The following is a 144,179-nucleotide window of genomic DNA, read 5'->3' on the forward strand; positions in this document are numbered from 1 at the left end:
AGGTCCTCTTAAGGCCAGAGGACAACATGCCCAATCTTTCCAGGGTTTTGCAAATTTCCAGGGTTTTGCAAATCTCGTCTCATGTTACATTATTTAGTTTGGCCCAGGAGCTCTGAGAACACTTCAGTCACTGGGCTCTGGCAAAGGAGGTGACATTTTGAGTTACATCTTGAAGCATAAATAAGTTCTTCTGAAAGAAAAGCATTACTCTTTTTGAGAATTCGGCTGGCCTGGATTCAACTACAATGCTGGTCAGTTTTTTTTTTTTTTTTCATTTCAACCAGTCAACCAACAAACCCTTAAGAAACAAGAAACCAAAGCAGTTAGTAAGGTCTATGAAGCAGGGTGGAAGTGTGGCTGAATTTCACTTTGTGTAGAGTATACATAAGGAGCAGACTGAGCCAGACTGGGATAATCAGTGCGTTCTCAATGGCTGGATGAGATGTGGGATGGACCTTGGAGGATAAGGTGGATGCTAGCATGCAGGGTACCAAAAAGGGACTTTCTAGTCACAGGTTGTGTGCAGACATATGGAGCAGTTGATGGGTAGGTATGTTCTCTTCAGTTGTTGGCTAAATAACAGGGAAGAGCCGAAATTTCTGCCTATGTTCTTAGACACCAAAACGTCCTACAGTTCTCTTGCTAATGAGTCACAGATTCCTCCTGGCAAGGAAAGCAAATAATGATCGCTTACTGTCATGAAAATAAGTCTCCGGGCTTCCGTATTGTTGATGTTTCTGCCTCCCGTCCCTATTTTCAGGCCGTCATCATTCTTCTTTCTAGGGTAGCTGGGGAGCTTTGACTCACAGCTGCTTCCCAAAACAAGCACGGCCATGACCTTGACCATCGGATGTTTTGACTGTGGTCAGAAGGTAGCCTGGGGTTCATTAAAGGAGCCCAAAGAAGACAATGCTCAGATAAACTCTGGGCAATGAAAGCTCAGACAGCCTGGTCTATGTCTTGGCCTAACTCTACTGTAGGGTTTCCTCAATGCCATGTTCCCAGGAGAACCTGATCCCTCCAGGGACTGTAGATGAATGAGAGGCTGGAAAAGATTTTCTAATATAAGTGAATAAAAACTTTAGGAGAAAGAAGCGCGTTGAGGGAGATAGCAGACCCGATTTCTATCCCAGAGCTGCCTTTTAATTTGTCTCATAATCTTCGATGAATTGCTTCACTTGTGAAGGGCCTATTTTGCAAAAGTAAGACATATTGCTCAGATAGGCAGAATGGCATGCCTGCTCTCAACTGCTTCCCGGAAAACACAGTTAAGGCATTCTCATGAGTTTAGGACATATACGAAAGCAATCTTGAATGCATTCAATCATATGCAAAGTTTGACTTGTATATAGATGCTTCCGGGGAGAGACTCCACGGCTCAGTTCCCTCCAGTTAACAGAAACCCCAAAGCCTTTTCCAACTTGAAGATGTGCACGCTCATGGGTCCTTCCATTTTTGAAGGAAAGCTTAGGAAGCAAATGTAGCCATGAGGAAAATAATTGACTCAACTTCTCTTAAGTTATAACTTCTTTGCTTGAATCTGGGGCGAACTCTGTGTTATGGAGGAAGACATTTTACTCAAGAAATATGACAGATTCAAAGTCTTATCATTTTCAACCTCTTGATCTTAGAGCAACTGTGTACCTAAAAGGTTGATTATTGCATCACTATTATAGACTTTGGTGAGAACACCAAAGAGTGTTTTTTGGGGTTCCCTACACCCCATTCCTGGACATTAAGGGACTGTGTATTTTAGGGAAAGATTTGCTCACTGCCATATGTTGTACTTTATTGTGAAGATGACTTTTCTGGGTTGCTATTTGCTCAGTAATCACTGCTTATGTGTCTGGCGTAGCTTGGACATTTGAGCATGCCTGTGTTTTCTGAAGAAGCACAGAGAAGATACATCCAGGACGTCACTCAGCGTCAGGGCTCCTTCTATACAGCTGAAAGGCCAATTGACAGTTTTTTTCCAGAAAAGGGTCTCTAAAAGATTAACTTTTGTCAGATGTGATCGCACACAATTATAATCTCAGCCCTTGGGAAGTGGAGGCAGGAGAATTAGGAGTTCAAAAGCAGCCTTAGCCACATAGTAAATTCAAAGCCAACGTGGGCTCCATAAGACCCTCTTTTTATTTCTTTTTTTTTGTCTTTGTTTGTTTAAAGAAATACAAAGAAGAAATAGTGGCACACACCTTTAATTCCAGTTCTTGGGAGGCAGAGACAGGCAGATCTCTGTGAGTTCAAGGCCTTATAATGTGGTCTTATCATGAGTTCCAGAGCTATAAAAGTGAGATCCTGTCGAGAGAGAGAGAGAGAGAGAGAGAGAGAGAGAGAGAGAGAGAGAGAGAGAGACTCGGAGAGAGTGACTTCTGTTCTCTTCCTATTAAAATGACTCACTGCATCCACTATTCGTTCTCTGTCAGGCTCCTCATTGTGAAAGTCAGAGCTCAAATGTAATTTGCGAGGGTTTATGAGTTACAGCTGTTTAAGCACACCTGTATTTGACTGTATTTATTCCTATATTAATGTTTATCAATTACTTATTATGAACTAATACATTTTCATTGAGGAAGAAAGTAAGAATTGCTCTGTCTTATCGTTATGAGTAAGCTTTGCCTTTTTTCTGATCTTCTAGCATTCTTTTTAATACATAGACACTTTTATAATGTTGAGCTAAAACTGTACAGGTATTAAACAAGCAAATCTTTCATTTAATGGTAAATTGTGAATATTTTCTGTGCTATTAATTTTTTATAAGAGAACTTTTTTACTTTTTTGGTAACTTATTAAAAAAGAAATTTTAATAGAAATGATTGGGAATTTAGAAATTAAAATATAAACTAAGCACAATTCACTAATTTGTTAATTATGTTCTCTGTTGTAGAACTCAATTAGTTCAATTTTTCAAACATCAGTGTATATTAGTTGTACAAAGTAATGGATTTTATTGTGACATTTAAGTACATTATGTAATGTGCTTTAATCATATTCAGCCCCATTACTCTCTTCCTCCCTCACCCGCTATTTACTGTCTTCTTTTAGATTAGTTAATCAATTATTATTATTTTGTTTTGCTTTTTTGAGATGAGGTTTCTCTGTGTATTTCTGGCTATCCTAGATCTCGTTCTGTAGACCAGGCTGGCCTCAAATTCGGAGATCCTTCTGCCTCTGCTTCCCAAGTGCTAGGATTAAGGACACACACAACCACTGCCCTGACTAGACTATTTTATGTATATGAATGTTTTGCTTGTATGTATATGCTTGTGTACCCATGCTTATTGCCCTTGGAGATCAGAAGGCAGCATCTGACTCCTTAGACTAGACTTATGGATGATTGTGAACTGCCAGGTGGTTACTGGGAATCAAACCCAGGTCTTCTGCAAGAATGACAATTGCTCTTAACCTCTGAGCCACTGGTCTAGTTCCAAGGTGGGGATTATAAACAAAGACACTAGAGCCCCTTTGAGAGCTGCTTCATGGGTACACATCTTCTATTTAAGATGCTATGACAGGCTGTTTGTTTGATAGGCACAACGCTTGAAGTTGTACCTAGAGTACCATATGCCCTCAATTGCGAATCACTTGTTTATTAGTTAGAATTTTATTTTTAAATATCCTATGCTATTTGACAACATGACTTAATAGTTGTATCCATGGGGAAGTCTCATGGTGGGACAATGAAACCAAAAAACCCAACGGGGCTGAGAGACAGTTCAGCAGATAAAAGCATTTGCTGTCCAAGCCCGATGATCTTAGCTCCACCTCTATAACCTTTGTAAAGGCATCTCCTGTAATCCCAGAACTCCTATTGCAAGACTTGTGATCGAGAAGCCTTGCACGGAACAGTGGCAAGAGCAAGAGAGATCCCAGGGCAGAAACGAGGCAGAAGGGAGAACTGACCTCTACGTGCGTACCACAGTGGCACACGTGCCTGTGCACACACAAGCACACGGGTCTTAAACATATCATAAAAATTACCTGTTTCAATCCCATCAGCACGCTGTAACATCTTCATAAGAATGGATTCTGAGACGGCTTTAAGTCAGGAGCCGTTTCCTCCTAGGATTATTGCAGGAATCATCACCCTGGGGAGTCTGCGGAGAACCCCACACCCCTAATTGTGTTAGGAATCGTTCTATTGACAGAGCCTACCCCACACCCAAATTGGCTGTTAATGGAGAGCTATCTGTTAGTGGAACCCGCCCCACATTCCAAACTATCTAGAGAACTAGGTGTGTCAACTCCTAGTTGGGACTTCCTGGCCTACGTGACCTGACCGAAGGTAACCTCCTGGACCACGTGACCAATGTGAACCACGCGGCAAGAGCCCAGGCCCCTGTGCCCACCCCCCAACTCCTTACCCTATATAAGCTGTACCCCATCTCTAATAAACGGAGGCTTTGACAAGAACCCCCGCTTAGCCTTCTTCTTCTCTCTCAGCCCATTATTTTCCAGATAGTGCCTCTCCGTGACCCTGGAATAACTGACTGCAGGATGGGTTACAACCCCTAGACTAAGTAACCCACCTAAAGCGGTCTACAGCTTTATCCTCAAGATAAATGTGGGTGTGTGGACAAACAGGGGACTCAATGCGCTGGGACACACAGGTCTGCAAACACATAGACTGTTGTGCCCCTTTCATTTTTTTTTCTCACGACAGGTGATACTTTGTGACCTTTTCCTATGAGGCTCTCAGGATATTCCACAGGTCTTTGATGTAAGCCTCATCCTTCCCATTCAGGAAATAATCCAAGTAAGACTCTCACTTAAAGGGAAAGACAACGAGAAACAGCTCGGCAACAATCAACTCTGGAAGGGTTGGAATTCTTTTCCTTGAGACCAGAGACCCTAGCAGCTGAGAGGAAAACAAATTCAGTTGCAAATCTGGTTTTGAAATGAGGAGTGAAGAGCCTCCAATTTGAAAATAATCACATCCACTGTGTCTTCATCTTCCAAATGAGGACTCTCTTACATTTTAGTTAGTCAGTGTGTAATGTTCCTTTTATTTCTGTTCTCAAAGTCTTGACATCACTAAAAATAAATGACTCAATTACACTTGTGCATAAGCAGCTGGAAAACGACCAAAATGTTCCCAGTCCTGAAACTGTGTAAACAGGGACATCAGAGGAGGGGGAGAGAGAGAGAGAGAGAGAGAGAGAGAGAGAGAGAGAGAGAGAGAGAGAGAGAGAGAGAGAGAGAAGAAAAAAATGAGGGGGAATAGAGAATTTTGAAAATAAAATGTATGGTATTTATTCCACATCCTTGCTTCCTGTGGCCCATAGAGGCCTGTCAGTTACCAGGTCCAGGAAGCAGAGAAAGTGGGAAAATGGATAAAGAAGCCTTGAACACACCTAACAATTTGATGTGCTTGGCCAATGCATATCCTCTTGCTCATTGTGAGAAAGTGTTGGCAGCTGTTTCTGGTCAGATGTTCCAGGATCTTGGGGCTTTCATCTAGAACTTGAAAAAGAATGAGAAAACTGGAAACAGACACCTGGGCTGGCCAACAAGTCCCCAAATAATACCACAACCCCTTCACTTTCCCGAAACCGGTCTTTTGTGGTGACGTCTAACTCAGAAGGTGCGATCGTAAAAATGAGATGTTCCAAATGTCCCACACACCCACGGCATTCTTCTATTTACTGTCTTCATAGAAGATGTTTTGTCTCCTAAGGGTCCTTTGCCAGGAAAGAAAATTAATTCTGACCAGCAGAAAGCCTGATTGTCCTTATCCCTTTCTGTATATCACCTGGAGATGAGGGAAAGGTTGGAAGAGCTGCAGAACGCAGCTGAATCACCCTGGGGCTGGTTGCACTTTAGGTGTTTGCTTCAAGGGGAGACGAAAGTAGTCACAAGGCTGTGAAGGGAACCATTGAGAGCCAGGGTAAACCTGGAGTCCAGAACTCAAGGTGCTTCTCAAGAGTGAGCAGGCAGGAGAAGGTGAGCTTGTCTCTGTTCTCTCTCTCTCTCTCTCTCTCTCTCTCTCTCTCTCTCTCCTCTCTCTCTCTCCTCTCTCTCTCTCTCTCTCTCTCTCTCTCTCTCTCTCTCTCTCTCTCTCTCTCTCTCATCTCCAGCTCTCCTAGCCCTTCTTTGGCTCTCATTTCAATCTGCAAATGAAGTGCCTGTTGGGGCCAAGGAATCTGTGAAAGGACCTTGCAGGGGCTGTGGCAAAGAGCTTTTCTCTTTTCCACACAAAAACAGGCCAAAGGGGAATGGCTTAAATTGCTTCCAGCAGGATTTAGGTTGAGCATGAAGAAAATCTCCGAGGGCAATGAGCTGCTGGAAGGCATTAGGAACAGAGACCGTGAGACCGACTCCAGGGATCTCCAAGGATGCCATGGAATGATAATCCTTCCTTAATGGCTAATATTTTGGTGCAATCAGAGCTTGAAACGGGGATGACCTTTCAAGTTCCTTTGCTCCTGTGGTGAAAACAGACACTGTCCTAGAATGACAGCTGTGGTCTCCAGACCTCACTTCCTCTAGGTCACCCAAGGTTCCTTAGCTGCTTGCCCCACCCCCACCTCTGCTAACCCCAAGGTATTACCTGGGGGTGAGGGTGGAAGAGTTGGGGAAGGAAGATTCACTTTTTAAAAAGAGGAAGGAAGGGCTCAACAGAAAGTGAGTCTGAGCCAAGATTCCTAGGCCGTGCTGACAGGTCGAGGGAGGGAGAAAAGACAATAGTTTATTAAATTTTCCAAGGAGCAGGGACTGTGCCAGAACTGGAAAGCCGGGCCAACACTCTGAAGCTGGGTAGCAGGAAGGTGAAGGAGCACATTCGGAAGCCAGATCCTTCCCTGGTAGAGACCCAGGTCTCAGCAGATGTGTGCCAAAAGGAACTGAGGAGGCTGTGAGTGTAGGAAAGAGAAGATGCAGGCAAACCTAGCTGTTAATGCAAAAGAACACCCTGGGATTCACAAAGGAGCATAGTAAGGTGATTGCCTCAAGGATATCTCAAGAATAACATCACTCTGTCGCTGTGGGGCCGCGGTTTCTCCTGTGAAGGCTAATGGGCGGGGACTAAGACAACCTGTACTGGGGAAGGGGTGTAATTCTGAGAGTCACTCGATGAGGGTTGCACACTTGGATCTGGTTGGAGAGATGACCATGTAGCGCATAGATGACGTTACGAGCTGGTCAGGCACTAGCATAGACATGGAAGGGAGGTCCCTAACATGTCTTCATCCTAACAGTATTTATGGGCCTGTACGGTGGTCCTCTGAGTCCATTATCTGTCACTATGACTGAGTGAGCTATAAACCAGAAAAGCAGATTTGGCCAGCATGTCTGGAATGCTGGACGTCTGAAACAGAGGAACTATGGGTTGTGATGGTTCCCTCCAGCTACCCCTCACATCAGAGCGGGAGATATCACAGGAGAGAGGAGAGCCATTCTTATAACTAACCCACCCTGCCATTACGTCTCTAACCCATTTATGAGGTCAGTGACTCCATGACCTATTCGCTTCTAAAAGAATTTACCCTTTAATCCCATTACCGTAGCAACCGCATTTCAACATGAGATTTGGAGAGGACATTCAGACTAGAACAAGAAGGCGCTTTCCCCTTTATTGCTTTTTGTTAGGCCAACTTGACGCATATCATCAAAAAAAAATCATTTGCAAGAAACAACCTTTCTGTTTACATGCCAGGTGTGGTCTAGCCAACAGGTAGTTACCTAGCCTGTGAGTTCTGAGCTAATAAGCAAAGAGAAGTGATTTGCTTCCTTTTCACTGTGTTTTACAGTACCATGAACTCAACACTGCTTTGGTTATCCTGAGCTACGTTGTAGAACGTGAACTCCAAGAAGACAGGGTTTCTGGGCTCAGTTCATCCAGACATAACCATTTGCCTGCTCCAGGCTTCTGTGTCATGGAACCCAGAAGGAGTAGAAAGGAAGGAAATGACCATGATCAGAAAGGATGAGACCTGATGTCACATTTTGTTCAGCTATGAAGTCAGATCTAATGGAAGAATGTGATTAGGAAGACTGGCAGAAATTGTGGGGCGGGAGAATTGTCTGTATTCTGTCAATCATGTTTTAAATAAACGCTGATTGGCCAGGCAGGAAGTATAGGCGGGTCAACCATACAGGAAGTAGAGGCAGGCGATGAAAACAGGAAAATTCTAGGAAGGAGGAACCTCATTCCTCCCAGTCCTGCCCAGACCACTGAAGAAGCAGGATGTGGCCTGCCCCACTGAAAAAGGTACTGAGTCATGTGGCTAACATAGATAAGAATAATGGGTTAATATAAGCTAAAAGAACTAATAAGAAGCCTGTGCTAATGGCCCAATCAGTTTATAACCTAACTTAGACTCTCTGTGCTTGCCAGCTGTGGGAACTGGGCAGGAAGAAACCCCAACGAGCTGGCCCTCATGTTACAAAATTGTAACAACTGGAGAAGATGGAACATGCCATAGCATACAACACCACACTGTGCCACATTACACACCAACTATACTATAACAACCACACCAACTATACTATAGCATGCTAAACCATACTACAGCATACCATAATATCATACTATAATATACCATACCATACCACAGCACACCAAACACACCATATTATACCATAATACACCATACCACAGCACACCACACCATATCACACTATATCATACAATACCATAATACACCATACCATACCACACCACACCATATCACACTATATCATACAAAAACATAATACACCATACCATACCACACCACACCATATCACACTATATCATACAATACCATAATACACCATACCATACCACAGCACACCATATCACACTATATCATACAATACCATAATACACCATACCATACCACAGCACACCAAACCATACCACACCATATCATACCATGCCATATCCTACCACCAAGCTGTACTACACATACCACACCATACCAAACCATACCACGCTCTACCATATTATACCATACGATACATCGTCCATACCATGCCATGTTTTCTTCTTCACAATTTGATTAGAGAAATCCAAGCATAATCCTAAGATGAAGAACAAGAAGAGTGAAACTGGTTAGAAATCTTTGTGCCATGGACTTGATGCTTAGAGGCAAATGTAGAGCCCTTGGCTTCCTTTCTAGAACCTCTCCTTATGGTGCTTTTAAGGCATCAGGTCCTCAGATTGCCATGATCCCTGGGGATGGGTGGGATGACATTACTGTTGAATGGCAGGGAGGATGCTAATGACCTAGGGCCGGGAGTTGCTGGACTAGTAGTTGGTCATTGTCTGAATTTTACCACTGACATTTCTAGGAAAGAATTTGGCTGCAGAATATTGGTAAGATAACTCCCCACTTTCCCATCCCATGTTCATCTCCTCTGGGGCAGAGGAAAACCCCAGACAGCAGCTTCCCGGTAACACAAAGAGCTTCCCATAACCATGGACTGTAAATTACAAGCACGACCCTCTTCTTTCTCTTCCTCTTTGTTCCCCCAGCAATATCGTAAGAGTCGATGCAGCCTCATGAGGGACTTGGCTGGCAATCAGTGGAAGACGCTATTCCTTTGGCAACAGTTCCAAGTGACTAGACTAATGTATTCCTGTTTTTGCTCAGTTTCTGCAAAATTGCATTATGGTTCTACACTGCTGTGGGACTGGAAGGAGAAACCAAAGCCCAGAGAGAGGGAAGGCATAGTCTGGCCAAGCTGCCTAACCAAGCAATTTGATTTTGTCAGTCACAAGCCCATTCAAACCTCAGCAGAGCCATTGCCGTTTTTTTGGGATGTGGCTTCTTCAGAGTCCGTGGGACTCAGGGTCTCTGGTTGACCAAGAGGCATGATGAATCTATGGAAGGAAAATAAAGCTGGGGGCTAGATTCCATTTTCTGGGTCCATGTTCTTCATCTCCACCTTGGCTCTCACAGACTCTGACTTTCAGACAAAGCCTAGCTCAAGTGAACCCAAGAAACAAGATAGATGGTGGAGCCTTCATTCCTATTTTGGAGTCATGGAAAATGGGCATTTAAACTCCGACACTAGCTGAGACAGACTATGAGCCTTTCCAACCATCTCCCCTAATTCCTTGTATGCAACAGAGTTGGTGGAGGTGGGGTGGGGAGTGGGTCTGTGAGACTAAGCCTCAATTTACCTAAGTTACATTTTGGGAGGTGAAAATACTTTCCCCATCCAGTGAAAAACAAATAGGCTTTGGCCACAGCTCCTCCCAGCTTGGGCAATTTCCCTAAGTTCCTGACAGGTAGGGCTTGGTAACATCCTCTAGTTTTGCTTTCTGAGATAGTAGAGCAGTTTTAACAAGGAAGGTTTGGCTAAGGGTGAAATTTGGATCAAGTATATGTCCTCTGTTTCAGATCCAGAATCACGGTAGGGAGCTGGGAAGGGTTGTCAGGGAGCCAGGGACTTTGGAAACATAAAGTGAACTGGCTTTTGAAAACCATTGTCTAAATCCTTGGCTAAGCTGAACACAGATAGAGAAGCCTTGTATACATACCGTCATGAGTCACCCCCAAGTCCCCGAATTGGTGCTAGCCCTTAGTATGCATTCATGAGTACTTGTGGAATGAAGACATAAGTGAACCAGCTTGCTATGACAAATTACATAATTGATATAAACTACAGTGCCAGGGCTGGGGATGTGGCTCAGTTGGTAGAGTATTTGCCTATTGGCAATGTAGGCCTGGGTTTGAGCCCCAAGCGCTACTTAAATCAGGCATGATGGTACATACGTGTAGTTCCAGTACTCACAGAAGCAGAGGCAGGAGGATCATAAAGTCAAGCTTATCCTGGCTATGTAGCAAGTTGGAAGCCAGCCTGACCTCCATGAGACTTTGTCTCAAAACTAAAACATATTACCACCTGAAGGGAAATTTTTTCAACTGCTTTTTTCAAATTTAAAAGCAGTTTTTAATTAATGTATACTAGTTGAATATATTCGTGGGGTACACAGTGTGTCACCTCCCCAAAAGACCATGACTCTATGTGATTAGAGTTTTCCCCCATTGGCTGCTTCTTGGGGCTGAAGCAGAATCTTCTTAGATTGGGATAAAATTGAACAATCGTTTCCCCAAATTCTAAGGTCTTGGGTTCTGATTTTGGCTTTCCTGTTTCTAATTCATCCGTACAGCCTCGGACAAATACTTCTTTTCTTATGATCGTAGGTTTCTCATGCGTAGACAAGGGACAATGTTTGTAAGCCCTTTCCAGCAACAGAAATTGGGGGGAATGAGGAAAGTGATATTCAGTTGGGCATTTTCAAATGAGAGCTTCACTACCCCAAATACCTCTGTTCCTTTAAGAACTCCATCCTACAGGGTCACAAAAGTGGGAGAACCAATTAGGTCTGCCCCTCCCTGACTGCTGCACAGAAAAGAGCAGGCTCTACACCGTCTGGGCAGAACACTAGAGCTGACCCTGTTGTCAGGGACACAGGTGAGCTGGCCCTGAGGGCAGCAGAGCTGACCCCAGCCCCCTTTGTCTGACATGTGGGGGCACCAGTGAGGGAAAGATGTCCCCTCCCCCACTGCCCCTTGTTACCTGCAGCAGGCCAGGCAAGAGAGCTGACCCTGGTCACGAGAGTGACCCCCACATGGACAGCACACTAGAACTAACCCTGTTGTGGGAGGGGGTGCAGGTGAGTCAACCCTTAGGGCATGAGGGCCCGAGAACAGCCCTTCTTATACCCCTTGAGGCAGCCAGGAGAGAGGGCCCTGCACCTCACCTGTGGTCTTGGTGCTCAGCATTCAACCATTGATTGCTACTGATGGCTGCCAGCTAGTAGTTCAGTTTGAAAAGTTGATCTCTGACCTTCCTCTTTCGCCCTTCATCTTGAGTCTGAGAGAAGCCAGAGAGTGTTACTAACACCTTTATTGTCCGGTCCTTGTTGTGCCCCCAGGAACTGCTAGTTTATCTGACTCATTGATTTGCCTCCTTGTATTTATTTATTTATCCCAGGATCTCATGTATCCCGGACTGGTCTCTAATTTACTTTGTAGCCCAGGACGACTTGGTGTATTAATCCTTCTGTACTGGGGTTATAGGTATGCATGATACACACAGATTATGTCATCCAGGGGATGAAGCCTAATGCCACATGCATGCCAGGCTCTACCATCAAAGCGATACTCAGCCCTCCCCTAATTTATCTGTGACTCTTTCCTTCCCTTGTCCCCTTACCCTATACTGCCATGCTGCCCGCACCAACTCACCTGTTGCTATAGATACAGCCCTTTCTATGGCCTGTTTCACAAGGAGATCTTGACTGCATGTGTATAACTGGGGCTACCGAGTTTTCAAACTCTATAATTTTCGAGGTCTGGTTAAATGGGATCAGTCCTGGCCAGGTGAGTTAGGCTGGCCACCTTCAGGGAGAGGCCAAGTGGGAAACACAGTCTCAGCCCCAAGCTACGGACTCTGAGTCATAATTACATTGTTTTTGGAGATGGGATGATGAACTCATTACCGACAGGTAGGTACTATGGGTACTGGAGGTAAGGATGCAGATGTGTTAATGGTTTCTAACAGCTGTTTCTCCCACATGCCTGCAGGATGCCTGGAGACATTAGGACAGTGATACTGTGCAACTTTTTCCCCCACCAGAAACCAGAGCCCAAGTTCTAAACTCATATCAAGTAGGTGGGACCCTACCTCTCCTCATCTCTGCCCGTATCTATCTATATAACTCATCTCTATCTATAGTCTTCCCCGTTTTAGGAGAAGTCTTGCCAAGATCCCTGCCCTCTGATTTTAGGCTCTCTGGTTTCACGGTTTGATGATCATATTTAGGAACTGTTCAAAGGCATCAGATAACACCTGCTAAGTGTGGTACCCTGAGCAGCAGAGCTCAAGCGGGTAGCGGCCAAAGCTATTTTCAACCAGCAGGGCCTGCAGCGGAATATCGATGTGAGGAGAATGGTAGGGAAAGGGGCCCTGCTGCGACCACAGTCTCCGTCCTCCAGCCCAGAGTGCGCGGGAACAAAGAGTGAGAACTGAGGTTAGAAGCGGGATGGGGCCACCGCAAAGCAGAGCACGAAGCGATGAATAATTCAAGGAAAGCGGGAGGGCTCAGACTGCGGGCAGAGATGAATGGCGTCCTCACAGACCGGCATGTAGGCAAGCTTTAGAGAGGTCCTCAGAACTGGGCTCCTCTGTTTGCTGGGCCTTACTTCCGTGTGGGACTGAACTTCCTTTACAGCATCTGCGGATGCGAGCTGGTGTCAGAGTGGCAACCATTCGAACGGCTTCCAGTGCGGTGTAGGCTGGGCTAAAGTGTGACCTATTTCACAGCGATTGTTTGGTTGCAAACCTTGAAGAAGATCTGCTGAGACTGTCTGCGTGGAGACCTGAAAAGAAAGAAATCCCCAGGCCTTTATTTTGTTCATGAGAGTTAGTTCTGAAAATTCAGAAACATCCTAAAAATTGTAAAGCCATTTTAAAAACAAAGCATCTCTTGACTCTGTAGGGAAATCTTCTGCCACACCCTCCTCTCTTGCCTGGGCCAAGTCTGTCGGCTCCCTGCTGTCACCATGTGCTTGGTGACTTCAGGACACTGACTGAATTGGCAAAGGAATGAAAGTCACAGGAATGGCGCTGGGGCATTAGTTTACACTGTTTGCGCATCGACATAGATGAAGGCCAGCTCATGATTTTAGAGCCCATACGCAGCAGAGGTGAGCATGGAGGGAGTTTCGAAGATGCTGTCAGATTCCACAGGAACGGGAAATCCAAGATGTCTGTATGCATTCCTATCATTACGGGAGAAATCCCAAGTGAGGCTTTCAAGCAAAGAGCCAGACTTGCCTCCAAAATATTATGAATTCCATCAGACTGACTTTTACCTCCAGAAGAAGATGGGAGGAGAGGAATTCGGTGTCTCTTGAAAAACGCTGATAAATTGAGCATTCTGGGAGAACTAGACTGGGCTTTGAACAAAGGGGTGGGTGTGGAGAAAAGAGCTGCATTCTTGTGTTACTATGTAGAAAACTCTTCCACGCTCATGATATCATTTAATATGGAACAGTTGTATCGACACCGCTATTGCCCCGAGTGTGCAGACAAGAACACTGAGGTACCCGGCGGTTAGGTGGAGCCGGCCTCAGAGCTAAGTTTTCTGACCCCGGAGTCAGTATTATCCCAAGCATCTCACCCCATTCTCCCACGTGTGGCATAAACAGCTGAACAGTTAGGCTTTCGTCTGTGAGTCACCAGTGGGGACGACGGTGGCTCTGTCTTTAAAATGATGGATGCCGTACTTGGGCGCACACTCTCTGTTTTAGTTGACAGCATCACCTTGTGGATGGAAATACATCTGGTGTGTGTTTTTATTTGTAAATATATGTTTACTCTAGCGATTAGGGATAATGAGCTCAGCCATTACTGTCAGTCAGAGTTGCTTGGGGAGTGGAGCTTCTTTTCCAGAGTTTATTTTATCTTATTTTTGTTTCTCTTTAGCAATCAAGCTATTATAAAAGAATAATCAAATAACAATTCTTAATCAACAGACGAACAGAATGAATGCTGCTTTGTTTCTGGCTATCTTGATTAAAACGTACTGCGATTTTGCTTCCTAGTTAATAACATTTGAAGAGTGGGGAGTGAGGATTTATGGCTGTTGTGGTTTTTGTGGTGAGGGGTAAGAGGGGTAAAAGGCAACACAAGGCAGCAGGAGCTTAGCAGAGCCACGCTGTCTAAGAAAGAAGGACCTCAAGGTCCCGGCCTCAAGATCTTGAAGATGGACATTTACAAAATTCATGCATAATAACCACACAATTGAGTGAAAAATATATATGTACACACACATCATAATGTTCCAAACAAGTATGTGTGTTGAGTAGTATTCTTCCTGGGGTGCAAAGGCCCTGGGGCTGCATGTGGGACCTGCCTGGCACGCATGTGTCATCACTTTGGATTTCTAAACTCGGTTTGTCTCTCGCATAGAGAGAATAATGCAGCCTATGTGGGCTGGTTGTCAAATGTCTGGGAACACAGGTTCACATTGTTAAGGTTTTGAAGGAAGCAATCCCTGCGTTTAATGACAATAAAATCCCAAGATGATCATCTATTCATAGTGCCTATGACCAAAGCAAGAGCTGCAGACTCAGAAACCGGTATCCCGGTATCCATCCTGTCCACTGTCTTGGTTTTTTTCTTTTTCTTTTTCCAAGACTGGGTCCGTCTGTGTACTCTTGCTGTACTGGAACTCACTTTGTAAGCCAGGCTGGCCTCGAACTCACAAAGATCTGACTGCCTTTGCCTCCTGAGGGCTGGGATTAAAGGTGTGCATCACCACAACTTGGCTGCTTTCTTTTCTTAAAGTACTTTTCGGTAGACAAATAAATTCATAAAAATAATAGAATGAAAAATGACAAATACCCCAGTCCTGGGCTCCAAAGTTTTAAGTGACGGCATTAGCTAGCTTTAACTAGCTTAGTAACTCAGTTTTAGAGCAACACAGCCCACCCTGTCCACTTTGGGAGTGATAGTTTGACAGAGAATTCAGCCACCTGTCTTACATTACATCTGAATGTTTTGATTAAATGCCTCCTTCAGATATTTGAGCCCAGAAACTTCTTTTTTCTTCCCCCATTTCCCAAGTTGGAAAGCCTGTCAGGGAACCCGTGAAGGGTCAGCCTGGATGCTGAGATGGAGTTTGCAAAAAAGCCAGCCTGCTGAGCTCTCTCTCGGTCAGGTTTTCCTCTGATCACCTCTGCCAGCATGGCTAGCCGCACACTCTGCCCAGCAGCTCAAACCTCACAGCTGAAGGTCTTTAGGGCAAGCCTATAGTTTGAATTTCCCGGCTTTCCGTCAGCTGGTGTCACAGCCATCGCTGCCTCCTCCTCCTGACTGCCGTGGCTTTGCTTTTTTTTCCTTCTCCTCCATTTGCTACTTGTTAGCCTCCGTGGACTGTGTCGCCACACTTGCGGGAGCCAGAGCGTGGTGACAGATGGTGGGGGTGGGGGTGGAAAAGGAGCTGCCGTGGCCAGACGCCAAGGGTTATGCCTGGCAGGGCCAGAGGCGGCCCAGTGCTCTCCCTGCGGCTTGTTTGGGTTCTGTGGGCGTGTTCGTGGGGGCCTGCGCACACGTGGCGTGTTTTGTTGTGTTACTGGTTGTTTTTATTGTTGTTTGGGCCAATGACAACAGAGGCCGCTGGCTGGCTGCGGCTTTCTGCGCTCTTGGCAGTTTCCAGGCTCCCAGACAGGAAATCCTCCCAATGATTGCAGCTGTGAATTGGCCCATTTTTCTGGAAAGAGGCTAAAGAAAAAGAGTTGAGTGGGATCCTTCGCTTTTCTTGCACAAGCCAGGGACGTGTTGAATACAAACAAGAGAGTGTGGAGCTGAAGCGGGAGAAGACAAGCGGAGATCCCTGAAAGATGAAGATGAAATTCTGAACTCGGAGAAGGCAAGAACTCTGGGGCGCACAAATGCAATTCCCAGGGAGCAACGTGGGGCTGCTCTGAGATTCGGAGTCGGGAGGATTTCGAGTGGGAAGGGACACGAATGTTGTTAGATGCTAAAGAGTTTCTTGGTCTGCGACCTGAAGGAGTTGCTTTGGACTGGACAAGGGTGGGTGGGGGAGCGTAGGAGGCTCTTTGTCGCAAGAAATGATACTCTTGTGAATTAGCATGATACCTGTGAAAACAGGGGGTGGGGATAGGTACCCATCTTGCGGATGGACCAAGAGGAAGTGTCTGTGGACCGAAGGTAGTGAGGCAGAGTAGTCTCCGGCAGCAGCTTGGTTCTTGCTTCGGTCATCGGATGGCGCAGGGAACTGTTCACCAGAATGAGAAGGGTCCATGAGAGCCAAGGCTTGCTCGCTTGGCACTTAGGCCAGGCGCCTATTCCACTGTGCGCTAAAATATTCAGTCTTCTGAAAGTGAATTCAGGGCCTTGAGACAAAAAGCAAACACCTTCAGAGGAGGGACACAAAGATTATACCAGGCAAGAAAGTGACTTCCTAGTGTTTATGGTTTAGACTTCAGCTTTGGTTGCTTGTTCAGCTTGGCCTTCCTTGTCACACTCTAAAGTGATGACGATGAGGGTACCAGTTTCACAGAGGGAGAAAATGTGAGTTTTCATGGCCACCCAGCTAGTTGGTAACCTTCATTGTTGCCAACATTCATCAAAGGCTTACTTTGTATCAATTAGGGGCCTGTGTACTTTATGCTTTATATATGGAAGGAAGCTTCTAGTTTTACCCCATTTTTCAGAGTGGAAGCAGAGGCACAGAAAGGTTGAAAACCTTGTTCAAGTTTATGCATGCATGGCAAAGTTGGGTTTCATTTTAAACATTTTTACTTATGTTACTGATTATAAGTCTATGTGTAGGTGTACATGTGTATGCTCACATAAGCCATAGCCCAGGTGTCAAGGTCAGGGGATAACTTCAGTGGTCGTTTTTATGTCTATGGACTGAGATTCAGGGCTTGAACGCAGATCATCAGGCTTACACAGTAAGCATGCCAGCTGAGACATCTCGCTGACCCAAAGCTGGGTTTTAAATGGAGCAGCTGAGCTCCATTTAAAGCTCAGCATCCATGCCACTAACCATGGTGGAAACAGGGCAGCAAGCCAGAGAACGTCCATTGTTTTTATATGCACATAAGTTCCTTCCCTTCCCTTCCCTTCCCTTCCCTTCCCTTCCCTTCCCTTCCCTTCCCTTCCCTTCCCTTCCCTTCCCTTCCCTTCCCTTCCCTTTTCCTCCCATCCCCTCCCTTGCTCTCCCTTCCCCTCTTCTTCCTTCTCCTTACCTCTTTTCTCTTCTCCTTTTCCCCACTTCCTCTTCCTTGCCTTCCTCTTCTTTTCTGGTAGCCCAGGCTGGCTGAACCTCAATATATGGCAAGGCTAGGTTTGAACCAATCCTCCTCTTCCACTACAATGCCCAGGATTCTAGCTGTGCGCCGCCGCCACAGCTTGCTCCTTTCACAGTTTTCAATGCTCTTTTTGATGGTTGTTTCCTCTACAGAGTGACTGTATGCATTTGAGCTGTTATCAGCTCACTTCAGTTGCTAAATAACTATGCCTTAACTATTTCCCTCTAATGTCTATGGAGCATCATAGCCTGGTAACTGTGAAAAGATTATATGCTGAAGAGGCAAAATATTCATATAAAACTTAACACACACACACACACACACACACACATATATATATATATATGAGGCCACAGGTACTACAGAATAGTTTTGTTTGTGCCTTTAATTTGAAACTGAAAATCAAAACTTCATGGGATGTCTTTTTTTTTTATTCTTTTGTGTTCTAGGATCAAGTAGGAAGGCCCAATATGAACATCATATGAGTTTCATTTTCCTATCTACTAACAAATGACCACTGCACATACCAGTGATGAAGGAATTAGGCTAAAAGCAATGCCCTGTGTTCACACATAATTGGTCTGCAGGCGTCTTGGCAGTGTGCTCAGTACACTTCTGTCATAAGGGAGGAGAGCAATCGTTCCAACTTCACTTGTTCCTATGCATTCCTCCAGGCTTCATGTATCTAATTATTTACCTGTTTTTTGAAGTAACTGCCAGTGTGAGAAGAGGGGAAGCATGCATTCTGGAAGTGCTGTTTCCAGGATGTTGCTCTGTTTCTAAGTACGGTTGAAGAACACTGCAGACAGTTTCTTTCATTGATTTTTAACTCCTTCTAGCACCTGTGGAGTAATAATGGACCTGGCTCCTCTTGTCAGTCCTCTACCTTGGTGTTTGGTACCCAGATGATGAGAAACAGCTATTAATATTCATATCAACCAGGTGGGTTGTCCTGAAGATGAAGTGAGATGATTTCTCCAGTTTGGCTTTCATCCAATCAGGTCAGGTGAAACAAGATAGGTGAAAATGACTGCCTCATGCTTCTGAAAAGAAGTTTAGGAGAATGTTGGTATTGTCCTTCCCCCCAAATGTGCCCCTCATCTAGTTTTGAGTACTGCATTCTTTTCTTGCCATGTAGTGGCAAATCAAAAGCTCTACAACCCCCACAATAAAGAAATAGTTTAAATATTTTCCTGACATAGCATTTCCCAGTTGACCTGCTGCCATTAATGCTGATCACTGTTGCTGATGGCCCCTCAAGTTTGTAGCTTGTTTAAGGCATACTGACTAATCATCTCCCTTAAATAAAGGAGCTGTGGGAAGGGCATGGACTCCAGGTAAGTTCTTTACCATCAGGTGGGTCAGGTGGCCCATAGTTCATGTCCTGGCTTAGTCCGTCATCAGTTCTGCAATTTTGGGCAAGTCCTTGATTTCCATTACCAGCAAAATGGGCAACAGATCCTCCCCCAAGGGGATTGTCATGATTTGTTTATTCATTCACAAAATTCATTCATTTTACCAACATTTCATTTTTTCTCCCAACTCCAGGTATTGATCCTGGAATAAGGACTTAGGAAGTACCTAGTCCTCTTGGAACTGGCCTGTTGACTTTTGAGAGGTCCCCGACTAGTCTCTCTGCATTTACGTTACCCCAATCATCACTTCATTAGCTTCTTTCTTAGTATGATATAGCAAGAGAGAGTCCCCAGTAGGGTTGGTCCATCACAGGCCAGGCCAGATGTTTTCAGTAATTCTAAGCCAAAAGGATGTCACTCGCAGCCTGGATGGGTAATGGAAAATGTGCCAAAGTAAAGACAGCATATTTGTCAAGGCACCTGCTACAAGAGTTTTACAAATGCTGTTTTGACTATTGTTCTTTGTTCTGCTTTTTAAAACAAAACCTTGGAGTTTTCAATCTTCGTTCTATCACTTGAGAAATTTATTTTAAAAAATCAGCACATGAAAGGTCCTCCTTTGAAGAAGGATGGATGACTACAAGAAAAGAGAAGGAGTTTCAGGTGTGCCTACACTGTTATGACTGGTCCCCAGGTAGAGAAAATGTCACATTCTCTCACCTCATCCTTCCTTCCCATTACCCTCTCGACCTTGGCAAGGAACCAGGCATTTTACGTGAGAGTTATCTTGTAGAAAATGTTGGGTTAGATGTGGAGTCAGAATAAGGTCTGAGAAGCTAGACAAAGCCACAGGGACCACTCTATTTTTGTTGAGGGGACATCTCACTCAGTTTCTAAGAAGTTGGTCCAGCAAATCCAGCTGCACTCAAATGTTCCCACACAGCTTCTGGTCCATAAATCTGGCACAACCAGTAGACTTGTCCAAGTAGGTGAAAGACTAGAAAATAAAAAGTAAAACCAAACCACTGGGATCAGTTCACAGGAAAAGCAAGAGGACCAAAAGAAACAAGCACAAATAGGGGCTTCAGGTGGTCTGGCAACCTCTTTTGGCTGCACATTGCAGAACAGTAGTCTTTCCCAAGGGGCATGATGAACATGTTGAACTCCATCCTTTGGTTTGCCTTGAAGAAGCTGTCTTTTGTTTTGTAAAATGTGTAGTGCTGCCCTGGACTTCTACATACTATTAAATGCTAGTAGTCACTATGTTGCTTGATAGTGCCAGGTGTCCCTGGGACTTGAGAACAACATTGTCTCTGGTTTAAAATGACCATTCAAAAGAGAGAATCCTTCAAAAGGTGTGGTGCAATGGATTCCTTTGCTGTGGGATAATGCTTTTGTACATTGTAAAGATTTGTCTCTCATATGGGTTTAATTATCCAGGCAGGAAGTATAGGTTGGCAAGGCAACCAAACTAGGAGAATTCTGGGAAGAGGAAAGGCAGAAAGTCAGTTACAAGCCAGATGCAGGGGAAGCAAGATAAGAATGCTTTACTGAGAAAAGGTACCAAGCCACTTAGCTAAACATAGGCAAGAATTATGGGTTCATTTAGTTTGTAAGAGCTAGTTGATAGTAAGCCTGAGCTAATAGGTCAAACAGTCTATAATTAATATAATCCCTTGTGAATTTCTTTGGGACTGAGGGCTGTGGGACCAAGCAGGACAGAATTGTCCTACACTCCTTTGAGAAGCTAGAGAATACAATCAGCTCTCCCTTAGATTGTTGTTTCTAAACACATAACACAAAACGTGTAGAATGATGGGGCAGGATTTGTATTGATGCAACCTAAATATGTAAAAACCCAAAGTTGTGCTATAACAATTTATATGGTGATGGAGATGACACACTCCAAATAAAAAGGTGTCCTGGTGTAGCTCAGGAGACCAAAGGAACACCTACAGTGATACATAATGACCATGATAGAGTTGGGAACTGGCTCAGGTGACAACTGCCTTCCAGAGCAAGCTATCTGAGTTCTCTAGTCCTCAGGACATTTCATAAAAAGTTCAGTTTAATCCCATGTTTATTAAGTTTCTGCTGCTGTTAGATGTAGTTGATGGCATGTGAACCTAAACAAACCTCATTTAGATTCACAAAACCCGTAAAGGTATTATCTTTATTTTATTTATTATTAGGTATGTGTGTGGAAGTCAGAGGACAACTTATGGGAACTGGTTCTCTCCTCCTACCATGGGGGTCCCAGGGACTGAATCCCATCATCAGACTTGGCAGCAGATACCTTATCCACTGAGCCATCTTACTGGACCATTATTCCTATTCTAAAGCTGAAAGAATTGAAATGGAAAAAAAAAGTGTAGGCCAAGCTACTTTACCACGCAAATAATTGTAAAGTCAGGTAAGCTTCTTGGGCCCAGAAAATGGGCGTGTTTACTTTTAATTAATAATTTCTTTATTCTAAGAGTGTCAGTAAATACAAAGAATAGTACCATGCACTCAGTGATGCTTGTTGAATGGCAAAATAAGTAAGTCAGTGCATTCCCATGCCACTGGCTTCCATTTTCAATGCCCATCAATTTTTTTAGCTCAACATTTCATTTGTCAGTTTTATCAAGTCTCTCCCTTTGTGGAGGTGTGATTTATGCCATTTGCATGCTATGTGATGTGAATGTTCTCTCTCTCTCTCTCTCTCTCTCTCTCTCTCTCTCTCTCTCTCTCTCACACACACACACACACACACACACACACACACACAAACTCACGCACACACAACCAGAGGCAGTCTCTAATCTTATGTATCTCTTGCTTCCACTGGGGTGATGGAAAGTCCAGCTCAAAACTGTCTTTTCAAAGCTCCCCTGAGTCTTACCTGGGTTTCTATTCACAGCAGAATGACTCCTGTGGGATATGTGGCCCTGTGATGTCACCACCAGTCAGGTGGTGTTTCCCATAAACAGGAGGGTTCATGAGCAGCAGTGATGAATACTAAGGAAACTATGGGGTGAGGGCAAGAGAGGCTAAGTCAAAAGATGAAGGCATGGCAGGCTTTAATTGTTTTGAAGTTTAGCTTTTCCTAATAAGGGAAAATAAGAGCCTCTGCTTTCCAGCTTCATGGAAATAAATAGGCTTAACTGTGGGCCTGGAGCTCCCCATGTGCTGGGTGAGGCACACGTCAATTACAGAGTAAGGGGCTCTGATGGTTAGCTTCAATTGCCAACCTGACAAAACCTAGAATCACTTGGGAAGAGTGTTTCAGTGAGGGATTGTCTAGGTCAGGCTGGCCAGTGGGCATGTCTGTGGAGATTGTCTAGGTCATGCTGGCCGGTGGGTGTGTCTGTGGATGGGCTAGGTCATGCTGGCCGGTGGTCGTGTCTGTGGAGGATGGGCTAGGTCATGCTGGCCAGTGGGCGTGTCTATGGAGATTGTCTAAGTCATGCTGGCCAGTGGGCATGTCTGTGGATGGGCTAGGTCATGCTGGCCGGTGGTCGTGTCTGTGGAGGATGGGCTAGGTCAGGCTGGCCGGTGGGTGTGTCTATGAAGGATTCTCAATTACTTTTGTCCATGGAGGAAGACCCAGCCTGAAAGTAGGTGGCACTGTTCCCTGATTTGGGACTGTGTTAGAGTTAGTTAGCTGTGCACCAAGCATTCATTTCTCTCTGCTCTGGAATGTGGGTGTGAACAGCGGTTTCAAGCCCCTACCAACCATAACTTCCCTCCTAGGCTGGATCAGCGAGCTGAAATCAACCCCTTCTTCCTCTAAGTTGCCTTGTGTTGATGCATTTTCAGCACAGCAAGGAAGATAAGGTAAGCAGGCTCTAGAGCAGAAGTTGGTAGGTCTGCATTCTTCTTGGGTGGTGTTCATAGGGGCCTGGCAGCTACAGGTCACAGTTCGAAGGCTTAAAGACAGAGTTGTGAGTGAGTTGAGCTTGAGACAAATAGGGTGAACAAAGACTGTGGACAGATGTCCCATCTAAAAGAGACCTCAGTGTTTCACTAAGTTTCAGCTCACTATCACCGTCTAGAATTGGGCTTGAAGTTCATAAATTCACCTAACTTTAAGTGAAGGTCTGGGATTTGAGGTTTAAAGGCTGTTAAGTTTTCCAAAGTCTTAAAGAGTCACTCTAGGGCAAGGTTAGCCTTGGGATAGCATGGGGGCATCTCTAAAGGCTCATAGTATTATCATTTCAATGAATCCAAGTAGACATGCTAGCTCTCTGAAGTGATCAAGTTCACATTTATAGATTGATACTTTGCAAGTAATTTTTATGATTCTGTCTGAGTCCTATGGATACTCTCTGAAGCTCTGTTATTGCTTAGAAGAGAAGGGGACAGGTTCAGGACATTAAACCACTTAACTTTCCTTAGCCACAGAGCAAGTAAGTGGTGGGTGGGGTCTAGATGCGATGGTTAATCTTAGTTCCTTCAGCCCACCTGCTAACCATGCCACCTTTACCACAACACCGAGTTTTGTGACCCTACTGAGACACTCTGGAGACCAATGAAGAAAGCATCATCATTCCAATATTTTTGTTATGGAGGTCTGTCCTTAGAGGAAGGTCGTGAAGCCATGACTCCTCAAAGAAAGGACACTCGCCATCTGTTCTCTGATCAGGTTATGCATTGGGTTAATGTTTCAAATATTCTTTGTTAATTAAAAAAATTATTCATTTTACATACCAATCATAGTTCCCACTACCTCCCCTCCTCCCATCCCCTGCCACCTTCCCCTAACCCACCCAATACTCACTCTTCAGAAAGGATAAGGCCTCCCATGGGGAGTCAACAAAACATGGCACATTAAGTTGAGGCAGGACCAAGCCCCTCCCTGCTGCATCAAGGCTGAGCAAGGCATCCCACCATAGGGAATGGGCTCCAAAAAGTCAACTCATGCATCAGGGATAGATTCCGGTCCCACTGCCAGGGGTTCCTCGAAGACTAAGCTACACAGCTGTCATCCATGTGCAGAGGGCCTACTTAGGTCCCATACAGGCTCCCCAGCTGTTGATCTAGAGCCCATGAACTCCCATGACTTTGGGTTAACTGGCTGTGTGGATTTCCTCGTCATGATCTTGACCCCCATTGCTGATATGATTCCTTCTCCCTCTTTTCTACTGGACTTCTGAAGCTTGGCATGGTGCTTGGTTGTGGATGTCTGCATCTACTTCCATCAGTTACTGGATTAAGGTTCTATGAAGACAGGGTAGTCGCCAATCTGAATGCAGGGGAAGGTGAGTTCAGGCACAGCTCCACCATTGCTAAGAGTCTTAACTGGGGTCATCCTTGTGGATTCCTGGGAATTTCCTTAGCACCAGGTTTCTCCCTGATCCCATAATGGCTCTCTCTATCAAGATATCTCTTTCATTGTTCTCACCCTTCATCCATCCCCAAACTCAACCATCCCATTCCTTCATGTTCCCATCCCCCATCCCCTCCTCTCCACTGCCCCAATGTTTACCTAGGAGAGCTCATCTATTTTCCCTTCCTAGGGAGATCCGTGCCGCTTAGGGTCCTCCTTGTTACCTATCTTCTCTGGAGCTGTGGATTTTAGTCTGGTTATTCTTTGCTTTATATCCAGTTTCCACTTATGAGTGAGTACATACTGTGTTTGTCTTTCTGAGTCTGGGTTACTTTATTCAGGATGATATTTTTCTAGTTCCATCTATTTGCCATCAAATTTCATGATGTCATTGCTTTTTACTGTTGAGTAATACTCCATTGTTTTTTTTAAAAAAACTTTGTCTTTACCAATTCTTTGGTTGAGGGGCATCTAGGTTAGATTGCAAATAGATCCATAGCTATCACCATGCACAAAACTCAAGTCCAAGTGGATCAAAGACTCAACATAAATCCAGTTACACTGAACCTGATAGAAGAAAAAGTGGGAAGCGGTCTTGAATGCACTGGTGCTTCCTAAATATAACACCAGTAGCACAGACAATGAGAGCAAACATGGGACCTCCTGAAACTTAAAGGCTTCTATAAGGTTTTCCCAACACCTTCAGAACAGAATTGGAAAACTTTTAGTACACACAATAGAAAAAATTTTGAGTATTATACAACAGAAGGAAGTCTCTGTATCACAATGACCCCCATTCACTTTGTAAAAGGTAGCTTCTCAAATGACTCAGTGCTTGAGGGGACTAGCTTCTCTTCCAGAGGACCTTCTTGATTTCCAGCACCCATGGTGATTCACAACCATCTGTAACTCCAGTTCCAGGGGACTTGATTTCCTCTTCCGATCTCTGTGGTTGCTCCACACACATGGAACATAGCCATACATGTGGGCGAAACACCCATGAACATAAAATAAATGTATAAATAGATGTAAAGAAAAACACTTTTGTGTGCCTTAGAATTTTCTTGATACTCACAAGTGTATACAAATATGGCATCTATCTCTTTTGATATCTATGTATTTTCCATATTTTGCAAGTGGGAATTACACTACCACTGCCTTCTTTATGGTTATTAGCTAAATACTTAGAAATTTCTCTACTTCAGAGAGAAAGAACATAAAGTTAGGTGGACAGGGAAGTGGGGAGGATCTGGGAGGAGTTGGGGGAGGGGAAATGATATTGTCAAAATATATCATGTGAAAAAGTTTAATAAAAAAATTTAAAAATAAAAGAATTCCTCTTCAGTACATATAGGCTTGTCTCAGTCTTAAGAGCTTATACAGCTGCGTGCCTCATTGGGTGGTGATTTATTTAATCATTTTGAATCGATGAGCTCTTAGTGGGAGTTATCTTTTAGAGATGAGGTGTGCTCTACAGGCCAATGTATTTGAGCACTTGAGCGGAGGATGTGAGTTGCTGGAGAGTGGACCTTGTGGCTTACACACTGGCCCTGCTTCCTGATCCACCCAAGGCTGAGCAAGCAGGTCTCATACTCCTGTAACCATTCCCTCCTTGCCATGATGTACTGTCCCTCACAGAAAATCCCCCTTCTCTCAAGTTGCTGTGCGAGATGCTTGATCACAATGGTAAGAAAAATCACTGCTACTGTATGGATCTATTCTTTTTCTAAATGTTTCAGCATACATCCATAAGCAAAACTCTATGCTGGCTAGTTGTATGTCAACTTGACATAAGTTGGAGTCAAATCAAAGAGGAGGGAGACTCAGCTGAGAAAATGCCTCCATAGGATCACAGGCAAATCTTTAAGGCATTTTATTAGAGATTGATGGTCAGCCTATTGTGGGTGATGCCATCCCTGGGCTGGTGGCTCTGGATTCTATAAGAAAGGAGTCTGAGCAAGCAAGTAAGCAGCACCTCACTATGGCCTCTGCATCAGCTCCCGCCTCCAGGTTCCTGTCCTGACTTCCTTCAATGATAAACAGTGCTATGGAAGTGAAGTCAAATAAACTCTTTTCTCCCCTACTTGCTTTTGGTCACAGTGTTTCATCACTGCGATAGAAACCCTAAGATGCAATCCTTTACATAATAAGTCTCTATTATTAGTTTACTATAGGTTTTGAGCATTTATTTCATCCTTCACAGAGGCATTTATGCCCATAATATTTTCAGGAATATTTTAAAGAAGTACCTACACATTTTAAACCAATATCCTCTATCATATGTTTTAAAAAAGTTGATCGTTAAGAACTAAAATGTTTTTTATTTGATTTTACTGTTTTTATTCACATTTATTTGCCTTTAATGAAGTTAAATATCTTTCAAAATTTCTCTCTGATCTCCCTCTGTCTCTGTCTCTCTGCTTCTCTGTTTCTGTCTGTCTGTCTCTGTCTGTCTCTGTCTGTCTCTGTCTCTCTCTGTCTCTGTCTCTCTCTCTCTCTCTGTCTCTCTCTCTCTCTCTCTCTCTCTCTCTGTGTATGTGTGTGTGATATTGGCAACTGAACCTCAGGATTCATGCATGCCATGATGTAAGCACTCCACCAATTAACTACATTCTTACCTTCTTTTCACTTTTATTAAGAGAAAAGATCTCACAAACTTGAGAAAGCTGACCTTGAACTTGTAACCCTTTTGTTTTAGCCTCCCGAGTAGCCGGGATCACAGGCCTGTGCTCCCAGGCCCAGATATTTTAAAATCTTGGTAAGTCATTTGTATCTCCTATAAAGAAATGATCTTGTGATTTTTTTCCCAGTTTATTTTTAGTAAATGATTTTCTTATTGAATAATCAGAAATTGTTATATATTAAGGAAATCAGAAATCAGTATATTGTACGTGCTGTACTGCTTTTCTGTCTTTGTGGGGGGGGGGTCAGGGGAGGAGTTGCCATTTATTAGATTCTCTTCCAAACCTTTCTATTTCAAGATGGTCCCTTCAGCTCACCCTGCTGAAGTGGCATATGCTACGGCAAAGTCTGCTTGCACAACTTCACCAGGAAGTTTCTGCTTTCATCATAAGGGAAGGTGCAATGTTTCTTGAAACGAATCTGTTTTATGCCTCTGTGAGTCATTCAAGTTACCAAAAAAGCTGACTAGCTGCTGGAAGCCGTTGACTTATTTCCCATATCCCTCCAACAAAGGTATGCCCTCTGTCCAGGCATTGTCTGCCTGCCTTTAAGTCTTTGACAGTAAGAGAAAATCTGAGAGAGAGCCCCAAAGTAAAATATTTTCCACCATTACTTTGACTTCACACACACACACACACACACACACACACACACACACACACACACACACACACTTCAGTGACCGAAGCTGGAATTTTGGAAGAAGGCTCCAGAAACTACGTTAGAGAGCTCAGCCCCTTCAGGCACCTGAGTTGTAAACTCTGTAGGAAAGGGCTTGAAGCATCCTAGTGAAGGAAGGAAGGGGCTTCGTCATTTGGGCGGGCGACATGACAACTTGACTTTGTGTCCTGTACTAGTGGAGACAAAGGTCACACATAGTCATGGAGTTAAAAAAGGTGCCGTGTTTTTGTTCTGATCCACATTTGTAAGACAGGACACAAAAGCGCCTGGCCACATTTTCCTTGAGGATAGACTATTCTTTTAGAAATCATTTGGCACCAACCTTCCAGAGTTATCATCTGGAATAGCATCCGAAGCGTCGAGCAGGGGAGGCCACATTTCTGCTGGTCATGGCAGGTGCCAAAGTCAGAGTTCCAACAGCTTGCTTTGTTGTTGATGTGGGATGCCCTTCTGTATATATGTTGTTCTTATTGGTTGATGAATAAAGCTATTTCTCATGAGTTTATAAGCTTCCAGGAGGGGCGTGTTCAAATGTCTGTCTGTTAATCTGTGTCTCCTGCGCCTGACATGTAGTACATTTTTCATGAATAAATGATCAGCCTTCTCACACCTTCTCTTCATTCCACGGTGACTATTGATCTTTGTATCCTGCCATTTCTGGTAAGAGGATTCTTCCTTTCTGAATTGACATCAATTACTCAACTTCAGAATTTTGTTTTTAATTGTCTACTGTGTCAGGTGATGATCCAGATGAAAGTCTTCAGACCAGGGCAAGACCATCACATGTCCTCCAGTAGAGAGATCTAAAGTCTTTTATTTATATATTGAGGGGGAAAACCTATACTTTAATGTCTTCTGAAGTTGTTGTTATTGCAATGGTATGTTGTGGATTTTCTTTTTTAATTCTTTTAACTTTTATTGATTCTTTGTGGATTTCATATCATGCATCTCAATCCTACCTATCTCCCTCTCCCCTTGAATCTGCTCTCTGCCCTTGCACCCCTCCCAAAAAAACCCAAAATGTAAAAGAAAAAACAAAACCAAACCAAACAACAGCAAGCTGTAGTGTGTCCCATTGAGTCACACAGTTTACCCTTGAGTTCATTCATCTTTACTTGCAAATGTTCATTGCTATGAGTCATTGGTCTGGCTCCAGGCTTCTGGCTTCTGCTACACTATTGATAGTGGGCTCTCACTGGTACTCCTCTTGGATATCCTGTTGTTGTCCTGTGTCATGGAGGTCCTGCTGTTTTGGATCAGTAGACAACTCACAGAAAAAGATAAGTGAGGAGGCGGGGACAGAGGCTCGAGGCTGACACTCAGTTTTTATCCTAGCCATACTCCCCTTCTTGAAGTTTGGGACAAGGCTTTCCAGTACAAGGAAGGCACAGCTTCTTAAATTGAGGTTCCCTCCACTTTCCCTTGCTACATTTCTTCTTTTGCTTCTTCACTCGGTGATCCTCCACGGGGTCTCCCAGGCCCCTCTACATGACTGCTCTTCCCTGACACAGAGGGAAACAGAGGGCAGTCTGCCCAGTTCATCCTTGTATAAGATGGGGATAGCAGTGCTCACCATGAGATTATTGTAACACTGCACTCGTGGATGCATGTGAGGCACTGAGAGCCTTGCCCAGGGAAGCCTCACTCCACTCACATCACTTCTTTGGATACTGTCACGTTTCTTGTTGACAAAACCATTCAGAATCTGAAGATGATGTTTTCTTCCACAAGTACATATATGTTGACGACATGATGTGCTCTGCTAGACTTTATACAAGCAGGATGAGTTAAATATGGTGTTAGTTGGCCATGGCTTGGTTGTCTGGAACTGGCTACACATATAAATGAATGGTAGTGGCAAAAGGGCAAACAGAACTATCAGATGACCCAGCAACACCACTGTTGGTGGTGGTATACACACGCACTCTCTCTCTCTCTCTCTCTCTCTCTCTCTCTCTCTCTCTCTCTCTCTGGAGGCTTCAAAGTCAATAGTGATACTTGCATATCCATGTCCATAGCTGCATTGTTTACAATAGTCAGGGAACAAAGCTAGCCTAGATGCCCATCATCAAATGACTGGTTAAAGAAATTGTGGTACACCGTAACAAAAAAAATTGTGCAGAAATAGAAAAATGAAATCATGACATTTTCAGGAAACTGGAAATAATTATGTGAAAGTGAAATAAGCCAAACTCGGAAAGACAAATGCCATGCGCATGTGCTTCTCCACTGTGTGGCACCTAGATTTCAAATTCTCTATCTCTGGGTGTGAGTGTGTGTGTGTGTGTCTGTGTGTCTGTGAGTATTGATATGTGTTTCTTCCAAAGTCATAAAACTAGAAAACTGGTTATTAGAGAGGAGGCCATCCTAAAGAAGGCGAGAAATAGGCTTATGGGAGAGATAAGACAGGAGAACAGAAATGAGGATTCATGGGAGAAGAAGGGAAAGCAGTTGGTGCAGGCAGGATGGGCCATATAGGACAGTGGAAAGAAAACAGGATACGATGATGCATATAAATTGGTTAAACTCAATACTGTGATTTCTAACTTTAAAAATTAGTTTAAAAAAGAAACCAAGCGTACAATGAAGAATCAGGCAGCGAAGAATCAGAACACATGGACAGACTGTTGAAAAGCCTTTGTTTCATTGGTTCTGATTGCTTGCTATGTGAAGCTGCCATCTTCACGAGATTCTTCTAGGATTAACTCATGTTCTCCCAGAATCAAAGGGATTCTCTGTTACCTACTCAACACATACAAGACAGTGGACCATGGCATTCAAGGCTCAGTGTCATTTGGTCTACTCTGTCCAACTCTCCTAACTTCTCTCAGGGCTGTGGTCGTCTGATGTGGGAGTGTCATATATCAATCTGTTGATTTCATTGGTTAAGCAATAAAGAAACAGCTTGGCCCTCATAGGTTAAAACATAGGTGGGAAGAGTAAACAGAACAGAATGTTGGGAGGAAGAGGAAGTGAGCTCAGAGACGCCATGCCCCGCTCCCGGGCAGACACATGCGATGAAGCTCTGACCCAGGATGGACATAGGCCAGAATCTTCCAGGTAAGACCAGTGCTCACAGATTATTAGAGATGGGTTGATCGGGATATCAGAATTAGCCAGTAAGGGCTAGAGCTAAAGGGCCAAGCAGTGTTTAAATGAATACAATTTGTGTGCTGTTATTTCGGGCATAAGCCATGCAGGCAGCCGGGGTGCTGGGGACGCAGCCCGCCGCTCTTATTACTACAGTCATCATCCCTGGAGTTCTTGCCTTTCATCTCTCTAGGCCTTTGCCTGTACACTCATATCTCTTGTAGAGGACTTTCCTTGTTGGTGTATTTGTCTTAAAAGGTCTTGCTCACTCTCATCACTGCCATGAACTCTTTATTTATGACCGTCTAATGTGTTTTTCTTGCTTGCTGCAAGAGGATGGCATTCACACTTGCCATCTTGTATCATGAGATGGATGTGCACCTTGCCTCCCCATCCTGTAAATTGTAACTTAAGTTGTAACTGTACATGACAATGTGGGCACCATAAAAACCAGTTGTTAGAAGTTGGCTGCAAAGAATAGGCATAAGCAAAAGAAGAAATCACTCTTGTATGGAAAATGAAAGGGAAAGAGTGATATTTGGGAGCAAAATGAAAACAAAAAGAGTCTCAGGCAACTTATTAAATCTTCTTCTCTCTCGAAACTCTCATATTCTTTTATCCAGAAGAGCCCTGAACCTGAAAGAGCCAAGCAGCCATCCCAGTGTGAAGCAGGGGTTGCCAGCAGAGGGTAGAGAAGAGATCTGCAGCATAAGACTCAGGGAGATCCACAGAAGGGGAATGTGGGTGGCGGGGGAGCGCTTCCTCCAGACTCTGTGATTAGGTGTGCAGACAGAGCTAAGAAGGTTCCTGGATAGAGCATTAGAAGGCAGTCATCAGTAACTTCCACGCTGCATGGGGGATTTTGATGAATGCCCCTTGCTTCGGGGTAATTACTAATAGCGTCTTCTTTACTGTCAAAGGTGTCTTGGTGTGAATGAATTTATGCTCACTCTGCAGTGAAGGCAGCCTTTTCCAGAGAGCTTTAAGCTAAGAAAGAGGTTGGCAGTCTGCATCATGTGCATAGTGTGTGTGTGTGTGTGTGTGTGTGTGTGTGTGTGTGTGTGTGTATGTGTGTGTGTGTGTGTGTGTGTGTGTGTGTGTGTGTGTGTGTTTGGCTGTCTGGCTGTCTATTTGGCTGTCTGTGTATAAACAACACTATCTCCCCAACCAGGCAGGAGTCAGGAAGAAACAAAAGCTTACTGATTTTAGCTAAAATGAATAACGTCTAAGAAAACTCATAAAGTCTCACTGATGCTGCTCAAAACTTAATTTATATTCTATTGTATCTCCAGGTAATTTAATTTTTTTAATGATGATTTGGGTGTCAGAGAACTTATTCTGCATTGGAGAATCTTCTGAGATTTCTAGAAAGGCCAAATCATCACCCAGCTTATACCCTGTACCTACACTTCCACGAGACACAAAAAAGTCACCTGGGATAGGCAGGGCAGTACAGTGATGGGAACTTGTACAGAATTTTATTTTCCATGCACCTTATGATTAATAATTCTCAGCAGCTCTATAAGCACAAGTGCTACACATGTGAATACATTTGGAGAGAGGTTGAGTGACTTGGGAAGGGACATTGTTGTTAAGTTGGCAAGAGTGGTGGTCAAGCTCCTCAGCCTGCTCTCAACCTCATTTCCCTTAACTCTGGCGTATAAAACAGAGGGTGGCCCTCTCCAGAGGCCCTGGGTGGCCTTATGGAGAAGATGGGGAGTTGCTTTGGGAACTGAAGCGCACTGAGATAGAAAGTCTCAGTCAACATTTATATCTTTAATGAGGCCACATCCTGGTTGCTTTCCATCAATCATAAATCGTGGATGAAGAGGCAGGATGATGAGTGGAGGTCTAGTTCTGAGGTGGGAGGAAGGCAGAAAAGAGAACCACAGAGTGTGAGAAGTGGTGGCTGTACGGTAGCCAAGGAGCAGAGGGCATTCACCAGACAACCGTACTGACGTAGGAACCAGAAAGCAGAGCGAGCTGCAGTTAGCATTAGGTGTGACTCATTCGGGGGAATGTCAGAATAAATTCTTTTATTAAGTGAGGCTTAAGGCAGATGAAAGAAGAAGAGTCATCGAGGGAGCAGGCAGTGGGAAGAGGGCGCAGGACTCGGATGGATTTGTTTTCTTCTCAGTAACTGAGTATCACCCACTGAGAGTCCATCCATCTCACTGTGTCAGGCTGAAGATGGGAAAAGGGCTTGGAAGCTACAGACAATGTACCACTCAACTCTCTGAAGAGTGACAGGTTTTTGAAAGTGCCGTGTCTTGCTGTCTCAGTAGCTGAGTTGAGCTGTAGTGTGTTGAATCTCGGTGACTGCATCATCTGATGGTCGGACAGCCACAGCTGGGAAAACAAAACAGAGCAGAACAGATGCGTTTCCTGCCTCGGTGATGACATGAACACAAACATGCCCATGAGAAGAGAAAAGGGCTTCCTCAGCCGTGTTCCCTTACTCCATAGCTAGGCTCATTCTTCTCAGACTAGAGACCATTGACCCTAACACATCTGTAGTCTTTCAGATAGCTCTTGGCAGGATGCTCAGAACTAATGCCAAAGGTGATCCATATATCAGTTTTATATGTAAGACGCAAGTTGTTCATACATACTGCTACAGATCTTTATGCATCTTCGCTCAGCCAGCACCATCCTTATCACTATCTCCTTTCTGCCTCCCAGAAACCAGGTCAGTGTCAGAAGGATGGGGGGATTGGCTGGTAAATTTTCTCTCATCAGCACCAGCACACAGCCTCTCAAATACTCTACGTTTGCTGCAAGCTGAGCTCCACTTTGTGTGAATATGACTTAAGTGCATGCCAGGAAACTACATTATGCAACAGCAACCATCACTGTGTCTAGAGAGGCGAATTCAGCCTTAAATGATGGGGTCAGAAGTCACAATCGGAGTTTCCAATTGCTTTCTCTTCAGACTTAAAAAGCTTGCAATGTTTGCAAGGAGCGCTCTCCCAACAGCAAACTAGACTAGTATTTCTCTTTTCTTTTAGTTTAGCAAGTATGTTCTTTGGTAAGTCCAAAGCACATGAAAATGAGGAGGACAGAAAAGACTGGAGCCCTCGGTGGTTCATCCATGTCTATTTTCTGGCATCATGACACTGATAGGTGTCTAGTGTGTATGCAAGTCAGAGTGCCTAGGGTACTCTGAGCTCTCATTATAATTTTGATTTTGTAGTTTAATGAATGGATTTTAAGAAAAAAACAAAGCCGGGTATCCTCTTGAAATTCATCCATGGCTGAGAAGGGGCTCTGAGTTCTACGTATAGGGTAGGCTCTGAGGATATGCGATGACGGTTCAGAATGAGGGCTCCAGTCCTGACTGCTCCTGAACCAGGAGTTCGTGGATTCAGTGATAACCATGATACACCATAGATGCTGAAGAAGACTCTTCCCTTGTGCTTGGTTCAGATTTCCAGGCTGACTTTCACTGTCCCCAGAAATTCCATCCTATCCCAACCTTTTAGCTTTACTGTAGCTCTGCCTAGAGCCTCACCTGGGCAGACCATTTTGGCTTCCAGTTCTGTGTTTTGGTGGCATGGCTTTAGAGAAGAATGATCTAATAAAATTAGCAGGTTTCCCCCCAATGTATCCAATCTAATCATTCTTGATGTGTCCAATCCTACTTTGTATTCCTACAACACTCAGGCGATCGTGTCCCATTTATGTGTTTGCCCAAGCTTAGCTTCTCACCCTCTTCAGTGCTCTGTAGCATCCTTTGTATCAGGTTCCCCATTGGTGTTGCTGGCCACTATACCCCAGCACCCAGGAAAATATCTTTTTAGTAAACAGAGGAAGATCAATAAATTATTTTCAGTAAGTGAATGCATGTTTGATACCATAGAGAAAATTTAGGTAGCTGGTTCCTTATTGGGGCCTTACTGTGGTCTGTACCTTTCAATTTCTTGAAGAAATATTTGTGTGATGGTTAGTCTAAATTATCAGTTTGGTAGAATCTAGAATCACTCAGAGGCTAGACCTCTGCACATGCCTGTATGGGATTATCTTGATTTTATTAACCAATGTGGGAAGAACTATCTTGGGGGCAGGATCCCTGAGTAGGTAGGGATCCTGAATTTGATAAGAGTAAGCTGAGCACTAAAATGCATGTGTCCTTGCTTCTGGACCGTGAAAACAGTATGACCAGCTGCTTCATTCTCCTGCTTCCTTGACTGCCCTGCCATGATGGACTACATTTCTGAACTGCGAGCCAGAATAAACCCCTTCCTCCATAAGCAGCTTTTGCCAGAGTGTTTAATCACACCAACAGGACAGGAAACAACGACAGTGTGTTTCCCCTTGTTTGGGGACAGTCAGAGAGCACCTTTCATGGGCCCTGGCCATCCCACTTGCTAACTAATTGTAACTAATACAGGTGAAAGCAATGGGGAGTGTTGTATGCATTTAGGCTGCCTTCTCAGGGCAGACAGAAGGTGAATGACTGAGGCCAAGAGCAGTTAGAAGCATTTTGTTAATGTTCCTGTTTTACAAAGAACATAGAAAGACTTGGTAATTTGCAGAAAATCACTTCAATAAAAAAATATCAGGCTAGCTCCAAAGTCCATGCTCCCCTCCCCTATGGTAGAGAGGTGTCTGCTATGCTTCCCATTGCTAGGATATGGAGGTGTTTGCCATGCTCCCCACTACAGAGGGGTAGGGGTGCTCCTCAGAACAGATGATGAAAAGTCTCCAAGGAGCCTGTAGTCAGGGAAGCTGCAACATCCAGGATGTTTAGGGCTCTTGATTGAGCTGTTTTCACTGAGGACATCTGCTTCTGCCCAGCTTGCCGTGCTCTCTCTTCCAGCTTACCAACATCCACAGAAATAAGACTGAAATCCGCATGTCCTTCGAAATGTGACTGCCTCTGATTTCTGGGCAAATGGCACAGTAGAGGCTGGTTCCACCGATTGCTTCTTTTTGAGCCAGTCCACCTTTTCTATCCTGGTGACAGACTCATTCAGTGCTAAGCTCTGATGGTCTGAAGTGTGTGTAGTCAGGTGACCTCGCCTGGGGTTTCTGCTCCATGAAAGGTTGAGAGGGTATCCTCTGAATAGGTGCGGGGTCTGGGTCACCATTCATCTACATTACTTCTGTAAATATTAAACGGCCACACAGCAGCCTCTGGGTGCTGATAGGCTCACACCTCACTGCCATGTAATCACATCTAATCCCATTGAGCGCTGCTCAAAATAGCTGTAATTGGTGGTTTTATCCAAATCAATAAAGACAGCTTCTACATATTGATTATCATCCAGGATATAAAATCATCACCAGTTACCTGGAAAAGAGAAGCAGCCTGCCAAGGGAAAAGGTCAGATATTCCATCTAAACAGGGGAGGGCAGGGGGAGGTGCAACCAGCGAGTTTTAAGGTAATAGTATCAAATTACCTGAAAATGCACACAGTATATTCTTGTAATTTGCCACAACAGAGAGCCCAGAAATAGGTCAATCATTTAAGTGAGTCTTCAAGTCTTTTCTCTGTGATTCAGTGAGCTTGCTGGCATTAGCAGTCTTAAAGGGGCTGGAGCCAACCAACAAAGATTGCCACAAAATCTTTCTTCTGCATTTCACCGCCCAATCACGGTGCATACAGTTTCAGTTTAAAAGATGGCTCAAGCTGATGCCTTGTCTCCAGATAAGAATCATGACCTTTGTCAGGAGTAATCATGGGAAAATCTGCAGGAGGAGATGCCTAGACCACCTCAGAACACAGACAGAGACATGTCCCCGTGCAGCAGCAGAAGGAAGAGATGGCATCATGCTAAAGTTTACATTTCTAACCACAGAATTTAGAATGAGCTGGGTCTTCATTTAATGTAAGAATCAGTTCATTATTTCATTCCTTCCAGCAAATATGAAAAGTTACATACCAGCATTCATCACCATTGATACGAAACACAGCAAAAAGAAGACAGCCTGCTTAGGATAGCATCAGCCCCACATATTAATAGTCTCATATGAATAGATATATTGGGTTATTCCCAAGCCCTGTTTATCTTTTATAAAAGACATTAGCAGGAGAGACAATTTATGCCATATCAGGCTAATATGAAGAATTTGCAACCCCTTTTAGGCACTCAGAAGATAACTATGGAACTTGATATTAAAGAATGTCTTCATGGGGGGAGCCCTTAAAGTCATTGTCCTTATGACCACAGCATTTTGATATTGCTATGACTGTTACAGAAATATTGAATAGCCTCTTCATCATTCTTTCTTTATAAACATGGCATTTTAGACTCATAAAAAGTTATTTAGTTCATTTTCTATGTGAGTTGCTACCTTTCCAAGGTAGTTTCAATGAATGTTTTGGGCATATACATTATTATGATTATGTAAAGAACATATGTTTATATATTCTTTAACACATATATATGTGCGTATCGGAGTGTAAGTTTATGCACATGAGTGCAGGATCAGCGGATGCCAGAAGAGGGCATCGGATCTTTAGGAACCAGAGCTCTAGCAGTTGTGAACAGCCGATACAAATGCTGGGAACCAAACTCTGGTCCTCTGAAAGAGCAGGAAGTGCTTAGTCACTGAGCCATCTCTTCAGTCCCACGCATTATTTCTCCTTTTAACAATTTTACCAATAAAATGTAGATCTTTTTTTTATCTGGCATGTGGGCCACCAGATGTGCTGTGTAACCACAGCCAGTGGAAGCATAGAGGTTCAGCCTGATAAGGAAACAGGACGTGTAGTTTTAATGTCAAGAGTAGCCACCAAAGCTCCAAGAGTAGCAAAGCATAGTTTTATTTTCCAGATGTAAACTAGAATCTAGAGAGCATGTTTGTGAGGCTTAATATTGGTGGTCAACTTAATAAATCCGGACTTGCTGAAGAGACACACCTCTGGGTATATCTATGAGAGGACTTCTAGATTGGGTTAACTGGGCTGGGAGAACTCACCCTAATGTGGGCTGGAGTAGAGGATTAAATACGACATGAAAGTTTGCTGAGCACCAGCAAGCATCTCTCTTTGCTTCCTGACCATGGAAGCAATGGGACCAGATGCTTTGTGCCCTGCCTGGTCAGTTCAATTACCTTCCCTACCGGTGAGCAGTTAAAGCTCAAACTCTGAGCCGAAAAAAAGACTCTTTCTTTCTTAAATTTCTGTTGTTGGGTGTTTTGTTTCAGTAAGGATAAGTAACAAACGCAGCATTAAACAATCAAATAATAAAACAGTCCTTCTGGAAGTCAAGAAGATTTTAATGTTCTTGTTTTTGTGTGGGGGTTGCATAGGAACCCTCTAAAGTATACTTTTTTTTTGTGGCCTTGAAGCCTGTACTGGAACTAGCTCTTGTAGACCAGGATGGCAAGTATATATTTTGACTGTGTGTATGTGCAGTGTATGTGTGTGGTGTGATTATGTGTGTGTGCTGTGAGTGCATGTGTGTATGTTTGTATGGTGTGTGTGTGTATGTGTGTATCTGTGTGTCGTGTGTGTTTGTGTGGTGTGAATGTGGCAAGTGTGGAAGTCCAAAGACAGCCTTGGGTATCAGTCTCAACTTCTACCTATTTGATAGCGGATAACTCTGTTTTTCTCCTGCTGCATAGGTCAGGCTAGCCCACCTGCCATCTTCCGAGGGATTCTCCTGTCTCTGCCTTCCAGCTTCACTGTAGAAGATTTGGGATTACAGATGTTCATGCGACACAGCTGCCTTTTACATAGATTCTGGAGATATTCGGTAATGTGCTCACACGTGTTCAGCCAACAATTCAAGCTGCTGAGCTGTCTCCCCAGATCAGGGATTCTTATTTCCATTTGCTTTCATGGATTTGGGAGGAGGAGACAGATTTTAATCCTCTCCTGATAAATTATTTTATCATAATTATTACAATTTTAATTTTGAATGAACTCCTGGGGAGATTAAGTTTATAAATATTGACTATATTTATATGATATACTGCCATGGCAAACACTAAACAAAATAAAGTTACTATAATAAACAAACAAATGGGGTCGTTAAAATTCTGTGTTTTTTTTTAAAACTATTACTGGACTAGAGAGATGGCACATTAAATTTCACTTTTATCTTTCTACATGTCTTTCTTTTCTTAATTGAAAGTATGGTTTTTTTCATACAATATATCCTGATTACCATTTCCTCTCCCCTAACTCCTCTCAGATTGGCCCTATCTCCCAAATCCATAGTCTTTCTTGCTCTCTCATCAGAAAATAAACAGGCATTTAGCATAATAATAAAATAAGAGAATATAAAAACAAACAAATCGAAATAGAAAAAAACCTTACCAAACAAACAGAGAATAAGAATGAGCCAAAGAAAAAGCACTAGAAACATAGACACAGAGGCACATATATTCAAATATACAGAAAACCCATAAAAACAAAATCAGAAAGTGTAATGTGTAATCAGAAGATCTGTAATGCTAACAAAGAAATAAACAAAAGGCTCAGACAAAGTAATATGATACAAAAAACCCCCTCAAATCACCCTCCTCGAGTTTGTTTGGTGTTGCCATCTACCACAGGGCATAGGGTCTACCCTAAAGTGTGGTTTGTATGCCAATGAGACTTCATTGGAGGAAACAAACTTTTCCTTTGTGGGTGTTGTCAGTTGGAAGAGCTTCTGAGTTTGGGATGGGGGCTTGAGTCCACTTTCCCTCTCAGCTCTGGAACTTCATCTGGTTTATACCTGTTCAGGCCTCATACCTGCTGCCATAGTCACTGAAAGTTCGCATGGGTATCAGTCCTGTTGTGACAAGAAGGTCTTATGTCCTTGGTGTCCTCTGTCCCCTTTGGTTCTTACGTTCTCTCTCTGTCTCTTCTTTGGTAGCATTCCCTGAGTCCCGAGGGAGGGATTTGATGGGAACATCCCATTCAGGACTGAGTGGTCCGCGGTCTCTCACTCTCTGGCTGCCTGTATGACTGACGGTGAATGTCTGAATGTCTGGGTCAGATCTCTGTATTCCCACTGCTCATAAGTGCATTCCAGGAGGTTCCTCCTCTGACTTTGAGGTCTGCCAGCAGCTCTTTCATACCGGGAATATTTATTTTCTCTCTTTCATTCATCTTCTGTCTCTTGCTTAATCAGACATCCAATTTACCTACCATTACTTCTAAGAACTATTATAATTTGTTCCCTTCTCTCTACCTTGTGAATGCTTCCTGGCTCATTCATTTATTATCTGTGACCAGGACAACAGCAACCCCAGCAGCCTCTTTATTTCCTATAGTGATATTTTAACATCACTATATCTTTTAATAAATAAAGCTTGCCTGAAGATAGGGGATAAAATTAAGCCACGAGAGTCCAGGCAGTGTTGCCACACACCTTTAATCCCAGGATTGGGAGACAGAGGCAGATGGATCTCTGTGAGTTCAAGGCCACCCTGGGCTACAGAAGATCAATACAGAAATAGATCCAGGTGGTGGTGACTCACACCCTTAATCCCAGTACTAGGGAGTTAAGCCTTTAATCCCAGCAGTAAAGGGGAATATAAACAGGAGGAGACAGAGAGAGGTTCAGGGATCAGTCTGCTGTCCCCCAGCCTTGGTGGCGGTAAGACTTTTCTAGTGGTCTGGCTGTTCTGCTTTTTCTGATCTTCAGCTTGAAGCCCATTATTTGTCTTTGGGTTTTTAGTATTTGTGCTACAATTTCCAACCTCGACTCCCCTCAATGTACCATCATTTTTCCCCTAAACAAGACTATCAGGATAAACAAATATAATCATGTGATTTACTTCTCCAACCCTTTCTAAAGAGGTGGTGTGGTGTGCTAAGAAATGAATACATCTCTGTATGTGTGTATATGATGAATGAACAAATATAAGAAGCTCACCAAACATCTTTAGTCCACAAGTTCTTTCATGTTCTTCGACTGCCTGCACGTCTGACCTTCCTACAGCATCTAACTCCCTACTTCATAGTAATAGGTCTATTTGCACTCTGTTTTGCTTCACTTTTCTGGCAAGGCCTCACTTCCTCTATTTGGATAAGTTTTAATGTTCACCGGGCGAGGTTAGGTGTCATTTCCTTTGGATAATTTCTAATTTGCTTTTCCCCAACATTTAATTATCATGCTATATGCCAGGGACAGTGGTAGGTGCTGGGCACATGATGGTGAATTAGAGCATCTCTGCCCTGAAGGCTAGGGGAAGAGAGAGAGAGGCAGGGAAATGGTTAAAATAGTGGTCATTGAAATAAGGGCTACAGTAGAAGTAGCATGTGTGAACGTAAGCCCTGGGGAGAAGGAAAACAGAAGGCCTTAATCAGTTAATGATGCCTGCACAGGTTAGAATTCAGGGGAAAAGAATTGTAAACAAAGGGACCTATGTCTACAAAACCCTGTGAATACGAAAGAGGTTGGAAGAGTGAGGCTTTGGATTGAGCACTGTCCCTCCAAAATCCATTTGGGAAACTTTTAATCCTTCCCCAGCAGAACAGAATGTATCCTCACTCTGAGATGAACTTTTAACAGAGGCAGCTGTATTGTAGTGAGTCCACTTGTTGGTCCCCAGCTGCTCAACCCAGAAATAATCACAAAAAAACCCATATTATTTAAATCACTGCTTGGCCCATTAGTTATAGCTTCTTATTTGCTAACTCTTGCATCTTAATTTAACCCATTTCTATTAATCTGTGTATCACCATGTGGCTGTGGCTTACCTGCTAAAGTTCTATCTGGCTCCAGTGGGACTACATGGCTTCTCTCTGACTCTGCCTCCTTTCTCCCAGCATTCAGTTTAGTTTTCCCCACCTACCTAAGTTGTGTCCTGCTATAGGTCCAGAGCAGTTTCTTTATTAATTAACCAATGGTATTTACAGCATACAGAGGGAAATCCCACATCACAGCTAAATGAAAAGTGAATTCCTTAGGCTGAGAGGTCCTCTAACCTGACTGGTGTCCTGCTCCGTGAACTCACTTCTTAGGGCTGAAAAGAGAAAGAGACCCCCCCCCCCCAATGACAACCAAACAGCGTCTAAAGGAGTTTCAGGAAGCCTGTTTCAGTGGAGGTGGAGATACAGGAGGTTGATCACCGAGAGGCTGAGGCAATAGTTCAGATGGGAGAGGTTTACTTCGGTTGAGCGCAGCCTCAGTGTAGTTGGGGAGGATGAGACAGACATGAAAAATATTTGAGAAGGAATATTGCCAGCACAGGGCAAGCTGACTGGATGTGAATGGTGCTGTCAGATTGCCTTAATTCCATATCATGTGCTGAGCTGACACAGTTCTCTGAAAAGAGAAGACACAAATCAAAGAAGCTGAAGAAAACCTTAGAAGAAGCCGAGTCAGACAATGAGATATTTCCTTCTAAAGTAGCTCCAGCCCTGGATCAGACCCTGAGGCACAGTCAGACAGTTATATTCCACAGTTCTAATGCTTCACTATTAAAAAAATTTAAATGTGTTAAAATTAGTTGTTTATAAAACCTACAGCAAATGCAGTGAGCATACTCTCTGGGTAAACAATGATACAAATAAACAGAGCTCCAATGGCTATCCTTCCTTCTAAAGGCAGCAAGGAACCCTGCCACGGCTAATGGGATGTGTTAATTTGATTGATTCTTGGGATGCTCAGATCTTGCCTATCCTTTCTGGGCATGTCTGGGAGTGTCTTTCCAGAAGAACCTAGAGTTTGAGTCAGCGAGCTGAGTGATACGCATTGACCCCTCCAATGACCCCATCGGTTGAGGGCTCTAGTAGAATAAAGGTGGAGGGAGGATTCGCCCTCTCTGCTTTGTGGTTGAACTGGTCCTGACCTTCAGTTGCCCCTGGTGCTCCCAATTCTCAGGCCTTCAAATCACACTATCGACTTCCCTGCTTCTCTAGCTTCAAGAGGGCAGATGGTGGGACTTGTCAGCTTTCGTGGTCAACACGAGCCAAGACTTCAGAACAAAGCACTTATTTTCTATGTCTACCTACCGATTTGTTTCTGTCTCTTACACACACACACACACACACACACACACACACACTCACTCACTCACTCCCACTGCCACCTCTGTTTCTCTGGAGAACAACAACAAATGTAAAAGTACTCTTTTTTTCTTTTCTCCCTTTTATTCCTTTTCCTTTCTTTCCCCCTTAAATACTTTGTGCTAGATACTACACTTCATGATGACAAACACAACCACCCACAAGATCCTCATGAGGCCGAGCAACATGCCAGTGGAGAGTGGGAAACACTCAGAGATGCCCAGCAATGGCTGCTTTCTCAAGGCACCTAGGACAGGCTCTCAGAAGTGCTGAGTCTCAAGCTTCATCTTAAAGGTAGAGGGAAACCTCAAAATCACCAATTGTGAGAGTGTGTGCCATCTTCAGGCACGAGCACACAGCTGTCTGACTGCTGAGTGAGGGCTTCCCAGGCCAGACAGAAGCCTGGTGAAGAGGTCGGGAAGAGCGTACTGTGAGGGCTGAGTTTTTAGGGGCCACACTGCTACTAGAAAGAGAAAGAATCTACCACGTTGTCTTTCTTATCTTGAAGCCTTTAAATGATCCTAGTCAGATGATGGCTTAAGAAATAAATCTAGGGGCTGGGGAGGTGGTTCAGTGGCTGAGAGTTTAAGCTAGCCCTGTGGAGGACTGGAAGTCAATTCCAGCACCCATGACAGGCTGCTTACAATCCCCTGCATCTCCAGCTCCAGCAAATCTGATGTCCTCTTCTGACCTCCTCAGGCACTTGTCCATTTTTATGCATGTTCCCTTACTACATACAGACAAATAATAAAATTCACCTTTAAAACAATCTAAACTTAAAGAGTTTGTCTTGGGCAGCAAGCCCTTGTCCTTTCCACTTTATAAAACTTTGGGCTTCACTTTGGAAAACTGAGCATGCTTCTGGTAGGTTCTGTGGCTTAGCATTTTTATTCGACACCATCACACGCTGGGAAGTGTAGGGGCATTTCAATTACTTTATTAAATAAAGGTTGCCCGAAGATCTGAGAGTAAAACAGTCCCACTGGTCAGCCTTACAGACCAGGTAATGGTAACACACATCTTTAATCCCAGTTGCCATAATAACATGCACCTTTAATCCCAGTAGCCAGACTAGTTGTCATAGAAACCAGGTGGTGCATGCCTTTAATCACGGTGGTGCAGGCCTTTAATCCCAGCCCTAGAGAGGATTATAAAATGGGAGGAAACAGCTCTCATTACACAGTCTCATTCTAAGATTTCAAGAGACAGGATTGCCATTTCGGTCTGAGGTTGAGGTAAGAGCCAGTGGCTGGCTGTTTTGCTTTTCAGGTTGAACCCCAATTTCTGACCCTGAGCTTTTGTTAATTGTGCTTCAGGGAAGGCTGTTGAAGACAGGCATGAGGTACTCACCAAGTCACTGGCCTAGTCCCCTTGGGGAGAATTGGGTTGTTTCTTGAGGTCTCTTTAGATTCTGGAGTGAGCTCACCTCAAGACTGTGATCTTCCTTTATGAAAGCGGCAGTCATCACTGCTCCCGCTGGCCCTAGGAGCTCTGTGGTAAAGCGTCCACCTACAGTCAGAGAGATAAAGGACAGGGCTTTCCAGTGCCTTTAGGAGCTGTTCTTTCCAGAGCCACCTGCCAGAGCTAGAATGACAGACTTTCCTCTTGAATGAAATAAAGAACCCAGCTCAGTGAAAGCCTCTAGTTCCCAGCCTTTAGCTGCACAAGAGTCTAAAAGCTCCATGCTAGGGCATGGAAAAAAATCCTAGTCCAATGATCATAGAGCGTTGGTCAGGGAAGAGACTAATGGATCACTGTGCCAAACTCCTTCCTTGTACAGATGGGCAACCCAGACTGGGAGCGTGGAGAGGAGCCCATTTACTCAGGGACCATTAAACCCCATCGACTCTTTGGAAAAGCCTATGCTCGTAAAAATCTCCACCTCACCTGAGCAACTGGCTTTGTGCTTCTATTTTGGTCACGGGAAGTCTAATTATAGATGGTATTGCCCAGATGCAAGACTTCTCGATAATAAATGTCTTTTCTGATAAATTTTTAGTATACTTTTCCAAATATAGCATAAATATATAAAAATTTATTTATTTATATTACAAATTCAAATTTAACAAGACTTTCTATTATTTTATTATTGTTTTCCTTGTTATTTTTTTCTTTATCTGGTAATACTTATTATAGGGTCATCTTCCCTTCTCTGGTTTTTGCCCTAACTGTTAAGACACTTGGAGTCAATGCATCATCATTTTCTAATATGATTTTACATGCTTATCTTACTTTATCTTTCCTGTTTGTTTATGTTCGTTCTGCTTCCTTTACCTCATTAAACATTTTATCTGTTCTAAGCAACACAATAAAGCCTCACTAAAAATATTCCTTGCATATTCATTGTTATAGAAGGGCTGGGATACAGCACAGAGGTAGAGCATGTGTTTAACAAACATAACGCCCTGTGATCAGTTCCCTAAAAAAATGAAAAAATAAATAACTTTGAGTATTTATTAAGGAGTACTTTGTTCCGAAGAGGTAAGGATGAATAATACTGGCTTTTGGATTTCAGAAAGCCTTAGTTAAACGGAGCAACCAGCCACTTTTAGTAATCAGAATTCAGAGAGATGAACACTATGGTTTAATGTCATATAAGTAGTCGGTGGCAGAATGAAGTCCTGATTCATTGCATTTCATCCAGTGTTGCTGGCTAGCTTCCAACTCCTATTTTATGTCTATCTGCCTAGATGTCTAAGGGACAGTGGAGTGGGCGCTGGTTGTCCTCCCTGGCACCGCACCATATTCCTACCAGACATGTAGAACTGTTCCTCCTCTGACTGGTGATGCCATACTTGCCGGGTCTTCCCTTCGCAGGACATTGCTATGGTTGGCTGAGGGCATAGATGTGGGCAAAGCTGGGCAAAGTCCTGCCCTCAGGTTTCTCAAATCAGAACACAAGATAATATTGTCTCTCCTTGGTGGCACAGACAAAGATGTACGCAGAAGCCATGTGCCCTGGGCTATGGCAGAAGCAAGTCAGAGTGCATGCAGACGGCAGTGGAGGGCCACACAGCTTCCCAGTCTCCCTCAGCTATTCTCAAAGGACAGCTGCAAGTGTCTGTAGCCTAAACAAACTTGAGTTATTTTTATTCAAATATTTTTTAAAACATTTGCCTATTTACTTGCACAAGTGCGTCTAATTTTGTTTTTAATTTTAACATTTTTAATGTATTTTTGAGACAGGGTTTCTTTGCATGTAGCTCTGGCTATCCTGGAACTCGCTCTGTAGACCAGACTGGTCTTGAACTCACAGAGATCCACCTCCCTCTGCCTCCCAGGTGCTGGGATTAAAGGCGTGTGTCAGCACCACCTAGTTTAAAAATATTTCTTAATTTTAAAAATTATCTTACAGAGAAATGCTTCCTTATGTCATTTTCATAATCCTTAATCATGGTTGATTCTCCTGTCCGCCAGACTCCTTCCCCATCTTCCCACCACCTCCACCTCCCATTCTGTGAGTCTGCACTCAGCATTCCCTCTTCCCCCTTTGCTCTAGGATCCCCCTGTGTTCTCTGCAGGATCTCTCGGCTTCTGTCTAGTTTCCCAACCCTGACCCTATATATACCCACTCAGCACACATATTAAATACCCCAAAGTTACGACTGGCACATGAGAGAGAGAATGCGCAGCCTTGTAGATTCTGCAGTGCATCTGTTAATACAATGCTTTCCAGCTGTATCCATTTTCTGGTGAATTTTATTTTTCTTTACAGCTGAAGACAATTCCATTGTATATACGTACTTTCCACTATACATCATTTGTCTGCTGATGGACATCTAGGCTGCTTGCATTTCCTGGCTACTATGAAAAGGGAACAATAAACAAGGCTGAGCAAGGGCAGCTATGATAGGACACAGGGTCCATTGAAGTGGCCATTAGAATCACTTGTGTTTCAGTCACGTGCAACCAAACATGTTTTGTTAATAGAACTAGCCAGAGATGATCTTCCAGTAACAATTTTCCAACTGCTAAACCACGAAAAGGTGCCAAGGCATACCCTTGGATTTCTGTGGCCAACAGGCCTATGCATCCAAAATTGGTGATTTTGCCACGAAATAATGCTGACAAGCACTTACCCTCTTCAGAGCATCTTTAAAACCAACTTTTCCTGTCTTTGTGGGGCTGGCGAGGTGTCGCAGTAGTTAAAAGTGTATACTGCTCTTGAAGAGGTCCTGGGTTTGCTTCCTACCACCCATACCTGGGAGCTCACAATTGCGTGTTACTTCAGCTCCAGGGGATCTGAAGTTCTCTTCTGGTTTCTATGAACACCACACTCATGTGCATGCATGCGTTCATGTTGCCTGCGCACGCTCAAATACACACAGTACACACACACAAGCAAAAATAAAAACATGTTTTTCTTTTTGAGAGTAGATTATTTTTAATGTGTCTTATTTATCTGACAGTTTCATCCAGGAACATAATGTATGTGGATTGTATGCACCTCAATATATCCCTCTTCACTTCGTGTCTTCTTAGATTTGTTGTTGTTATTATTGTTTGGTGACCCACCGTGTCCACCTAGGGCAATGACTACATCATGCCCAGAAGATTCTCACAGCATTCCTCAGCACCATTCTCCATCTGCTGGCACTTACATGCTCTCCAGCCTCTTTTCCATATTGTTCTCTGAGCCCTGGTTTGGGCAGGGGAGAGGTTGATACAGATGTCACATTTAGGGCTGGGTACTCAACAGCCGTTTATTCTAAGCACTCTGACCACTGTGCCTCTCTGAGTTAACTTCTGACCATAACAGAGGGCAGCTTCTCTGGCCATGGTTAAAGACAGTGCTAACCCATGTGCATAAACATTTAGAAGAAAAAAAATCCCTAATATTTGCAGGAGTTGCTTCCAAAACACTCTCAAGATGTCTTCACTCATGACAGGCTTAAATCTAACAAATCAAATGGCAGTTTGGTGGTAGAATAATGCTAAATAATCAAGATGATCTCAAATTTTTCAAACGAACTTTATGCTGCTAGTATAATTGTTCTCATTTCTAAGACGTGAAAAGAGAAGCAGAGATGTAAAGTAGGTTATTCACTTTCATGCACATTTGGCCAAATTTATCCCATATCTCTTGTTCTTCAGAATATTCCTCTTTCTAACATATTTCTTCTTAACAGCTGGTATCATTTATTGGCAGGATCATCTATGTAGAATGAAAATATTGAGATGAGCATGAAAAGAGCAAAGAGACTCTCAGGTCATCCGTTTATTCATGGAAATTAATAATTCATGTGGGGAAGGGAAACTGGAGAATGTTGTCCCAAATAATAGATACTTGAGCTTTTCCATTTTGGCTAGGGTCAAACTGGGAAGTGTGAACCAGATTCTCATATACTTAAAAAATGCCAAGGATGAGGTGGGTTGATTTGATTTAAAGATCATAGTTTGGGATCACTAATGTAGAATTTTATTTATTTGTGTATATCATCAGCTATTTTATAAACAAGTAGAAAAAAAGACTTCTTGATTATAGTCATTTGAAATCATCATATTCCCACAACTAATATAGGTCTACTATATTAAGTATATATTAATATTATATAAAATTAAATAAAATTTTGCCCCAGGGCTCAATCAATATTTCATAATTGTTTATAAGCTGTTTTATTCTGTGTCTGCTACACAGGTTGAAAATGGTTCAGATGGAAATGAGGGAAGCTTGAAGGAAAGGTATTGTGTGCACACATGGCATTTGAGTGAAACTGTATCTCAGGAAGAGCTGGCTCAAATCAAAAAGAGCTCGTTGAGGAAGAATTTGAACTGGGCCCCGAATTTGTACTTAACCAATAGGAGGAAAGCCAACTTCAGCAGGAGAAAGAAAAACGAACAGACCCCAGTGAGGAACAAGAACATAGCAACAATATACTGACAATGATAACAATTACAGTAAGCATGTTTTAGGTTCCATGGGACAATTACTGCTATGAGTGCTTTGACATGGTCATGCATTTATTTCTTGCAGGAAGTCAATGAAGCAGCTATGTCTGCGATTACCCGCTATGCAGATGAGAGGACTGATTTACAGGTAGGTCTGATAATTTGCCAAAGGCCATATAGTAAATGACAGGGAAAAGTTATATTTTTATATGGTATTTGTTGAATGAATGGATATTTTATGTTTTTCCCCCATTTCTCCCTCATTCCCTCTATTTCTGTCTCTCCTTTTTCTCTGTATGTATGTTACCAATCCCCCTTCCTGTGTTTGTGTGTGTGAGTGCGAGTGTGTGTGTGTGTGTGTGCATGTTTGCGTGTATGTAGGAAAATATTTGTGTGATTGTATGTGATGCCAGGAACCACTCTTGGTTGCCCTTCTGCGTTATCCAATGAGGCAGTGTCTCTCACTCACAGCCAGAACTGGCTGATAGGACTGATTTCACTTAACCAACTTGCTCTAGAGATCTCCAGTCTGTTTCTTCCAAGACTGGAATTGCAGAAAGTCTGCCACACCCACCCAGCATTTACACAGGAGCCAGGGATCTGAACTCCTGTCTTCATGGTTGTTCTGCAAACGCTTTAACCACCGAGCCATCTCCCTAACCCATGAGTGAATATTTTCATCATTATTCGCATTTGAAAAAATGAGGCAATGGCGGCTTAGAGAGATCTGACCTAGCTTGCTCAGCTGATTGACAGCAGTGGCTGAATTAGAGTCATTTGGATTTACCTTCCATTATGCTAGGCGAACAGCATGAGCATGAATGAGAGGAAAATCCCACCCTGCTATTTCCGCTTCGTTAAAAGTTATCTAGGGAAAATGTGCTACCTTGACATATAAACCCAGAGCTGACCCCTAGCCAAGACAGAGTTCCTGAAGGCACCCAGTCAGATCACACAAGGGAGGAAGCAGGACAGAGAGGAGTAGAAGGGGTTTTGGACAGATTTCATCTCTAAAATATTTTCATCTGTAAGATGATGCACTTGGACGAAAATTCCAAGTATTCTCTTATCTTGGCTATTCTTATGATCTCAGGCAGACCTCAAAACAGAGATTGCGTTGTTGTCTCTGCATTGGTGGATCAAAGCACAGCTGGCCATGAATAATCAGGGGGCAGGAACCCTGCATCTAGAGGCTGGGACGCAGCTGTTAGATCGATGGAAAAGGTAGCATTCTTTGAGTCCCGATTCTTCCCTTAGCACTTCAGGCACTGCTGAGAAAGTGGCCTGATGCATTTATGGAAACCTCCAGGACCTAATCAGTTTCCTCCTTTGAAGGGAAAGGCCTTAGCAGGAGAGAGCGCATCATTTTCGAAGACGTTGTCAAATGAAAAAGAGACAGAGCAATCTACGGCAATGGCCACTTGGACTCTTCCGGCTTGTGGCTGGTTGTTGTGTCTCAGACAAGCACACCTTGTCTGACCTCAGAGTCGAAGGCCCTCCTTGAGCTAACGGGAGGGGCAGGGTCACATCCATCCCCTCTGTCACGCTGCCGTTTTTAACTGTGAGGGAAATGTATAGTGTGGAAGTTAGGGGATGGTAATTCATTGTGACTGATGCCACTGTGTCTTTCTCATGCAATATTTAGCTGCTCTGTCTGTTTGGAAGACTGAGAATAGCAACACTCCTCAAAAATCAGGCTCGATCGGTGGTAGAGCAAAGCAGATGGGCACATTTTTCCCCCCCACATAACAACAATGATTGTACTTTGGGTTTATGTAGCATCTGTCCTTGGAGAACCTCTGAGAGATGTTGAGAGTCCTTTTTTAGTCCTCACTATAAGTGGTTTATGAGGGCCTTGTGAGATGCCTCAGTGGGTTAATATGTTTGCCGTGGGGGCCTGACAACACACACACACACACACACACACACACACACACACATCTGGATGCGCTGGTATACATCTACAAACCCAGAACCCTTACAGTGAGATGGGATGTAAAAAGTAGAATCTACCAGAAGCTCCTAGGACTGCTAGCTTGTGCCTGCAGCACAGCAAAAACTAAAAAGAGAATCTGTCTCAGCAAGCTTGGAGCAGACTGACTCCTGAATGTTGTACTGTGACCTCTACCTGTACCCTATAGCATCCATGTGCTGTGTCTATACTCAGACATCATACATATCACACACATCTCCCCCCCCACACTGGTACACATTCCACATACATCACACATGACACACACTGATACACACACACACTCCACCACTACCACCACCACTGCCCCACCACTACCACCAGCACGCTCCCCCATTTTTAAGCAAAAGAAATCAATAAGACTGATTAGAGGAATTTTCCATGCCAGTTTTCATCATACAATAAGGCACCACACAGTCTCCTGATATAATTATTTCTTTAGTCAGGAGTTTCACCTCTAAAGTCAAGATTGTTCCTGATCTTGGGGCTAAAGAAGAGCACTGGATGAGAACCTGCAACTTCAAGACCCTGGAATTGCTCTAGGGTATCCATATGCAAGAAAAACTTGTGCAGTTTATTAAGAGATGCAGGCATATTGAGTGTGGTTAGAGAAGAGACTTAGACATGTGGGAAGGGGAAGTCTTCAAAGAAACCCATGGTGTCAGACTGGAATCAGACATAGAGAATAAGTTCACAACATTGTTTTTTATGTTTTTAAATGTATGCACGTGGATATAGAATTGATCACAGATGCATATAGATGTGTATAGGTATATGAGGTCATGTATATGTACATTCTTACCTGTTTCTTAGCACTGTCTATAGAAGACATCTAGAATCAATGCCATTCTCTGTCATAGAAGTTTTCCACTGATGAAACCCAAGGCTTAGGAGGAAAGGTTGATTTTAAAGCTAAAAGTTGCCGAGGGACCTCAAGAAGTGCTCCAAAAGTTTTGGCAACATCAAGTAGGAAAATGATGAAAGAACGTAAGGGTGAGTCAAAAGGACTTCTCAGCTTCAAGATGGTCCTGTTTGGTCAGATATGAGGGGGCTCCAACATCAAATAGATGATGATTCGAGCAAATTGCTCTCTGTTCTCTAAAATTGAGATCTTTGTAACTACACTAAAGAATGAAACAGGAAAGAGAAAGACAAGGACAGAGAGGGAGGACACAAGGAGAGGAAGAAAGAGGGAGGAGAAGGTGAGGGAGAGCGAATCCCTCATCTTGTTGAAATGTCAGCTAGTAAGCGTAGATGCATTCTGAAGACAGAATCTTGTCACTGCCATCACAGTGGTGGCTTACAATGGATGCTGGAGAGGAGACTAGTGGCTTGTTGATTATACAGTTACTATAGACACTGTGCATAACATGTTTGTCAGGCACAAAGAGAAAAGGTAATGATTTTTACGGCAGAGAAATGTTGCACAATTTGACAAGAGGCTCAAGGTTGGTACCACTGCAGGTCTGAGATGGAGATGTTTGGTGACTCTCTACAGACTACTTTGAGAGAAAGGGAATGTTTCCTTTGGTGATGTATCGGACCAGAGCACATTGTCTGGATTTGGTCCCAAGGAGATATGAAATGAATACAGGCTGGGGGATATTAGGTTTGAATATGAAGTGTCCATCCCAGATTTATGATTTGGATGCATGGTCCTCAGCTGGTAATTTCATTCTGAGAATTCATGGAACCATTAGAAAGTGGGGTTTTAGAAGAAGTTGTTCACTGGAGGATTCTCCTTGGCTGTACGTTATCTTTGCTCACTTCCGTTTTCGCTCTCTGTTTCTTGGTCCACTGTGTTGTGAAGAGCTTCTGCCACTTACCCAGCACCATGAACAGAGCTCTCTATCCTGTCTTCCTTACTTTGATGAGCTGAAACCAAAAGCCAACATAAGTCTTTTTTTACTCATGTTGCTTCTGACAGATGTGGTCTCAGTAATGCAAAAGTCAAGAGTACAGAGAGAAAACATGCAACCTGCTGCTGTCAAAGGCAAGAAAAACTAGAAAGGACTGAAGAGCTCAGCAGACATGAGGGTTCCATACAGTGTGTGATGTTAAATTAAATCCATATCAGAAAGAAAAAAGAGATGTTGATAAGAAAGCAATAATTAAATAGGGCTTGTGCATCAAAAGAAGGTCATATAGTGTCTTAGTTAAGGTTTCTATTGCTGTGAAGAGACACCATGGCCATGGCAATTCTTATAAAAGAAAAATACTTGATTGGAGTGGCTTACATTTTTCAGAGGTCCATGTCCATCATCATCATCATGGCTGGACATGGACATGGTGCTGGAGTGGAGCTGAGAGTTCTGCGTCTTACAGCAACAGGAAGTGGTGTGTCTCACTGGACGAGTCTTGAGTATATGTGAGATCTCAAAGCCTGCCTCCACAGAGACACACTTCCTCCAACAAGACCACAACACATGTGTATTTCAACAAAACCACACCTGCTAATAGGGCCACTCCCTTTGTGGACCATTTTCTTTCAAACCATCACATATAGTAATATGAATCACCTAAGTTAGATGGGCATACTGACTTTACTAAATATACTTAATTTTTTATTTGTGTGTGTCTGTGTTGCATGCACGTGTGTGTGTGTGTGTGTGTGTGTGTGTGTGTGTATGCAGACGTGCATGAAAGTGACTAGAGAGGCCAGAGGAAGGTGTCAATTCCTCCTGGGGCTAGAGTTATATGCAACTGAGTTCAGGTTCCCTGGAAGAGCTGCAAGCACTTTTAACTGCTGAGATCTTCAGTTGTACTGTACAATGTTTGTGCTTGCTTTGAGAATACAGTGCTTGAGGGAGACTCAGAAAAGAATGAAAATAATTTACGTGTGTGTTTGTTATTTGTAGTAGGGAGGTCTGCTTATTCTTCCTGGACGTCCAGCTAGCTTAGAGCTGAAATAATCACACAGAAACTATATTAATAAAAAAAGAAAAGAAAAAAAACTATATTAATTAAATCACTGTTTGGCCCATTAGCTCTAGCTTCTTATTGACTAACTCTTATATTAATTTAACCCATTTTTATTAATCTGTGTATCACCATGTGGCTTACTGGGTAAAGTTCCCAGCTTCTATCTCTGGCAGCTGCTCTGTGGCATTTCTCCGACTTCGCCTTTCTTGCTCTCAGAATTCAGCCTGGCTTTCCCTGCCTACATAAGTTCTGCCTTGCTATAGGTCCAAAGCAGTTTCTTTCTTCATTAGTGGTAATCACAGCACACGGAGAGGACTCCCACACCAGTTGTTTTCTATGTGTGTGTTTCTTGGAGAGGAGGACACTGAAATAGTCAGAGGCTGACATTTGAAACGTCTGCATAATGAGGCCATGAGAGCTCTTTGTGTTGCTCTTGTTACATTTCTACAAGTTTAATATTATAAAAAACAGGATGAATTTTAGGAAGTCAAATGGACAGATGCTGCAGTCTCTCCTATCTCCCCAGCTCCTCACCCCCAGGACAATAATTACAGGAGTCTGTCTCTCCACACCGACTGCTTATTTAACACGTATTGTAATGGGCATAGCATAACATGTAACCACAGATAATAAGAAGGGTCAAAATAACATACGGAGCATTAAAGTGAAAGAGACTGCATCTTATTATTGCCTAGGAGAAAGTTCTGTAGAGAAGAGACATTTGAGATGGAACGCTCAAGCCTGGATAAAATAAGGCCAAGTTCTTGTTTAGGCAACTTACAGACCAATGCTCCAATGACACAGAAGGTCAGCAGGGTCCCTGAACAAGGATGGCCTGCAGATTTTTGTGAAGGAGTCCCTTGAAAATATGTGGTCAGAGAGAAGCAGGAAGAAGGGAGAGGGGAAGAGGAGACAGAACAATGGAGTGAGGAAATAACCAGGAAGAAGTTTCCGGTGCTGTTTCAAGCTCAAGTGACAGAAATCTGTTCAAACTGTTACAAGAAACACAAAGGGATCTTGCTGGTTTGCGTTAAGGGGAAGGTGTAGAAATAGTACATCCTGAACCAAGTACCTAACAGTATGCTATTAGGACAGGAACCCTTTACTTTCTCCATGCCTTGGTGTCTCTGTCCTGGCTTCACTCTCAAGGTGTCTTTTCCAGTGATAAGATGCAGTCAATAGATCGAAGAACCTGATGGGAGAAAGATTTTCTCATTCTCAGAAGTTCCAAGAAAACTTCAAAACAAATGTTGCTTTTTTTCGTCCTACTTTGGACTCAAAGAGACCCTGTGCCACTACCATAGCTTGTCATATGTTCTTTCCTGGGACTGACTGGGAGGAGGATAGGCTGGGAGAGAGATTAGGGTTTTCTAGAAGTAGAAAGAAGTTTCCCAAGAGAAAAGTCTAGTGATGTTTCCAGGAAAGTACATAGGCGTGGGTCTGTCTACCAGTGGATGTTTAAGGGCCACCAAACCCTAAAATGAGCAATGTAAAGAAGAGGCACAGAATTCAAGAGGGAAGTCAATTTGTCATCATTGTCTTGGAGGTACTGAATGCTAGACACAGAGCACAGTTCTTATTCATTGGGCTAGAGGAGGTTCACTCATCTTTCTACAAAAGGCAGATAGTAACTATTTTTAGGCTACACAAGCCATGTGGCCCCTTTCAAAGCCATGCAACTCTGCTGTCATGATTGCCCTAGGCAATAAAACGCATGATAAATGTGCCCTGAGAGCTGTCATTTCCTGACCTTCGGTTAGAGGAAGCCTTCGGAGACACCAAGACTGCAAAAGAGATCCCTGTCTAATTCCTTGGGATGATACACCCTGCTTCCAGGTAGAGAATGATAGACAAGGGTGGACTTGAAACATGGGAGGAAAAACTGGCAGAGGCCAACCCCCGTATTTGCAGGGTGAAGGAACCTACACAACGTTTATAACCAAATGTACCTGGGAGCTTTAGCTGGCACGTAGCTCGGTCTGCCTATCTTTAGCTGACCCAGATTCCTACCATCCTTCCAGTTCAGTCATCTCTGACATCCTCTCGCTGCTGAAATATGTTGGAGTTGGTAAATCATCTTGGGAGGCTGGTTATTCCTTTTCTGTGCTCTATACTGTTTTTGATTTTGAGAACTAACTCTGCACTATTTGTATGAGCAGGAAAAAAATCAATAGAAAGAAAAAGCTTAATAAAAATACATTCTTCATTGACTTTAATTAACTTGGTTTTACAACTTTGAAAAGTATGAAAAATGAAAATGAAAAAAACCACACCTTGCATCTCATCCTATGCACAAAACTTTGTATAAATAAAATCACAAATTAAAATCCAAATGGATCAGTGATTTATTTGAGCACAAAAAGTTGAAGAAAAAAAACCAATATACAGGGAAGAAAAGGAATTCTTTTATCAAAGTTATAAAGCATAGACTAACATTTCTAATTCCCAGGGTATGTGAGTGAGTGCTGGATCCTGGCCAAGGATCTACCACTATCTGAGAAATCTTGTTTGCTCTCTAGCCTATGATGGTCATGACTTGGCATGTTCTTGTCTCATGAGCCCTAACCATCTTAACTAGTATCATTTGCTTTCAACTTCAACACCAATGCTTCCTGCATGAGATGGAGTTTACTACACACAATGGGTGACCAGGACAGATGATGCGGATACGTGTCTCCTGTCAGGTGTGGGCGAAGAGCTCATAACCGACTTGTGAGACCTTTTGGTCACCTGAAGTAGTACATAGGTAGACATGCATGTCTATGAGATGTCAGCATGTATACTAGTGCACTATGAAAATATACACAGATTCACACGGAATGCTATATATGTAGTCTATAAAGTTCCATATTCGTTCAGTTGCGCAATAGATATGTGACCATATATAGGCACACATGTATAGCAGATTTAGACACACTTAAATAAAACTATTACAAGAATGTTACCTGTTTACATCCAGCAGATGTTTATAGTATGTTTATGCAATAATATACAGGTGGGTCCAACAAATTGGTAATAAAAATACATTCTTCACTGACTTTAATTAACTTGGTTTTACAACTTTGAAAAGTATGAAAAATGAAAATGAAAAAAAACCCACACCTTGCATCTCATCCTATGCACAAAACTTTGTATAAATAAAATCACAAATTAAAATCCAAATGGATCAGTGATTTATTTGAGCACAACAAGTTGAAGAAAAAAAAACCAATATACAGGGAAGAAAAGAAATTCTTTTATCAAAGTTATAAAGCATAGACTAACATTTCTAATTCCCAGCGTATGTGAGTGAGTGCTGAATCTGACAATTTAAGTTAGTCCCAGGACCCACCTGACAGAAGGAAAGAATGACCCTTGCAAGTTGCCTTCTGACCCCCACAAGCATACTGAGCTCCCCCATAAATAAATAAATAAATACCCTTTTATTTTGAAAAACATTGTAATAGATATAAAAATATCCAAACTACACATATAGGGCTAAACTTGAATTTAAAATAAAAATAAACATATCCAGGTATGTGTATGATGCGTACATGCACAACAGCTAAGCATAATATACACATATATTGTATGTGATCTCCTCTCCGTTGTTACTGACTACAGTCTCTGATGTTCAAATACTTCCCCCACCATGATTCTATCCCAGGCTCTTCCGCGGATGCTAGCTGCATTCTCACCTCAATGTTTTTCTACAGCAACATCTTCCCCGGGAGGCAGAGTTCACACAAATTACTTCCCTAATTCCTTGTGCCTTTGTGCAAATCTCAGTAAGTCAATGAACTCCGCATAACCACTGCAATACTTCTAGAGATGAGCCATTTGCTCCACTGTAGGTCATATTTCAGACCATTCTTAGGCCATCCTGGGGGTTAGGCTATCCAAGAAATTACTTTTTATTGTTCCTATTGAATGTAGTGTTCATGTTTGCTCACTGGTATATATAAAGTAAAAAGAACCAAGCCTGGCTCATAAAAGACATTTAGTGTATATGTTTTGAATGGATAAATGAGTGAATGCATAAGTATTAAACCATCCAATATTATATCTATTGATAAATAGGTGTATATATGTATAATTATATTATATGTAACATAATACACAGTTGCACATATATATCCATATATTATTATATATATAATAACTATATATATAGTTGTTGAATCACACAGTACATTAAAAGTGTTAATATCTCCATCTTCTCACAAGTATCATGGTAAACATATACATGTTTATTCAAAGAAATTGAGACAAGTTGGCAAAGTTGTGTGAGTGTTACAGTGTAGCACAAATAATAAAAAACCCAGAGACAGAAATTGGGGTTGAACCAGAAAATCAGAAAAAATAACGCAGTCAAGCCACTAGAGAAGTCTTGCCTCTACCAAGGCTGTGCGGCTGCAAACTAAAAAAGACAGCTTCTCTCTCCTCTCATTTCAAATTCCCTCTCATGTTGGGATTAAGGGCACATGACTCCCTAGTACTGGGATTAAAGGTATAGGCCTCCACCATCTGGATTTAGTTCTGCACTGACCTTGTGTAGCCCAGGGTGACCTTGAACTCACAGAGATCCATCTGTCTCTGTCTCCCAAATCCTGGAATTAAAGGTGTGTGTCACCAATGCCCGACCTTTAGTGGTTTTAGTTTTGCCTCTGGTCTTCAAGCAAGATTTATTTAATATATATGCATATATATTATATACAAATAATATACTACTACTTTACAGGATAGGGAAATGTTGAGACATTTCAGTTTCCTACTTGCATAACCAAGAAACCAAATTTAGATATGAGTCTCCAATCTCTATTTAAAATTTCACTCCATGTCCTCCGGCCTCCATAGCACATTCCTTAGGGGCTATCAGAAATTAAATCATCTTCTCTGTCCTTTTGAGTGCCCATGACTCTCTGCAGACATAGGTTAAACCTCCCATCTAAGCTACAATTCAATCCTTTGCTCCTTTTTTGAAAAGAAAAATTTTGAACATTAATGACAGTTATGGAGATCTTGTAATTTATTGTTCAAGATGAGGTACTGCAAAGAACAAAGGGGACACTATTACTAATTATGCCCCCTTTTGTCTTTCGGCCTCCTTATCTTGTCTCTATCTATTCTCATTATTGTTGATTAGCTGCCTTGTTGTAGATTCTTAGCAAAACCTTTCTTAAGGGCCCAACGGGGGCCTGGAGAGATGGATGAGCAGTTAAAAGCACTGGCTACCATTTGAAAGGATCTTGGTTCAATACCCAGCGCTCACATGGCAGCTCACGCTCATCAGTGTGAGCACCCTCTCTGACTTTCATGGGTATAGGCACACTCTATATGGTATACACACACACACTCGCACAGGATCAACACTCATACATATAAAGTAAATATATGTTTACAATTTAAAGTATTAGAACTGTTAGCAGGAAACCTGTAAAAGTAGTGAAGGAGAAAGACGCCAATGCATTCTCTCAAGGCAGAATTCTTGACTATTTACTATGTATCCTTTTAGACATGTGAGAAATTATCAAAATATTCAAGGTTCTGCTGAGAGCTGGAAATAAATCACTTCCTAGTTAGTGACTATGAGTCATTCTTTAAAAGAAAGGGGTGTGATACCAGGAACCCCAGATAACGTGCTGTCTTCATGTGGGATGTGCTGCTGTTGCTGGGGATTCATTGCTTGAGAACACATGAGTTCAGGAGTCACCAAATAAGGAAGAGGGAGGGGACCTTTCACACAGAGGAAGCCGAGTGTGGAAAGGGCCTCAAGATGGAAAGAAACCCAGCCTTTCCACGGAGCGAGAAGAGAGTCCCGTGATCACAGAACAGGTGCACAGAAGGAGTGTGAACTGAAAGGGATCTGGAGGAGACAGGCAGCAGCCATCAGGGAAGGACCCCCCATCTTTCAGGAGACGCTATACCCTGAGATAATTCTGGAGTTCCTACAGCATGGATGAGACCCGTGAAGCAGCTCTTGGGAGTGCTTAGCTGAGACACTGTGGGGTGGATGGATATTCTGAGCTTTCTGTTCTGATAAGATGCAGGGTACGGTTAGATGCTTTGCTGTGGTCACACATGAGAAAGGAAGTGGCAGGGAGCGTTGGCTGAGACAGAAAAGGTCTGTGGTCATAGTAGAAATACGTGGTCTCAGCTGAGCTGATAAAGACCATGCGAGGAAGCATGATATACACCTGTGTATTGATTTCAAAAATAGTTACTGAGCCCCTATAATGAGGTAGAAACTGACAGATATTGAAAAATTAATCATAATCATGATAGATGGAATTTATACTACCAACAAAATTATATTTTTCTTGACAAAATATCTATCTTTCATATTTTAAGAATGATAATGAAAACTATAGGCCTGAAAGGCAGTAAGGAATCCAGAAATCAGAGTCCAGAGAACTCAAGATTAAGGATCCATATAAAGATGTTTGAAATTCCCGGGAAGGAAAAGGCAGGTTTGTTCTGTTCCTTTTTAGGAGAGGAGACATAGCCTAGGAAGTGGGTGTCCTGGGGCTTCTGTTTGATTATTTAAATGAAAGAGACTGTTTTGTGGACGGAGGAATCTCGGAGGTCAATAAGGTCATCATTCACAGAAAATGCCCCAAGTTTGACCTGAAGGTCACTATGGGAGGAGACTATTTAGGAACTGCCTTTGGAGAAGGGATGCTTGGTCAGCACCCGCAGTTTCCTAAGGCTCACAAATCCTCACACATAACACAAGGAAGTAAACTCAAGAAGACAGTCCATTGGAGAGAGGGGTTTGCTTGCTCTACGAGGCTGGCTCACGCTGCCCCGCTGGAGCCCAAGTCTCACAGCCCTGCCAGGTAAAGGGGTGGCTTCACTGGTCTGGGGAATGGGAGAGCAATCTGTTGGCATACTTTCCTGCTCAATCAACTCCTGATGGGGCAGCCAAAGAGTGCTAATTTTAGATCTGACCTCCTTCAGATGAAAACAAATCTTTAATTTGTCTCTAATTTTGTTAGCTGATGTATGAGCAAGTAGATTCTATTTTTAAAAACTGTGTATTTATTATCATTGTGTGTGTGTGTGTGTGTGTGTGAGAGAGAGAGAGAGAGAGAGGGAGAGAGAGAGGGAGAGAGAGGGGGGAGGGGCATGTCTATACAGAGGTTAGAGGACAACCTTGTGGAATTGATTCTCTCTTTCCATCTCTATGAGACTCCCTGGGATGTAACTCAGGTCACCAGGCTCTTATGGTAAGTGCCTTTACCCGCAGAGCGGTTTCTCCCACCCAGACTCTACCTCTCAATGAAAGTCTGATGGTAAAGTTTATTGGAGGATTTTGTTAGCCATGAGACTGCTCTTTTTAGCACAAAGCCAGAGCTCTCAAAGAAAGAACATTCTGAAGTTTCTAGGAGGGCAGAGTCCTCCATTCTCGGTAATGGAGACCTGTCAAGGCTAAGAATGGCCATTCTTAAGAAGATTTACTGGTAGGTGCTAATTTTAGATCCTTGGATGGCAGTAGCTATTTTTATAGCTATCTTCATTTCTGAAACAAGAACCAGGATGTTCAAATAAGTGAGAGCTGTGTTTAATAATCCAAAGAAAGATCTTGTATCCATCAGGACAGCCTAGATCATGTGACAACAGCAAACAATGTCTGGATCATAGGCACATCAAACTAATAAAAATTTAATTCCCTGTCACTACTTGAGTGTGAGCTTAAGCATCTATCAGAAAGCTTGTTCTCCACCGCCATGGTCCTCACTCTGGGTCCAGGCTGATACATCAACTCTCACTGGAATGCTGGCCATCACCATGGCAAAAGGAAAGTGTACTCTTCGACTTGCCATTCAGAAACAAGTCAGCTGGGAGTGTGAGTTCATATTTCACTGGTCACAGCTAACTTAAGTGGGTGGAAAATTCCATCCTACCATGTGGCTGGGAGAGACTTGGACCGTCTCTGTGCAGACTCAGCACTTGCTGTTGTGCTATGGAAGGGATTCTGATTCCTTCCCTCTATCTCAGACAGCCATGCCCTTTCCACTGGGCACAGTGTCTCTTTGTGCTAGGCAGTATTCTCAACCTGTGGCTCTTGACCCCTTTGGGAGTCGAATAGCAGATATCGTGTATATCAGATATTTATATTATGATGCATAACAGTAGCAAAATTACAGTTATGAAGTATCAGTGAAATACTTTGATGGTTGGTATCACCACAATATGAATACAGTTGTATTAGGAAGGTTGAGAACCACTGTGCTAGGTATTGGATTCAAGACTGAGGTTGACACAAGCAATCCAAACAGCTGAAAAAAAATCATTTGTTACTTCCTTAATGCTCCTTATTTTTGGGTAGTTTCTTTCATTTTCCCAGAGTAAAATATTTGGGGCGTTCACCTATGTTAATTTTTTCTTCCTTATGACAGTATGGTTTGTCAAGGGGACTTAAGACTACGAGAAGGCTTAACTCTTATAGACCCAGTTATGTTGTCAAAGACTTATCTGGAACCTAAGTGCAAAGGACTGATAAGGGTACTCTATCTGCGCCAGAGACATTTATCCCATGTACCATGGAAAAGGCTCCCCACCTCCTAGTCTGCGCTTAGGTTCTGGAAGTATTGTCCAACACAGTTCTTAAATGTCATCTTTGACCTTGGGGACACTTTGTCTTCCAGGATCTCTAGCTTGGGTTGCTTTGCTTTACTTTGTTTTTTCATCAAAATAACTCAGACTATTGTTGATAACAAATTCTAGACTTCTTCATTTCTTCATCTGATTCACCCCAGCATTTTAGGAGAGAGAGGGGGGGGAGGAGAAATATAATCTGAAAGAAATGAGATATCTGTTGAGAACTTATACAATAAGATATTAAATGTGTGTATAAGTGTATGTAAGTACTAGTAGGAGTAAATCCCAGCAAATCCAAAAAGCCATAAGTAACAATAATTTTAACTAAGACAACTCTGCCACTGAGCCGAAGGCATGCAACCAGAGAGTTTCTGATTGGTACATTTTTTCCCTTTCTTACATTTCTTACTAAAGAAGTAAACTTAAAAAGTTAACTTAAGAAATGAATCTTCCAGGCAGAGGGTAGTCACTACTGTATTCAGTGTAGAAAATTTTGAATGTTTGACACACATGTAAAAGTTTTTCTTAGTTCTGACGGATTCCACAGCCAAGCTAGTTTTGTGTGTGTGTGTGTGTGTGTGTGTGTGGTATGTGTGTGTGTGTATGTGTCATCCCCAACCCATAAAATACTTCTGCCTCTTGCTGGACATAGGATTGTCACCTGAAATGAATGACTAACCAGCTAAGGAAGATAAAACTCTTCTAGAGATAGGAAAGGGTTAAAATGAAGCAGTTGCACCAGAGTCCACTAAAGGGAGCTGTAATGTGTGTATTATGCTGTTCCAGGTGTAGGTGATCTGCTACAGAGGAGGCTCTGAGCACGTGATTCTTCAAGGGCTCCATCATAGTTTATATTACTGTTGCTCTGACATGAGCCGCATCAAGGAGAAAAGGTTTAGCTTTTAGTTCAAGATACACATTATGGTGTGGGAAGTCAAGGAAGCAGCTTGGCACATCACGTCCATGATCAGGAAACAGAGGGGGAAGGAATGCGTGGCAACGCTTCGTTCACTCTCTATAGTTTATCCACTCATGATCCCCCTTCCCAGGGAATGATCCTGCCCTTAATTAAAGTGAATTTTCCCACATCGGCTAACATCAACAGGACAATCGCACAGGCATGAACAGAGAGAGGTCCGTCTTGCACGAGATTCCAGATTCTCTCAAGTTGACAGCACTAACCACTGCAACTACCTCGGTGATTTTGCAAAGAACACATCCTGCATATGTGTATGTTTTGTCTGAACAAATGATGAAGCGTTGCGGACAGAATTTTGTTTTCCATACATTGTTTCTAGGCCTCCTGGTTTATGAACCGGACTTCATTTTCAGCAAGAAGAACAATGTGGATGAAGAGAAGCAAAATTATTTTATCCACCCCAGCTAATCATGCAACCTAAGTATCTCAAATTTTAAAGTACACATCCAATCATTGCTAATGATGGGCATGTTGAATGAGTTGAGATTTCAAATCTGTAGCTGGGACAAGAGGGAAAATGTGTTGCTTGTTATGCTTCCTGGTTATGGGGCCATCTGAAGTTAACGTTGAGAGAAAGGAGGTTTTTCCAGGGGAGTACAGCTACTTATGTACCAGTGACAGAACGGTCCTCATTCCCAGGGAAGGTCCTTTTTTTCAACCGAATCACACAACTCTGGAAGGGAAGCAAATAGAGTGGCGAGAAGGAAAAGGAGAGCCCTGCTTAGCAAGTCGTATCAGTCAAACCAGCTCTAGGGATAGGTGGGGTGATAGATTTATAAGCCAGATCACCTTTACATCACTGAAGTTAATCTTGAAGGATATGTGTGGTCATTTCAGCCCCAGTGAGTGGGCGAAGACGCATTGGAACCGAGTGTCCGCGTGCTCCCTCCTGAGCACACGCAGTTCAGGTGACTAAAGAGGATGCTGTGTCCACCAGATGGGAAACTGCAGGCAGGTCACAAGGACCTTCTAGACTATGCGAAGAAATTCACAGGCAACATGTGTTTATATCACTTATGTAAAGAGATGATTGATATCAGATTTGTGGTTTATACCCATTCCTTGGCTATGGAAGGATGGAGGAAAGCAGATTAGAATAGAGACACCAGTGAGGAAATCTGCAGAAATGTAGTCCCCAGATGGAGGAGAGTAGTGGGGTTACACATCAATGAAAAAAGATGTAGCAAGTAGTTAAGACTACTCCCAAAGGATTGGTGATTGGCAGGAGATGGTGTAGGGGAGAGGAGATGAGTCCAAACTGGATCCTCCATTTCTCACTTGGGGGAGTGGAGAGAGGTGGTTTATTCAAGAGAATGGGAAGTAAAGGAGAGGGGCATAGAGCAAGGGGACACACATCTTATTTTGAGATGTACAATGGAAAGCTGGGCACTCTGGTCTGCTGTCCAGTGGAGAACTGTGGGGATTTGGATCCCCAAGGTCACACTGTGACTTATTTGAACATAAGCAGTGGCTGAAGCCACAGCAGTGATGAGGTCATTCATGAAAAGCATGCCAACTACAATGATAGCTAAGACTATGATCCCAGGGGACATCAGCATCTTCTCTATGCCAAAGAAAAGAGTAAAAAAGAGTGGTCAGAGAAACGGGAGAAAGGTCAGGAAAGTGGAAAGTGATGGAATACCAAGGAGAAAGAGCGAGAGAGGAGATAGATCGAGGGGGGGGGTTGGGGGTGGGGAGAGCAATCAAGCACATGAGAGAGCAAGAACATATAATGTGATCAATCAGGTGATGTAAGGGCTAAACACTTTTTCAATGGCCCTTCCCATCTAAGTCGTGTGTGTGTGTGTAGACATGCACATGCATATAGTGCTCAGAAAATAACCTTAGGGGTTTGTCCTTTCCTTCTACCTGCTTTGAGACAGGGTTTCTTGTTGTTAGAGGGTGTGTAAACCAGGCCAGCTGGCTGGCAAGTTTCCAAGGATTCTCCTGAAATATAAGTCCTCAAACTTGCTTGACAAGAGTTTTACCCACTGAGTGAACTCCTCAGCCCCAGGACTAAAATTATGTAAAGGGAAGTTTATAGGGTGTTCCAGGAGCCAGAATGTAGGAAATCAAGTATGAGACAGAGTCAATAGACAGCAAGCATAAACTATTCTATTCCCAGCCTATCTAAGGAGAAGGCTCTTTATTAGATATAAAAGAGACATATTAATCTCCACATGGTAGTAATTACCCTTTTTGTTTTTCAGACAATAGCTGCCTCTTGTAGCTTCTTTTTCTTTTATGCTGTGTGTCCGTCAGAACCCAGAGAGTCCCAGCTCAGAGACTGCAACTTACAAGATAGTTCTTCTGACAAAAAGTCCGTGTGAGAGGAGCATGAAAGCCAAGGTTGTATCTGGATTGGTGGGGGTTTTCCTTTTCCCCTAAGAGCAAAGGCAACCAGGCATGCTTAGACAACAGCAGCGATGAACATGTTCGCTCTCATTGAAATCTGAGATGCATTCTTGCAGGTTGACAGCAGTGACAGGAAGGTACAACCACCTATCATCCCAACTTCCTGTTCACCAAATTCCAGGAAGAAAACCTTTCTGGAATTAAGACGTATCACTAATAATGATAAAAATAAAATCGGCTTTAGGTCTATCATTTGTCGATATTGTATTTAAGATGGCTCAGGAATGAGCAGCACTGTGTAGATAGAGCTGAAATAAGAGCTAAAAAAAGCTGTAAAGCCTCAATTATTCTGTTTGGGTTGAGGAGTCATGTAATATTATCCTAAATATCTGACTGTGGGTGTTACATAAATCAAGGAAAGAGATTGAGAGCCCCGAAGAGTGGTCCATTCTCCATTTCACGCATCCTTGTCAATTTGGGAAGGATGCAACAGGAAAACAGGTTTTCATTTTGGACAAAGTGTCTTCATCTACTGGATCCTGTTTCCTGTCTTTATACGAGCAGGAGTTATTCTTCTCCTTCGGGACTGGTAGGAAGGCTTCCCACACCTGGTACGTAGGAGGCTGCTCTGACGTCAGCTCTCCCAGGTTCTTCGGATGATGTTAATTGTTAATGTTGAAGAGAAATTTCAGTTTTGCAAGAGTGACCAGATTTAGGATCACAGCCACACAACCGCCTGACATGATGTATTTCCGAGAGAGGATGGAACACTCATCATTACCTACAAAGGATTTTTTCCCCCAAACTAACAAATTTAGCTTGAATCTAATCAAGCTTTGGGTCTTTACTTTTAGATTAGAGGAAAAACAGGCTATCCAAAAAAAAAAAAAACCCAAAAAAAACCCCAAATGACATCACAAAGGAACCTCACAACAGATCCAAATGCTAATATGTTGGAAGGGATTTTGACCTGGACTTCTTCAAAAGCCAGTCCCTAAAATAGCAAATCTTCCTGCAAGGGCTGGAGAGATAGCTCCATGGATGTGAACATTTTCCACGCAGGCATGAGGGACCTGAGTTCAAGTGTCTGCATCCACGAGCAACAATGCAACCCGTGACTGTGTGTGTTTCTGTGTCCCGTGTTTTAGGGACAGAGAAGAAGACAGGGAGATAGCTGACTGCTACCATAGGCCTGTGGCTTAGGGAAATAAAGCAGAGTGTAATACAGCAAGACACCTGACATCTTCCTCTGACGTCTGTACATGTGCATCTACACAGCACACACATGAACTCACATATCATATTATATCATGTACACATACACATACACACATACACATACACACATACACACACACACATACACACACTCACAGTTCTTTTTTTTGGCGGAAAATTTTTTTTTCAATAAAAAAAAGAAAGAAAAAAATCACAAAATGAAATTATATTTATGTTTCCAGAAAAATAACACAAAGATAAGCCTTTCTAATGTCTTCACTCACAGTTCTTATGGGAAGGATTGGTGTGGAGTAAAAGAGACAAGAGACCCAGCAATGAAGCATAACCTGCCAGCCCTCATGATCTGAAAATAATCTATAAAGTATAATTTGAGACAAGTTGGGAAATATTTGAATATGTGCCAGTTATTAGATGACATAAAATTGTTTATGTAGACTAATGCTTTTTAGTTTTAGAGCTTCAGGCAGAAATATTAGCAAAGTGTCATAACGTGCACAATAAACTAATCAAAAATAGAATTCACACACACACACACACACACACACACACATATATATATATATATATAAAATGTGAGATCTAAAATAGGATGGCAAGATGCTAATTATTACTGAGTCTAGATAGCACGTATGAAAATGTTCATTGTACAAATTTCAAAACTTTCCTACAGACATGCTTGAAAACAAAAACTGTTCAAGAGAAAACAGAAAAAGATATCACTTAGTCAGATGAGACTTATTAAAAGAGTAAGTTCAGAAATAGAATGCTAAAGCAGTAGCAGGATATTTTGTACGCATATTAACATGGACTGTGAAACAGAAGATGTACAAGACCAAGAAAGTTTTCCTATACTATAATCAAATTTTATGACTTAAAATGTGCTTGGGAAAACAAGATTTTATTTGGTGGTTCCTTGAAACACCCCCCCCCCCAAGATTTGCTGTGTTTATTTTGAAGACTAGCTGGGTGCTCACTCTGCTACTGCCCTCCTTAGACTGTTGTCTCCTCCTCCTTCTCCTCCTCCTTCTTCTCCTTCTCCTCCTCTCCTCCTCCTCCTCCTCTCCTCCTCCTCCTTCTCCTCCTCTTCTCCTCCTCCTCCTTCTCCTTCTCCTCCTCTTCTCCTCCTCCTCCTTCTCCTCCTCTTCTTCTCCTCCTCTTCTTCTCCTCCTCCTCCTCCTCCTCCTCTTCCTCCTCCTCTTCCTTCTCCTCCTCCTTCTTCTTCCTTCTGGTTTGGATAATTGTAGCAAGAGTAGACAGAAAACGTTTCATCCATCCAGGTACCTCTTTTATTTATCATGCATTCCATGAAGCCACAGAGCTCTGGGGATTCGGAGACAATCATGTGTGATAAGGATTTCACAGTAGAGTGTGTAAACCATGCAAGCTAGAAAATTTAGGCTTCTCTCCAAAGGTGATGACTGATTTTTAACAAGGAAGCAGGATGAGCAGATGCAGGGAAACTCTCATTCTAGCCCCTGCGTGGAGAGATGCAGAATGAAATTCTAGGTCTGAAGCTGTCATGGGCATTCACAGAGATGAAGCCGGTGGCTGAGAGAGAGGAATCTGCTGGTGCCGGTGGGGTCTGTGAGAGAGATGTGGGATGTGAGAGAGAGTTGAGACCACAGGGCTCATCTGGCTCCAGGCTCAGCTTTGCAGCATATCCTGGATGGGAACAGATAGGGCTATAGGAGAAATATTTGAGTCCCAAGGTAGTTACAGTAATGAGAACTCTGTTCCTGCCCCTGCGATGTGAGACATAAAGTAGAATTCCAGACGGGTCAGCCAGCGTGGCAGTCACAGAACAGCCACCACCCTGCTCATAACATGCGCCTGAATTAATGTCAATATCAATAAGAAAGGAGAAGACAGACGTGTTCCAGCACTCAGAAGCCCCACCCTTAAGGATTGCAACAGTCATTCCTTCATGTACACAGGGGACCTGAACAAAGACGGGCTCTGCAGTATTGTTTAGAGTTTAGGAGAATTAGAAGCAACTTAAATGTCCACCTCGTGAAGAAAGGGAGTGCAAATGGTGCTTTACTCCTCGGATGGAATCCGTGTGTGGCTGCCAAAATGAATGAGATCCATATGTGTGGATGTGAGTTTATCTTATAAACATTAGTTTAAATGGAAGAAGAGCTGCAGAGCAATGCAGGCAAGGTGACAGCATTCGAGAAATGTATCAGGGACACATGTAGATGGAGATGGAGTGAGATGATAAACATGTGATAATACACATACAAAATCCATGAATGTGGCAGCGTCAGGGTGGGGGAAGGTTCCCAGAAGGGTCATACAGTGAATTTCCACTTTTTCTGCAGAGAACTCATTTTTCCTTATCAAACATACAACTCAGAACAAAGAGAACTCCCGTGACCTGGCCAACAGCTCTAACTGGTCCTAGCAGTGTTTGGTGTTGTATGGCCACACCTAGCCCTAGGAGTTCAGGCTTACAAAGTGGTTCAGGGTGCAGCTAGTCTTCAGCCCAGTGAGTGACTGGGCCCTCTGACTTGCACATTGAATACAACCACGTGTGCATGCTGGGTTGTTTTCAATAATTTCATTACTGGATTTCACTCATTGAAAAGACGATAGTTCCTGGATTCCAACAGCCACAGTAGAGGAGATGAACTGGCAATCACACAGAGGTTCTCTATAACGCCACTCACCTGACTGACAGAAGGTTCCTGATTGTGTGAACTACAGTACTGTGATATACAGGGGGATGAAACGCCAAGAACAGTTGAGATCAGGATGGCAGGGGCTACTGTGGTGTTCTTACTGCACTACAACAAAGTACAGCCTGTCTTCAAGCTGTGGAGAGACCAGGCAGAACTTTGCTCAGTATAGAACAATTCACAAAGGTGAAGTGATGGAGGAAGGTCATTGGCTAATAAAGGAACTGCCTTGGCCCATTTTATTGGTTAGGACATAGGTAGGTGGAGTAAACAGAACAGAATGCCGGGAGGAAGAGGAAGTGAGCTCAGACTCCACAGCTCTCCTCTTGGGAGCAGACGCCTCAGCAGAGACGCCATGCTCCCAGCTCCCAGGCAGACGCACACTATGAAGCTCCGACCCAGGATGGACAGAGGCTAGAATCTTCCCGGTAAGCGCACCTACGGGCGCTACACAGATGATTAGAAATGGGCTAAATTAATATGTGAGAATTAGCCTAGATAGAAATGGGCCAAGCAGTGATTAAATGAATACAGTTTGTGTGTTGATATTTCCATTTTATTGGTTAGGACATAGGTAGGTGGAGTAAACAGAAAAGAACACTGGGAGGAAGAGGAAGTGAGCTCAGACTCCACAGCTCTCCTCTCAGGAGCAGACGCCTCAGCAGAGACGCCATGCCCCTCTCCTGGGCAGACACACACGATGAAGCTCCGACCTAGAATCTTTCCCGGTAAGACTGGTGCACATAGATTATTAGAGATGGGTTGATCGGGATATCAGAAGTAGCCAGTAAGGGCTAGAGGTAAAGGGCCAAGCAGTGTTTAAATGAATACAATTTGTGTGTTGTTATTTTGGGCATAGGCTAGCCGTGCAGGCGGCTGGGGTGTTGGGGACGCAGCCCCGCTCCATATTACTACAGTGAAGTGTACTTGGGCAGTTTTGATCTGTTGCTGTGCCATGGGACCTTGGCATTTTTGTAATATGATGTAGCTGGGATCGGTCTTTGTCTTCCACTCTTTCTCCACGAAGACGTTACTGTCAAACAGCTGGAATCGTAAACACGCCTGTCATGATTAACCTTTCAGACCCATGGGGAGTTTGGTTCTTGTTGATTTCAATTCTGCTCACCTTAGGTATCACCATGTCTACTGACTTCTCTACTCTCCAGGTGCTTTTAGAACTTTGATTTATAATTTGGACAGCCCAAAGGTCATAGAAGAACAAGTGCTGTATTATCAAAAAGGTATTTTGCTAAGGTGTCCACTGTGGCCCCTCTCTTTGACAACAGGTATGTTATGGTTAGAGTTGGAAAACCGTGGTAGCTGACTGGAGGGGAAATCAAAGGAAGAAAACCTAGAGGGAAGAGTTTACCACCAAGTTTATGAGAACACACTTGGGAACAAGCTCTTTGCACACAATGGGACAAGAGTTTGAGGATGTTCCTGGAACAATAGGTGCCAGCATTTTGTTCTTCACAGCCTTCCCTCTTTCTAAGCTGATGTACCTTCCAGCTAGTGTCAGTCAGAAAAGAAGCATAAACCATTCAGGATATGATGACACAGAACATTTAAAAATTAAAAACTATCAGTTGGGCTGGAGGAACGGCTCAGAGTTCCAGAAAGCTTCTTGCGTTGTGTAAGACCCATGTTTGTTTCCCAGCAGCCTCAATGAATTTCATGTTCCAGAGGGTCCAATGACAATTCCTGGCTTCTGTGAATAACTGCACACACGTGTGCATATAGACACATACACACACACATTAAAAAAAACGCATCCTGAAAAGCTAGCAATTGGGAGAGAGATGTGTAGGTGAGCTAAAATATCAAGGTAGCTATTAGAGAACGAAACTCCGTGGTGAGATCAGATGGGGAATCACAATCTTTGGCCTCCTAAGGTGCTAAAGAAGGGTAAGAAGTATTCTTTCAGGGAGAGCCCCTCTTCAGGTTTTTTCCACCGTGTGGGGAACCCATGACAATAAGGGATGGCAAGACATTGACAGACGAAATGGAGACATCGCTTTTAGTCTCCAAATTGATGAAGTATCCAGAAGTTTCTGTGAGCTGCAGTGAAGGAATCCTGAAGAACTGTAAGACAGGATTTATATGAAAGTCTGTTTAGCTGACGAGGTCAAGCCCACTTAGGGACCTCTCCAACAGGGATATGTACCTAGAGCTGTGGCATTTGTTTTATAGAGCAATGCCTTGCTTTGGATGGGGCATTTCAGCCGTGATCCGTTCGGGGGTCAGATCAGAGGAGTAACTGTCTAGGAAAGAGCAGAGGAGACTAGGTATCACCTCAAGACCCAGGGCCTCTCTCCTCTCTTTTTCAAAAGTGTGCAAAGATACCTTGTGATCCAGAACCTCTCTAAGGAGGAAGTCAGATGTTCAATAAAATGAAATATTTATCCAAAGCAAAAGACTGTTCACAATTTTATGAAAACGTGAGACTTCTAAAAGTGGAGGTGAATGCTAACTATATTCAATATTTAATCTGGCTAAACCAGGAAAGAGATTGAGATAATGTAAGTCTCCTGTCATTTGTTTCCCAGATACCTTTCAGAAGGAACACTGGTCACTGTTGTGAAACAAAGAATCTATATTTTAAATAGGTTACTTTTACAAGCGAATGCTTGGAATCATACCTATATCGTATAATCTGTACATAATATGTGTACATCTTTATGGCCACAGCTCTTTCACACATTTTGATGACTTCAGAGGGATGTGTGTGTCAAATCTGTCAAGACACAAAATGTTGCCATCACGCCATTTCCTCTTGTCCCTCCCCAGTCACCTACCGCATGTTCTTTCCAGACCCAGCCACCCATCTGTTTTCAATTATTATGGGAAATGATCACCTTAATTTAACTGAGTGAATCATGAGGTTTGTGTTCTTTTTGTCTGATTTCTGTTGTTTGGTTCAACAAAACATTTTTTTTTACTTTCTTTTTTTTTCTTTATTTTTTTAAATTTATTTATTTATTAAAGATTTCTGTCTCTTCCCCGCCACCGCCTCCCATTTCCCTCCTCCTCCCCCAATTAAGTCCCCCCCCCTCAGCCCGAAAAGCAATCAGGGTTCCCTGTCCTGTGGGAAGTCCAAGGAACCCCCACCTCCATCCAGGTCTAGCAAGTTGAGCATCCAAACTGCCTAGACTCCCACAAAGCCAGTGCGTGCAGTAGGATCAGAAACCCATTGCCATTGTTCTTGAGTTCTCAGTAGTCCTCATTGTCCGCTGTGTTCAGAGAGTCTGGTTTTATCCCAGGCTTTTCCAGACCCAGGCCAGCTGGCCTTGGTGAGTTCCCAGTAGAACATCCCCATTGTCTCAGTGTGTGGGTGCACCCCTTGCGGTCCTGAGTTCCTTGCTCGTGCTCTCTCTCCTTCTGCTCCTCATTTGGACCTTGAGATTTATGTCCGGTGCTCCAATGTGGGTCTCTGTTTCTGTCTCCTTTCATAGCCTGCTGAAGGTTAATATTCAGGAGGATGCCTATATGTTTTTCTTTGGGTTCTCCTTATTTAGCTTCTCTAGGATCACTAATTATAGGCCCAATGTCCTTGGTTTATGGCTAGAAACCAAATATGAGTGAGTACATCCCATGTTCCTCTTTTTGGGTCTGGCTTACCTCACTCAGGATAGTGTTTTCTATTTCCATCCATTTGCATGCAAAATTCAAGAAGCCCTTGTTTTTTACTGCTGAGTAGTACTCTAATATGTACATATTCCATACTTTCTTCATCCATTCTTCCATTGAAGGGCATCTAGGTTGTTTCCAGGTTCTGGCTATCACAAACAATGCTGCTATGAACATCGTAGAGCATATACTTTTGTTGTATGATAAGGCCTCTCTTGGGTATATTCCCAAGAGTGGTATTGCAGGGTCCAGGGGTAAGTTGATCCCGAATTTCCTGAGAAACAGCCACACTGCTTTCCAAAGTATTTGCACAAGTTTGCATTCCCACCAGCAATGGATGAGTGTACCCCTTTCTCCACAACCTCTTCAACAAAGGCTATCATTGGTGTTTTTTATTTTAGCCATTCTGACAGGTGTAAGATAGTATCTTAAAGTTGTTCAACAAGACATTTTTGAGATTCTTCCATGTTGCATTATGATCAGTATCCCATTGTGTGAGCATGCCTTTACCTACCTCACTCTTACTAATGGATGCTTGTTTTCAGATTAAACTATCATGACCGAAGTCACTAGAACATTCTTTGAGACTTTTATTTTACTTTATGTGTATGAGTGTTAACTTGCATGTCTGTATGTCTGTCATGCATGTTTCTGATGTTCAGGAAGAACAGAAGGAGCTGTTAGACCACCTGAATCTGGAGCTACAGAGAGTTGGGAGCTGCCCTGTGGGTGCTTCAGAACCTGTGCTGGTCCTCTGCAGGAGCAGCAAGGCTCTGAACTGCTGAGTCCTCTCTCTGGCCCAGAAGCTGCTAGAACATTGTCGAAGAATGTGTTCATGTCTCTGGAGTACACATATTTCTACGAAGCTGAGCATTTTCCCAGGCAGGTTTCCCACTTCACACTTGCTTAGTGCCACATGAAGGTCACCGCTGCTGCACATCCTCCTGGCAGTCATTCTGGCGGGCATGCAGAGAGAGCCCCTGATTTGTATTCTTGTGACTTTTGCACAAACGATGCAGAGCCAGTTTTCATGTTCTTTCTGGACACTGTTCCTCGTTCCTTTACCCATTTCTTTACCAGGACAACTTGTAGAGATGGAAGCCTGGGCTTCAAATCTCCTCGGGAACAGTCCTACCTCAGGGAATATTGCTGACTGACAGTACCAGCTGCTTCCCCAGCCCATGCCAGAGCCAGTAGGAATATAAGTGGAACCTACTTTTATGTCACATGGGTGTCTCCGAAGGACAGCTGTTGTTTTATGGCTGACATAGGCTCTGGTTGTTTTGCAACCCGAAGTTCTTGCTCAGCAGTCTTTCCTTCCCCTTTGTCTTGTGTAGGAGTAGAGGCAGCCTTGTGGTCCCTTGTGGCCCGTTGTCTCTGTTTCACATCCACTGCATCCTGCATCCTCACAAGTTTTTCATCAAATGTACCTTTCCAATAGCATTTCGGCATCTGAAAACACAGTTCGATTTAAAAAGCATTGACTTGTTAAAAGCCCTCTTTCTAGTCTTGATACAAATCTTTTGTCAGAAATCATAAAATAAATATTTTTCTTCAATATGTGGTTTGCATGTTGATTTTCTAAATAACAACTTTTGATACTGAGTGTCAATCTTGGTGAACTATAACTCACTAGCTTTGCTTTTCATGAGAATATGTATGAGTTTTCCATCCTAAGTCAATGGATATATCGCCATGATGTTATCAAAAAAATTCCTTGCTATCATTAATGCTTGTAGACTTGTTTTCATTCTGTTATTGGTTATCTCCCATGTTATAATCATATTTTCTTAATCTTTAACATTAATTTATTTGATCCTTTTATCTATAGGGTTGCCTACTACTGATCTTTTAAAAGAATGAATGTTCAGATTTTTTAAATTTTCTCTATTATTTAACACACTTCACTTGTTTATCCTCTTTTGTTCTTTTTTTTTTTCAACTCACTGGATTTGATTCTTGAGTCTTAAGGTAGAATGTTAGGGTTTTGATTATGAATTTTACTAATTTTCTGGTACATGTGCTGTAAAGTGTACACTGCCTTCTAAGCAACGCTGTGTCTGCGTTCTGTAAGCTCTGTTTTGTTTTTGTTATGGCTGAGCTTAATATATGCTATTTGCCTATTGAACTCCTTTGACTTATAGGTTGTTTATTTATTTAAAGACAGAGTCTCACACACAGAGGGTGTCATAATGTGGTGAAACACCATGACCAGGTGCAAGTCGGGTAGGAAAGGTTTTTTTTTAATATTTATTTATTATGTATACAATATTCTGTCTGCGTGTATACCTGCAGGCCAGAAGAGGGACCTTATTACAGATGGTTGTGAGCCACCATGTGGTTGCTGGGAATTGAACTCAGGACCTTTGGAAGAACAGGCAATGCTCTTAACCTCTGAGCCATCTCTCCAGCCCCTAAAAAAGGGTTTATTCGGCTTACACTTCCACATCACTGTTCATTATCAGAGGAAGTCAGGACAGGAACTCAAACAGAGCAGAAATCTGGAGGCAGGAGCAGATGCAGAGACCACGGAGGGATGCTGCTTACAGACTTGATCAGTCTGCTTTCTTATAGAATCCTGGACCACCAGCCCAGGGATGGCTCCACTCACAATGGACTTAGAGCTCCCTCATTAATCACTGAATACGAAAATGCACTATAGGCTTATCTACTTACAGCCTAATCTTATGGAAGTATTTTCTTAATTGAGGTTCCCTTCCTCTCAAATGACATTAGCTTGGATCAAGTTGACATAAAACTGTCTAGGCCAGTTGGCTGCCTCAAACTTGCCATATAGCCAAAGACGGTCCTGAACTTCCCATTCTTCTGTCTCTACCCTTGGAATCCTGAGATTACTGTTGTGTAGTAACATGCCTGCTTTATTCAGTTGTAGGAGTGAACTCAGGATCTTGGGCATGTTAGGCCAGCATTCTACATTAGACTTAGTGCGTTCTATATTGTCTTATTTAATTCTCAAACATTTGGAGATCTCCAGTTATCTTCTCATTACTAATTTCTACTTTATATTTACTGGATTTGGAGAATGAATTTTATGACACTTCTATCTTAACTAAATGCAGTTAAGATTGAGTTTATATTGTAGTATATGCTGTATCTTGATGAATACTCTGTTTTTTATTTTGGGGAAAATGTGTTGAAGTGGCTAATTGAGCTGCTATAAAACATACTATTTAAGTTGATTATTGTGTATATATATATATATATATATAAATTGTATACACAAGGTCTTCATTAGTTATTTTATATATTTGTTCATTGATTATTAATAAAGACAGGCTAAAATCTTCCATTAAAAATCTACATGTGTTCTTCACTTAGTTTCACACCATGCATTAGGAAGTTGTTATCATATCTGTTATCATCTGGAACAGTTACGTGTTCTTGATTGGGCAGTTTATTAGACTGCTTACCATGCTATTGATGCAGATATTCTATGAATAACTTCTTTTTATTTGTGTTTGTATAGTTCTTATTTTTCTACTCTTACTTTTCAGTTATATTTATTTAAAATATATGCCTCATAGATACCATATACTTGGATCAAATATTTTTACATAGTTTGTCAATCTTTGCCTCTTAGTTGGGTAAAATTATCTTATTTATGTCTTGTTTAATTATTTATATAAATAATGTTAAGTCTACTATAAAATTTATTTTCACTAGTATTTTCCCTCACTTCTAACTTACTAGGTAAGCCCTCCAAATAATTCTATGGTACTGCATTTATTTATTTTCATTTGTATCTACTTTAACTATTTTGGCTGTACCATTTCTCAGAAACATAAGAACCATATCCTGAGGATAGTAACTTTCATCCCTTATCCTTTTCACTGTAGTCATACCTTTTACGCCTACATAAGCTTGCAAAGTGTTATTTTTAACTCTAAATATATTCTAAAACAAGTAGGACAGAGATATTTTAAAGAAAGTAGAAGTCGCATTCATTTACTTATGGGCATTTATCACATATAAAGGCTATTTCTTTTGTATGTCTGAATTTTAATGTGGCACAACCATTTAAGCTTGAAGAACATTTTATTTCTTGGAAAACATATCTGCTGTCACCATGTTTTTCTAGCTCTAATTTATCCAAAATCATCTTTCTCTTACCTTTGTTTTTGAAGGATACGTATCTCAGTACATACACACATGCACCCCCCAACACATATTTCTGAACAGGTTTTTAAAATGTATACCCCCAGCACTTTAAAGATGTGTGTTCCTTCTTTACTGACCTAGTCTTCTAAAGTAACCTCATCATTGCTTACTTCTGTTGTGGAATAATGCTTCTATTCACTGTGTGAATATATGTCACTATGATTGGTTTAATAAACAAGCTGATGGCCAATAGCTGAACAGGATAAAGCTGGATGGGAAAGTCAAACTGGGAATGACGGGATGAGGAAGGGCAAAGTGAGCAGAGACACCAGCCGTCATCCAGGAAGCAAGATATGTAGAAAATGAGGTAACAAGTCATGAGTCACATGGCAAAGCATAGACAAGAAATATGGGTTAATTTAAAATGTAAGAGCTAGTTAGTAACAATCCTGAGTGATCGACCCAGCATTTATAATATATATTAAGTCTCTGAGTCAATTATTTGGGGAGCAGCTGCTGGTTATTTGGGAGCAGGTGGTGGAGACAGAAACTCCTCCCACAAACTTCTAAACAAAATCTTCTCTCATTTTGATTGTCTTTGAGATTTCTTTGTTTATCCAGAAATTTTACTACTGTGTATATGTGTGCATGTATGCATGTCTACGTGTGTATATGTGTGGGCATGTGAGCGTGTATGTATGTGTATACACATATGTTTTGTTTGTGTGTTTATTCAGTTCTTTTGATTTGTGTTTTCATCTGCTTTTGGAAAATAATGTCTTCTTTCACTTTTCTTTCCTTATTTCTTTGTTGCATCTGTCCAGGCTTCCAACTGAACATTTACTAAACAACTTGATGTCTTCCCAAAGTCAGATACAATTCATTTAATTTTTTAGTTTCATGTCCATCCCTTCTCCATTCACTTCCCTCGTCTCCGTGCTTCCTATTTTTCTGTCTTAAAATTCTCTGGCTTCCCTTCAATAGCGTTCAATATAATATTAAGATCACCTATTGGATTTTTCAACTAAAATTTGGTTATATGTGCTATAATGTTTTGCTCCAGAATTATCTTTGAACTCATTTAGGAAATTCCTTTCTTTGGCATGACTAAAAGTCCTCATCAGTTTATTCATTGTGTCTACTATTTCATAGTTTGAATACATGTATTACAATATTATTTAAGAATATTATTTGAAATTCTTTACTTATTAAACATGATATGCCATTGTTTTCTGTTTACATGCCAGTGTTCACTAACAACTCACATGATTCTGCCCTCCAACATCTCTAACACGTTTTTATTCCTTGGATTTTGTAGTTCTCCTCTCTCTGTCTCTCTCTCTGAAATTTACTGGCTAATTTACCAACTGGTCAGTTTTTTCTGTCCAAGGCTTGGTCTTGGACTCAGCTTTAAAGGCAGTCTTTCTCTTTGGTTAGGGTAAAAGTCCCATCCCATCATGTACCATGTCTGGACTGGAGTTCCTGGAGGAAGGGGTAGTGAGGACGGCCTTGTGGGGTAGTGAGGATGGTCTCCTGGGGCTGGTTAGAAACCCACTGAATGTCAGCATCATGTAAGCATTGTGATCTCTGATCAACTCACACTTTACAAGCAGCTGTTCCTTCCAGGCCTGCTCTAGTCTTTCCCTCTCACATACAGATAGACAATTTAAGGAAATTCATGAACAAAATCCCTTTTTCTGTCATATACATGCTCCATAGTACCCAGTAGCTATCTTTGCTACCAGATAACCTGCCACAGGATTGTATTTATTGTGTTCAAATAAACTTAAACTCATTATTTACACAAAGTACAGAAATAAAGGATTTGGAAATTAGGATATATTAGAGAAAAGTTGATGTAGGAGGTAGGAGGGTCATCTGTCTATGTGTTACTTTCATTGGTTAATAAAGAAACTGTCTTGGCCTTTTGATAGATCAGCTCTTAGGTGGGTGGAGTAGACAGAACAGAATGCTGGGAGAAAGAAGCAGAGTCAGGCAGAAGTGATGGAGCCAGCCACCAGGCCAGACTTGCTGAATCTTTCCCGGTAAGCCACCACCTTGTGGTGCTACACAGATTATTAGAAATGGGTTAATCAAGATGTGAGAGTTAGCCAATTAGAGGCTAGAACTAATGGGCCAGGCAGTGTTTAAATGAATACAATTTGTGTGTTGTTATTTTGGGTGTAAAGCTAACCATGCAGGAGCTGGGCAGGACAAAAAGCAGGCCTGCTCGCCTCATTGCTACAAAAAGTAATAAATTATTTCCAAAAATGAAAATGTTAAAGGTTTCAATAAGGAAAGGAAGAAAAAACAAAACCAATAAACAACCCACATGCTGAGTTTGCCCAGACCTAAGAATCACATTTTTTTTTTCATATCTTACTATGGTTTCTAAAAATATGTATGTATAGATAGAATCACCCTAGTACACACAAGGTACTAAAATGGATCTTTCTTTGGACTCCCACAGGCTCTCCAATAATGACACAGAAGCTTTGTATTAATTATTCCCAGCTAGGACTTAACACTTCAATTTACCCGTTTTTATTATTGCCCATTTTTCTATATGGCTGATTACGGCTCCTCAGTACTGTATGGCTGACTTCCTCTGCATCTGGCTGGTGAATCTCCTGCACCTCAGATTCTTTCCAGAGTTCCTATCTCTGCCCAGAAATCCTGCCTCTCCTCTTCTGCCTCACTATTGGTCTTTCAGCTCACCAGTAAACCTTTCAGAAAGTGCCTTAGGCAGATGAGGTAAAACAGAGACACATCTTCACAGTGTACAAAGGATTATCCCACCAAGGCACAGCACCATCTTCAGTGTCAGGCATCCATCATCAGAGTCAGGGCCTGAAGAACAGCTACTGTGGGTGAGGTTCAGATACAGATGTGCACAAATACATGTAAACACCAATGCATTTTTGTGCATTTGCCTCAGCATGTGAGAGAATCCAGAAGGATACTGTGAAGATCTGTCTCTTCCCTTCATCAATCTGAAACCCTCTGTAGAAGTAAAAGATTAAACATTATGATACAGGTAGAGAGAATTTTTTATTATTCCTCCATGACAGTGGAATTATCTCTAAATCCCCGACGGCTTTGTGCAGCGCTTCCTCTGTACTCTGGCCTCATTTCCAGGTATTTTGTGTCCTCCTGTGACCCTTACATTGTTGGTGGCCCCACCTTGTTTTTTCCTGTGGCTTTCTAGATGTCCTTTTCTTCTGTACGTCCATATTCTACCTGAACCATTCTGACTGCTTGTAGTGCCCCTTATTCCTTTTCTTCTTCTAGATCAAGAGAACTGCTTCAGTTTTTCCATAAAGTATCCCTGCTTTTCATGAGAAACGATTTGTTTTTCCTCAACTCATCGATTTTCTTCACGCATCAGGATTTGTCTTTGTGGCCCAACGCCATTCTTTCCTTATTATGTTATGAAACCACAGCGGGACCATGGCATTCGTGGCTGTAGCGCCACGCTGCTCACAATGTCTGGCACACAGTAGGCTCCCACGGAGTGTTCGCTAGTTAGATGAATTAATGGCTATATACACGAGTGAAATGAGACTGGATATCTCTATTTTCTGATGATAATCCTCCTAACCCCAGGACAGTAGAGTCTAAAGGCCAAGTCACGTGCTAGCCATGCTGTCCAACATCCACTCTCTGTCTCCTGGCTGCAGATCTGAATTGTATTATTTCTCAAAGGCTATTAAGAAGCCTTCAGAGAAAGCACATGAAATTACCTCTAGTGCTGGCTCACAATAATGTCCTTTTGTTCTCTGATAGTCTCCAGTTGACAGCTATCAAGGTTGTTCTAATTTGTGTCAAACGGGCCATCTACAGGGAACATTGTGGAATGGGGAAGGTTCAGGAGATAGAAAAAAAAGTAATGAATATAAAGTGTAAATGCCATACTACAGTAATAGAGACATACAATAACAGCAAGGGAAATGTGACCTTCTGGCCAGAAACTCCATCGTGAACCAATTGGAGAACTTGAGAAAATTGGATCAGCCTCAATAGTCACAGAGTAAACATGGGAAGTACAATCCAGTCTTATTAAACATAATGCACACTTAATGCATAATTTTATTGCAGCCAATTTCATGCTAGTGCTTTAAATGAAGCTGGGTTTTCTTCCACTGCTCCAGTCCACTACCATTAGTGCCTCTTAAGAGAACAGCAAGACCGGTCAACTGTCACTGGGTTGATCTCTTCCCCAGCCATACTTTCTGCTTCATAGGTTCCCCCTGCTCCCACAGCTTGTACTGAGATCGTGTCTCCTTCCAGTCTACAGTTTTTGAAGCACTACACTCTTTTGGCAAGTCATTTGCATATGGGAACATGCTTGCCTTTCCATTTTATGCCAGCATGTAACGCAGTGAACTTCTGCTTTGCTGGGATGTTTGTCTAAATCCCAGGCCCAGGGGTTGGGGTTTCTCTTAGCCATGAATTCACTCTAGGGCAAGAATAGCATCTGCATGACAATGAGGGAGAACAGAGAAGCAATGGAACTCATAATATATATCACCTCTGGCTCTTGATGCTTATTTTTTCCTGTCAATATTAATTTTAGAAAATAGACTCTCCCACCGTTCTAGTTGTCTCCCTTTGCAATCTGGTCTTCATATGTCTATCGACAAACGGGAGAAGGTGCGATCCTGGATAAAGATGAAAACCTCCGAGCCCAGTGACCGACTTAGGAGTGTTTATTCTTCTATTACCTTAGTGTGTGTGTGTCATGTTCCCGCACCTCTCAGCCCCCATGCCTTCTATAAAACCAGGGTCATAATCGTCTGTGAGCAGATGCAGGCAGGCTGCCGAAGTGCTTTGTAAACCTGAGAGTGATTTGCGTTTATTATTGCAACTAAAGAGAAACAGCCAGTGTTACAGATGACGAGCAAGCCAAATTCTGTCAAAGCCGTAATTCTTTCCATAACCTGATAGACATTCAATTTCTAAAGACATCAAAATATGCGCTGGATAGGTACGTAATTCTTCCACATAATTCTGAGTTTTCCTCTCTAAAAATCAAAATACAAGTCAAACTCTCCAACAGAAACAAAATTTCTGAAAATGTCTTCTATCTGCTGTGGGACAAGAGCAAATTAGAGCCCAAGAAGGCATTTGCGGCAGACGGTCCTCACTGATCTCTGGGGCTCTTTAAATCCCATACAAAGCCCTGCTTTCCCACTGAACAGCTCACGCCCCACAGGACTCCCTTGAAAGTGTTGCTTTGCCAGAGCCATGAAGAGCTCTGGGAGTGGGGTGGGTTGTAGCCTCAGAAGGGGTGCTCCTGGCTGGCCACAGGAGATCCAGAAAAGAAATTACTGATCTGCATTCAAAATTCTGGATTCATTGGGATTTCAAAGAGCAGCTATGGCAGGAAGGAACTGCTTCAGAGAGTGTCAATATGGAGCCCAGACAGAGTTTTCTATGGCTGTTAAAACCTACCCATGTTGTAAAGAGACCAGTGATTCGGTGGTATATTCTGCTTTGGCTGTTCAAAACCATAAACAGCATATACAGATGTCATTTCAGCACAGGTTAGAGTCGGATACTGTGTCCCTGGGAAAAATAAACCCAACTTGGGGAAGCCAGAGCAGCCACAGGCTATGAAGTCCCTTAGCTTCTGATACAAACAGTATTCTGCATATTTATTATTATTACTATTATTATATTTATTTTAAAATTCCCAATGTGTGTGGTGATTTTTCTCAGAGTCAAACTATGACAGAATACCCAACCAAAACAACTTAAAGGGGAAAACATGTTTTCCATCATGCCTTTGCTTTGTATTTCTTTAAGGTGGAGGTCTCATGTAGCCCAGGCTGGGCTTGAACTCACTATGTAACTGAGAATGGCCTTGCATTCCTGATCTTCCTGCCTCCATTTCTCTATTACTTGGTGCACAATATTGTACCATATCCAACAGGAAAGAATTTCTTCTGGTTCATGGTCAGAGGCCGTCTGGTTCCATTGTTTCCAAGCTGTGAGTGGCAGAAAATTGAACATGGCAGGGAACACTTGCTGACATACAGTGGCTCATTTAATGGTGGGCTGGAGGCAGAAAGATAAAGGGAAAGATGGAGAGAGAAAAGAGGAAGAAAGAGAAGGAGGGACCATGGCTCCAATGATCTACTTTCTTCAATTAATCCCCACCTTCCAATACCCTATTCAGCTATGAACCCATAAGTATATTAATCTACTGATGAAGTTAGTACCTTCATGATTCAATGTCCACACAGCCCCTCACTGAAGCCTTTAACATGCGAGCCTTTGGGCCATTATGTATCCAAATCAAAAGACTCATTGGTTGTTCACCAATATCAACTTATCCTGGGATATATTTTCTGACCCTGTGCCAAGCATCAGGAATGCAGAGATGCTCCTACATTTGAAGGATTTGCAATCTATCCAGATCTTAAGTAACATCATACCAGAAAAAGTGAGATGAAATTCAAAGTCAGAGGAGCTCAGGCGAGAGAGACAGAGATAAAGAGAAACAGAGAGGGAGACAGAGAGAGAGCGGTCACTACGAAGTGCGGAAAGTATAGAAAGTGTATTTTATCCTATATTAAAATTAGTTATAATTATTTTGTTAGGATGATGATAATCTTGGAAATCCTTTCCAGATGTGAACTGCAATTTAGAAACACCTGTCCAGCACATTCTATGTGGTCTTAGACACAGGAACTCTCTATTCAAATGTATATTATCCATGGTTCAGATGCTGATGTGGAGTCTGCTGGTAACGATGCTGTGGCTAATGAGGGCAGCGTAAGATAGCCCCTTACCTGAGCATCTGGTGGTGAACAGAAAGGACCTGTAGAGTCTGGAGTTTTCGTAAACTGAATTTTCATTGGCAAGACACCAACTTATCCTTGTTACCCTTGCCACAATTTTGTATTCTTGGAAATCTTTGTTCTGTTTGTTTTACTCTTCATTCTCTTCACCCTTGGTCATCCCCTTCATTTCTTTTCCTTTGTACTTCTAAATTGAAGTATACTTCATATAGCATAAGAATGATACATGAAACCATTTTAAGTTATATAGCTTAGTGGGTTTTTGAACATGCATGAAATTGTACAACTGCAACCATTAGTTTCATCTAATTCCTTCTCTTCCCCAAAAGTTCCTATGATTTAGTGATCACAGTCTAAAACACTCTACCTAGAGGCTCACCAATCTACTGTGTCTCTATGGATTTGCTTATTCTAGATTATTCGTAGAACTAGAATAATCTTGCCTTAGTTTTTTTGCTCTTGGTGTGATGAAAGACACTGGCAAAAGCAACGGAAAGGATAAGGCTTTGTTTAAGCTCAGTGTTCTAGGTTACAGGCCATCATGGTGGGGACGTCAAGGCATCGGGAACTTGTGAGAATGGGTTACATTTAATCCACAGCTAAAAGGGGATGGCAATAAATTCATGTGTGATAGCGCTCTGCTGATGTTCTCTACTCGGTTCTTACTTAGGGAATGGCCCCACCTGTAGTTACCAGGTCTTCACATCTTAGTCAATGTAATCAAGTAAATCCCTACAGCTGTGTTCAGAGGCCTGTTTCCCAGATGATTCTAGTTTTTTGTCAAACTGACATTGAATGATAAACATAACAAATATAATACAAATTTCTATGTTGTTCTGTTACTAAGTGTCATATTTCCAAGATTCAATTATGCAGTAGTATGAATAAAAATTTCCACTCTTTATGTGGTCAAATACTATATAGTCCATTAGGGTTATTATTTATCAGTTGAGTTGATGGATTTTGGGCTGTTACTAGCCATGCTATCTGATGTGTAACTATGACCTCTGCATTGAAACACTCTCTTAAAGCTAAGGAAGTAAACAAAACAAGTCCCAGGAAGTTCCTGATACTAATTAGATTTACATTGCCCCTCCCCAAAGTAATATTGACAGTCACAACTGTTGGGTGGACAGAGGAGACTTTTAGATTGGCCAACATGCCTGCAAGTTGTTCAGAGTTCTCTGGGGATGCAGTTTTCTGGAGTTGCCACCCATTATGGGGTAAGATTTTTGGTGAGGCCATTGCCCTAGGGCCAGTCATATACCTCTAACTAATTTCTCACTCATGTTCCCATAAATAGCCCTAATAAACTTTCTGATTCACTAAAGCCTTTGGTGAAATCATTTCTTTGCTGCTTTATCTAGGGGATGAATTGGTGTTTGTTCAGTTCTTTCCATAAATGTTACACAATACTGCTGAACTACTTGCCTGTAAGCGTTTGTGTTCATGGGCTAAAGTTACTATCTACTTCTAAAATAATCTTGTGTCTTTGTAAAAATTCATCATACATCTTGATTAACATACATACACTCACCTAGAGATTCAGGAGAAAGATGACATGCCATCCTTGATAAGGGAATAAGGAACCTAGCATCCAGTTAACTAACTTTGCTAATTGTGTTTCTCTGCAATAATAACTGTAAGTATTCAGCAAAAGAAATCGTCCACATGAATGAGTCCATATTCTTGTTTTTATTTGTCCATTCTTCTCTCAATTAAGAGTATGTTCCATGCAGAGATTTATATGCAGCCAAAATCTCAGTGAGTGTATAGAGGTGATATTCCTGGTCAGGAAGGATTTAGGGGTTTTGGAAAGTTGTAACAACAGTGTTCATTTTATAGACACAGCTAAGAAGGCAAGCAGGAATATGATTTCTTCATAAACAGCATCAATGGTCAAAGAAGATAGACACTCACAAATTAAACAACCTGTCTATCATCCAGATGAAATATGCTACTTTATGTGCTTATTTTAATATTATATTCTGAATTTTTTATCTATTTAAAATTGTCTTTCTATAGTTTTATATAACAACAAACCAGGAAAATGGTAGAGATAAGAATACATCTGTTCTCTATGACTAACATTCTCAGGAATTCTGGCAAGAAGAAGCCTTCAAAGTGAGAAAATACTATGTGTGTATATTACTTAGTTTATCCATTCTCCTATCTTTCATAAAAACACAATTACCCTAGTTAGTTAACTGGATGCCAAATTTTTTACTCTCTCATCTCAGATGGCAGGGTTTCTTTCTCTGTAGTCTCTGAGTGAGGGAAAGTATGTTAATTACATGTATGGTGGGTTATTTTTACAAAGGTGCAAGATCATTTTGTAGGGAAAGAGCAGTCTTTAACAAATATTCAAATATATCTCCATATCCAATACTTCACTCAAACTTGCATCTAAAGAGATGCATAGTTGTGTCCCTGGACTTTGGGGGAAATGATTTTAAGGATCTTAAGGAAAAACTAATCATGATTTTATAGCCTGGCACTCTGAGCTAGAGAAGTGGGAAGGGAAGATGAAGCTCTTCTCAAACAGGCAATTTTGTCTGGAAACCCATGAAAGAGAGCCTAAGAAGGAAGAAATTCACAGTAAAGAAGGGTTAAAAGCAAGACAGAAGAGAAAGCATGGACCAAAGGAAGCAGAAAAAAGTCATTGCAGTGACAGTTTATATGTATTTAAAGTTCTGGAGAGCATGAAGAAAATAGAAGAGCTTAGTAAATATGCTTAGAGGTAGTCACAGGCTAGCCATGGTTGCTAACACAGTCTATATCACGTGAGTCTCATTTTATACCCTTATTCTGTGTTACTTTTTTTTAAAATTTATTTCTGTGGTAAAATACTATGACCAAAACAACTTACAAAAGGAAAAATTCATTTGGGGATTATGGCTCCAGAGGGTTAGGGTCTGTAGTGACAGGGACTGCATGCCAACAGACAGCAGACATAGCAGTTGGAGCTGGAATTTGAGAGCTGAGGGCTCATATCTCAAACCACAAGCAAGCAAAGAGAGCAGACTGTGAATAGCACATGACTTTGAAACCTCAAATCTCACCACCAGTGACATACTTCCTCCAGCAAGGTCATGCCTTTTAGGCCTTCCCCAAACAGTGCTACCAACTGAGGATCGTGGATTTAAATGTCAGGGTCTGTGGGGACATTCTTGTTGAAGCCACACCACTTACGCACAGGAATCGTTCACTCATCGTATGGTTATGGCTCCACTAGCATCTTTTAAATCTCTTCACCCAAGATCAGGAACCAATTAAATAAGGTTCATACCTTATGTGCTTACATACAAAACTTGCTCAACTTATCTATTACATCGGAGCAATAAATAGATTCTTTTTGACAACTTCCTGTCTTGGCTCTTCATTCTCTTCCTTCCTCTGTAATTTTCCCTCTTCTGAGGTCAGGATTTTGATGTGTACTGTAATTCTTTCATCTGTTTCCCAGGGCTCAAACTTTATTGTTCACTGTGGCTTTGGGATATTGCCTATGTTTCCTTTGCTCTGGTCCTGGGGACCTGATGGTTAAGGAAAAAGGAATATTTCTTTTAATTTATTATTTCACATTAGATATTATCCAGTGCCTCATGGTGATAGTAAGTATTGCATGGTTTTATTCAGAGGTATCTATCAATATCTTTTTTTATCATACATACCCACACAATACCTTTTCCAGATGACTCCAAAACTTATTGTTTATCCAAGTCTGTGTCTCTGCTTGTGTGTAACACATACATGCATATATGTACATACTTGCATAATTACACAAGTCATTAACAGGATTGCAACAGACATGAAAAAAAAACCCTTAAGAATGATGGAGGATACAAAGCTGAATCTGAATTTCCATGACATGAGCTCACCAAATACCAAGTGTATAATCTTGGTGCAAGCGGAAAGAGGTAAATCATGAGTTCATGTAGCAGTTACTGAGTCATCTGCTGGCTGCTGGCAGATCTAGGTGTGGTATACTGCTTGCATTTTTTGGAGTTTCACGTCTTGTGAGAAAATAGATATTAAACAACTGTAGTCATAGGAATAGGAAGCAATTTTAAAGTGTGCTAAGTTCCAGACGGGGGAAGAACAGAGAACAAGGAGACAGAAAATAGAGACATCTTTTAGATGTGATGGTAGGAGGAGGCTTCTCTCGGGAAGTGTCTGAGAACGGAAGGGCAGAGCCAGCAGAAGTCCGTGAGGACAAGGGATCCAGGCAGAAGGACCAGCATGGCAAAGACCATATTAGGGAGCATGAATGTTTAAACAGTTTAAAGAGAGTTATAAAGTGTGGATTTAGTGGATAAATAAATATCATTTATTTCAGGGTGCTCATACAGCCACAATATGGTATAAATATTGCATCATCCTTTGCAGGTAATCTGTTTAAATGATTACAGATTGAGTTTTTATTGGAATGTTACGAAAGGAAGTGTACTTGTAACAGGAAAGTCGAGGTGATGGCGTGGAAAGGACAAAATACCAGAAAGAAGGAAGGAAGGGAAAGCAATAGTTAGCCAAGATTTGCTGTGGTATAGTCATTGTGTTTGGAAAAAAGCACATCCTTTTTCCATCCCATCTTTGTCATGATCCTAAATGGGGGAGTTCATTCTGTTCGACAGAAATTGAGATTGATTGAGGTTTACTGACATAATTAATAAATGATAGGGCCAGCTCTAATTCTGTCTAGTAGGTGACAGTGCCCTTTAACTATGCCACTGTCACAAGACCACTATTTTAAGATCCCTAAGGCTGTCAATGGCTGGGAGGACAAGGACCCATATTTCCATAACACGAAGACTAAAGGCAGAAAGTGCACTTTAAGGTTCAAAACTTTCTTTGAAGTGCTGTCTTTGGAGAGAGTGGAATTTAAGAGCTCCATCAGGAAGGAGACACTATCAAACACACAGACCAGGGCCAGTAGTCAGTAGACGGTCTTACCCAAATATGAGTCTAGGAGATTCACTGGAGAGTCAGGGAGCTTGGAGAACTTCAAGAAGTGAGGAGCTATGGTGGCCGTGATCTCTTGGCTTCCATGGACTCTGCCTGAACCTAGTCATGTTACTGTTACATGCTGAACTTAGTCATGCTACTGTTACATGCTGAACCTCGTCATGCTACTGTTACATGCCGAACCTAGTCATGTTACTGTTACATGCTGAACCTTGTCATGCAACTGTTACATGCCGAACCTAGTCATGTTACTGTTACATGCTGAACCTTGTCATGCAACTGTTACATGCTGAACCTTGTCATGCAACTGTTACATGCTGAACCTCGTCATGCTACTGTTACATGCCGAACCTCGTCATGCTACTGTTACATGCTGAACCTCGTCATGCAACTGTTACATGCTGAACCTCGTCATGCTACTGTTACATGCTGAACCTTGTCATGCAACTGTTACATGCTGAACCTCGTCATGCTACTGTTACATGCCGAACCTCGTCATGCAACTGTTACATGCTGAACCTTGTCATGCTACTGTTACATGCTACTATTTCTAGATGACAGAAAGGTATTTTTCGTCCTGGATGCTAGCATGTCCTTGGTCAAGGTCCTGAGGAATCTGGTGTTTTGTGAAGTTCAAGCTCCTGGATTATAGGTGATCTTTTCTCCCTCTGATTCTACATGACAGAAAGAAGATAAGTTCTATTAGACCTTAATCTCCAGGGCATTAATCTCACTCATGGATGAATCAACCTCATAATAATCAAAACTCTCCTAATGCTCTAACATTAGGAACTAGGACTTTTTTCTTTCTTTCTTTCTTTCTTTCTTTCTTTCTTTCTTTCTTTCTTTCTTTCTTTCTCTCTCTCTCTCTCTCTCTCTCTCTCTCTCTCTCTCTCTCTCTCTCTCTTTCTTCCTTCTTTCCTTCCTTTCTTTCTTTCTCTCTCTCTCCTTTCTTTTCTCCCTCCCTCCTCTCTTTTTCTTTCTATTTTTAAAAATGTGTATGTGTGTGTCTGTCTGGGTATGCATAGTATGTGCTTGTGCACACACACACACACACACACACACACATCCCTGTGCATGAGTATAGTGCCATGGTGCATATGTGAAGAGCATACGGCAGTCTTGGACGTTGGCTTTTGTCTTCCCTTGGTTGAGACAGGATGTGCCTTTCAGCTATATATTCCAGCCTAGCTGGCCTGCAAGACTCCTGAGAACTCTCCAGGCCTCATCTCCCATCACGGCACTGCACTGCTAACATTGTAGACTTGCATACAGTTGAGACCAGCTGTGACTTGCAGGGAGTTGAACCTAGGTCCTCACGCTGGGACGGCAAGTGCTTTCCCCATGGAGCTGTCTCCTCAGCCCCTAGAGCTAGGAATTCAACACAGCAGCTTAAGAGAGGTGACGCCATCAGGTAAACCACAAGAGACCTGAAAATTAGAACTTTCCAAATATCGGGCAGACACTGCTGCAGCTGATGCCACTCTTCCTGGGTAACCCCTGACCAGGAATCTAGGACAGCGGCAGCACCAGGGCCTGATCTCCACTGCACAGGCCATCTGCTCCTTAAGTTTCTCCAGGACTCTCTGAGGTTGGCAAATTGGAATTGATGCCTGACGCTCTTCTGGCTTCTGTGCATCTCAGTGTGAAAGTTAGAGGACTTCTAAGGACCAGAACACTGTCTTGGCCCATGGGGGTAACTAGGTCTTATACTTCACCTAGCATGTGTCACACATGAGTCTGGAGGAACTGTATCCATGACTGCATTTCATCCTCAAGAGACTGAGTGGTACCACTGTCAACATCAGCTGTAGAAAGCTCACAGTGTATAAATACTGTCAAGTTCCACAGTATTCTGTAGCTAGAGTCTGGACCCATGTAGTCCATTAGAGAGCTGAAGTTCACAGCCCTAGGCTCTTTTCTAGGCACCTACATTGGAGGGGCTGTAGACGTCACTGAAAGACAAAGGAGCAGGACTTGTCTACAGCTGTCCTGGTCTGCCACCCCACTCCCTAGCTCTCCTGAGCCTACTTCCTTCCAGGCCTTCAGGGTACCTTGTCTGCTGTTCACACCATGCTCGCTGGCTTGGAAGCTTCTGGGATTTTTTTGTTTGCCTCTGGTCTCTCTGTAGGAGGGCTGGGATGATAGATATGGGTTCCATTGTTTCTGACTTTTATGTGGTTCTGAGTGTTTGACTTCAGGGCTCTGATGTTCCTCTTCAAACTCACTTGAATTCTGTAGGCCCCTGTCTACTCGCTCTTCGGGTCCCAGCCAGCCACACACCCTCAGGAAGGTTTGCTTTGACAACTCACCATCCCATAGTTCCACTTCCATGCAGTATTGAAGTTAAGCTCTCTTGCCTTCATTGCATGCCATCAAATGGGGTCCAGTGCTAGGAACACACATTTGAGTGATAGTAGCTGTTTTTATACACAGTGGGTGTAAATATAAACTTGGCCATTGGCTTTGCATATGTAAGCCATAACTGAGACATTAAAGTGAGTTATTTCTGAAAACGAATTTATTAAAGAACTATATATTCGCTTTTATTTATTATGTTTTTATTTTACAGCTCTGATAACGAGTTCTTTAAAATAATGAATTCTACACAGACTTTGTTGCTTGCTCCTTCCCACAGACTTCATCTCCAGGGGATCCCCAAGCCTCGCCCAGACTAGTGTATAATGATAAAAGTCAAGGGAATGAATGTGATGACTGGGTGTCTCCACCCTGGCAACCTGGGTCTCAGTTACCCAGGAGAAAGTAGAGTGTGAAGCTTCTTCAGAGACTCGGCCACATTCTGCAAAGGCATACATCTGAAAGTTCTGTTGGGAGGATTCGGTGGACACCAGTATACCATTGCTAGGTCCTGGAGAGGAAACTTGGCAGGAGTTTGGAGTCGACAGTCAGCTTACCAGGTCTAATGACAAAGCCATTTGCACTGTTCCATCTCTGAGTCCTCAAGTGACCTTCCACGGTGCTGCACACCAAGTGTCTTGCCACCCAGAGAACATAGCTCCTCATAAGGAGGCGGCACAGTGCAGGGAAAATAGCTAGCAGCAGAAATTGGCTAGGGGCATTTTCTTGGGGCTTTGAGGTTTTCTTGTACAACTGAAAACAAAGCTGTTTGCCCACACTGAGGAGTTAGGGAGTAGACACAGCTTCTCCCGAGTCCATCCATGCTCACACCGCAGGCCACACTTCTTAGTCTGAAGGTCCCACACTATTCAGGTTGGTCTCCCATCCCCTTTATTGCTACTGTCTTTTTTTTCTTTATTTATTAATTTATTTATTTATTAATTAAGGATTTCTGCCTCCCCCCCCCCATCCGCCTCCCATTTCCCTCCCTCTCCCCCGATCAAGTCACCCTCCCTCATCTGCTCGAAGAGCAATCAGGGTTCCCTGACCTGTGGGAAGCCCAAGGACTGCCCACCTCTATCCAGGTCTCCAAAGGTGAGCATCCAAACTGCCTAGGCTCCCCCAAAGCCAGTACGTGCAGTAGGATCAAAAACCCACTGCGATTGTTCCTGAGTTCTCAGTATTCCTCATTGTCCTCTATGTTCAGCTAGTCCGGATTTATCCCATGCTTTTTCAGACCCAGGCCAGCTGGCCTTGGTGAGTTCCTGATAGAACATCCCCATTGTCTCAGAGTGTGGGTGCACCCCTTGCGGTCCTGAGGTCCTTGCTCGTGCTCCGTCTCCTTCTGCTCCTGATTTGGACCATGAGATTTCTGTCCCGTGCTCCTCTGTCTCTGTCTCCTTTTATCACCTGATGAAGGTTAATATTCATGAGGATGACTATGTGTTTGTCTTTGGGTTCACCTTCTTACTTAGCTTCTCTAGGACCATGCATTATAAGCTCATTGTCCTTTATTTATGGCTAGAAACCAAATATGAGTGAGTACATCCCATGTTCATCTTTTTGGGTCTGGCTTACCTCACTCAGGATAGTGTTTTCTATTTCCATCCATTTGTATGCAAAATTCAAGAAGTCCTTGTTTTTTACTGCTGAGTAATACTCTAATATGTATATATTCCATACTTTCTTCATCCATTCTTCCGTTGAAGGGCATCTAGGTTGTTTCCAGGTTCTGGCTATTACAAACAATGCTGCCATGAACATAGTTGAACATATACTTTTGTTGTATGATAGGGCCTCTCTTGGGTATATTCCCAAGAGTGGTATTGCTGGATCCAGGGGTAGGTTGATCCCAAATTTCCTGAGAAACCGAAACACTGCTTTCCAGAGTGGTTGCACAAGTTTGCATTCCCACCAGCAATGGGTGAGTGTACCCCTTTCTCCACAACCTCTCCAGCAAAGGCTATCATTGGTGTTTTTTATTTTAGCCATTCTGACAGGTGTAAGATGGCATCTTAGAGTTGTCTTGATTTGCATTTCCCTGATTGCTAGGGAAGTTGAGCATGACCTTAAGTGTCTTTTGGCCATTTGAAGTTCTTCTGTTGAGAATTCTCTGTTCAGCTCAGTGCCCCATTTTATAATTGGATTGATTAGCCTTTTACGGTCTAGTTTCTTGATTTCTTTATAAATTTTGGAGATCAGACCTTTGTCAGTTGCGGGGTTGGTGAAAATCTTCTCCCAGTAAATGGGTTGCCTTCTTGTCTTAGTGACAGTGTCCTTTGCTTTACAGAAGCTTCTCAGCCTCAGGAGGTCCCATTTATTCAATGATGCCCTTAGTGTATCTGTGCTGCTGGGGTTATACGTAGGAAGTGGTCTCCTGTGCCCATGTGCTGTAGAGTACTTCCCACTTCCCCTTCTATCCGGTTCAGTGTGTTCGGACTGATATTGAGGTCTTTAATCCATTTGGACTTGAGTTTTGTGCATGGTGATAGATATGGATCTATTTTCATTCTTTTACAGAGTGACATCCAGTTTTGCCAGCACAATTTGTTGAAAATGCTGTCTTTTTTCCATTGTATACTTTTAGCTCCTTTATCGAAAATCAGGTGCTCATAGGTTTGTGGGTTAAAGTCAGGGTCTTCTATTCGATTCCATTGGTCGACTTCTCTGTTTTTATGCCAGTACCACCCTGTTTTCATTACTGTAGCTCTATAATAGAGTTTGAAGTCAGGGATGGTAATGCCTCCAGACAATCCTTTATTGTATAAGATTGTTCTGGCTATCCTGGGTTTTTTGTTCCTCCATATAAAGTTGATTATTGTCTTCTCCAGATCTGTGAAGAATTTTGATGGGATTTTGATGGGGATTGCATTGAATCTATAGATTGCTTTTGGTAGAATTGCCATTTTTACTATGTTGATCCTCCCAATCCAAGAGCAAGGGAGGTCCTTCCATTTTCTGGTGTCTTCTTCAATTTCTTTCTTCAAAGACTTATAGTTCTTGTCAAATAGGTCTTTCACTTCCTTGGTCAGGGTTACCCCAAGATATTTTATGCTATTTGTGGCTATCGTGAAAGGTGATGCTTCTCTGATTTCCCTCTCTGCTTCCTTATCCTTAGTGTAAAGGAAGGCAACTGATTTTTTGGAGTTGATCTTGTATCCTGCCACATTACTAAAGGTGTTTATCAGCTGTATGAGTTCTTTGGTAGAATTTTTGGGGTTACTTATGTATACTATCATATCATTTGCAAATAACGAAAGCTTAACTTCTTCCTTTCCAATACAAATCCCCTTGATCTCCTTATGTTGTCTTATTGCTATTGCTAGAACTTCAAGCACTATATTGAAGAGGTATGGAGAGAGTGGACATCCTTGTCGTGTTCCTGATTTTAGTGGGATGGCTTTGAGTTTTTCTCCGTTCAATTTAATGTTAGCTGTTGGCTTGCTGTAAATAGCTTTTATTATATTTAGGTAGGATCCTTGTATCCCTATTCTCTCCAAGACCTTTATCATAAAGGGGTGTTGAATTTTGTCAAATGCTTTTTCAGCATCTAATGAAATGATCATATGATTTTTTTCTTTCAGTTTATTTATATGGTGGATTACATTGATAGATTTTCGTATGTTGAACCAGCCCTGCATCTCTGGGATGAAGCCTACTTGATCATAATGGATAATTTTTCTAATGTGTTCTTGGATTCGGTTTGCCAGTATTTTGTTGAGGATTTTTGCGTCGATGTTCATGAGTGAGATTGGCCTGTAATTCTCTTTCCTGGTTGGGTCTTTGTGTGGTTTTGGTATCAAAGTAACTGTAGCTTCATAGAAGGAGTTTGGTAATGACCCTTCTGTTTCTATATTGTGTAATACATTAAGGAGTATAGGTATTAGCTCTTCTTGGAAGTTCTGGTAGAATTCCGCATTGAAACCATCTGGTCCTGGGCTTTTTTTGGTAGGGAGGTTTTTGATAACCTCTTCTAATTCTTCGTGACTAACAGGTCTGTTTAGATTGTTCACCTGGTCCTGGTTCAACTTTGGTATATGGTATTTATCTAAAAAAGTGTCCATTTCTTTTATATTTTCCAATTTTGTGTTATACAGGCTTTTGTAGTAAGATCTAATGACTCTCTGAATTTCCTCTGTGTCTGTGGTTATGTCCCCCTTTTCATTTCTGATCTTATTTATTTGTGTGTTCTCTCTCTGTTGTTTAATTAGTTTGGATAGGGGTTTGTCGATCTTGTTGACTTTCTCCAAGAACCAGCTTTTTGTTTCATTGATTCTTTGGACTGTTTTCTGTGTTTCTATTTTGTTGATTTCGGCCCTCAGTTTTATTATTTCCAGTCTTCTACTTCTCCTGGGAGCGTCTGCTTCTTTTTTTTCTAGAGCTTTCAGGTGTGTTGTTAAGTCCCCAATGTATGCATTCTCCGTTTTCTTTAAGTGGGCACTTAGTGCTATGAACTTTCCTCTTAGCACTGCTTTCATTGTGTCCCATAGGTTTGAGTATGTTGTCTCTTTATTTTCATTAAATTCAAGGAAGACTTTAATTTCTTTCTTAATTTCTTCCTTGACCCAGGTGTGGTTCAGTAGTTGACTGTTCAGTTTCCATGAGTTTGTCGGCTTTCTGTGGGTAGCATTGTTGTTGCCTTCTAACTTTAATCCGTGGTGATCAGATAGGACACAGGTGGACACTGATATTTTTTTGTATCTGTGGAGGTTTCCTTTGTTTTCAAGTATGTGGTCAATTTTTGGGAAGGTTCCATGAGCTGCAGAGAAGAAGGTATATTCTTTCCTATTTGGGTGCAATGTTCTATAGATGTCTGTTAAGTCCATTTGCTTCATTACCTCCAATGATTCTCTTAATTCTCTATTAGGTTTCTGTCTGATTGACCTGTCCCTTGGAGAGAGAGGTGTGTTGAAGTCTCCTACTACTAGTGTGTGTGGTTTGATGTCTGCTTTGAGTTCTAGTAATATTTCTTTTACATAAGTAGGTGCTTTTATATTGGGGGCGTAGATATTCAGAATTGAGACGTCATCCTGATGAGTTGTTCCTGTTATGAGTATAAAGTGACCATCTCGGTCTCTTCTGATTGATTTTATTTTGAAGTCAGTTTTGTTAGAAATTAATATGGCCACACCTGCTTTTTTCTTAGGACCATTTGCTTGAAACACCTTTTCCCAACCCTTTACTCTAAGTAGGTGCCTGTCTTTGTGGTTGAGATGTGTTTCTTGCAAACAGCAGAATGTTGGATCCTGTTTTCGTATCCAATCTTTTAGCCTGTGCCTTTTTATAGGTGAATTGAGCCCATTAATATTAAGTGATATTAATGACCAGTGGTTGTTTACTCCGGTTATTCTTATTGCTTTTGGTAGTAGAGATTGTGTGTCTCCCTTCTTTGAGATGTGCTGGTGAAGGGTCACTAGATGCCTGGGTTATTGTAGGCAGTGTTGGCAGTGTTGGATTCCTTGGGTTGTGATTTTCCTTCTATTACTTTCTGTAGGGCTGGATTTGTGGCTACGTATTGTTTAAATTTATTCTTATCCTGGAATGTCTTGTTTTCTCCATTGATAATGAACGATAGCTTGGCTGGGTATAGTAGTTTGGGTTTGCATCCATGGTCTCTTAGCTTCTGCAGTACATCTATCCAGGACCTTCTGGCTTTCATAGTTTCCATAGAGAAGTCAGGTGTAAGTCTGATCGGTTTACCTTTATAAGTTACTTGCCCTTTTTCCTTTGCAGCTCTTAATATTCTTTCTTTAACCTGTATATTTTGTGTTTTGATTATTATATGGCGAGAAGATGTTTTTCTTTGATCCAGTCTGTTTGGTGTTCTGTATGCTTCTTGAATATTTAAATGAATATCTTTCTTTAAGTTGGGAAAGTTTTCTTCCATAATTTTGTTGAATATATTTTCTGGGCCTTTGAGCTGTGACTCTTCTCCTTCTTCTATTCCTATTATTCTTAAGTTTGGTTTTTTTATTGTGTCCCATATTTCCTGAATGTTTTGTGTTGAGAATTTGTTGGCTTTGCTGTTTTCTTTGATCTGTTCGTTTATTTTCTCTATGGTGTCCTCAGCATCTGAGATTCTTTCTTCTATCTCTTGTATTCTATTGATTATGCTTGTTTCTGTAGACTCTGCTCGTTGACCTAGATTTTCCATATCCGGCTGGTCCTCAGTTTGTATTTTCTTCCTTGCCTTCATTTCAGTTTTCAATTCTTGAACTGTTTCCATTACCTGTTTGATCATTTTATCTTGGTTTCCCAGGGTATCATGTACATATTTACTCATTTCTTCAAACTTTTTGTTATACTTCTCATCCATTTCTATAAGGGCATTTTTTACGTGTTGTTTAAGGGACTCTATTGCGTTCATAAAGTCAATTTTTCCACTTCTTCTGTGTTAGGTTGTTCAAATACTTCTGTTGTAAGATCCTTGGGTTCTGGTGTTTTCATGTTGTTTTTCAGATTATTGGGTGAGTTCTTGCCTTGACGTCTGCCCATCTCCTCCTATTAATCCTATCTAATGGGTCTTATAAAAACCGGATCAGGTTTCCCTGCTGGCCCAGGGCTCTGCTTACAAAATGCCCTCGCTCTGTTTCCTGGTTCCTGCCGCCGGCCAATAACCCTCTCACCCCTCCGAAGAGTCTTCAGGATAGGACCAGGCTCCCCGTTTGCCAGTGACCTGGCCAACCAAAGGCCTACCTCTTTGATTTGATTGTGGTAGGGTGATCTGATCTCCTTATTGCATGCCTGACCCTGCTGCTTGCGTCTGCTGCCGCGCTGGTCTCCCAAAGCCTCTTCCTGAAAGCGGTGTCGCTCCGCCGGTCTGGCGCCTCTGTGCGTCTGGCGCCACCGCCGCTCCGCCTCTGTGCGTGCCTGCTACTGTCTTTTATCCTTCCTTATCAATGACCAGCACAAAGGAAGGCTGACCCCTGGGGAAAGTAGTGCGTGGATCAAGTGCCACATACTCAGAACTCCCACTTGTAAGAATTATAATGAGAAACATAGGAATTTTCCACACGACTTTAGATTCCACAAAGCTGTTATGTGGAAATTGTTTCTTTTCTTTCTTCAAAGAATTATGGGACCCAGGCAACATAATTTCTGCTTTATTGATGATGAAACTGAGGTTGGTGGGTGTGATATGCCCAGTGTCTTACAGCTAGAAGCGTTTCTGGGGTTTTGACCCCCTATGAAGTTCAGCTCTCCCGCCTTCATTGCATGCCATCAAATGGGGTCCAGTGTGAGGAACACACATTTGAGTGATATTAGCTGTTTTATACACGGTGGGTGTAAATATAAACTTGGCCATTGGCTTTGTATATGTAAGCCATAACTGAGACATTAAAGTGAGTTATTTCTGAAAACTAATTTATTAAAGAACTATTTATTCATGGTGCTGCTTATTTAGAAAGAATTTATTTGTGAGACTATTTAGCAAGAGAAAAAAGTCTGTGTATTCCTGCTGGCATTATGTTTAATAAAGAAAAATATTAAAGATTCACATTTTAGCCATTTTTATCCCCCAAACTCCAAGAATGTCTGCTTTTATCAGTAGAAAGAACATAATAGACAAAAAGTGATGGAGAAGGAAGAGAAATTTGGGAAAGAAAGTTGTTCAAGCATCAACCTTTTGAGACATTACTGAAGGCAGAACTTTTTGTGATAATTCTGAAAAAATACTTTGATCTTTCTTGCTGGCTGAACAGCCATAATGCTAGAGTGGAATTTTAGTGAGGTTGGCAGAGTTTGGGGATGCAGATTAGGACTAGAAGGCTATAGACTGGGCTTGCATCTCATGCCACTGGCCTCAGTGGGCAAGCAAGGTGTGCCAGCGTTACTTGCCTGGGCCTCTATTTTCTCCCCCTATAAACCAGAAGCAACTTGACCCTTGTGTCTAGATACACAAGGTCACAGAAATATACCTAACACAGTCCTTCAGGGCAAGACAAGAGATTTCAAACGATTCCCTACATGTCTTATTTTTCTCCCAAATCCTTGTAAGGTGAGCATACAATTTGAAGAATCCTGCTAGGTGAGGAGAATAGGCTTGCTCAAATTTACAAACTTCAGAGCCAAGACTTGACCTCAGCTCTGAGGCCTCTAATCTGATATATCATCCACCATGGATGTTTGCTCCATCTTGGCTTCTGAAACTCAACTTCAAGGGCAGATACGTAAGGTGGCTGAGCCGGCAAAAAAAGACATTTATGTGCAAGAGGCCTTTGTGCATGGATGCTTGGAAAAGTCAAACTAACATCTAATTTTAGTATGCAGCAAGTGCTGTGTCCCTGGTAATCGTATTCAGTCAGGCTGACTAGAGGAGAGCGAGGAATAAAACAAACACATCACTTAACCTTTACGGTCCACACATGCTGATTGTCCCACCAGATTTAGAATACTGCCCTGCCTGCAATTGCCAGTCACGTTCTGTGATCTCCACAGACTCCTTTGTCCTCTGCTCTTCCTCCTTTCCTGTCATTCTACCTCGAAGGACTCTCTTGCCACTGCTTTCCAGCACATCTCATTGGTCCAATAAATCTCTTTCAGTCTTGAGTTTTCCCCATCTTCTTGCTACTTGATCCCACTGGGGTAAGATACAGCGTAGAGGAGATCTATTGGACATTTTGTATTGCGCAAGCTCCAGGACAAGGAGGGGCATGGGACCTCATAAACTACATACTCATGACCTTGGCATCATCATCAACATGTAGATATCAAAGGAATAGAAAGAGAATTGAAAACGAATCAATAAATTAAAGGAAGGGTTGGAGAGATAAATTCGTCATTACGAGTACATCCCGTTCTTGCAGAAGACTTGAGTTTGGTTTCCAGCACCCACGTAATGTCTCACAATTGTCTGTAACTCCAGCTCCAGGGCATCTGACCTCCTTTTCTGGACTCTTCTTGCTCTCACACTTGCACACGCCCACATATAACTAAAACTAATTCTTTAAAGGAAATACATTGAAAGATCCTTCTTTATCTTGACATCGTCATCCTTGGCACTAAGCAGCGATCCACCACCAGCAGCAAACATTACACAGGGAAGTCTAGGGAATGGAATTCTTTAGGACATTATTATTTTCAATGTGGCAATGACAAACGCAGTGATTGATAGGTCAAAAGAGCTGGCCTGGAAAAAGTACTGGAGTTTAAGAACGGGAATTGTGTTGATGCAACTTTTCTACTGGTTCCCTTGGAGTTACCAGGGGCTGCTATTGGAACAATGTGAGTCAGGGTTTCGTCAAAATTTGAGCAAGATGAAAACATGTCTTCGTTAGTACGGGCAGTAAATGGGGCTCTAAAGCTCCTAGCACAGACAGTGTAGTTACCACTGCTGCATGTGGCTTTTGATGTGACGAAGGGTGAAGAGTCCAGGCCAGGGTTTGCTATAGGTACGCAGGACAGATGTTAGAGACTGAGCATGATGGGAGGGAGATAAGTCTGAAGGTTCTTATAAATATTTTTTTATATGTTGATTCTGTTGGGGTAAGATTGATGGCATATACAATCAAATAAAATATCTAACTAGAATAAATTATACCTCCCACTTAGCATTTTAACTCCTTTCTTAGAAAAGTGGTTCATCTTTGACAGTCAGGACTGTTACTCTGCGAAAGCCTGTCTCAAAAAAACTGGAAAGAAATCGTGGTTCATCTTCATTGTTCTCTTCGTCTTCATAGACAGCAGCACCAGACTCTTAGAGCTGTTGATAGAGCGAAGAAAAACTTCCTACAGTGAGGGCCAACTGATCAGCCAGTGTGGGCAACACCAAGAGAGGATATCACACACACACACACACACACACACACACACACACACACACACTCAGAGAGAGAGAGAGAGAGAGAGAGAGAAAGAGAGAGAGAGAGAGAGAGAGAGAGAGAGAGAGAGAGAGAGATCACACTTGTAGCTTGTCCCTGAGAATGGAGGCAATGGTCAGTACTGTACATGGAGAATCTTGGCCAGTGTAAAGACGTTTTCCTGGCTGCTACCACATCTGCCCACAGATGCTCTATTTTGGAGGGAAGGGGAAAGTTTGTCCTACTGATTGCAATGGATGCTGCGCTGACTGGTCCTGCGTTGGCAGTGCTCTGGAAGCCGCTCTTATGCTGACTGAAGCCCCACTCAGAGGAACATCTCCAGGTCTTCTGATGAGTACATCTCAGTTCAGAGCTGCCTCTGCCCCCTTTTCAGCGGCCACAGTATCTGAGCTGTCCCTCTGACAGGAGGCAATTTTGACCAAGTCCATCCTAGCAGCGAACACTGGATGTCCTGTTAACACTCATAATAGCACATCAAAAAAGTTCCAGTTTTCAAAACCTACTGTGTATATCAGTGAGTTATGTGCATGTAAGTGAGATCCTCACTTAGACAAGATATGGCAAACCCAGAATTCCAAAAGGAAATCTGTTCATTAAATCATCACTTTGATTCCTCCTGTGGGTGCGGGGGACTTAGTGAAAATTTCAACCCTCCCCACCCCATTCTCAGCCTACTGTTCAGTCTACAGTTGTGAGTCAGGTGGGTTCTCTAAGGGTTTTTGTTATAAATATGACAGTATTTGCTGTTAGTCAGTCAAGAAATTACATGCCAGAAGCTTGTTGTCTTTGCCTTTTGTCCTCCCTGGTTCTTGAAACGCAATAACAGTTGTGGCTGTTTTTAAACCTGGAAGACAATGGATGAATGCGAGTCTTTCATACTCTAACATAAACACAGCCATAAACAAGAGAAACTGCTACAGGATGAACTGCAAAAGTCAATATTTTCCAGGGCTTGTTTCCTGAGTCAGGGTCTCACGCATCCTTGAACTTGCTATGTAGACAGGATGACTTTGGAATCCTGATCCCCCTGCCTCTACCCCCTGAGTGCTGAAGACACAGGAATGAGCTACCATACACTCTACCCACTAGGCCACCTCTGCACTCCAAAAGCCAGATTTTAGTTCTTGGTTGCAAGTTCTGCAACAGGACATTCCTCTTTCGGGACCTATTTAGAGCAGTGATTATCAACCTTCCTGATTCTGTGAACTTTAAGACAGTTCCTCATGTTGTGCCGACCCCCAACCGTAAAATCATTTTATTGCTACTTCATCACTGTAATTTTGCTACTGTTATGAATCATAAATATCCAATATGAAAGATATCTAACGTGATCCATAGGGGTTGCAACCCACAGGTTTAGAACCACTACTTTAGCGGTATTGTTGCCACTAAGTCTCTGCTTTCCCTTCTTTTTGTAAAATGGGGGAAGGCCAAGGTATAAACACATCCTAGTCTCCAGATACTTGGTGTAAACACGCAGGTTGTGAGCTCCCTGCCCCACACGGAGAAGCAGCCTTTGCACAGTGTTGAAGGAGACATGGTCAGCAACTTTACCAGCGTCTGTAACCAGCACACACATAGTAGGGATGCAAACCATAGCCGCTAAATAGCTAAGCTGCTTCTCAAACTTGATACCGCAAAGTTACTTCTTTGAGAGCAGTGTAAGCTTCCTCCGTTTTCTCCCACAGTGGTGGGAAGGCCGCTCTCATCTCGTGACTCAGCCAACAGCATGTCTGAGCAGGGGGAGTGACAGTGAAGACGGCCTTGGGCTGCTCCATCTAAGTCAGCAGCCCAAGGGATAATTGTTCAAATGTCTCTAGCTCGCAGTGGGTGCTGCATCTCCTCCGAGCCACATTTCGCAGGATGTTGGCTGCAGTCGTGACCCAGGTTAAACATAGACTGTGGCCTCATAGCTCGCTCTTGCTCAATGGGTTCATTATACACTCATCACAAAATTGACTGAACTCCTACAGGGTGACAAGTAGTGTTCTAGAAACTGGGAAGATAGGTGTGAACAAGGCAGGCAGCTCCGTCGTCTCTATGAAGTGTCCACTTGGGAAGGAAACCAGTGTTCAAAAATAAACCTGCAGATGGGCTCTGGGCTAAGAACCGCACGGATAAAGCATGTTGCCTCGAAACCTTAGAACAGCCACGCTGTGAGGGAGGTCCCCAGCCCGCGATATGACAAGTAAAAGGACACCGAGAGGCCAGTGGATCCACAAGGTGCTTTGAGGGCAGCAACAGGGGCCAGGCGGGTCTTTTCCAGCTCCTCCATCCATCGTGCTTCATGGAATTCAGTTGACGCCCAGGATGTAAAATAAACAAACATTCAGTTTCCATTGTAAAGCCCCCACGCCCTTAGGGCTACATGAGGGTTAAGCCAGCCCCGGTGGAAGAAAAACATTTACCATGGTAGCTTCCACTTGGGCGTCATTAGAAGGTACACTCCAGTTGTGTCAAGGAGTTCCCAGAAAACAAATGGTTGCAAAACAGAGTAAAAAGAACAATGGGATAAAGGTTCTAGAAGCTTCTGGAAGACGGTGACTAACTTCTTTTTGCAAAAGGAAAGAAGGATTCTAAATGGGATTTGAGCACGGGAGTGTGCTGTGGAGGTGAAGACATCAGGAGGAGAGGAAATAGCTTGCGCCTTGCCTGAAAGAGCAGAGCTCATGTGGGGGTTGGGGACCATAATTGCTGCTTCTGGTTAGAATATGAGTGCCCTAGAGGAGGTTGGAGGGAGGTGGGGTGGGGGCTAGATGGCTAAGCTCACAGAATAATCCCCTTTTCTATGGCTGTCAGGGGCCCTGGGAGGTGATGAGGCAGAGAGAAGCTCTGAGGGGCACAGGCCCAGACGTGGTGGGCCGCTTGGACCTCCGTCATCTGAGAGGTGAATCCCCAACGTGTGCCAAATTGCCTCTTCAGGCTCCAGCCTCTCCTTCCCATGGACTGTTTGCCTGTCTGGAATGAGATAATTTGTCAGACACCAGCTGCCGAGCATTCTTTCCTCACGGGCACATTTATTATTATGTTACAATGTGCAAGAAGAATCTTAACCATCACAGGAGTGAAAACGATGAAAATGTGTGTGTGTGTTGTTTTGTGTGTGCAAAATTTCTCCAGTCCTCCTTTGCCACATACAGCATCCCTGGCCATGCCCTGCACTGGGGAAACAGGCTGGGGGGAGGCCTTGTCATAATTAACAAAACAACCAGCAAGAGGATCCCGGGGTCTCCAGGCGGGGAAGGGAGAGACTGTATGGAGCCTTTGTGATCAGCCCAGGAGTTCAGCAGCCGGGGATGCTGGGCTGTGTCTCTGCAAAGTGCACGGGATGGGCTGGCTGGCTGTGAGAGCCGCACCATGTCTAATTATGTATCAGGAGGCAAGAAAAGGTGTAGGTCTGTCTTTCCAGTTCAGAGGGAGGAAGGAAAAAAAAATACGTGGTGTCTCGCGTCTAAGAAACGAACAGGCTGACCTTTTCAGAGCGTCTGAAAGAAAAAACCAGATGTATTTCTCAAGAGTCAGTGTGACTGAAGGCTCGCATTGTGCTCTCGCATAAAGGGAGAGCTAACCAGAAACCAGCAGCTGATGATCTGAAGCCAGGCTGTGCTATTGTCCGGCACACAAATGTTCTACAAGGACCCAGACCACCATGCAGTTCTCTGTGCATAGACTATGGGGTTTGGGGGAGAAGGAGGGGGGGGGGCGGGCACAGGCTTTTCTTTTCCTCCTTTTCTTTCTTCCTTTCCTTCCAATCCCTCTGCAGTTGCTCACATTCAACTGCTAACAATTATTCCCCTTGACCCTCCTGGCTCTCCAAACAGGGTTGTGGGCCTCTGAAGGTTTCCCCTCTTTGTACCTGACAATCCCATATTACAGGCAGGCTCTCGGGAGGAGGTGAGGTCTCAGCTCCCAAGGGGACCTATGTCAGGGGTGGGGGTGGGGGTGGAGTGACTGTGATTTATCCTCCATAGAGCAAAGTCAAAGCTAGGCAACCATACGCTGGGAGGCAGGCAAGGAGAATCATCAAGGGCAGCTCTTCTATTGTCCTTGGGGAGGCCCAGGGAGAAGGCTTGTCATGTGCAGGGGGAAGGGAGGAGGAAGAGAAAGATGAAAAGGAGAAGACCGCTTGCAAGATCCTTCCCCCTGTTCCTACTCACTAGGTTTAGGTTTTCTCCAGAGTCTTTGCCTTCCTAGAGCTGCTGCGAGCACCTTATCTTCCCTACAATCTGCGGTGCTTGGAGAAGGACACTGGGCAGACCTGTCTCTTGGCTTCCCATTGTCCCCAGTTTTAGCTGTGCACCAAGTGGGTTCCCAGGGAGCATCTGCTGGCAGGAATTCAGTCCTTCAGAGGACTGGCTTTTCTGCTCCTCCTAGCAGCAGCCTCCTTGACTAATGTAAAGTGGACCCTGCCTCAGGGCCTCTATCACTTACTTCATGGGGGGGGGTACACACACACACTCCCCCTCCCCCACATTTATAGACATTCAGTAAACCACATTAGTCAGTAGGCAAAAACAAATGAACCAGATCAACCTCCCAAGCTGAAATCATAGCCCTCCATTCTTTTAAGAGGTCTGACTACACTTGTCTATAAAAGTCTACTTGGGGCCCACTCAAAAGTATTCTAGACACACGATCTTATTGCTTCTGTAATCGGGACCAGAAATTCTAGTACCCAATGGCTGAACTCGGCCACTTCAGTGTCTAACCTTAGGCATGACCCCTGGGGTCATTACAGGCTATACCCTGTCTTAGCTGTGACCTTTTCTACTGCAGATAATTCCGGTCTCATATGTGGTGGATCTTCTCTCTCTCCTCTGAATGACGCTAAAGTTGATGTAATATAAACAATAATTGTATCCACTACTCATATTTACTGGATGTTTAAAGTGTGTTTTTAGGTACTGTTTTCTTTCATTTTATGATATATGCTGTTAGGACCAAGCAGAATGGTCAACACTACTGTTAATTACTGAAGTTAAATACTGAACCAAGAGGAGGATCAATGTTATATTCTTCTAAGAATGTGCCTAGCAAAATATTAGAAAAACAAGTTCCAAGAAAATAATTGCATCAAGAACATTGTTTTTTTCAAAACTGTGAGTGAATCTGGCTTTGTACAATAATTTCCAATCTTTTAAGACATATTTTTATTTAACACTTATTGGGGGGACTAGGGAGGTGGCTCACTGGTTAAGAGTAGTTGCTGCTCTTTCAGAGAGCCTGAGTTGGGTTCCCAGCTCCAAAACTCCTGCCACCCCAGCTCCAGGTGATTCAATACCCGCTGCTGGCTCCCACTGGTGCCCACAAACAGATGGCACACACACAAACATAAATAAAAATAATTTTTTTAAGATGTATCCATGAGAGAAGCTATTTTGAAAATTTTGTTAAACTTGAGGAAATTATTATGAAATCTCTTATTAGGCAGAGAATTGAGCGATTGAACGACTGAGCAATTGATTATAGTTTGATGAGATAGGGTCTCTATAATCTAGGTTGATCTGGAACTGACTAATGTAGCCAAGTTGTTTCAGACCTCATGGTGATCTTCCTGCTGTAGCTGGGACTGCAGGCCTAGATTTTTAAAAAAAAATGCTGTATATTTCAAATAAATCATTCACATCCAAAATAATAGCCAGTGGTATGTAGGTCCCAACTTATCATCACCCTTAAAGATCCCCCCCCCACCCCGAATACAGAGGCATGCATCTGCACATAGATATTTCTTATCACTGGCTATGCTGTATTTAAGATTTCTCTTAAGGCATCTCAGATGTTACCAAGTCAATGTTCCCATTCACCAGATAAGGAAACTGAGGCTTGGGAAGATAATGTAGCTCAGTAATAGAAACCCATTGACAGCCCATCATCTGACGTGTTCCCCCATGCACATCATCATTTTGAAACACGGCCTGGGGTGGTGGGAGTTTAGTACAATATATAGGGTTCCACCTTAATCCCAGACATTGAGTTCATGCTTAGACTCACTGATTTATTTTTAAAAATTGACTAAAAGCTTTCTCTGTGCCAGGGACTGCTCTAGAAATTGGGGAGTAGAGAAGGAAACAAGAGAGGGAGATCCTGGAGTCAGTGACTTGATTATAATCTCGCTGTCAACATTCTAGACGGCAGCTGAATATGGTTAATCAGATTTAAACGATTGAAAACTGAGAAAAGGTGGGAGGGGAATTCAGGCCATCAATTACCCTGCTAGCATGGAGTACTCAGTCCACGAGTTTCAGGTATCTCGGTTGCCATGCCTGTTTGGTGGCGAGCATGTGGGAGGGATCGTACACATTTCCGAGAGTGTCCTTCTAGGTAGGCGGTGAGGGAAATCGCGGTGTGCAGGTGGATGGAGAGCCATTGATGGAGGCGGCTAAGGCTGGGGAAAGGAGGAGCAGGGAGAGAGAAGGGGCCCTTGGCGCAGGGTGGTAGGTGCGGCTCTCTGAAAGAAGAGTGGGAAAAGGTGTCATTAACGTGCACCGATGAACGTACCAGGCAGGTGAGAACACTGGACAAGGCCACTTGGTAAGGGCTATGTGTTTGAGGAGTATGGGGGCTTCCCTTGTTGGAAGGGCAGTCACTGAAGGGGTGGGTGAGATTGGAGCAGGTGAGATCAGAAAGGAAGACTGGACAGATGACGTAAACCTGGGGATCACCTTAACGGCTGTGTACCTCCAAGCCAGAGGAGCATGGTCCTCTCCACTTCCCTCCATTCTCTTGTTTTCTTGCCTGCCCTCACCCCCTCTCCATCCTCTCTCACCTCCTGTCACTCCTCTTCTCCCCTCCCACCCCTCCCTCCTCTCTTCTCCCCTCCCACCTCCTCCCTCCTCTCCCCTCCCCTCCCCTCCCCTTTCCTCTCCCTTCCCCTCTCCTTTTCTGTCTTCTTGACTCCCACTTCCTCTTCTTCTCCCCTTCATTCCTTTCTCCTCTCTCTATCTTCCCTCTGCTCTTTCCTTTCCCGTCATATCCCCATGCCTTGTAACTCATGCTTCTGACACTTGGGGAAGTGGCACTCAGGACAGGCTTCACAGCAGGTAGCATCTACACAGTCACAGCCTAGAACTGAGATTCTTCTGACTGCAAAACCAGTAACCTGGGCCTTTGCCAAGCCCTTTTCCTTTCCTTTGACTGCTGAACAGCTTCTCAATACCAGTCCTCAACTTGGCCCTTAATAGGGTAAAAGGGATGTGAATTTTTTCTTTGATGTTCATAGCATCTTTATTGAGCATTTACTATGCATGGGTGCTTTGATAGGAGCGGGCGATTTCTAAGACTGAAACTTCAAAAACCAAGAAAGTCTTGGGTAAGCTGGGATGTACTGGTCTAGCCTAGGTAGCTACAATGATAGATACCATACCTAACTTCAAGATGTCACAGCCTGACAAGACAGAGAATACGGAGTCCTAAGTGTTTTGATTTAAAGTCTACAGTTGCTCTGGCAGGCTGACAGCTTACAAGGACCCAGAACATAAAGCACGTTGAAGGAAGGCTTCCTGGAGGAAGAAAATATCTGGTATGATTCTTAATGACAGGGAAGGGTATCTAGAGAGTGGCTCCAACTCTAATGCTCCCGGCTGCCTCTAGACATTCATGACACGGATCTGTTATGTTAGCTGCTGTATTGTGTATGTTACACACCTGTTACCAGAGATGTGAACAGCCACCTTGCTGCCAGAGTCCCCACAAGGACCCAGATGCTGCCTGGCTGATGGTTTTGTTTCATAAACATCAGAGAGGAAGGGATGGAGCCCGTGTTTGTGCTTGGGAGTATCAATATCTGGGCACGGAGCGGGAGGAGGGGGCTGCTAATCACATCTGTAGTTCTTGAAGAAGGAGAACAGGGCAGGGCATGGACAAGATTGCATTGTCATCTGAATTCTTGGGACAGAGGAGTCTCAGGAGGCCTTTCAAAGGCAGGCTTATGTCTTGCTCACTGAGTGCGCCTCATGATCTGTGCTCAGAGGCAGACATTAAAACCCGCGGCACAGTCATTTAGAATTTCAAAGGCTTCTTCTTCAGTGGGTGGGACACAAAAGACACCACAGTTAGTCACATAATGCCGGGACAGTGGGAAGAGGAACACACCATTAACAAGATGCTGCAAACCTCTATGGGGTGGCGAGAGCTATTCTGCCCACATAAAGAAGATTCCTCATTACGGTGGCTTCAAAATAGATTATTATCATTATTTCTCTTCAAAATTCACTCCTGCATTCTACCTGGGTTTGGAGAGCTTACAGAGAGGGGGGATTTTTTTTTAAAGAGTAGTTCACAGAGCCCCAAGAATAGCATCAATGTTCAGTAAACACATACCCCTTTCTCTCTATCAGTCAGAATTTAGAATAAATGCAACACCGAAATCAAGAAAGCCTTTCATTGCTAAGGCAGAGACCTCTCAGCCTTGCTCTGTGGGGTTTGAAATGGATCCCGAATCCTAGCCAATGGTTTGAAGGATCAAACAAGGGGGAAGTCCCATCCACTGTGCTCCTGGTCCCAACATTATCTTGCTTGGCTTTGCTTGTCTTCTCTGTCCTTTGTTTTGGAATTAGATGAGGCAAATGCCAGTAATCTAAGTTGGAAAACCAGAAGCCCAAGCTGCAGGAACAGCCAGCAGACAACAGCGACTCTGAATTGCTATTGTTTCTATTTTAGGAGCCCATTGAATGATTAGTTTGGGTAGCGGTAACATTGTGCATTACCTTGCTCAGGCTGAAAATGTCTTTCAATAAGAAGGCAACACGGAGGCCATGTGATACAATCCTGTAGACAGAGCCAAGTGGAATACATCAAAGAGAGCCTTGATGCAGATGTTTCATGCAGAAGAAAATTAGGTCAGAGACCACTTCAATTTCAGCTTCTGCCAGCCTCGTTTGAGAGCTTCCAGTGAATTCGTAATGAATAGCTTCTAGGGTACTTTTCTCTCATTCAGTCACAGGCTGCCACAGCCAGATGAGCCTTCCATGTGGAATCTTCTCTCATTATTTAAAACTGCTACTCTGTGTTCTGAAATTCCAGAACCCTTCCAAGGCACTACCACCATGGGCACGGAAACAAAAGACTCCAAAAAAAAAAAATACAGCAAGGCGTTAGTTTCCATCAAATTCCTGCACACACCAGCTTTCTCTCCCCATCCATCATCTCCATACATGTTTTTTAATGCATCCCCAAAGCCCCCTTTTCATCTGCCTATGCAAGTGCAGGAGCTGCCAGCTGAGGAAGATTGGAGATGTCGGGCTGTTTTAATCTTACTCAACTCGGAAGGAGCTGAGTGGCCTCTACATGACCAGAACGCTTTGTCGGCTTCTCGCCGACTGTGCACGCGTGAGCGAGTGTGGTGTGCATGTATTAAAAAAAAAAAGGCTTTTTCTCTGAAAAGAGAAGAGAAGGGCAGTGCGACCTCCATGAGAGAGGATGATGCATCTTTTCCCTGCCCACCCCTAGCCCCGTCTCACACGGTATTTATTATATTGGAGGCTGAGAATCTAGGGCGCTCCTGTTGCCTCCTCTTTCCTATATTCTCACCACCTACCCTTGCCGGGGCCTACACTGACGAATTCTTGCTGATTGGAGTGGGGTGAAGAAGAGTGGCTTCTCCTCCATTCAGGCCAGGAGAAGAATCGTTAGATTTGAAATGCGTCTTGGAGAGATGGTGTGGGAAGGCAGGCACAGAAGGTCACACAGGCTCCTCCAAGCTGGGGACGCCCCTTTCCCATGGGAAAGGGAATGAAATGGCAGCCCCAGCTTCTGCTCACAGTGACACTTGTGCTTTGTGCTTATTACTTCCAAAGCACCAGGGCATTCCGGAACAGGCTTTCTCCAACCGGAAGTTGACGAAGAAGCATCAGGTCATCTTAGGAAAGCGCTTGAAGGCCAGCTTGGGCTTCAGTCTATCATGGGAAGCCATTTCCAAGATACAATCTCTCTTAGCTTATCATTTGAAAGACTGTACATTGCATAAAAGATGCCAGTATCCAAGCATTTCTTTTCCCAGTTTCCTCCCTGCTAGCTCATTCCCCCCATCTCTCTCTCTCTCTCTCTCTCTCTCTCTCTCTCTCTCTGTTTCTCTGTATTTTTCTCTTTGTCTCTGTCTCTGGCTGGCTGACTGGTTCTCTTTCTGTCTCTGACTGTCTGTCTCTTCTCTCTCTCTCTCTCTTTCTCTCTCTCTCTGTTTCTCTGTATTTTTCTCTTTGTCTCTCTGTCTCTGGCTGGCTGACTGGCTCTCTTTCTGTCTCTGTCTCTTCTCTCTCTCTCTCTCTCTCTCTCTCTCTCTCTCTCTCTCTCTCCAACACACACACAATTAACTTTCTGAGAAGGGCAGATGCTGGAGAGACAGTGGCAGTGGAGTAGAAAGATGACCCTACAGAGAGATAAACGGATTTAAGTATGAACTTGGATAAGCAGCTAGCTCTATTCTCTGAGCCCAGTGTCCTCACCTGGAAAAGATGGGGTACTGATTCCGAGTCCCCACACTGTGGACATTAACACAATGAATGACCACTCTCTGGTGTGACAGGTAATCGGTGTCATTCAGCGTCTGTGGACTGTAGCAACAGACCTACCCACTACAATGCTAGCAAACACCTTGCTCATAGGATGAGCATCAGGGCATATGGATACACCTACGTGTCAGCAGGAGAGTCTGATTCCTTCTCAACACTGCAGTGGGGGTACAGCTCAACACAGGAAGAAAGAATTATGTTGACTTTAGAGTCAGATGTATTTGAATGTGACCTAGCTGTGAGGCCTCAAGCCTGTTACTTAACCTTTGCCTTTCCATAATCACATGAACATAATACTTATTATAGAAAGCAGATAGAAGACTAAATGAAATCACATGAAACTAAGGAGCTTATCACAGTGTGTGTGGCAGCTACTCAACAAATACCAAACTTACTGTTGCTACCAAAACAGCAAAGGCATACATGCATATTACCCGCAAAGGGACAGGACAGAGAAGCAAATTCTCACACTATTTGAATTGACTGGTATTACTCCACATGGTAGATATTCTAACACACACACACACACACACACACACACACACACACACACACACACACCACACCATTCAGTTTCTTTTTTCTCTTTTCTTTATTTCTTTCCTTCCTTCATTCTTTTTTTTTCTTTTCTTTTTGGTTTTTTGAAACAGGGTTTCTATGTAGCTTTGGAGCCTGTCCTGGAACAAGCTCTTGTAGACCAGGCTGGTCCCGAACTCACAGAGATCCTCCTGCTTCTGCCTCCCCAGTGCTGGGATTAAAGGCATGAGCCACCACCATAAAGGCAGTGGCAAGCAATTTTAATCTCCTTATGATAGCACACTGAAAGATTTAGTGTAGCTTTGGGCTTATGAGTGATAAGAAATTGCTTGTTATCTTTATGTGTATTGACTATGACCTTAGTTTATTGAATAGCATACCATCTTGGTCCACCCTCCTCTCTGAAGAGGCCTCTGTTTCAGAGGCAACATGGGGGTGGGGGAAAAATCTACAGAAGCAGGGGTCAAAACCCATCAATTTGCTGCCGAGTTCTCAAACACAAAATCACATCGCTTTAGGGATTGGAAGGGTAAAACCTGAAGCAGAGAAGTCACATGATTTGACCTCCTCTGTGTCCCTAGCTGTCATGGAGCTAAGTTCCAGTCTGAGGTAATCCATATTGAAAAGCTTAATAATATCTAACCACCTGCCACTGCCCCCTTCTCCAGCATCTGGCAACTCTTCTCAGATGGCAACCAATACAGAAATTTTTTTTTCAGTAACACAGAGTGCATAGGCAGAGACACAAATCAATTACAACTCAGTGTGGCCAACGCCATGATAGCAAAACCTGCAGTGACGTGGGCACTCAGTGGTGCTTTGTAAGAACAAGATGGGATAGAGAATTCAAGATAGGGTTGTATCAGAGAAATGATATGTCTGATGAATAGGTATAAATACATAAACGTTTGTGCACACACATAGATATTAAGGCATTTGGCCTTACATGATGGAGTTGACTTAAAGTCAATAAATACTTGCTGTCTTTGCCATTATTAAATATATAGCTTTAAAAAAAGTAGCAGACATCGAAGGACTTTGAAGGTCTCCAGTGTCCACTGCACAGAAGCAGCACTAAATGATTCATACACAAATGCCATGAATATATTTCAATAAAGCTTTTCAGAAAGCAGAAAGAGGGCTAGATCACCCAGAGGAGGGCATAGTTTTATCAGCATCTGACCATCTTTGCCACAGATTCATAGGGCAGGCAGATGGGTAAGGAAGATCTGCATGAAATGTGGGGTTGGATGGAAGGCCAAATTGGAGCCCATAGGGATGGAGCATGGCTGGAAGCTGCCTCAGTCTTTCGTTTCCTTCAAGGATGGTTAAGCATGTTAGGCAGGTGAAGTTGCCTTTCTTTATGAGGCTGATGCCTAAGCGAGCAAGGAGCTGGGAAAACAGGTGAGTACTGCGGGAGTTGAAGCTGCTGCCTGTCAGACTGCCCTACCTCAGGCCAAGGTAGGTAGAGAATTAGTGACAGCAGACCATGATGCAAGAGTCCCTGCTGTCCAGTGCTAGTTTTCTCGGCATAAAACAGAAAGTGGTTTGTTTATTTATTTATTTATTTATTTATTTTATTTATTTTTTTTTTTGGTTTTTCGAGACAGGGTTTCTCTGTGGCTTTGGAGCCTGTCATGGAACTAGCTCTTGGAGAGAATAGGGATACAAGGATCCTACCTAAATATAATAAAAGCTATTTACAGCAAGCCAACAGCTAACATTAAATTGAACGGAGAAAAACTCAAAGCCATCCCACTAAAATCAGGAACACGACAAGGATGTCCACTCTCTCCATACCTCTTCAATATAGTGCTTGAAGTTCTAGCAATAGCAATAAGACAACATAAGGAGATCAAGGGGATTTGTATTGGAAAGGAAGAAGTTAAGCTTTCGTTATTTGCAGATGATATGATAGTATACATAAGTGACCCCAAAAATTCTACCAAAGAACTCCTACAGCTGATAAACACCTTTAGTAATGTGGCAGGATACAAGATCAACTCCAAAAAATCAGTTGCCTTCCTTTACACTAAGGATAAGGAAGCAGAGAGGGAAATCAGAATGTGGTTTATGATTAACTCAGTTTTCTAAAGTTCATGCAAAGCTCTCCGATGTTCTGGGATGCATAATGCCAGCGGACCCAAGTCCAGAGTGGGGAGAGCTAAGGGTAGTGGCTACACCAGAACTGAGCTGCCAGCAAGCATAGGGGAAGGTTTCCCAGATGGATGGCCCTCAGAACCTGCGAGCAGTAGGAGTTGAATGTGATCGGTTTCCAAACGACTCCAGCACGTTGTTTAAAGGGAGGAAAGAATAACCGGCTCTTACGCTTGCCAACTATTTGAAGAATTTATGTTTCTATTTTCTTTCCCACTAATTGACTACTTCCTTCAGAATCCAGATGTCACCAGAATGGTGAGCTTTTTGACAGACTTGGCTCCCATTGCCCTCTACAGGGCTAGTACCAATCTATACCTGTCTCTCCTCAGCAAGCAAACTTACCTCGGGGACAAGATGGCGATCTGTCTATGCAGCCATGGTCATCCAATGAGAGGGTTTGCATTTAGCAATATTTCAACAGATAATTCCCATATAAAATTTTATTTGGAGTCACAGCCCTGAATTCTTCTCCCTTTTTTAGTAGCTTGTTCCTTCTCTCGGTTTGTCTTTATGCACACTGTCAGATTTTACTAGCCCCTCTGGCACAAGCGCTCACCTTCAGTTCTCCATCCTACACATTGATGCAAACTCCGTAATGGGTCCACTTGTCTGCTGTCTCTCCACATAGCCATCTTACTGTCCCTTCATCTGTCTGTTCACTCACTCACCCACTCATTGGTCGGAAGCCCCAGTAAGTTATTTGTCATAAAAGATTTAGTGAATGAGTAGATGGTTGTATTACTTTCCCCACGGATGCAGCAAAAGACCAGAAAGAAACAGTTCAAGGAAGAAGGCTCATCATTTGAGATGATAAGGTCCATCGTGGAAGGCCAGCATAGTGGCTGGAGCTCCCTCTGTGGCAGCAGAAGCTGTACCTCTTTTGTTACAGCTCAGAGACGAAAAGCAGAGAGGACTTGGTTGGCACCGGCCTTAACCTGTAAGATCTGCCCTAGCGATGCCCGTCCTCCAGGCAGGCCCCAACTTCTAAAGGTCCCACAGTTTTCCAAAGAGTACTGCCAGCTGGGGACCAAGTGCTCAAACATGAGCTCGTTGGAGATACTTCACATCCAAACCATAACCGATGTGGAGTATTGTGAGCATGTACTTTTATTCTGTATCTGCTCATGGCCAATATTATTAATTATTATGGAAGTAGTGGTACCCACGTCTAAGGATCGCTGTGAACAATGATCCAAATGAGGCATGTGAAGTAGATAGGACAAAGCACCCAATTGCTAGTACCTCCCCCTCCCTGTTTACCTTATGTATCTTCATATATTAACACATGAATATTTTTGTCTCATTCTCTGGCTTTGGTGGGGCCATGTCTTTTCTATAATTGAGTCTTTCCCACTTACCACCGAGATTCATCACTATGACCCCTGGTCTTTTTTCGTGGGAACTGTCCTCCATGAATTATCTTCTGATTTGTCCATGAAGAAAACTGACTAATTTCTTGAATCAACTCATTTTAGAGCTGAAGTTTTCTTTCTTCCAATAGCCCTCACTGAATCTGCCCAAATTTAAACTTTTACCAGCTTGTATTACTGAAAACCTTTATTTTCAGGTATGGAAAAATAGGAATTGCATTTTGGAGCATATTGCTGCATGCTGACATACTTGGATTTTTAAAGGAGCTATTGTCCTTACAGTCCAGGAGATGTGTTTTCCCAAGTTTGTTTGACTAGGAAGGCTAGAAGGGAAAGCTTTAACTCATCCCTCCAATTCCAAACTTCTTGCCCATTTTGACGTAGGTTCTATCCCCTACTCCATAACAGTCATCATTTTTAGACAGTTTTATTTTATCACTAATTAATTAATTTTTATGTGTGTCTGCATATGTGTCCACATGTATGAAATGAGAGGGTGCTCTCAAAAAACACACGAGGATCCCCTGGAGCTGGAGTTCCTTGTGAAATACCCCACGTGGGTGCTGGGAACTCATCTCAGGTCTGCTGGAAGGGCAGCAGGGGCTCTCCATCACGGAGCCAGCTCTCCAGGCCCAGTGACAATTTTTCAAAACAAATTCAAAAGTCACACTTAGGTTCCACTAATGAATTTTATTAAAAGACAAGGATGATGTTTAATTTAGTTGCACATTGTTTTAAATGTCCCGGTGTAATAATGTAACATTGCTAATGGAATGAGCACATGGTAAGTGATCAATCAGGAGATATTAAAAGCACCAGGAAAACCTGATGTGCTTTTGTATTCCTTTAATCCCTGCAGATTTCTGTGAGTTCTAGACTTGGTCTACACAGTGAGAACTGATTTCAAAAATAAACACACAAACAAAAATAAACACATACCACTGTGGTGGTTTGAAGGAGAACTACCTCATAACTTTGAATGTTTGGTTCCTAGTTAATGGGCTGTTCAGGAAGGATGAAGAGGTGGGACCTTTTTGAAGAAGGTGTGTCACTGGGTGTGGGCTTTGAGGTTTCAAACGTTCATACCAGGTACAGTCTTATATTCTCTCTCTCTCTCTCTCTTCCCCTCCCCATTCCCCCCCCCCCCCCGCCGCCCCGCTTCGTGCCTGCAGATCAGGATGTAAGCCCTCAGCTACTGCCCCAGCATGATGCCTGCCTGTTCCCTGGTCTCGAACCCAGCATCTGAAACTGTAAGTCCCCCAATTAAATGCTTCCTTCCACAAGTTGCCTTGGTCTTGCTCTTCATAGCAATAGAGCAGTAGCTAAGACAATCACCTTATCTTGTTTTCTTGGAAGATTCCTCTCCAATTTCAAACGTGATAAGTAACTATCAGTCCTTCAAATAGTATATCATTAGGGTAAGGTTGATTTTAGCTTTCTTTTACTTTGGCAAGGAAATCTGCACTAAGGAAGGAATTATTGTTATTATTGTCACTATTGAAATTCTGATCATGTAAAAGACCCCATACATTCTAAGGTCCTGGACTGTTTCATGAAAATCCTTGGCCTGATGCTCATGGCCAGCAGGCTGCCAGTCTACTTATTTATCGTTCCATAGAGGTTATTTATCCTCTAGTAACCCTGCAAAAGTTAAATTTGTTTTATTTATAAGTTGGAAGGGCCTTCACCCATGAGGAGCCCTGAATAAATAGACTTTCACCATTATTCTCCATGGAGGTTGGGAAGGAACCGCTCATGAGGAAAGCCCGCAGGGTACAGAGTGTCAGAATGAAGTATGGCCCTTTGTTCAGAATCAGAAGAGTTAAGCACTCAACCCACAAAATACCAGCTGAAGCTCATTTCACCAAACAGGGGAAGAAGAGGCTAGAAGAAGAAATATCAGAGACATAGAAAATGCCCAGGGTGGAATCTCGCCAGGTTAGATAGAGGCAAGTTCCCTGGCAATGCTCTATATCGTATTTTTAACTCATAGACCCAGGAACTATGATCCGGGACACCACAGGGAAGACTTGCAACTTAAAAAAATTAATATAATAGAGTGCAGCTGTGTGGGCAAGGCAGAACAATCTGATGCTTGCAAGGTGTCTCTGTCACTGGTGTGTACTTGAGAGTGAGAAGATATGGCTTTGAGTCTTGAATTAAAGGAGTTCAGAGATCAGTGTCATTAAATCACATTATAAATTAAGCTATCAGATCAGATTTTAAATCTGTTTCACTCTGGAGCAAAGCAACTTGATTAATCTCTTTAATAAAACACCAAATTATTCGCTACCCTTAATCCAAGAGTGGGTTGTTAATTTACCATAAGCTTTGAGGGCTCTTCCATGAGAGAAATGTCTTTGTTGTTGCTGTTCTGACCATGTGAACTTGCATGGTGTCCCTTCTGATTAATGGCGTTTATTCCCTCAGAGAGATGCCTGAGGCTGAAGGCAGAGGTGGGGCATGGGGACAGAACAAACCTGCCTGGCTCTCATGGGGATCAATGGTGTATGTCTTGACCTTTCAATCCAATGTGCCAAGCACTGAGTTCAGTGGAGGTGCCTGCCCTGCAGATAAGTGCCGGTCACTCCATGAAAGGGTAGGGAGGACGTACAGATGTCCTGCTGAAAACACTGTGTCTTTAAGATAAGTGAGGTTTCATTCCAAGTAAGGTGTGGGACCTTCTAAGGAGAAGCCTTGCCCAGCATAAACTATTCATGGAAGCTATAAGGTTTCTAAAGCTAACTGCCTTTAGTCTTCCCATCTCATGCTCAACTGTCTATTCACTCTTGATAGCTTTAGTCTGGAATCTACCTTCAATGTATTTTTATTACACTCACTTTTTTTTAGGTCATAAAGATTGGATGTAGTTTGTTTGATACCTCATGATCTTGGCTTAGCCTGGCTCTACTTCCCCCAGAGAACGTCAGTATCAGCTTCCTCCAGAGGACATCGGTATCAGGCCTACTCATGTATCTGATCCTCATTCCTCACTCCCACCTTCAGTCTTGACTTTGTTCTTACTGGGAAAACACTGACAGCTCAGAGTGGTTCCACTCAATGCCACAAAACCAAGGGATAGAGTAAGGGACCACAAAGACTCCCTCAGTGAAGTCAGCAGGGCTGTAGGGAGAAGGAATTAGATTCACCATCTTTAATACCTAAGCACCAGGAGGCTGGCCCTCACCTTAACTCTTCAATAAAAGACCACAGTCATTCCATAACAAACCCCAGTAGGGCCTATATCCTTAAAGAAGTCACCAATGCCTTTCCCTATCAACCAACATGATGCAATTGAATATTAAATGCTTTGGCAGAGTTGAGTTTATAACCAGATAACAGATTAACTTTTCAAGACTCAGTTTCCTCTTCTATATAATAGGAACACTAATTTTTATTTATTTTTCCATCATTGTGAAGATCAAAAGGGATAAAGAACATAAAGTACAGGGCACTGTGTATGATACACACTAAATAGGATTAATTGGTGTCTATTCTACTAGCTCTTATAATTTCTGGCAAGATAAGCTTAATGTCTAGATTCTGGTAAAAAAAAAAACAACATAATGGAAGCAGCTAATTTCTTAAGCAACATGCCGTGGGTTTCCTTATGTACTAGGCTGGCTGCTTGGTGTTGTAAGCCACACACAAACTGGCTTCCTGCCTGAACTTTTAATCTTGTCCCCATCTCAATTTAAAGAGGGTGAGAAAGCAGAGACATCAATCGTTTCCTTGTCAAGGACAACAACCCTTTCCTTCTTCTTTGGCTCTCTCCTGGGGCCCCATCCATCCAGTGCCAAGGGAGCAGGCTACGGCTGCATACCAATCGCCCCACGGTGGGGAGGTTTCGTTCCTGCGTGGGAGCCAGGAGCAATTTCAGTGCGTCTATGTCAGGCTGGGGTGAGCCCAACTCAGTCCTCCCACCCCTCATGGGGTTAAGTGCTTCACCGCTCGCTGCCCAGTTGTCCTGGATAGTGATGTAACCATGAAGATGGCAGTTACCCAAGGTACTGGGACACAGACTTTATTGATTTGTTCTTCTAATGCATTAGGAGGAAACAGGAAACCTCAGGAAGGTCACAAACGACAATTGTGCATTGACTGGTACAGACATTTACTTCATTCGGGAAGGCACGACTCAAGAGGCCTCGCTATCAGAGAGAAAAGGGGACTGTAGACACGGGAGTCAAAAACCAAACAGAATGAGCATTGGCTGAACCAGAAGGGATCAGAAGAGATAAGAGAACTCAAGCACAAACATGGGTGTGTGTGTGTCTTTTGCAGTTTTTGCTAAGACCAAGTACCCAGTCAATATTCCTTAACAATTGGGTTAGAAAGCAAAGCCAAGGGTATGGGGAGCCCCCTGATCTTTGCTCTCTTGATTCTCTACACAGCTGTGGGGCATTCTCCCATCTGATTCTTTGAATCTGTTCACCTGATCTTTCAAGCCAAGGATATCAGAGACCAGCTAAAGTACCATTCCCGGTTTTCTCTCTCTTGTGTTGCTTGTAATCCCTGACCCCTACAAACAGTGATGTTGTGTCTGTCTTTCCTTCCACACCTGTGATCTGGATGCTGGCTGGTCTCTTCTGCTCATCAGTCTTCTCTTCCTTGATGATTACAGAGGTGACATTTGTTCAGGGCTCTGGTCATTTTGACATCCACCAATTATCATTATCTGTGATAACTCTTTTAGCATCAACTCCGCAACATTACAAACTGTTCTTTATCTTCAAATAGATGGAACTACCTACAAAACCAAGCTATTTCTAAATGTTTGTTCTTGAACTAATTCAACAGTGTTCTGCAGAGGTTCCCCGAGTCCTTCTGAGACCCTTTTTAGTCTGTAAAGTCAGGTCATTAATTCAGAACTCAGTGGAATATTCAACTTTGAATAGAAACCATTTTCATCATTAGGTAAAATAATAAATAACTAAAAAAAATAAAATCATAGACTATCATTGAGAGAGAGCCTTCAAATTATACTTTTGTTTGGGCTTCTGTGAGCTTCATGAAGGTGTTTAATATCTAGAACTGCTTGGAGCAGCTGTCTGAAGCACCATCTTAGTAGTAGGCAAAGAAATAGAAAAAAAGAGATATCCATCTGCAGACACAAGGGAAAACTTACGCAGGAGCAGCGTGACACCCATTAAATAAGCACAGGCATCTATGGGGCTCGGATTTTGGCACAAGCAAGCTGCGTGTCTCAATTCTGCGACTTACCCTTCCTGTAACTTAGGCACAGGGACTAAGCCATGTGGCTCACTGACATGTATATTAAAAAGGTGTTCCTAATTAATGGGCGAAGGCTATGAAGATTAGACAGCAAGTGGATTTTAGATAGTGACGTACATAGTGTATACTCAATAAAGAGACCCCCACTGACTTCTGGATTAATGATTTAGTTTGAATGGGGGAACCAACTGGGTTAAAATGGAGCTTAGTATCTCTTAGCATCTTTAGCATTCAGTATTTTCTTTCAGATGCAGATATGCTAAGTTTTTCAATGTGAAAAGTGAGGATCCCAAGAATGAAATTGTATTCTGTAAGCCATCCCCTAATCACTGCGGAGGCCAAGGTGGCCCTCTTGTACTTCCTAGTTTCAGAGTCCCCTCTCTTGGCCACATTATTGTAAGCAGTTTTTAGAATGAGAAATCAGCAGTGTGACTTTAATAAGCTGAAAAAAAAATCACTGAACTGTAGAGTCTCTGGGGAAATACAGATTGGAGAGTGGAGGTGGAAATGTGCTAATATAATAGATTCCTGCATCGATCCAGTGAGCAGCGCCGAGGAGCAGGAGATTAGCAGGATTTGTAAAGTTGTTATTAGTATTTGCCAAAGATGTTTGCCATTGCCCATGTTCTTCCTGGGAATGTTGTCCTTTGCATAAGATATTACACAAAAGCATCCTTCCTCTCTTCCCCCAGAAAATTATTAATCTCCCTTCTGAGCATCACGCCATGGTTATGGGGTACCAAGATAGTGGACACAAAGCAAGATGTCACACTTCATGTTTGAGTTGTAGATGAAAGACTATAAGATAATGGGTCCGAAGCTAAAACTTGGAGCAAATCTTGAATGAGCTCTGAGCACCACCCAGGAGTCTTGACTTCAGTCTTGCCTTCCATGTATGAAGTTATTCAGGGCAGCGAGTCATTCACTCTGGACCTGATAGGATGTGAACATTTATCACTTGGTTCCCAGGAACTCAAAGAGATCCAGCCATATGATGAGATGAATACCCTTTATTTTCAGGGAAAATATCTATGTGTGTCTGAGCTTTTTCTTGGGGAGATTGTCTTCTGTTTTGTTTTCAAAGGGTCAATGACATAAAATGGTTAAGGTCAAGTACTCCTGGAGATGGTCAGGAAGGAAGATAATTAAAGGAGGATGCACGGGCATTCATGAAAATAGTCGAAAGATGAGGATAGCTAAGATAGCAGCACCGTGGGGCTGGAGCTGGCAGTTTTAGAGGGTATAGAGGAGCTAGGAAGGATAGTAGTTGACTCTCAAGTGTGGAGAGAGAAAGGGGGAAACAGAGAAAGGATAGATAGATAGATGATAGATAGATAGATAGATGATAGATAGATAGATAGATGATAGATAGATAGATAGATAGATAGATAGATAGATAGATAGATAGATAGATGGTAGATATAGATAGAAAGACAGATGGTAGATAGATAGACAGATAGACAGACAGACAGACAGATAGAGATATAAATAGATTCGATGCCCTCTGATTTCCTAGCCTGAGAAATGAATTGATTCATAAAGAAGTAAATGCAGGAGAAAGTATAAGATAGCAGGTAGGGTTTAGTCCTGCTATAAATTGCTCCTTACCATGTGAGTGTGGTGTAAGAATTTCCTTCATAAAGCCCAGAACATATATGAGGAAATGCAGCTTAGCTCATTTTCATTCCAGACCAAGGAAGAAGAACGTGGTGATATGAATGTTGCCTCTCCAACAAAATAGGGATATTTTAAAATAATACTTGGATTTATACCTGGCATTGAAGCCCTTCCTCTATGTTTCAACCCTCCTTCTTGTCTCTAGTCTTCAGAATCAAAAGTAAAAACACATAATGTCTTAGACTATATTTATTAATGCTGGATCTTGGAAAAAACAGTGAAGAATGAGCACAACCCAGGTCCCTTAGAAACTGTGACAGAAACAATGTCACTGCCTGAATCTTCCCCTTTTATAAAGGCAGTTGGTATCATAAAGATAAAGTTAAAGTTGTATTAATGCCTTAGCTATAAAAATATTAATCGGTAAAAATAAGATTTTGAGTAAATACTGTAGGCCAAACTTATCTCTTTCCAAATATGAGCTATTCTGGGTGATTACCTTGTCTTCATTACATCACACCCTGTGAAGCAGGGCTGACATTTTTGCTGCACCAAGGAAGAAAATGGAGACAGAGAAGCTAAGGGGTAAACATGCCCGGTGAATTGACTTAGGAAGGTCCAGCTCACCTGTCATCAGCAGCTCTGACATTTTCTGGCCTAGTCTGAACTTCGGGTTTATCTGTCCCATTCATCTGTGTGGTGCCTGTCCTGTCACTCTGCCCTTGCACTCACCTTTGAGTCCAGAATCTTCAGCTCTACTGTTGCTCTTGCCATGCCCTGTCTTTGTCCCCTCCCATCTTCTAGCAATCTCAACCAGGAAATCTAAACCCTCAAGCCTAACCTCCTTGGCTTCTGTTCCAAGGTCACTGATGGTGGACTAGCTTTGGAGCTGTTTCCCCCTCAAATCTGAGGCTCTCTGTTTTAGGTAGTACCCCATAAATTGCCTCCAAACCTTGTCTTATCTTCTTAGTGAATCAACTCTCTCATTATACAAGGCAACCCCAGGAAAAGCCTTACTCGCAAACTTCCTAACCTCTACCTCTCTCTATTTTTGTTGATAACTTACTTCTTGTCCTGATGAGAAAACCACGCAGACTAAAGAGAAATGTATGTACTTATACATGCATTATACCATTTGCCATCCTAACCATCCCATATCACACAGAGAGCCTCTGTTGAGTCATAGAAATTGCTAATGCTTGTCATACCAATCCTCTGCTTGAGCACCGCAGCTCATCGTTCCCTCTCTGGGAACCAGTGCCTGTAGTAGTACATCTTACCTTTGTTTGTCCCGATGTCCACATAACCCCTCTCTGTCCACCACTTCTACAAGCAAACATCTACTTCTAATCCATGAAAATGGAAAGTACCCCAACTCATCCACATCCTCACTCAGTTCTCATTCTTCTCTAATGTTTTCTTCTTCAAGCAAAAGTTCAGACAAGAATTGTCTATTTACATTTGGTCTTTCCACTTAAAATTTTTCTCTACCTCTATCCCTTTCTATTTCTCTATCTGTCTCCACCTCTATACCATCTATCCATTTATCTATCTTATCTATCTATCTATCTATCTATCTATCTATCTATCTATCTATCTATCTACTCATCCATCCATATCTATCTATCTACCTACTCATCCATCTCTATCTATCTATCTATCTATCTATCTATCTATCTATCTATCTATCTATCTATCTATCTATCTATCTATCTATCATCTATCTTAGTCTTGTTTCTGGGGAAATACTAGAAGCTCCATTCTCTTCCTCAGCATTGCTCTGGCTTTGGGGATTGTATATTGTGGGTTTTTGTTCACAGGGTTTGCCTCTGAAGCCCCTGCTTTCACCTGGATTGATTTGGCTCTGTACTGTCTCCTGTCTCCATCATCCTTCATTATGGATAGCACAGCCCTGCCAATTCCCACCTTTCTATCTCTTCTCCTAATGTTTCCCTGTAATGTCAGACATCAATGGCTCAGGATGCATCTCCATTGCCCATGATTTACCTTACATTCACTTGTGGCTAAATCAAGACTCTCCATTTTCTCTTACCCCTCTGTGATACTCTGATCCTTTTCAAAACTTAGAAATCACATTTATTTCTATTTTCTTCTCATTTCCTAAACCCAACAAAAGAGCAGGTCCTGACACCTTCGCCTTCATCTCATTACTTTCATCTAATTCTTGAGCCATTGTTCCTCTTGCTTGGATTACAAATGTCTATCAATCTTACTCCTTTTGTTCTTCCCTCTTCTTCCAGGCCAGTTTCTCAGTCAGTGACTAGTGTTCTTGTTAAGATGCATCATGTTTCCTCCTCTTTAAATCTTTCCAGATGCGTCTGTCTTATCAAGAATAAATTCAGGCCCTTTCAAAGGTCTACAGGCGCTACCTGACCTAGCCTCTGCGTGCCTCTCTGTCTTATTTTCTCCCTCTTTCCCCTTTGACCAACCTTGCTCTGTCGACCATCTTTGTCTGCTTTTGCACTTGTTTTTCTTTCTTCCAAAACACCACACCCATTGCTGCCCCTGGCTCTTTGCACTTCTTGTTCCCCACACCACAGGGCTTTTGGCCCCAATGTAGAACCCTTGTCCTTAAGAAGTACGGAGCCTTTAAAAAGCATCGAACCTCAGAGCTAGAAGCACTGGGGCTCTTCACTGGGCAAAGTGAAGCTCAGCAAGCTGAGGACCTTATGAAGTTCCACAGAGTAAGTGACCAAGCTGAGAACTCTCCCTCATCACCAATTTCCTTCCATTGGATTTTTCTCTTTTAGAGAAACTAATTGTTCTGTGTATTCTCACTGTTTTGATTCACTACAGCCCTAATTATATTTAAATAATGGCCTAACTCTCCTCTCCGCATTTCTTTTGCGCCCCTCCCCCACACCATCCACTCAATAACAAATTTCCCAAGGATGAAGTGGGACAGAGTAAAGAAGGTGGGGATGGGTGGAGAGGGGGATCACATTTTAATGACAAAGAAATTTGGACCCTTTTTCTGAGGTCACTGTGATTTACTCACAGTGTTAACTCAGTGGTCCTGCAGCTTTTTGGGGACAGCGCCCAGGGACCATTGCGCAGACGCAAACACCGAACCATTCCCACCAGCTGCTTTTTATAAATGGAGAACCGAACCGGTGACGCCACTGTTCGGCTTTGAATCCTTCAATGGCTTTCTTCACCAGAAGCCTGAATGTGGGTCTCCTTGAGCAGATTCCACAGCTCTGCATCCCCCACGCTTTCATCATTAGCTTCCCCCACTCACTGTTTCTCCTTCGGGTTCCTTTCTCACACCGACTGTCCCCATTGCCCAGACCCTCCCACCACAGCGACACCGGCGTCCTGCTCACTATCTGTCATCCCTGGGGCGTCTGCTCACGCTGGTAGTGCTCTGAGTGCTCTTACATTTCTGGTCTTTGTGGCAAGGAGCAGGTGACACCATTTCTGTGCACCCTGGGGGCAGGGGAGCGTTCCTAGGCAGCTTAGGCAGTCACTTTCCTAGCCAGTATCTTGGGCATCTTGCACATGTCCCTGCCAGAGACCTCCCCACCATCACAAGGGCTGTTTATTGTTGCCCTCCTCACCACTCTGCTGGATTTTGAGCTCTTGATGGACAAGAATTGTGTCTTATTCTTTTTGTTCTCTATGGAAGGCAGTTCAGAATCGGGCATGTGGTAGGAGCTGAAAAGGTGTTGGATGAACGAGTAACGAGTGGATGTGACTGGCATGCTGGCAAGGGGCAAGAGCAGCCTCCCCAAAGGATATTTTAATGGATTCTCATCTGCCACCGCCTCAACCACGCCTCTTCCAATCCGACTGATATTTCACAGACTTTACAATAATCTCTCCCCAGGGTTCAGGAGACCAATTACTCTTGCCAGGCTCCTTCTGGCAGGCACTACCCCTGGCTCTCTAAAGGGCCTCTTGAGCCATCTATGAGGTCCCAAACATGAACACATGCTAAGCGATTTCACAGCCATTTGTTTACCACAGCGTGCTCATTCTGAATGCCATGCACAATGGCTTCTAGATGCCGAGGTGGCTTACAGATATTTTAAGATAGATGGCATGTATCATCTAGAAAGAAGTCTTTCCAATTTATCATTGCAAATTATACCTTTGCTTTAAAAATAATTTAATTTTAAAAGTCAATTAATTGGACGGGAAAAATACAAGTTTGCATAGCAGCAGTGGGTGGCAAAATCCGTGCCGAGCTACCTGAGTGAGCAATGATGGGGAAATAGCTGATTTCATCCAGTTGATCATTCACTCGTGTATTCATTCATCAAATGTTTATGGCACCTGACATCCCAGATCTTACTTAGTGTTAGAGTGATTCCGGGGATGAGTCCTTTGTCTTGATCCCTCTTCTTTAAATTTTAGAATGCTTCTCCAAGCGCTTTGCACATGCTAGACAGATATGCTCACTCTGATGGGGACCGACAGGGCAAGGTGAGAATGGTGTGATTTCATTGTGAATAAAGGAAAAACCATATGCATGTAAACGTGTGTGTGTGTGTGTGTGTGTGTGTGTGTGTACATACATGTGAGTGTGATCTGGGCTTACAGTTTTGTTTCTAATCAACAGAACATGTTGGAAGGCATATGCACACACAAGCACAAACGTGCTCATGGACATACATGCAGACATATGTAACGGCGTAAATGAATGCAGATAGATTGTAAAAATATATACAGCTTTAGTGGGGAAATAGACTTACAGAACCACCGTTCCAGCGGAGTCCAGGAAAGCAGAAGCAATGGCTGGGAGCATGCTTGCCAGATTTATAGGTAAACATTAGCCCGAGACGAACATGCCCCCTAAGGGGTGTGGGACTTATCCCTACAGACATACAGACGTGTACAAGCAGACAAGTTTAGAACTGTTAAGATGTATTGCATAGGAAACAAACATATCTGAAAAATACCTTGTTGAAAGACAGGTAGTAAGTAAGAGGAGGAGAGCTGACATTGATGCCTATCATAATTACAATTTGGGCTTCATCTCTACCTCTTGGGACTTCCTAGTTTTTTATGCAAAATGAGAGGATTGTATTGGATCAGCAACAGTAGTAGATTGTAGTGTTTGAGAACCTTTGCCCAAGGAATTTAGAGAGAAAAATTCTGAGAAGAACATCCTGGTTGAGTAGGAAAACATTTTGAAGGATTAGTCTTGTCTAATGTCCATTTGGAAGGAGAGGTTGAATGATTAATTATGTCTGGTACAGGAATGAGAGGGAGGAAGGGTTTCTTAGTTGCTTATCTATGGCTGTGAAGAGACAACACAATCAAGACAACTCACAGAAGAAAGGATTTATTGGGGTTACAGTTTCAGAGGGTGAATCTATGACCATCATGGCGGGGTGCATGGCAGCAGTCAGGCAAGCTTGGTGTTGTAGCACTAGCTGAGATCTTACAACAGAACGAGAGAGAGAGAGAGAGAGGGGGGGGGGGGCAGGCTTTGGAAACCAAACGTTCAAATCTGTGAGCCTGTGGGGGCCAATCTCATTCCAACCACCACAAACGGGACCATTATTCACACACTAAACTTCGTGTTTCTGAGTTCAACCACATTTTACTAGTGGATGAGTGGTTAACATGGCTCAGATGGCAGAGTGGTAAGGGTAGGGAATACCTTCTATACGACCACACAGGGAGTGGTAGGCAACCTCTCAGGTGTGCTCCCTTCCACCAGGATTCCTTCTGATTCCTGCCGTTGGGTAATTCTCTCCCTTGACTGTGGATTGTATTGATCTTTTAACTTCTGACACATACAACCAAGGAGAAATAGCAGAGTGTTATTTCCAAGGGTTTCTTTTTAAAAAGTGTAACCCTTTTTCCCACCACCATCTCTTTCCTCTCTCTCCCTCTCCCTACCTCCTTATTTAAAATGTTCAAGAGAAGTCTAGAAAGTAATAAAATGATGTCCCTGACAGGCAACAAGGGCATGAGACCTTCTCATGGCCTTGTGAGTGAGCCTGGGCATGGTTCCTCCCCCAGATGAACCCTGTGTCAGCTGATGTTTCGATTGTACCCACTTTTGAGGTGTTAAATCAGAAACATCTGGCAAATGTGACCCGGATCTCCAACCCACAGAAGCTGGGTTTTAAGCAGATGTTTTAAGTTGGATTTGGAATTGTGGTGTGTGGCTATTAATGAAAACGTAAACAAATTCAGAACTCTGGGTCTAGTGATCACTAAGGTGAGTCTTGACCATTGATATGTTGGACTAAAATCCACTCACGGAATATGAAGGGAAAGCTCTGATTTGCCTATGACTGTGTCAACATCCTCTTGACATACAGAGACCTGGTGACCAAGGATGCATTCAATGGGGAGTTCCAAGCTTCCATTCCTGTGTCCACTTGGATATAGATAGCCAAAAGGAAGTCTAATTGACTCCTCTCTGGTTGACGGCGCTGAAAATTTTCCTGGTCCAGTATCTACTTTTTGTCTTATTTTAGGCTCAAACTACAAATGTAGTCATTCTATATTCCTTCCCACTTACTGTATCTTATTCTAGAATCCACACCACGTCATTTCTAGAATTCCATACCTGATTAGGGTAATAGCTTCCGAATCATTTCCTTATTTGTCCCCAGATATCTGCCTGCGCGCTATTCATTTCAATCCCTGCCCTTTTATCATTAAATGTTTAATATTTAATGTTAAAAGCATACGTAAAAATAATGCTGCCCTTCATCTTATCATCTTAAAACCAGTTTTAATTTTGGACAAACTCCCAGCCTCTGTCTATATGCAAGAATGTATTTCATTTGATGATAAGACTAAGTTTTACACATCTTTTTGTGTTTTAGTATTTTGTTAAATGATACACATTATCCCAAGTTGCAGCAGAGTCTCTGGAGTTCTCCCTCTGAACGACTACATGTTATCCCATGGGAGGGGATGGACTCTATAATTTTGAACTATTTCTCCTTCGGACATTTGTTCTTTACATTAAGTAGCATGGGTTTGATCTTAATGCCATCTGTTCCTCTTTCGTTAGCTTACAGCGGTGAGTTTCCTAGACAAGAATCCCTAGATCAACTGCTCCTAGAGACATTTCAGTGCTGCATGGGCATTCCTGGTGTCTTTCTTCCCTTTTCCTTCCCATTTTTTTTCTTTCTGAGACCTTGTCTTCCTCTGTAGCACACGTTGACTGCAAACTCCTGCTAATTTTCTTCTCTCAGGCTCCTGACTACTGGAATTAGAGGTGTGAGCTTCTGGGCCCAGCTTGTGGAGATTATCTGAAAAAATTAAACGTGGGGCTTTTCATACCCAAAATGAAAACCACAGTGTTTTTTTTTTAAATACACATAGTGGAGCATCTGTGTGTATATGTAAGTATGTAGTATGTATGTATGTATGTATGTATGTAAACATACACACATAGCACATGTTGAAGGATGATGTATCAAGTTGATGAAAGTTGATGGGGTAACTCTGGATAGAGGGAAGCATTTAGGGTAAAGGAAGAATAGGAGCAATTCAAAGTCCAGTGAGATGATTGGGCAGAATGCAGTTTCCCTGCTCTAAAAAGCAAGCAAACAAACCCTGCTCTTTAGTTATGGCCACCCAGGAGCTCAATGATCTGCTGATGTCCATGCAAACTCTCTGCCGCTTGCTGCACTCTAATGTGCTTATGTGCTCTTCCCCAGCAGGGGAGCAGCTGATGGCACAGGGCTCGCAGTTCTATCTTTGCACACACGGCTCCACCCGACACTAAGATGCTGGAGCACTGTGAGGCATTGGCTAAGTTTTTTTTCTTTTTAAGACAAGGTCTCACTTTGTCGTTCTGAGTGACTTGAAACTCCCAGAGATTCTCCTGCATCTGTTTCCCAAGTGCTGGGATTAAAAACACGTGCCACGATGCCTGACTGGCTCAGACCCTTTTACTACCCCAAATAACAACTTTAAGTTATTTCTATTTTTAAAACTGCATTCTACAGATTTTCCTTCTCCCCTTCTTTATCTTCCTCTTAGCCCTTCCCCCACTCCTCTTTTACCCCTGTTCCTCCTTCCTCTTCTCTTTAAGCCATTCTCAGTAAACTGAGCTACTGCCAACATTGAAGTTAAGAGTAAACCCCTGGGGCCTGCTGCTCATCTTAGAAGCAACCTGATCATGGACATGACAAACCTTTCATCCCTTGCTTTCCTCATCTACCAAATGGAGCCCTTACGGCTTCTTCATCAACTGAATAGTTGATGGTTAACCGAGTCAATGTGTTTGCGGCCATTAGAGCCGCGTCAGCACATAATCCGTACTTAGCGGCCGTCAGACAAATGACCGAACCCTTCCCAACGATTTATTAGAAGAAATCTCTAGAAGTCAAATTGCTGAGAGATAGGATTACAGGACCTTTTCTGCCCTTCCCATAAACAACTCCCACAAACTTGTGCTGATTTCATCTGGGCAACTAGTGCTGACTTTAGGGCCTTTCTCCACCTTACTCAGCACCGAGAGCCAGAATGGAGGATGAACGCATGTTGTGCGTGTGGCCTGGCCTTGCCTTGGCACTGAGCAGCCGGACTCGTCTCGGAGGACTCTCCAGGGGGCTGTGAGGACCACCCTGCAGTAGCATCAGGCTGCAAGCTGATCTCGGAGAGAAGTCGAGGAGGAATGTGATTGCCTCGGGATACAACTGCTCTCTCAGGAAGATTCCTGGGAACATGAAGAGAGACATGCTTAAACGGTTCTGTGGAGTGAGTCAAATCCAGGAATCTGTAGAATAAAAGGGCCATCGCACCACGACCAGGCAGGGTTCCTGACAGAAGGCTTTCATGGAAGGACCAAGGAGGGCCGGAGAACGCGGAGCCGGCCCAGTCATTACCTCCCTGGTGCTTCCTGACCCACATTCACAGAAGCCTATTCTTTCTTCTTCTGCGAGGGACATTAATAGCTCCATTCTTTTTAGTAGACAGAGAGGTTCCGGGTATCTGAAGGGCTTAAGGATGACTGATGTGAACGACTGTAAGGAATTCAACACATGCTGACAAAACCCAACTTCCCCAGAGTTACCTAAGCACTCGCTCCCCATTGCTTCTAATTTAGCAGTGGTTTGAGGCATTCTTAAGATTGTCTAGTATGTAAGCCAGGCTACTGGCCGAGGCTCCTACTGGTAGCGATGGAAACCAAGGTCCGGCTATGATAACAATGATGAAAAGAATGGGCCACCAATATTGATGGGCTATAGCAATAGGAGAGGACTCCCCTCAATTTTTTCACACATTCACTTTACTCAGTGAGCATAATTCCTAATTATGTTCTAAATATTTGTCCTGATGCCCACAGATCACTAGAGCTCTCACTCCTCATCAGCAAAAACTTTTCTTTGCAGCAGATGAGAACCATTGCAGAAACACAGCCAATCAAAATGCAAAGAAGTGACTGTATGAAGCCCAGTCTCAACTCATACACCTTCAGCACACCTGCACCCAAGGCACTGGGACCGTTGAAGGTACGAGCTAGAGGAATTGGAAGTCTGCTGTGAGATTGCACCTTGTTGTGGGATATCTGGACACTGTGGGAAGACATATTGCTGCAACTGGTGCAATAAAAAGCTGAATAAAATAGCTAGGCAGGAGAGATAGGTGTGACTTCCGGGCAGACAGAGGGAGTTGGGATAGTCAAAGTGTACTGGAGAGACCATCCCGAAGTGGAATGAGTCAAACACCTAGCATGAGACAGAGGTAAAAGTCACTTGGTAGAACATAGATTAATAAAAAAATAGGGTAATTTAGGTTATAGGAGCAAGTGGCTATACCTAGGTTAAGGCCAAGCTTTCAAAATTAATAATGAGTCACTGCATCGTCATTGTGAACTGGTGGGCCAAAGAAAAATCCGGCTATAGCATTTCCTAGAAATGCTATGGAATCCACACCTATGAAGTCTCATCAACATGTCCACCTAAGTGAGACCCAAACAAGGAAGTCACTGGTAGACATGATAACATGACGGGCGAAAAGCTCCCAGTATCCCAACCCCCAGACAAAGAAATATAGGTAACCAAGGCATGCAGAGTGAGAGAAATAGTCTTCCCCAGGTGGTCTAAATTGGTGGTCTAAAACCAAGTGGTCAGCCGGGAAATCACACACAGACAAGCAACATTATATGAATAATTTGTATCTATTTACTTAGGCAAGCACACACAACAACAATTAAAAAGAGAGGCCATGAATTTGAGAGAGAGCAAGGGATCGTACATGCCATGGGAAGGAGGCAGGAAAAGGACAAAGGAAAATGAGGCAATTACATTTTAGTTTTAAAAACTAAAAACAAACAATTAAAAAACCCCAAAGGTAGAGATAGTTTGAGGGGGAGAAAGAGCATGGTGTGTGTGTGTGTGTGTGTGTGTGTGTGTGTGTGTGTGTGTGTGTGTGTATGTGTCTGTATATGTGTGCTTGTGCATGTGTGTGTATGTGTGTGTGTGTATGTGTCTGTATATGTGTGCTTGTGCATGTGCGTGTATGTGTCTGTGTGTGTGTGTGTGTCTTCACCCAGTAGTCTGGTAACTCGGGTCCTACAGATTCCTCAGCCAACCAGCTCTACTCCACCACCGACTTGTGTCTGATCAGTCAGGTGGCCCTCTTGGCCTCACCCACAGGGAGCAAACCTGAGACTGCCGAGCTTGTCAGTGCTCAGCAAGTTTGTTGACCTGATTAACCTATGATAATTATCTGCGGCAGCTACATGGGGGCAGAAAGGACTAAACAGACAGCCCTGTTGGCTGTGTCTCCACAGTTCAAATTCCACAGGACATTCTCGTCAAGTTCTGGGGGCACAAGCTAGCGTCAGCTCCACAGAGTCCTTTCCCTGTTTGGCTCGTCCTCTCCCTTGCCCTCTATCACGCACCTGCTGGGGGTCACTAATTTCCTTGTTATAAAGAGGTACAGAGAGAGGAAGGAAAGGTGAGCTACTCATTTTGAGGACAAGCTAAGCAGTGTGATACATATTTAAGACAAATGCTGCGCAGGGCAGGGGCCAAGTCTCCAAGAATTATAGAGGTGTGTGTGTGTGTGTGTGTGTGTGTGTGTGTTATAGAGAAATTACAGAAGACACTGTCCTGAAATGACCTTCAGCAGAAGACTGGCTTCTGGCTTTTGTCTGGCATGGCAACATCTCTAGGACCAAGTGATGACCACTGTTTTGATGATTGCAAACTTGGTTTGCATTTTTAATTTTTGTACTTTTTAGTTTTATATCCATGAGCCCAGTTTTGCCGTCTTATAAGAATAATAATGATTAATAAGGTTATAAGGTCTGGAGATGGTAAATACAAACAGCATGGTACACAGCACGGAGAAAAATACCCAGCCACTAAAAACCGTGATGATAATTCTCATTGGTAATTTGAGCATCATGGGTGTGAGAAAGTCTTGTAAGCACAACTATACCAGTTACATGACACAAGACGGAATCAGGAGCCTATGATACATAGGTAAGGGAGCAGGTCTCTTGTGAAGACTGGGGTGTTTCTTCTGTGGTAAACAAGGTTGCTAGAGTGTCACATTCAGGAGAGCAAGTAACCTGGTTGTTAACTTTGGCCCCTGTAGGCTAGCACAAACTTAGTGTCACAAGTCATGGGTCCCCCTTGTAAATTGGATGACTTGGTCATTTTCTAGAAGCAAAGCTCAGGGAGTAAATGCCACAGGTTTTTGTTTCTCTCACAGCCTGAATCTGCCTCAGAAGGCTACATACAGGTCACACCCAGATCTAGGCCAGTGCTACTGAGGTTTCCTCCCCCTCTTTCTCAGGTAGGGAAACTGGGTGTCAAATAATCCAAATGACTTCTTAAATTATGAAGGGGAAAATTATAAAGACACTGAATAAAATTTGGAAGAAAATTGGTCGATCCAAATCATTTTTTGGGTTCTCTTCTTTGACTTTTATTCTGAATCCCCTTCAATTTTAGTCAACCGTCTTCAGAAAGGATTTTAAAAATTTTGTTCCTTTCATCTAAAATGATACACCTTGCCTCATCTTTCATTTTAGCCTTTATGCTTGGGGATTTTGCTGTGGTTTTCACCTCCCCTAGCACTGAGCAGGTAGTCTGATGCACATTTTCGTTTTCTCAAGTTAATGCTGCCAAAGCGTTATGAGTAAAAGTAATTCTCCTTGTGATTGCGTTGGAATAAACTCCTTTTTCAGAATGGTCTGGCATTTTTGATATGTGTCATTGAACTGCTCTCCGAAAGATCTGTGATACATTTTGTTGTGTCCCGAATACTGTGGAAGTACGACGTTAGCAGAACTAAATGTTATTTATAATTTGCTAATTCTGTTTTGATTGTTTGCCTATCTGGTCATTTGGGCATCCCATGTGAGACTGTGATAGTCATAGAAGATAACCTGATGCTGGTCCGAGTACTCTCAGAAGTAAACTTTGACAGGAAGGACTGTTAAATTGGGAGTGTAGCCCCCTAGCCTGAGAGTTGTATTGGTCTGGACTCTAAATTCCAGCCAGGTCCTGACCCCTTTCTGGGGGGATCAGGACCACTCCCACAGGGTATTTAAGAGAGCTCCCAGTGGTGCTTTCCTCCTCACCCCACCGTGGGCACATTGGCAACCTCCTGGTTCTTCCTCGGGGTCACCCAAGAGCGCAGGAAATCCCATTAAGCCTGGATATTTCTTAATTTGGCTTGTTATGATTTGGCTTGATTGGGACTTTTGCTTCGGCAGAGACCTCGTGTTTAGGAAAAATTCCTAACAAGGACAACATGGGGGAAATGCCTTGGGCTGGGCTCTTGAGATCAACATCTTTGGAAGAGGAGAGACAAAAGTGGAACTGGGTAAAGGGAGAGGTCATGCTGTTGTTTATGTCCACCCATCTACAGAGAGTTACAAAGCTAGGTGGTGGCTACAGAGAGCTTTCCAATGCTGGGTTGAGAAGCCCAGTCGCTTATCCACCCTCCGTCAGTCACTGGATGTTCATATAACCTTCTCCCAGATTCTACCTCGCTGAAATGGACTGGGGGCTCTCTGTCATCAGAAATCTATTTAGGCAGTGATGCATTCTTTATTCCTAAAGGGGACCAGAGCAGCAGGATGAAATGTCCCATTCAGGGACCCTCAAAAAACTTGAGGACAAACTCACTAAATTCATGTGCTCTCTGGTTTAGTTTTTAACTTCAACACAATAGGGTCTTAATGCCTCATTCTAATTTAGTTCTGGAAATCCAAGCCCCTGACCCTTGCCCCCTCCTCTAAAGGCATTGTGGTTCTGAAAACAGAAGAAGGGAAAGCTAGCAGATCAGATGTGCACAATTTAGTGGGGGAGAGACCAATGAGTAACCTGTAGTATACTTTAGAAGTATACTCAGTATACTCAGACTTAGAGGATGTTCTGTTACTGTAAAGAGACATCACCACCCATGGGAGCTATTACAAAGGAAAACATTTAATTGGGGGTGACCTTCAGTTTCACTTTAGTCCATTATTATCTTGGTGGGAAGCGTGGCAGCACGCTTTGGTACTGAAGGGGTAGCAGAGAGCTCTACATCCAGATCAGCAGGCAGCAGGAAGAGAAAAACACCGGGCTTGGCTTGAGCATTTGAAAACTCAAAGCCCACCCCCCAATGACATACTTTCTCCAACGAGGCCACACCTGCTCCAACAAGATCGCACCTCCTAGTCCCTGTCAAGTGGCTCCAATCCCTAATGACCAAGCATTCAAATAGATGAGCCTATATGGGCATTCTTATTCCAACCACTCCAGATGGAGCTCTTCAAGGTCTCTTGAAAAGGCTTTACTTAATGTTAGAAGGATACACAGGAAGCCAGGAGAAAGGCCACTTCATCTCCTTCCCCCACCCACACATGTTTTTCCACATCTTCAGTCACACTGATCTGTGTATGCACTTTAAGGCTCAGAACCTGTTCTCACAGGATACTTTGCCAGGAAGTTCCTCTTCTTCTCACCCAGATGCTCAGGTCTCATTTATTCTTCAAAGCTCATTGAGGCTCTGCACCCCTACCCTGTTCCCTGTAACTAAACTCTAGTTTCCTCTCCTAGGAAGATTCCTCTCTCCTGCAGCAATTAACATCCCGGCCTGCCGCTGCTGCCCTGAGCACATCCCTTGCCTCTTTCACTGAACCGTGCATTTGGACTCTGTGTGACTTCTTTCTCAAGGCCTGCCCCACAGCAGGGGGGTTGCTGCTGGGTGTGCACGGAACTGCAGTCAACTCCTTGAAAGATCATCTCTTGAAATCTAATCTCTGGGCATCATTATTCGAACTCAGTAGCTTCTCAAGAAGTGTGTTCAATGCATATACATTGAACAAATGTGAATATTCAAGTTACATTTCCATCAAGTGTCCCTTCAGAAAAGCATTTTGTGAAGCAGAAGGTATCTGTCTCCTTTTCCAAGTGGTTTCCTCTTCTGCCTGCTTTTCTAAAGCTCACCCTCCAATCTCACCCACTCCACCTAACCACGGGCAGGCCGAAGGCTGTCTCCTTAACACAGAGTCTTTTTTTTTTCTCCTTGTTCAGAAACCAAACCTGCTTTGCTATCTGAGATGAATAACCCCAGCTAAAATAGAACCCACTGAATCTTCTAGCCAAGGAGGCGGCTGGCAGAGATGGAGGCTGGGGGATGGGCAGAAGCACATTTGGAGGCATAAAATTTCCCAGGGTCAGAGCGTTTCATTAGGAGACTTCTCGATGTGTTTAGCTCTCCAAAGACTCAAATGAAAGTCCAGAGAATTTACCAACTACAGTGAAACATTCTAGTGCATTAAAATCCTTTATCACCAGGAGCCCTGATGCCCATTAAGTTGTAAACAAGTTGTGTGTTAATCTGACAAATGCCTGGTGGTTTTTTTTTTTGGGTGTGTGTGTGTTGTTTTTGGTTCATTCTATTTCATTTTTAATTAAAATCATTGCATTGATTTGTTTTTAAAATAATGGAGAAGACGCTGACTTTGTAGGTTGAGAAATAAATTATCGTTCGAAGGATTAGAGTGGCTCCTCTTTTGATTTTAATAAAGATTAGAAGAAGAAAAAGAAGCACAAAGGAATGAATGCGGCTCCCCCAATATAATGAGTTAGACTGCTGCCCCCTTGATCAAACAAAAGCACAAATGCATTAAACAAAGAGTGTAGATGTGCCAGCTCATCTCTGCTCCTGCAAAGGATTTTCGAAGGGATTTGGAAAGTTGTAGCTTGTCCGTGTTGTGTTATTTCTGAGTATATGAAAGCCAGTACTCTCTTAGCTTACGCATTGTTTTTGTGTGTGCTTTGCTTGCTGGTAATAGAGTCTTTCTTTAAGAAAAGCAATTGGGAGATAGCCTGGTCCTGGTTAATCTGTTCCCCTTTTCACACACAGACCATTGTCTGGGTGTGCTTCCCAAGAGACACAGTCATTATGTCCTGGGCCCCCTCTCCCAAGTCGCCAGCCTGTACAAAAGGAACAGTACATCTTGGGAAGAGCCTGCTGGATTTCCATTTGACACTGGAGCTGTTTGGCTTTGTGCGAACCTCAATGCAAATTGTGCCCGTTCCCAAGGAGCAACCAAACAAAAGGGAAGAAAGAAGCAGATTTGGTTGTGGCTTGTCAGTGTTCCTCTGGGCACACTCTGCTCCAAAGGGGACGAGCTTGAGGGCTCCTGTTGTCTTTGTGGGTGACAGTAGAGCTCTAAACTTCAGTCCCTTTGGAGCTGCTGAGAGAAGGCTAAATTCCCAGACTAGGAGCTTGTGGATCTCTCCCTTTGTCCCTGTATCCACTGAGACCCACCACTCGAAAGCAGTGGTATCCACATCCCTGTCTGTTAGCACACCCTGAGAGTTTCATATGGACTTGTGTGATGGCTGCCTTTGCTGCATTGATTTTTTTCCTATTTTTTTCTCATTTATAAACATGGTCTCAACTAAATGAATTCACACAAATACCTCTGATAATCTCAGGTCTAGATGTCCTCTATTTTTTTTCACTTTGATGGCTGGAAATAGGGCCATAATTGTTTCTTAGGAGTGATTGCTGCTGGTGGTCTTCTTGTCTCTCAGCTTCTGCTTGCTTCTTGAATGGCTACAGTGTGGATGTTGCCCTTTGCTGCATCTATGACTTGACAGAGGTCACCGGCTATTGCCACACTCAACAATATGACCTTATTTGCTTATTTATTATCTCTTCATTCAGACCAGGAGAACTTTTAGGAAGGAGGTCATCTTTGCTCATCTTTATTCATGGAGTTGTGATGCTCAGGGTATGTTGACTAAATGAATATATTCCAGAATAGTCCTGTTGTCATAGCGTCTCCTCTTGAGTTATGGGGGTGGGGGGAGATAATGTTTTCTACACACTTGTCCTTGTACCGGGCCCAATCCTGGGAACATCCATAGACATTCACTTGTATACCATCAAGGTGTTCTGAGGGGGGGGGGGGGCTAGAGGTCTAAGATACTAAGTAACTTACTCTGAATGACATAGCAAGAATATAGAGGACAATGATCAAGGAGCTGGGCTAAAGGCATTTCTAGTCCTTGAGGCTAGTTTGGATATTTGTCAAATGTTCCAGGCATGACGGAATGAAATACAAATGAAAGATTCATTCAAGCCAAGGGTGGGATTTTCAAGGGCTTTGAAACTAGGGGGACTCTACAAGACTGACTCTTTTCTCCTTGTCAGCTCTTGGATGCCATCATTAGAGAGATAATAGTAGTAACCAAATTGTTTTTTTTTTTAAATTGCTAATGGGAACCTGGCAGTGGTGGTACACACTTTTGATTCTAGCACTTGGGAGGCAGAAAAAGGTGCATCTCTGAGTTCAAGGCCAGCTTGTTCTACATTCTAGTTCCAGGTTGGAAAAGGCTACACAGAGAAATACTGTCTCAAAAAAAGAAAGAAAGAATTATTAATGGGGTATCTGATCTATTTTGCCAATGACTTGTATTAAATTTCTGAATCTCATAAATTCATTTGACCCTCAAAATAGTCCTATAGGGGAGGTAATATTACTAGCCCAAATTTATTGATGAGAACATTGAGGCACAGAAATATCAGGCTAGTTTGGGGGAATCACATGACTATTAAATAGTTCAACCAGAGCAAAACGCAGACAGGTGTCATTCCACTATCCAATATTGTAACCACTATGCTGCATCAGAACTTGTTTCTATTTTTTTCCTGAAAATCCCGGGATCTCTCCATTTGTCAGGTGGTAGGAATAGCTTGCATTCTTGCTGAGGGCGCTCTAAGCTGAAGCTACTGAGTTTTCATTGCTTCTCTGTCCGATGGCCATGTGGCACTTGACTAGCTTGTTTCTTCCTTGGAGGGGGTACATCCTGCATTTCCTATTCCTCCTACTACACAAACCCCCAAACAAAGTAAATTTCCAGAAACCACCCATTGTCTTCATGTAGTATCAGGACACTGCCCTGCAAGCTTTTTGTGACTCCTATCATAGTTTGATAAATGTTTTCCCTCCTGGTTCTTGGTCCAGTGAACTCATGTGGCATTTTCCTAAGCTGATTTGGTTGGTGTTGTTGTTGGCATAAAAGCAGGTAACACCTTAAATGTATTCTTTCTTAGTTTCACCATATTAGAGTCGGCTAAGCCATAGCTTGTGTATGTCCTTTCTTAAATCACCTACCCACTTGGTACCAACAGATATTAGGGAGCTTCTGGAACTTAGAATCTCAGAGAACTCTGAATTTAGGATCTGGGGGTCACCTAATAAGTTATTTGAGCTTAAGAAATCACCATCCACTACTCTTATTTCAATTTTTCCACCTGTAATCACACTCCTTAAGGTTCATGCGATCAACTCCAGAGAACTGTGAGAATTACTTCTTTTTGAGAATTACGTCTTGAAATACTTTATAAATAAATTTTTTGTGTGTGACCATGTAAACAAAACTATTTTAGTTATTGTTGATCATTCAAGATCCAATATCCAAGTCAGGAAGAAGTGTGTTAACATATATTTTAACGGCTTTGATTTATTTTATGTGTGTATTTTGCATTTTGTATGTATGTGCATCACTTGTATGTGATACCTAGAGAAGCCACAAGATGGCATTAAATCCCCTGGAACTACTATTACAGACAGTTGTGAGCCAACATACAGGTGCTAGGAATGGAACCTGGGTCCTCTGCAAGAGCCCCAAATCTTCTTAGCCTCTAAACCATCTCTCCAGCACATAATAGCAATTTTAATGACACATTTTATTTATTCTTTGAGAATTTCATACACACACCATAAATTTCAATATTTGCCCCCCTTCTCCTTTAACTCTTCCAATATCCACTCTCCCCATGTTTACCTCCCAATTTCACATACTTTTTTTTTAAATAACCCACTGATTCCAGTTAGTATTACCTATAACTCGTAGTTATAGGACATCATCAACATGCTAAGGACCACACTCTTGAGGAATGTTGACTCTTCTTCCCCTAGCAGCCTTGAGCTGTCAAGAGCTCTTCCACTAGGGACGGTACTGGTGTGCCCCTGTCCCCAATCCATTATGGAATGTTGACTGGCTTGTTTCTTGCATAAGTTATCATCATCACCATCACTATCACCACCACCATCATTGGTAGTAATAATAGTAGTAGTTTAGGAGATAGGGTTTCTCTATGTACCCCTGGCTGTTCTTGAATTCACTCTGTAGACCAGGCTGGCCTTGAACTCACAGAGATCCATTGGTCTCTGCCCCCTGCGTGTTGGGATAAAGGCGTGTGCCCCTGCTGCCACTGGGCTGTTCTTGCATACCATACATTATTAAAAATGCTTTTTTACTCTCCTCCATACGTAATATATTTAAGTTACGGAACATAATCTTTTCCTGCAAGTTGCAGAGTGATTTGTGGTTTTCCTAAGAGATTCTCCGTGGCTGTCCAGATTTATTTTTTAGGAAGTAGCCACCATGAAATAGGAAATACTTACTCTTTGAAATGCTCTGGTAAACTTCAGTATTTGTGTAACTACTTTGCTAGCTGTGTTACTGCCACAGATGTTAATGGCATGCTGTCACCTATTATAAACTTCTAGAGACACAGCCTAGGCAGGGCCCATCATGAGAGGAGTCGGATGGCTTCCTGACCATAGGAACTCGGGCTGCTGGGACACAGTCAGAAGTATTAGAGAATAAGAAGGGGGAAAAAAAGAACATTTTTTATTCCTGAGCCAGAGTTCATTCAGACAGCACCATGATGACGCTGATGTCCCTTAAACTTCCCCAGTCACTGTATTCTGATGCTTTGCTAGTCATCCAAACCCTCTAGCACTTTTCTGTCTTTCTAGATTCTTCCTTGACAGGTCAGATCACTAACATCTGCCCAAGTCTTCCAGATTTAGAGAACATCTGGGCTCGCTGAAGGCATATTCTGAGATCAGATACCTGTTTAATTTTTCAAGTCTTCCACAATCCTCTGGCCCACAGTCTGAGCTGTAGATCAAATATTGCCATGAAAGAAAGCTATAAGATATATTTGTGAAAGGCTCCAATTGACCTTCCATAAGGAATAAAATATTCTCTCAATGGTTAGGCCATGTAGCTTACACAGCTGATTAAAATTAAATTTTAGCTTAAGCAGTAAAAGTTAGTGTTTTTTTTTTTTTTAAGAAGCATTTTGGATTCAAATTGACCCGGACTTGATTCCTAGACCTTCAAATTATTGATGTTTGTATTTGTGTGTGTGTGTGTATGTGTGTGTGTGTGTGTGTGTGTGCATGTGTGTGTGTGTGCACATGCATGAGAAAGTTTCTTCCTTTTTCTATTTCTTTATCATCAGTGGAGAGTCTAGATTCTACCTTATAGAGTTATTACAAGACTTAGATGACATGATTTGCATTTGTGATGGTGTATTGTTCCTAAGAGCTAGCACTTTTTATTCGATGCATAGGTCTCTAGTAACTGTTTTGTATAATTCTGTCTACCCTGTTCAGAGTTCCAATCTCTTTCCACGATGTCAAGTGGTTTCAACTCATGACCTTTAATCCACCATTTATTTCTCAAGGCGTTCCTTCAGCTATGGATCGCTGAATTTTTTATTTCAATGACTTGATTTTTCATCTCTAGAAGTTCTAACTCATTCTCTCTTAAGGTATATATCTTTTTCCAGTGTCTTATTTTTTACAGTTCTTTTTACACTATTAAACAATTTATTATCCTTCCATAGTTTCTGTGAAATTGCTTAATCATGTTTTTTTTCATGCCGATAGTTCATCTTGCAAGAGTTTTTAATGTGAGAATCATGCTCATGTTTGATCTAAAATATTTTCACATGTAAGTAATGGTATTTACTTCTTTTAGTCCTAGGTATATTAGAAACCTAATATCTGTTTTATAAAATGTTCTGGTTTCCAGCCTGTCGGAAGCTAAGGGTATTATAAATATTATAAATTAGAGCTGAAGTCCAACACAAGTACAAAGTATTGGTTATACATTTCAGGGCATTAATGTCTCACCTGCAACCCAATTAAGAGAGCTGAGCTTCATGCTGGTGAGGATGTGGAGTGAGAAACACAAACACACACATGGCTAGTGGGAGTGCAAACTCATCCAGACACTATGGCAATCAGTGTGGTGGTTCCTTAGGAAGAAGGGAATCAATCTAGGTCAAGATGTAACATACCACTCTTGGGCATATACCTAAAGGTCACTTCATCCTACCGCAGAGACTCAACCATGTTCATTGCTGCTCTCTTCATGATAGCTAGAAATTGGAAACAATCTAGATGCCCCTCAACGGAAGAATATCCAAAGAAAATGCGGTTTACACAATAGAGTATAACCCAGCAGTTAAAATGACATCACGATATTTGTAAGCAAAATGGACGGAACCAGAAAACAAACAAACAAAAAGCCTGAGCGAGACCCAAGAAGACAAATAGGGTATGTATTCACTTACATGTCGGTAGTAGTTGTTAAGTCACTGGGAATGAAGCTAAATCTACAGAGCTGTAGGGTATAGGGATAGATAGAGTAAGGGGCTAGAAGAACAGAGAGATCTCCTTAGGAAAGGATTGGAGGGGGGTGGCTGCAATGATGGTACCAAGTGGGGATGGGAAAGGGTTTTGTGGGAGGAAATACAGAGAGAAACAGCTAAAATGAAGGGGGATTTGAGAGGTAATATAGAAACCTATATATACATAGGTGAAAATGTTCCAAATGAAATTACCAGATAATGGGGAGACAGAATCCTAGTTGGCCATCTCTTGCCACCCAATAAAGATTCCATTACCAGGATTGGGTTACACCTAACTGAGTTTTTTTGGTTAAAGAGGCACCATGGGAATCCCCAAGTACGTCAGGCTGTTGTCATGACTATAGGTTATTCTCCAGAAACTAAGAGCAAGATCCCATTGCTGAAGACAATAGCTATATTGGACATGGAGATGCAGAGCTAATGCCTACTTAAACCATTCACCCTTACATTCTAAAATCTGTGGTGCAGGAAGATACTCTCCACATTATCCAAAGAGAAATGTAAACACCAGGCCACCCACAAACCCTTCCCTGTTCTTCTTGCAAGATATGGTAGGGTAATAGTGGCAGCTATAAAACAAAGTTTGTGGGCATAACCAATAATTGATTTGACTTAAGAACCACTCCTCAAGATGTAACCCATACCTATACTACTTGTG

Source organism: Microtus pennsylvanicus, chromosome 3 (genome assembly GCF_037038515.1).
Source record: "Microtus pennsylvanicus isolate mMicPen1 chromosome 3, mMicPen1.hap1, whole genome shotgun sequence".
Lineage (NCBI taxonomy): Eukaryota > Metazoa > Chordata > Mammalia > Rodentia > Cricetidae > Microtus > Microtus pennsylvanicus.